At 44.3% G+C, this 112,244-nt stretch overlaps 1 protein-coding gene across 1 annotated transcript; it reads right to left on the bottom strand.

The window, feature by feature from the left end:
* Positions 1 to 966: 966 nt before the first annotated feature.
* On the bottom strand, positions 967 to 78,917 carry LRRC38 (leucine rich repeat containing 38). The gene is made up of 2 exons (XM_073585562.1): positions 78,058 to 78,917; positions 967 to 8,085 (listed from the first exon to the last, which is right to left on the bottom strand). Exons 1-2 carry the CDS (start codon positions 78,683 to 78,685, stop codon positions 7,844 to 7,846), a joined length of 870 nt encoding a protein of 289 aa, XP_073441663.1. The 5' UTR covers positions 78,686 to 78,917; the 3' UTR covers positions 967 to 7,843.
* Between the last annotated feature and the right edge of the window lie 33,327 nt (positions 78,918 to 112,244).

Below are 112,244 nucleotides of genomic sequence, written 5' to 3'. Positions count from 1 at the left end.
AAAAAATAAAAGTTTTTAAAAATATAAAAAATTAAAAATATATAAAAGTTCAAATCACCTCCCATTCAAAATAAAACAATTAAAAAATACATATTTGTTATTGCTGCATTCAGAATCGCCCGATCTATCAAGCTATAAACAGAATTAATCTGATTGGTAAATGGCATAGCGAAAAAAGTCAAAATGCCAGAATTACGGTTTTTGGTCACCGCAACATTGCATTAAAATGCAATAACAGGCAATCAAAAGATTATATCCACACATTAAAAATGTCAGCTTGGCACGCAAAAAATAAGCCCTCACCCAACCCGAGATCACAAAAAATGGAGCCGCTACGGATATCGGAAAATGACGCTTTTCTTTTTTTTTAAACAAACTTTTGATTTTTTTCCCACCGTTTAAGCAAAAAACAACCTATACATATTTGGTATCTATGAACTTGTAATGACCTGGAGAATCATAACAGCAGGTCAGTTTCAGCATTTATTGAACACGGTAAAAAAAAAATCCAAAAAACAATTGTGGAATTGCACTTTTTTTTGCAATTTTACTGCACTTAGAATTTTTTTCCCGTTTTCTAGTGCATGATATGGTAAAACCAATGATATCGTTCAAAACTACAACTCGTCCCTCACATGGCCATAATGATAGAAAAATAAAAAAGTTATGGCTCTGGGAAGAAGGTGAGCGAAAAACAGAAATGCAAAAACGAAAAAGGGCTGCGGCGCAAAGGGGTTAAATGCAATTACGCTGCAATACCAGATATGATTTATGGACAGGAGTGGCGCTGTTCTGTAAAAAAAATATTTTTCTAATCTTGGACAACCTCTATACTTATTTCATAGTATGTTAGATTTGTAGGTAAAATCAGATACATGCGATAGAACAATTTGATACAACAGAAATTTGGGGAAATTGTCAATGAAATATGAATGATGCACAAGAAACTGACAACAACATACACAGAACAGACAATGATTTTATTAAATTAAGTCACACAAATATGTACAACATATTTGTGACCCCGGAAGTAATAAATACAGAGAACGACAATCACACAAGATTGCATTGTGCAATATAAACATATACAACACTTGTATAACACAACAAGGGAATAAAATACTGGGGGTCGGAGTACAAAACATTGCTCATATAAATATTGTTTAAATACCTCACACATGGCACGAGAGTAATAGACAAGTTCTTCCAAGAAAACCTGACCACTTGTTTCCCTAAAAATAGACATTCACTGTCTATAAAAAAAAAATCGACTCCCTCCCTTTGGACTTCACCCGATTGTTGAGTAACATCATTGATTCACCAGAGACGTAATGAGGCTTTTTTTTACAAATGGTTCTTTACTGACAAACAAATTGCCACAATGTGATTTACATCATGATAAACATGAAACAGAGATTAATTGAATGCACAATTATTCATGCCCCTTGGGTTGTAAATCTAGATGGATGGTACTCTAAGAACTAGGGTTAGGGGTAGAGCTAGGGCTGGAATTAGGGCTATGTTTAGTGCTCGGGTTAGTGCTGCAGATAGCATTATGGTTAGGGCTAGGGTTAAGGCTATGGTTAGATCAGGGGTTTCGGATATGGTTAGGGATAGGGTTAGAGCTATGGTTATGGCTCAGGTTATGGGTAGAGTTAGGGCTGAGATTAGAGCTATGGTTAGTGCTAGGGCAATGGGTAGAGGTTAGGGCTGGAGTTATGGCTATGTTTAGTGGTGGGTTTAGGGGTAGAGTTAGGACTACGGGTAAAGTTCGAGTTAGGTCTAAGGTTAGGGCTACGGTTATTACTAGGGTTAAGGCTATTGTTAGGTCTGGGGTTAGGGGCATGGTTAGGGCAGGGATTATGGATATGTGTAGAGCTATGGTTAGGACTCTGATTATGGTTAGAGTTAGGGCTGAGGTTAGAGCTATGGTTAGCGCTAGGGCTTTAGGTAGAGTAAGACCTGGGTTTAGGGCTGCGCTTAGGGTTATGGTTATGGCTCGGGTTATGGGTATAGTTAGAGCTGTGGTTAGAGCTGCGCTTAGGGCTATGGTTATGGCTCGGGTTATGGGTATAGTTAGGCCTGGAGTTAGGGCTGCGCTTAGGGTTATGGTTATGGCTCGGGTTATGGGTAGAGTTAGGGCTGCGGTTAGGGTTAGGACTCAGGAGTAGAGTTAGGGTTGGGGTTAGAGGTAGTGTCTATATCAAGTATTATTAATTTTTATTACTAAAGGCCAACCAATAAGATGGGTCAGATTTGCCAGAATGAGGGTGAGTCTCTGAATAGATCGCCCTCTATAAAAACTATCCGCCCTCACATTCATGATTCATCTTTTTGGAACATCAACTTACATGGAGCCCAAGGATGAAGAGATAGAATCTATACCCTTATCCAACAGACTTGTACATAGGCCCACAGCTCATTTCAGCACCACAAAACTGTAAGGCTGTGGCTACACTGCGACTTTGGTTGCGACACCTGTTGCACAGCAAAAGTCAGCTATGTGTTGCTGCTTCATCGTAGTATAATACAAGTGAATGGGGCCGCATTGAGACCCAAGGACACTGTGACAGTGACGAAAAAGTCGCAAAATTCCTTAACATGGCTGCAGTATCTCCGGGGTCGCAAGACGACCCCATTCACTTCCTGCCACGTAACAGTGACACCTATCAAACTTTGTTCACGCAACAGCTGTTGGGGTAAAAGTTGCCGTGTAGACCCAGCCTAATGGTCTATTCTCATTCATATGCTGCTGCAGAATTTGTCTTTTGAGTGTCCTTGATCTTTTCCCGGGTAAACTCTAGTTCATTTTTTTCATTAAAAATTTTCACCTTTGAGAACATTTTTTTTACTTAAATACATGAATTTGGGGCTAAAAATAATTTTTGGACTTTATTAAAAATGTTGCGCCCTTTTAACGTCTACAGTCTCTGTGTGTATATAATGCTGGCTGCAGAATGAGTTCACTGAGACTCTATCAGCGAGCTTGTGCTGATGGGAAAGTTTGTAATATATCTTGTCTCAGCTGATGTATGACCATGGACCACAACAACGTTGAACGAGCAAGAAAACAAAAACCCTGCAAAAACCAAACAGTGCAAAAATTTTTAATGAACCCCAATTGCAAAAATTATTTTGAACCCCATTTACTGTAAGTAAAAAATAATAATAATAATTAAACATGGCCAACCCCTTTAAATTGACTCGTCACTCATAACAGGTTAATTTGATTCCATTCACTAATTAATGTTATTGACGATCACAGTAATAAGGAGTTAATAGTTATGTATTGAATTAGTTCATAATTAATATCGGTGTAATGATTTTTATTTTAAACAGTCATAAAATGCTCATTCATGGAAATCTAATTAAAGGGGCTGTCTGAGATTAGAAAAATAAAAAGGACAGGAAACAGCGCCACTCTTGTCTATAGACTGTGCCTAGTATTGCAAAATCAAAGAAACAAGCCAGAATAATAAGTTACTATAGGGTATGTGCTCATTTTTTTTCTTGGGTTTTGTCTGTGAAATGACCACAATGTGAATGTGCTCTTACACATTGCACATAGATCAACTTATGCTCCGGCTCATTTCTTTGGTTTTGCTGTAGTTTCTTGTATGTTTTGAGCAAGGCATTTCATTAATATAAGGTATAGACAGCTGGCTGAACAGTCGGTCCCCTGTCCTGCTCTGCCCTTATTCACATTGAGCCCGGATGATAAAAGGTAATGTTTTAATACGACAAACAGATTAGGACCGCCCAGATTAGGTACACCTTGTCACGGTGGGATGACTTTTACGCTTTTTGATCTGCAAACTGTCTCTTCAGAGACAGAATCTCAATTTGCAGACACGTGTTTCGGGATACTGCCCTTCATCAGTACAAAGGAAGAGATCTGGTTTGATCAAAATAGTGTTAACCAAGTACCCTATATAAGGGTATATGCCCTTTCACAAGAGTGGCTCCGTTTTGGAAAATAAAGACAATCCCTTTAAATCCACTGTCTAATTCATAGCAGAATGGAGACAGGTGTTCTTTAAATGTATTGAGAATATCTGGACTTTTCTGTGAAAGTATTTTTGAAATTCCCTACAGGACCGGTAATCGACTGGTGAATACAAGCCACAATCATAAACTCATATTGTTCTCCCACTGCTCCCATTTATACTTGATGATGTCTGTAGGATAATGTGACAATGAGGCCGGGACATCATATCTGCAGTACCAGGTTTTCAGGAACATCCCAAAATTACAAGTGGAAATTTTGCCTTCAGCTAAGTGAGGCTCATTTAAAGGGAATGCGTCATCAGAAAATGTCCTAGTTTTAAAAGTGTAACTGTTGGTTCAGGAGAACTTAGAGTAGAATGTCTGTGTCTTCCTCTAGTTCTCCCTCTTCCCTCTCCATAGAATGTTATGAGCACCAACTGTCATGTTCTATCTCAATAATGGGAAAATCTGTCTTCACGGAAAACAGACTTCACAGATTTAACCCAAAAATTGAGGGTGAAGAGAGCAGATTTCCCAGTTACGTTATATGACAAAGTTTCATATTTATTAATGATTTATGAAATAAAAATTAAAACAATGATTACTAGCCACAATGAACAGAGATATATAATGAGCGTGTGCAAAGGTCCCTTGTGAACTGGGAGAGAGGTGTGACATCACCTATTATGATTGGTGGATCCTGTGTTATCAGCTGTGTATAGAGGTGTTACCTGTCATTGTCATCCTGCCTCTGATGGTAATGAAACTGCTGAAAACTCTTCCTGAAACGATAGGGGCCAGTGTGAAATTTTGCCAACATTTTTTAAAAAATACACAGAATGCAAAAACTCTATAGGTCATTATCTGACAACACATTCCCTTTAAAGGGGTTGTGCCAAGTTTTAAAGGTATCCCTGATTCATAGGATCCCACGTAGGACTGATGGAGATAGCAAAGCTCCGCTCTCGGCTATCTCAGACAGTCATATAGAAAAACAATGTAGTGTAGGTACGCATGCTAGACCTCTGATCAGCTCAGAGAATCAATGGGGGTCCACGTGGGGCACCGCCCCAGCAATCATTAGGTTGTCTCCTATCATATGGATAAGGGATAGCTATAAAGTTTGACACAAATCCTTTATCTTTTCTTGTGTTGGGGGTCAGTTCTTTTTGACTGTTAGTAGAGCAGAAACTGGACAGAACCTCACTTTGCTGGGGGGGACAGAAGCCAGACCCATGACAATCAGTTGATCTCCACAATGGTGGCATTCTAAAAAGGATTTTTTGGGGGTATTAAATTGTTAATACCTATTCTTAGGAAAGTCACTCATTGTCTGATCGGTGGGGTTCAACTTCCATTGATCAGTAGAATAAATAATTTTAGTAGCACAGTGCTCACCCTTGCGCTGTAGCTCATGATCAGTCACCTGCTCCCTCATACTGATCATCCTTAGATCGGACTCAATGATGACCATCAATAGTTTATTCACAGAAGACCCCTTTAACAGTCGGCTGGCATCTTAATAATGGAAGATGAATAATGTGTAAGTGAAAAAAAATAATGAGTTAGTTATGGGACTGTCACTCGCTAATTATCCATGGATCACAATTTTGGGATTCCTCATCGAAGCATAGTCATTGCAATAATCACTTGTATTTTTGCATATAATAAGATATAAATAATTATTGACCTAAATGTTCCAACGAGATCTGAAGAGATAGATGAGATGACATAATATGCACTGCACTGGTAGGGCACTAGAGAAAAATCTGGGGGAAGTTTTGGACAAATATAAGAATGAAAAAATGACTTTAATTAATTGGAAGACGACAATGATTTAATCAGAAGAGCTACGGTAAAAACAGTAAGCGCGATTAAAGCGACTGGGAAGGTTCCTCAGTTGCATATTTGCGAGAAAGTAGTCACAGGCTAAACCCCTATTGCAGAAGGATTAACAGTCGTAATGATAAAGCTTTGTTTTCACATAGTGGAAGCGAGGCTGCAGATCTCTGTGGCGGAATGTGCATGGTTTGATGTGAATTGCTGCTTTACATCAGCTTGCGTGTGGCACACTACAGCCCCACTACCGCTATGTGAAAATCCAGTCTTAGGGAATGTGCACAAGACATCCGTCAGACGCTGGCTCTGTGAGCCCACATTGTTGTTTAAAGCAAAAGACAACTCAGGAAAACTACGGCAGTTTTTCCTGAAGCTTCTTCTCTGTCGTTTCTTGCCACGTTGTTGCTGCTTTTTTTGTTATTTATGTCATATATAGGTTAGTTCCGACGCCTTTGCGGAAGTCACCTGAGGAATGGTGGGGTCTCTTCTTTAAGCCACTTTATGGCTTTCGAAGACTGAAGCAGTTAAAAAAAAGTGAAAAAAGAGAGAACAATAGTTTTGACATGGCTGTGCATATGTTCATTCTTTTTTATGTTTTAAGAGCTTTTTTAGGCTGGCTTCCAGGCAGGGTTCCATTGCAGTATCTGGACACAACGTCCTTTTCTGGCAACTCCACTTTGAAACCCGCACATCGCAGACCTTGATACAGCTGGAACCTGGTTGTCCCTTTTTGGAGAAATCCCATCCTGCAACCTGGACCCCTTTGACCTAGAAGCATTGAACATAGCCTATACTTCTGATGAAGGGCCTTCACCAGAAATGTTAGCGTAATACTGTACTTACCACTCTATTTCACTGGTTGTGCCACCTACCTGTTTGATTTCCAATTTGAAACACATGTTTAAAAGCTCAAAAGAATGAACATATGCATTTGTTTGTACAAATGGCTTGCTATTTATCCATTCAGGCTTTTGAGCATTCTTTAAATGCTTCAGGTTGCCAAAGAAGCCAATTGGCTAAAAGAAGTGATGTGACTGTTCTTCAGGCGTTTTCCACTCCAAAGACGCTGTATACTTTGCAAAATAATCAATGACATGAACTTCTTGAAGCCTTTTTGGACATTTTTATGGCATTAAGAAAACCACTGGCAGTCAAAAACATCGAAAAAGAGGTCAGGAACCCACCCTTTGCCTCCTAAAAATGTCTTCCTCTTTAAAAACTTGGCAGGTTTGCCTGGAAAGGATGTCATGTGCACAAACCCTTAGAAGGGTTTTTTTTTGTAAGGAAAACGTTGTACTTGTTTGTAAATCAGGTCCAGGAAGCACTTTCAGAACTTATTAGCCCACATGTTCTAGTCTTTTGGATAACCCATAAAGCATTACCCTTTTCCATGGAGTTAAATAAGATCACGAGTAAGAGGACATGATTTTGAGCACCTCCTTCTCAGAAATGGTGGTGGTACCAGAGGTTTGGACCCATATCTTATGTACTTTTATGATCTGGCCGTAGATGATGTGGGAAGCAGAACCTATATCGGGTACACTAAGGTCAGGTGAGGACCGTAGACTATCTCTGGATAGGTGTATTTTGGACTCTTGTACCTCATCATCGCAAAACTGGGTTCTTCTTAGCCATTCGAGTTGGCGTTTAACACTGAAATATGGATTCTCCTTAAGGAACTAAAGGGGAAATCCATCTTTAAAAAAATGTTCTTACATGCCATGAAGACATTTCAAGTAGTTGGCATCTTTCCAAACTGAAGAGGCTCATGGTGCTCCATAAAGTGCTTGAACACTTTTCATCACAGGAAGCCACCAGAAGCAAAATAGTTGGACTTTTATGCATTTTTGGTGGAGTTACTTTCTAAGTAGACCTCGTAGGTAACCAGTCTTTTAAGTAGACCTCGTAGGTAACTAGTCCTGTCATTTTGAAATGGAGAAAATTCATCTATGCAACCAGAGGCCCATTGTGCATGTTTGTGGTCCAACAAGGTAATGTCCATGTCATCGCCAGAATATTAGTCATCATCATCATCCTCATCTTCATCCTTGCTCGGGGCACATCTGTGGAAACAGTGCACAGTGGTAGCCAAGAAGAAACTTGAAAAAATGGCAGCAATGGATACAGCAACTCCAGAAAATATAATGATTAAAAAATCAGTCAGCGATAAGGTGAACTTGCATTCGCTGAAGCTGATGTCAGACAGCTCGTGAAGGAAGACTTTCCGATCCTCTAATGTGCACTGAATTTCTTCAACACCTGAGAAGAATGAAAAAGAAGGGAGGAAACTGTTAGATTTACCTTCATACATGCAGAATTTTAAAAGATAAGGGAAAAAAAAATCTTAGTTTTTCCCAAAACAGCACCACTCTTGTCTAATGGCTGTGCCTTGTAAAGCAGTATAGTCCTATGCAAGTGACTAAAGTCACACTGCAATACCAGACACAGCCAGTGGACAGTAATGGCGCTATTGCTAGAAAACTAATATAATCTTGAAATCCCTTCAAGTTTGCTGCTCTTTGTAAGGTATTGGACTCCTGAGATGACAAATATCACAGGAAAGTAGGGTAAAAGGACACTCTTTTGCCTTCTGTCAGGTATATAAGAGCCTACGTCTATGTTTGGTGCACACGATGGTTGACGCATACGCATATGCATAGTATACTTACTTAATATGGTACAAACCAGTTGGGTCGCTAGGTCCTTTCACCTATCTCTTTAAAAAAGAACTGTCACTTGCCATAAATATGTTTTTTTTTTTTGTACCTGGTGTAAATGCCGCTGTTCTCCTGAATCTGGCAACGTTTTTCTTTTGTTCCTGCTCCTCTCCGTTCCTGAGATATGGCCCCTGTTTCCGATATATTGCTCTAGTCTTGTTATACAATTGGGCAGGTCATCAAATTCTTTAATCAAGTCATCTTGGTGACCACACCCACTTGCCTAACAAGACTTAGGTTTATCGAGAGGGAAGAAGTGGCCATATCTCCGGAACGGAGAGGTGTAGAAACAAAAGAAACACAACGTCGGATTCAGGAGATCAGCGGCATTAACACCAGATTAGAAAAATGACATATTTATGACAAGGTTGACTGTAAAAACCCAACGGGCAAACACGAGACGGCATACAACCCGCAAGGACACACGTCGATATACCAGCTGTGTATGCAGTAGGTGATATAGGATGATGAATACTCGCTGATGGGTACTGAGATATTTCGATGGAATCAATATGCAACCATATATATATATATATATGTGTACAGTACACATATACTGTATATATATATATATATACTGTGTAAATATATATATATATATATATATATATATATATATATACATAGATCTTGTAGCATCTGCGGGGGCCATTAATTTATGATGTGGCCAATGACATTGTGATACTTAACTTAATGTCACCCTTTTTATGAGGTTTTGTCTCGAAAAATGGTTGTAGCTATATTCATCATCTGTCATATTTCCCAGTGTATTCTGTTCTGCGCCGTATCCTTACATCATAAAATGCAATATGTCCTTCCACCACCAGAGGTCACTTTTAGGTAGGAGAGTAAGGCTGAGTTCACACGTGGCGTTTTTTTCGCGTTTCCGCAGCGGTTTTAACCGCGCGATTTTGCCGCGAAAACGCAAAAAATAAGCATCCCATGCATTCCTATGGGATTCCGCAATGCTGTGCTAATGCTGCGGTTTTCACCGCGGCGGAATCGCTTCGCGGTAAAAACCGCAGCATGCTCATTAATTTGCGGAATCGCGGCGATCCCGCACCCATAGGAATGCATTGTTCCGCTTACTTCCCGCATGTGGCTGTGCCCAACATGCGGAAAGTAAGCAGAACAATTGCGGATGGTACCCACGGTTCGGAGGAGAGGAGACTGTCCTCCGGGCTTTGGGTACCATATCCCTGTAAAAAATAGAATTTAAAATAAAAAATATTGTTATTCTCACCCTCCGACGTCCCGCGCAGCCTTCCCGCTTCTCTCCACGCTCTCGTTCCCAGTAATCCTTTGCGAAAATGCTCGCGTTGACGTCCGTTCTCGCTGGATCGCGAAGTCTCGAGGTCATTCGCGCGACGTCATCGCGAATTACCGCGAGACGTCGCGATCCCGCGAGAACTGACGTCATCGCGGGCATTTTCGCAAAGGATTACTGGGAACGGATGCGCGGGACGTCGGAGGGTGAGAATAACACCGTTTTTTTTTGTTTTTTTTACATTCTATCTTTTACTATTGATGCCGCATAGGCAGCCTCAGTAGTAAAAAGTTGGTCATGTTTGACGAGTGTGACCAACCTGTCAATCAGTTTTCCAAGCGATGCTACAGATTGCTTGGAGAACGCTAGAATTTTGCAAGCTAATTACACTTGCAAAATGCTAGTTTTTCCGCGGGAAAATCACGGGAATTTAAAATGCGATTTTCCCGCGGACTGGAATTCCGGAATTCTCGCGGTAATTTCCGCGAGAGTTCCGGTACGTGTGCACTTAGCCTAAGGAAAGAAGAGTAAGGCGTTTGCCCCATTGCATCTGTGAGAATCACATGGGACACATTTTGGAGGAAATTCTAAGTACTTCTCTCCACATTCAATTGTGGGGATACCGCAGTGAAAATTCACAGACTTCACCATTCGCATTACCTAGCGTTAAATCCACGGTGAATATCCACAGCATAAACAGCCATTTTATAGAATCTCATGCACAACACCAACACTGTAAAATCCATTGTGTGAACAATTCCCTAAGTCTCTTTTCATATTTGTAGCTTCTTTTTTTGTCAGTGAAACCTCTACAGAACTCATTGTTCCCCATTATAATTCTACGGCATATTGAGCTGTGTCAGTGTCCATCATGCAGTAGACCTGGCAGAGCGTTGTGCCTTCTGTTATAAAAGAAGCCATGATGCAGATGTGGACAGGGCCTTAAAGGGAACTTGTCTGCACATTTTTATAACTGGAAGTAGTGATATGGCTGTGTAGGCGCTTGATCCCTGATAAAAATGATACCTTATTTGTAAAGATCCAATGTGCCAGACGAGAGATATAAAGTGTAGAAGACATATTCAAATCAGGCAGGAAGTGCACTGGGGGCGTGTCAATGCTCTTATTCTGCTTTTTCAATGTACACTGACACGCCCCCAGTGCACTTCCAGCCTGATATGAATATGTCTTTTACACTTTATATCTCCCTTCAGGCACATCAGATCTCTACAAATAAGGTATCATTTTTATTGGGGGGCAAGCAGCTACACAGCCACACCACTATTTCCATAAGCAAACACCTGCTGAATGTTTCCTTTAAAGGGGGGACGTTTACATGTTTTTATTTTATTTTATAAAAATGAACCCATAGATGTTCTAAACTGATAATAGCGCATACTTACCTACCAGACTTCCGCCAGTCCTCTGCACTGCTGTCAATCCCCACTGATGGTCTACTGGCTTACTTTTCCTTCAAGTGATTGGCTGCAGTGGTCATGATCCATCTGAGCCATAAGAAAGAGGTGGGAGACAGGTTCTCTCTGGGCTGGAAGAAGGAACCAGCGGTCACCTAATGCCCCCTACCCTCCTCCGTCCTTTAAACAAAGGAAATTAAACGCTTGGAACCTTACACACAATATATGCCAAAGAAAGTCATCTAGTAAGATGGCGTCACATTTATCTCTGCCTTGCACCATAACATATGACATTGGTCATCTGCACATAGAAATTTTTTAGTGACAGCTACACAAAAGATGGAAGAAAATCTGGGGTTTGTTACATTGTGTCAGTTTAGAGAATTTTTGCAGCACTTGGACTTCAGAATAAGGCCTCGTTCACACGTCAATTTTCGCTTTCCATGATTTTCACGGATAGCACTTGGATTTTCATGGATAGCACTTGGATTTTAACGGATAGCACTTGGATTTCCATGGATAGCGCTTGGATTTCTATGGATAGCACTTGAATTTTCACGGATAGCACTTGGATTTTCACGGATAGCACTTGGATTTTCATGGATAGCACTTGGATTTTCATGGATAGCACCTAGATTTTCACGGATAGCACTTGGATTTTCACAGATAGCACTTGGATTTTCACGGATAGCACTTGGATTTTCACGGATAGCACTTGGATTTTCACGGATAGCACTTGGATTTTCATGGATAGCACTTGGATTTTCACGGATAGCACTTGGATTTTCACGGATAGCACTTGGATTTTCAAGGATAGCACTTGGATTTTCACGGATAGCACTTGGATTTCCATGGATAGCACTTGGATTTTCACGGATAGCACTTGGATTTTCATGGATAGCACTTGGATTTCCATGGATAGCACTTGCACCTGTTATAGTCTGTGGAGCCATTCATAAGCTCACAATTTTTCTCGTACCGAGAGGTCCACGGAATATTGTGGAAACATGTCCTATTTTGATCTGAGGGCTGGATCAAAGTCAGCCATGCATGTCTTTCGTTCTGGGAAAATAATCGGACCACCCTCGCATGACATATGAGTGCGGTCTGACTTTCACAGACTGACTGCATGGAGAAGGTGGAGAAACTTTTTTTTTTTTTTAAATTTCTCCACACACGAAAAAAATCAAAGTCTGATCAGAATAATCGATCTGTTATTCTCATATGTGGAAAAATCGAACCTGTGAATGAGCCTTAATAGCTGTCAGCTCTACACACTGCCACATTTCCATCAGCTGTGTAAGCAGGACTGTCAGGTGTTGGATGGAACCAATGGTTCCTGACTGCAAACACAGATCTTAAAAATAGTAAGTAATAGAAAGAAAACTTACACAACATAAGGCAATTGATTTAAAGGGATTATCCAAGACTTTTTTTTACTATGTCCCTAAGAACTAATAGACACGTTGTTGCTAACTACCTGCCCGTTCTGCCTGGCGCCGATCACTGACCGCTCATACCGACAATTCTGTGGCTTCCGCTGATGTCACCACGACAGAGCAGCTGCTTCTTTTCTGCTTAGTTGACATCATGCTGATTGACAGTCGACTCCCCACTGCCCAACTGCAGGGAGCCAGCTGCCAATCAGCATGATATCAGCTGTCACGCACTGTCAACAGAAAAGCCTGGAAGAGCTGCTCTGCAGATGATGAGCAGCTGAATCGTTGGCAGGAGCGGTCATTGACCAGTCTGTACCGGCACTGGGTAGAATAAGCAGGTAGTTAGCAACAACCTGTCTGTTAATTTTTTTGTAATTCTTATTTAATCCTTTAAAGAAGATTTATCATCCACAAAAAAACCCTGCACAGACTGCTAGACTGCTAGTCCTATAGATAATGTTTGTTACATACAAGGGAATGTGTCTTCAGAAAATTACCTTTAGTTTAAATGATTTCTTTGTGCTAAATTCATTCATTATTTTTTTTTCATCTTTGCCATTTTTGGTAATTTTTTTTTTCATATCATGATCTGTATTAATAATAAAAATGGGAAATCTTATACTTTTCACACTGGCCACTGGGGCTATCTAGACTGTAAATTCCTGCTGCTTCAGGAAATGCACATGTACATTAGCAGCAAAGATCATACTCTGACCCTATCTTTTATATTGAAGCATCTATTGAGCATGTGCAAGTGTCATTGTGAATGGAGGAGGGGCAGTGGAGAGGTGACATCAGCTATTGTGATAGGTGGATCCTGTGTTATTAGCTCAGAATTGAGGTGTTACCCATCATCGTAATCCTGCCTCTGCTGATAATGAGCCTGCTGAAAACGCTTACTGCCTGTATTATCGGCTGTGTATAGAGGTGTTATTGTGTCATTGCATTCCTACGTCTGATGATAATGAACCTGATGACAACTCTTACTGCCTGTATCAATAGCTGTGTATAGAGGAGTTATTGTGTCTTTGCATTCCTGCCTCTGAAGATAATAAACCTGCTGAAAATTCTTACTACCTGTGTCATCAGCTGTGTATAGAGATGTCATTGTGTCATTGCATTCCTGCCTCTGATGAGAATGAACCTGCTGAAAACGCTTACTGCCTGTGCTATCGGCTGTGTATAGGGGTGTTATTGTGTCATTACATTACTGCCTCTGATGATAATGAGCCTGTTGAAAGCTCTTTCTGCTTGTGTTATCAGCTGTGTATAGAGGTGTTATTGTGTCATTGCATTCCTGCCTCTGATAATAATGAACTTGGTGAAAACTCTTAGTGCCTGTATTATTGGCTATGTATATAGAGGTGTTATTGTGTCATTGCATTCCTGCCTCTGATGATAATGAACCTGCTGAAAATTCTTGCTACCTGTGTTATCGGTTGTGTATAGAGGTGTTATTGTGTCATTGCATTCCTGCCTCAGATGATAATGAACCTGCTGAAAACGCTTACTGCCTGTGTTATCAGCTGTGTATAGGGGTGTTATTGTGTCATTGCATTCCTGCCTTTGATGATAATGAAACTGCTGAAAACACTTACTGAATGTATTATCGGCTGTGTATAGAGGTGTTATTGTGTCATTGCATTCCTGCCTCTGATGACATTGAACCTGATAAACTCTTTCTGCCTGTGTTATCAGCTGTGTATAGAGGTGTTATTGTGTCATTGCATTCCTGCCTCTGATAATAATGAGCTTGATGAAAACTCTTACTGCCTGTATTATTGGCTATGTATATAGAGGTATTATTGTGTCATTGCATTCCTGCCTCTGATGATAATGAAACTGCTGAAAACACTTACTGCCTGTATTATCGGCTGTGTATAGCTGTGTTATTGTGTCACTGCAGTCCTGCCTCAGATGATATTGAATCTGATGAAAACGCTTACTGCCTGTGTTATCAGCTGTGTCATTGCAGTCCTGCCTCTGATGACATTGAACCTGATGAAAACTCTTAACCATCACACTAAGTGAGATCGCTAGTGAGATCGCTGCTAAGTCACAAGTTTTGTGACGCAACAGCGACCTCAGCAGTGATTTCGCTGTGTGTGACACCTATCAGCGAACCGGCCCCCCTGCCGGGTATCTCTGATCGTGCAGGAATGTCCTGGGTCTTTTTTTGATCGTTGGTCTCCCGCTGGCCAGCACGCATCCTATCTGCACCAAAGTGGTATTATTAAAAATATCACCCGGCAGGCAAAAAATAAGCCCTCACCCAACCCGAGATCACGAAAAATGGAGCCACTACGGATATCAGAAAATGGCGCAGTTTTTTTTTTTTTACCAAAGTTTGGAATTTTTTTCACCACACAGATGTGTCAATGAACTCATAATGACCTGGAGAATCATAATGGCAGGTCACTTTTGGCAGTTTATGAACCTAGTAAAAAAGCCAAACAAAAAACAACTGTAGGATTGCACCTTCTTTGCAATTTCACCGCACTTAGAATTTCTTTCCCGTTTTCGAGTACACGACATGGCAAAACCAATGGTGTCGTTCAAAAGTACAACTCGTCCTCCCAAATAAACAAGCCCTCACATGGCCATAATGATGGAAAAATAAAAAAAGTTATGGCTCTGGGAAGAAGGGGAGCGAAAAACAAAAAACACAAAAAACGAAAATACCACCATGAAGGGGTTAAAGACCCCTCCATACATAGACCTTTGGGGCGGTTTATGACACATGGATCATGTCTTTTTAATTATCCCCCCGATTCTCCGCGTTAGAATTTCTTTGGCAGCAGGATCGATCCCGAGTGTCGGATATAAGGGAATTAGTGTCTACGCCTAAAAGACTGTGGAATAATGGGATTTATTGGCATGTGTAGAACACAGGGATGGAGATCACAAACCACATTCCTGATTAATACTCATGGCGACGTAGAGCCGGGGCTCGGGGGATTGGGTGACTCGGCTCTGATTCTATTCAGCTTCATCAACATTTAATGACTATTTATAAATTGAAGCCGAGAAACGTGAGGAAAGTGTCCTCTGTTCTCCTGTGACATGCCCTCTACAATTTACTGACAGGTCAGCAGCGTCTTTTTCAAACCTCAATCCAAAAGAAGCCCAAAAGTCTTAAAGTGTAGCTGTCGTTTCGGGAGACTTCTCAGAGTAAGTTGTTATGCGTGTACACAAGGAATAATGCCTTCTGGACATTATGCGACTTGCATCCTGCATTTACTACCAGTTTTACACTGTGCGTTTTTTTCCATTACTTTTAACTTGTCTCTGAGCTGGTGGTAGGAGACTTGCTGCTATGATGTTGCCTATACACAGATACATGAGACATTCATGCTCACTTGTCTCTTTGTAGCACATGTTCAGACACAGCAGCATGGAGAGTATTATACAGAAGTACTGAGCAGTGTAACTGTGAATCAAGCATCAAAGCCAGCAGCTCTATATTAGTGCAATTCTCTGCCTCTTAGGGCCTGTGCACAAGACCAGTTTTCTCATACAAGTGTTGTCCGTGGTTTGCATTCATACCTGTGATATTCTCTGGGGCTATGAACATGTCAGATTTTTTCCACGGACCGAGTGGTCAGCGTAAAAAATCATAGACACGTTCGATTTTGATCTGAGTGTCAGACTCAACAATGCAAGTCTAAGGGTTGTGAAAAAAATTGGAAGCACTCGGATGACAATCAAGTGCGGTCCGATGTTCATGGACTGACAAACTAGAGAAGGTGGAGAAACTGTTTTTTTTCTCTGAGAACCACTAATGTCACTCTGTTGAAAGTAATTGGACCATTTTCCTCAGATGTGGAGACTTTGATTGATAAACCTTCCCTTTCCCCAATTCTACAGACTGTAATAGGCATCTTTAATCTGATCCCTCAGTGTCGCAAGACAGATTGTCTTAAAACAGACTTGGGAAGTTTTTCAGAGTAAATGAGGAGATCAGTAGAGAGAGAGGATGGAGGAGATGTGGCTCATAGGTGGAGAAAGAAAAATGTATCTGATAAGATAGATTACAAAGTTTCTTATATTTTCCGGTAACCTTGATTTATGCAAAGTTTTGAGAGATGAAAGTGGTACATTTAATGAGGTGGATTAGAATTAGTAAAATATTGATACTTTTTTTAACAAAATAGTCCCAAATCTGTCAAATTGTATCTTGCAGTACAGACATGGAAACATAAACTTACCCGATGATACACTCTGCCACTGTGGTGGTCCCCGTTGATCCTGCATTCACATGCCATATACACTCACTGGCCACTTTATTAGGTACACCATGCTAGTAAGGGGTTGGACCCCCTTTTGCCTTCAGAACTGCCTCAATTCTTCGTGGCAGAGATTCAACAAGGTGCTGGAAGCATTCCTCAGAGATTTTGGACCATATTGACATGATGGCATCACACAGTTGGTGCAGATTTGTCGGCTGCACATCCCTGATGCGAATCTCCCGTTCCACCACATCCCAAAGATGCTCTATTGGATTGAGATCTGGTGACTGAGGAGGCCATTTGAGTACAGTAAACTCATTGTCATGTTCAAGAAACCAATCTGAGATGATTCGAGCTTTATGACATGGCGCATTATCCTGCTGAAAGTAGCCATCAGATGTTGGGTACATTGTGGTCATAAAGGGATGGACATGGTCAGCAACAATACTCAGGTAGGCTGTGGCGTTGCAACGATGCTCAATTGGTACCAAGGGGCCCAAAGAGTGCCCAGAAAAAATTCCCCACACCATGACACCACCACCACCAGCCTGAACCGTTGATACAAGGCAGGATGGATCCATGCTTTCATGTTGTTTACGCCAAATTCTGACCCTACCATCCGAATGTCGCAGCAGAAATTGAGACTCATCAGACCAGGCAACGTTTTTCCAATCTTCTACTGTCCAATTTCGATGAGCTTGTGCAAATTGTAGCCTCAGTTTCCTGTTCTTAGCTGAGAGGAGTGGTACCCAGTGTGGTCTTCTGCTGCTGTAGCCCATCTGCCTCAAAGTTCGACGCACTGTGCGTTCAGAGATGCTCTTCTGCCTACCTTGGTTGTAACGGGTGGCAATTTGAGTCACTGTTGCCTTTCTATCAGCTCGAACCAGTCTGCCCATTCTCCTCTGACCTCTGGCATCAACATGGCATTTCCGGCCACAGAACTGCCGCTCACTGGATTTTTTTTTTTTTCGGACCATTCTCTGTAAACCCTAGAGATGGTTGTGCGTGAAAATCCCAGTAGATCAGCAGTTTCTGAAATTCTCAGACCAGCCCTTCTGGCACCAACAATCATGCCACGTTCAAAGGCACTCAAATCACCTTTCTTCCCCATACTGATGCTCGGTTTGAACTGCAGGAGATTGTCTTGACCATGTCTACATGCCTAAATGCACTGAGTTGCCGCCATGTGATTGGCTGATTAGAAATTAAGTCTTAACACACAGTTGGACAGGTGTACCTAATAAAGTGGCCAGTGAGTGTATATAATTAACACGACAACTACCACCAATCACTGGCCAGAACAGAGACGTTTGCATGTGAAGCTTGTGTAGGTACGTGTGCTGACTGGGGGGTGGTCCCTTTTTCGCCGCAAACAGACTGGAGACAGAAACTGATGTGCATTCAACAGGTCCTCTTTATTGGCCGCCCTCCGGACGACCCAGCAGCACAGCAGAAGCACGACAGCTTCTACGCACAGGCCCGGGTACCTTTCACCTTCTTCTCTTTCCTTTACTGTGACGTCCCTCGCGGTTCTTTCACTGTGGCTGCCATTAGGCCCACGGCCACATCGCTTCCCCGTCCGAGTCCGTCCGTCTGGCACCCCCCCGGGCGTCTTCTGTCCTGCGGCTTATCCTGTCAAGGCCACCCCCCTGACCGTCTCTCTCCTCAGTCCCTGCCAGAGCTTCTTCTTCTGTCCGTCTCTCCCTTCTGTCTCCTCTTCTTTTGAGCTCCTCCTCCTGGACTGGCTTCCTTCTGGAGCTCTCCCTGGCTATTTATTTCTATCCCCGGGAATTCCCCTCTAGAGCTCCTGTAACTCCGCCCATAATGACTCAGCGATTTCGTAGCCTTAAGCTGCAGTTAAGCCCTTTCCTCACTGCTCTCTGCCTCCATCTTGTGGCCAATCTCTAGTACTGCACCGTCTCACTTTCCTGCTGTCCTTGGTCTCTCCCTAGTGGCCAAACTCAGTACTTTACCATCTTCCACTGTCTCAAGCTGTCTCCCCACATACATATACAGCAGTTCATGTCAAGTACTTTTACTGCACATTCTGCATTCACCTTCCTACTGCAGACAGGTCCATAGGTCAGTCCACTTCCCTACACGTGGACCGCTGATCCAGTGATTGAATGCACCAGTCACATGGATGACGATCTTGATGTCATCATAGGTAATGGTAATTTATTTTTTTTAAGTATTCCCTACTTTTTGATAGTTTTTTTAAATCCTGGAAAACCCCTTTAATTTCTGTCAAAACCTAATAATTTTCACAGATAACATCTGACTCTAGGTTACACTGATATATAACAAACTATGAGAACAGTAGTCTGCTGTAGCCACTAGAGATTAGAGAACCTTTTAGGATTCGATTCGGCTTTGTTCAGCGAACTTCCCGATGTTTGCCAAACTTAACCGAACATCATTCATAGAATTCAATGGGAGGCAAAACAAAACGCCTAGACAACAAGGGGGCCCAAAAGCTACCAAAACAGCTCAAATTAGGGGCAGACACCAGGAAAAGTGGCATCAATTGCACTATAAATAAAAATACATACTGATAAAAAAAATTGACGTGGGTTCCACTGTATTTTTGATAACCAGCCAGGCAAAACTGACAGCTGTGGGCTGCAACCATCAGCTGTCAGTTTTAGCAAGGTTGGTTATCAAGAATAGAGGGGTCACAACGCTGTTTTTTTACATTTTTGACTACCAGCCTTGCTGAAGCAGACAGCTGGGGCTGGTATTCTCAGGTTGGTAAGGAGCTTTGGATGTTGCCCCCCCAGCCTAAAAACAGCAGCCTGCAGCCACCCCAGAAAAGGTGCATTTATTAGATTCGCCAGTTCTGGCGCTTTGCCCGGCTCTTCCCACTTGCCCTATAGTGGTGGCAAGTGGGGTTCATTTTTGTGGGGTTGATGTCACCTTTGTATTGTCTGGTTACATTAAGCCTAGAGGTTAGTAATTGAGTGGTGTCTATAAGACGCCCCCATTACTAACCTCATAGTGATATTGAAAAGAAAAACACACACTCAGAATAAAGTCCTTTATTTGAAAAAATGACATAGACTGCTTTATTGACTCTAAATTAAACCATATTCACACCATCGCCCAATCCACTGAAGCCAATGTCCTCTGCAAATGAATTAAAATAATACACAACTATATTCCTCACGTGTCCGAAGAGAAGAGATAATCAATAATGTCCCACGATGATCCTGATGACTTCGAGAGCATTCTACCCTTCAGCTGGTGACACACTGAATGGTGTGTGTAGTCACTCCTGTAGTGTGCAGCGCTGAGCTACGGTAAGAAAGTTCACTGGAGTTCATCAGTTGATGAATCCCGGTGATCTCACTTATGGCAGTTCACTGCTACACACTGCAGGAATGATTACATGCTCCTGTCATTGTGTTGCCAGCTGCCGGGTAGTTGCATCAGCTGATATGACTGCTCTACAAGTGATCCGAATCATTGTGGGACATTTTGGATTACGGCAGATAGATGAGGGATATGGTGGTTTATTATTTTTTCTTTTTTCCAGGTGACATAGAAATCATGGATTAGACGTTAAGATGACTATATGGTGTTTTTTATTTTTTACAGAAGATAAGGGCTTCAGGGATTAGGTGTAAGGTGAGTATATACTGTGTTTTTTATTTTTATTTGAATACTTATATCTTAATTATAATTTTTTTTCTTTATTTTGAGCACATCCACTAGATGATGACTACGCCCATCAGCTGTTGCCTGCACCCGCTGTTATCAGCGACAGCAGGCGTAGACTCATGGGAGAAGTAGTCTCTCATCAGGTGATGCCTGTGGCCTGTGGAAGCTTTTTATTGTGGGTCCCAGTCAAACCTGAGACGTCACACTGACATCTGACAGCGGGACCCCACAGCACTCTGACTGACGTTAATGATCTTACCGACGGTAACATTACCACCGATCAGAGCCGCCATGTGCACACAGCCTTAGTGGAAACTCAATCATTTACCGAACTTTGCACAAATTTTGTCAATTTTGAGTAAAATAACTCGGGAATCCAAACATGAATCCGAAAGTGCAACATTAGTGCTGACTTTGAGATTTACGAACGTTTTCCAAGCAAGTTCCTCATCTCTAGTAACCACCACCAGAAGGCGCTTTGGATCATACTGCATACTGTTCATGCATTGAATGCATTACTAAATCATTAGTGCCCTCTAGTGATGGCTGAAAGCAGATAGACTTTTTATCATTTACATCTTCATTTAGTTCTCATTTTTACCACCATTTGGTCATTTCTTGGAGATGCAGATATTTTAACCCCTTAATGTCCAATGACGACACAGTCCGTCATCAGACATTTCCCCTGCTTTAATGAGGGCTCCGGCGCTGAGCCCGCATCAAAGCTGGGACATGTCAGCTGTTATGAACAGCTGACATGTGCCCGCAATAGGCGCGAGCGGAATCGCCGTCCGCCCGCGCCTATTAACTAGTTAAATGCCGCTGTCAAAGCTGACAGCGGGCATTTAAATAGAATTTCCGGCCGCCGGGCCGGAAATGACGTCATCGCCGACCCCCGTCACGTGATCGGGGGTCGGCGTCACGTTGCCTGGACAACCAGAGGTCTCTATGAGACCTCTATGGTTGTTCCAGGCATAAGGTTTTCAGCGCCACCCGGTGGTCGGCGCTGAAAGCACAGCAGTAAATCTGCTACATATGGGCGATCTGCTCATCGCCCATATGTAGCAGAGCCAATCGGGTTGCGCATGCTTCTAGCCTCCTATGGAGGCTATTGAAGCATGCCAAAAGTAAAAAAAAAATGTTTAAAAATAAAAAAAAATTAAATAAACCTAAAAGTTCAAATCACCCCCCTTTCGCCCCAATCAAAATAAAACAGTAAAAAAAAAATCCCACATACACATATTAGGTATCGCCGCGTTCAGAATCGCCCGATCTATCAATAAAAAAAGCATTAACCCGATCGCTAAACGGCGTAGCGAGAAAAAAATTCAAAACGCTAGAATTACGTTTTTTTGGTCACCAAGACATTGCATTAAAATGCAATAACGGGCGATCAAAAGAACGTATATGCACAAAAGTGGTGTCATTAAAAACGTCAGTCTGGCACGGAAAAAATAAGCCCTCACCCGACCCCAGGTCATGAAAAATGGAGATGCTACGGGTCTCGGAAAATTGCGCAAATTTTTTTTTTTTTTTTTTAGCAAACTTTGGAATTTTTTTTCACCACTTAGATAAAAGAGGACATAGACATGTTTGGTGTCTATGAACTCGTAATGACTTGGAGAATCATAATAGTAGGTCAGATTTAGCATCTAGTGAACCTAACAAAAAAGCCAAGCAAAAAACAAGTGTGGGATTGCACTTTTTTTGCAATTTCACCGCACTTGGAATTTTTTTCCCGTTTTTGAGTACACGATATGGTAAAACCAATGATGTCATTTAAAAGTACAACTCGTCCCGCAAAAAATAAGCCCTCACATGGCCATATAAACGGAAAATTAAAAAAGTTATGGCTCTGGAAAGAAGGGGAGGGAAAAATGAAAATGTAAAACCAAAAATACCCCTGGTCGTTAAGAGACCTTTAGTGATGTACAAGTTTGATTGGTTGTCTCCTTAAATTGAGTTTTTCACTACGATAAAAAAATGGGCCTACAGTGGTCAAAAAATGAAAAAAAAAAAAAACAGTCTCTTATGTTTTATTCCAGCTCATATGGAATGAGATTGCTTTATGGCCAATGTGAACATGCATTTATATGCTGCATGTATACCAACTCAAACCAAGCTCAATTTTTGTGTTTTTTCTTTGTATTTTTGCATTCTGCGCAAGCTAGGGTGTGGCCTCCCTCTCCTGAGCTGGAAATTGTATTTAAAGGCTTCCCCTGACTGGTGTCCACTGGTTGGGACCCGGTCCTTGTCTGCCCTTATTCACACACTGACGTCAACTTTGACACATGATAAGGTTTTTAATATTAGACAATGTAGGACCGCCCCGACCACAGTCACCTTGTCGATGGTGGGATGGCTTTTATGCTATCTTTGATCAAATACAGTATTACTAAATACTCTGAATTATTTAGATGCACTTTTGCTTTTTTTTTATTTAATTACAGCAGGGTTTTTCTCATTTTGTCTTTTGTAGGTTTTGTATGCTTTAGGCCAATGTGAACATGCATTTATATGCTGCATGTATACCAACTCATAATCTCAATTTTTGTGGGTTTTTTTTTTTAATGTGATTGGTGTAGCCAATCAGGAGTTATTGACTGGCTGCAGTGGTCATCTGAAGACTCCTCCTGGTAGAGATAGCCAAGAGACATCTGATCATCAGGGCCGACATTAGGGACAGGCAGACCAAGCAGCTTCCTAGGGCACCCCACTCCTCCATTGGCTCCCAGCCAGTGGCGTTTTGCTAATAGCGGCACACCACGCGGCTGCTGTGGAGCCAAGCGCCGCCTCCCGCATTGCGCATTCAACTTATCGGCATCATAGTTGCCAATACAGTTGAAAGCAGTGATGGAGGAGAGAGTGTCAGCTTCTGACTCAGCAGATGCGTGATGACGTCAGTTCATTGTGTGCCTTGCTGTGTCAGCCAGAGCAGCAGGGGAACAGGAGAGGTAATATGTGTGTGTGTACTGTGTGGGCTGCACTATACTGTGTGTGTGTGCAGGGCCAGCATTAGGGGCAGGCAGATGCCTAGGGACCCCCTGCTCCTCCAGGGGCCCCCAGCCAGTGGCATGTCGCTAATAGCAGGACACACCACGTGGCTGCTATGGGGCCTGTAAGTGGCCCCAGATGACAATCTCTCTCCCATGATTCCCCCTCTGCTTCTCACTCAGCAGGCACACAACTACATCACTTCATCATGTGCCATGCTGTGCCAGCAGTGGAGCTGATGAGACACGCTGCAGAGTCTGGAGCAACGGGGGAACTGGGAGAGGTGGGTATTGTGTGTGTGTATGTACTGTGTGGGCTGCACTATACTGTGTGTATGGGGGGGCTGCATAATACTGTGAATGGGGGCTGCATTTTAGTACAGTTGTGGCCAAAAGTATTGACACCCCTGCAATTCTGTCAGATAATACTCAGTTTCTTCCTGAAAATGATTGCAAACACAAATTCTTTGGTATTATTATCTTCATTTAATTTGTCTTAAATGAAAAAACACAAAAGAGAATGGAGCAAAAAGCAAAACATTGATCATTTCACACAAAACTCCAAAAATGGGCCAGACAAAAGTATTGGCACCCTCAGCCTAATATTTGGTTGCACAACCTTTAGCCAAAATAACTGCGACCAACCGCTTCCGGTAACCATCAATGAGTTTCTTACAATGCTCTGCTGGAATTTTAGACCATTCTTCTTTGGCAAACTGCTCCAGGTCCCTGATATTTGAAGGGTGCCTTCTCTAAACTGCCATTTTTAGATCTCTCCACAGGTGTTCTATGGGATTCAGGTCTGGACTCATTGCTGGCCACCTTAGAAGTCTCCAGTGCTTTCTCTCAAACCATTTTCTAGTGCTTTTTGAAGTGTGTTTTGGGTCACTGTCCTGCTGGAAGTCCCATGACCTCTGAGGGAGACCCAGCTTTCTGACACTGGGCCCTACTTTATGCTGCAAAATTTGTTGGTAGTCTTCTGACTTCATAATGCCATGCACATGGTCAAGCAGTCCAGTGCCAGAGGCAGCAAAGCAACCCCAAAACATCAGGGAACCTCCGCCATGTTTGACTGTAGGGACCGTGTTCTTTTCTTTGAATGCCTCTTTTTTTCTCCTGTAAACTCTATGTTGATGCCTTTGCCCAAAAAGCTCTACTTTTGTCTCATCTGACCAGAGAACATTCTTCCAAAACGTTTTAGGCTTTTTCAGGTAAGTTTTGGCAAACTCCAGCCTGGCTTTTTTATGTCTCGGGGTAAGAAGTGGGGTCTTCCTGGGTCTCCTACCATACAGTCCCTTTTCATTCAGACGCTAACGGATAGTACGTGTTGACACTGCTGTACCCTTGGACTGCAGGGCAGCTTCAACTTGTTTGGATGTTAGTCGAGGTTCTTTATCCAACATCCGCACAATCTTGCGTTGAAATCTCTTGTCAATTTTTCTTTTCCGTCCACATCTAGGGAGGTTAGCCACAGTGCCATGGGCTTTAAACTTCTTGATGACAGTGCGCACGGTAGACACAGGAACATTCAGGTCTTTGGAGATGGACTTGTAGCCTTGAGATTGCTCATGCTTCCTCACAATTTGGTTTCTCAAGTCCTCAGACAGTTCTTTGGTCTTCTTTCTTTTCTCCATGCTCAATGTGGTACGCACAAGGACACAGAACAGAGGTTGAGTCACATTTAATCCATGTCAACTGGCTGCAAGTGTGATTTAGTTATTGCCAACACCTGTTAGGTGCCACAGGTAAGTCACAGGTGCTGTTAATTACACAAATTAGAGCAGCATCACATGGTTTTTCGAACAGTGCCAATACTTTTGTCCACCTTTTTTTATGTTTGGTGTGGAATTATATCCAATTTGGCTTTAGGACAATTCTTTTTGTGTTTTTTCATTTAAGACAAATTAAATGAAGATAATAATACCAAAGAATTTGTGTTTGGAATCATTTTCAGGAAGAAACTGAGTATTATCTGACAGAATTGCAGGGGTGTCAATACTTTTGGCCACAACTGTATGTGTGTGGGGGGCTGCATTATACTATGTGTGTAGGGGCTGCTGCATTATACTGTGTGTGGTGGGGGCTGCATTATACTGTGAGTGGGGGGCTGCTGCATTATACTATGTGGGTGAGGGCTGCATTATAGTGTGAGTGCGGGGGGGCTGCATTATACTGTGAGTGGGGGGCTGCTTTATATTGCAAGTGGGGGATGCACTATACAATGTGTGTAGGGGGTGCATTATACTATGTGGGGGTGAATTATACTGTGAGTGGGGGGCTGCATTATACTGTGTGTGGGGGGCTGCATTATACTGTATGTGGGGGGCTCCACTATACTGTGTGTGTGTGTCTGCATTATAGTGTGTGTGTGTGGGCTGCATTATACTCTGAGGGGGCTGAATTATACTCTGAGGGGCTGCAGTATACTGTGAGGGGGCTGCATTATACTGTGTGTGTATGGGGCTACATTATACTCTATGATGAGGCTGCATTATTCTCTAAGGGATCTGCATCATACTCAGAGGGGGACTGCAGTATATTCTTAGGGGGGTTGCAATATACTCTGAGGAGGGCAGCATTATACTCTGAGATGGGCTACAGTCTTTTCTGATGGGAAGACGCGCTGGTCCCAGCTGCTTTGGTGGTGCCACTCACTCTAGGTAAGTACTTTACAATCTGGCACATTAACCATTGTAACCCTTTGCTCATGACACTGGTCTGGGTCATATCAGGTTAATTGATTACATGGCACTTCACTGTTTGGATCTGATATGCGGTGAATAGGATCTATAGGCATACTGGCCATTTATCTTTTCCTTTTTTAGTTCTAGTTATCATTTATCTGCATATTTATGTGGTATATTCATTTGGCCATGATCCTCTTTGATCACCCATCATCATAGGTGTAATGGTTAGGTGGCTTGGGTCAGTGTGTTTTCTCCCATAGTGTGCAGTATGTCCGTGCCTGTATCCATCCTGTCATTGTCACTGTCTTTTGTCATGATCCAGGCTGGATCTGACAGTTTAAATGCACAAATTGAACTTTTTTTCCTTTGGCTTGATGCCAAAGTGGGTTGATTGCCCCCGGTGGCCATTAGAATTATTACACATGGTGTTTCATTCTAAGTTGCCCGGTGGTGGTGAGTGGTATCGCACCTTAGTTTTAGGGTTAATGTGCACGCAATTACAAATCAGGTGTTAGGCTCTATAAAAGGGAGCCAGGTGGGTTCAATGACTGTTGGTGATATTGCGTGTTCATTTGGCAAGTAAGCCTGGGGGGAGGAAGGAGCTGAACATGAGTCCTGCGCAGTCCAGCCAGAGAGGACGAGTGGCAGCTAGGTGGTCTGCAAGAAGGACTGGCATGGCGTGGTGGAGTCACAGTTTATGGTGTTGGCAGGAAGTGCTTGCATGGCTTAGTGGAGTGACGACTATGGAGAGAGTTGCACTCAGCATGCGGGACTTGGATGCTGAGAGCTGGACTCAAGCATGCTGGACGTTTTGGCAGAAGCTGAACTCATCTTTGGGACTCTGTTACTGGACAGCTGCAATTGGTGGTGGACTCTGCTCCAAGGCTGCACTATGGTGAAGGATCCAGTTATGGTGATGGATCCGGGTGGAGGAGAAGATGCACGCAGGTGGTGGGCTCTGTTGCTAGGAGCGTACACAACAGAGCAAAGCTAAGTGGTGTTTCCCCTGTATTGTCATGTTCCCTCATGTGTGTTTTAGTGCAGTGGTGGGATTAGTTTCCGCACCAACCAATTCCCTAGTGAGGGTTTAGGTCAGGGCGAGCTAGGGTTTTTAGGTTCCTGTTGCGCGCCCGGTGCGGAACCGGCATAGGGAACGTTAGGAGTGCAGGGACACTGGCTCAGGGGAGCTCAGGAGGTCTCCACTTCCCTATTCCCTATCGCAGTTGTTGTTGGTATGTTGGCCCATTCCTCCATGCAGATCTCCTCTAGAGCAGTGATGTTTTTGGCTTTTCGCTTGGCAACACGGACTTTCAACTCCCTCCAAAGGTTTTCTATAGGGTTGAGATCTGGAGACTGGCTAGGCCACTCCAGGACCTTGAAATGCTTCTTACGAAGCCACTCCTTCGTTGCCCTGGCGGTGTGCTTTGGATCATTGTCATGTTGAAAGACCCAGCCACGTTTCATCATCAATGCCCTTGCTGATGGAAGGAGGTTTGCACTCAAAATCTCACGATACATGGCCCCATTCATTCTTTCATGTACCCGGATCAGTCGTCCTGGCCCCTTTGCAGAGAAACAGCCCCAAAGCATGATGTTTCCACCACCGTGCTTTACAGTAGGTATGGTGTTTGATGGATGCAACTCAGTATTCTTTTTCCTCCAAACACGACAAGTTGTGTTTCTACCAAACAGTTCCAGTTTGGTTTCATCAGACCATAGGACATTCTCCCAAAACTCCTCTGGATCATCCAAATGCTCTCTAGCAAACTTCAGACGGGCCCGGACATGTACAGGCTTAAGCAGTGGGACACGTCTGGCACTGCAGGATCTGAGTCCATGGTGGCGTAGTGTGTTACTTATGGTAGGCCTTGTTACATTGGTCCCAGCTCTCTGCAGTTCATTCACTAGGTCCCCCCGCGTGGTTCTGGGATTTTTGCTCACCGTTCTTGTGATCATTCTGACCCCACGGGGTGGGATTTTGCATGGAGCACCAGATCGAGGGAGATTATCAGTGGTCTTGTATGTCTTCCATTTTCTAATTATTGCTCCCACAGTTGATTTCTTCACTCCAAGCTGGTTGGCTATTGCAGATTCAGTCTTCCCAGCCTGGTGCAGGGCTACAATTTTGTTTCTGGTGTCCTTTGACAGCTCTTTGGTCTTCACCATAGTGGAGTTTGGAGTCAGACTGTTTGAGGGTGTGCACAGGTGTCTTTTTATACTGATAACAAGTTTAAACAGGTGCCATTACTACAGGTAATGAGTGGAGGAAAGAGGAGACTCTTAAAGAAGAAGTTACAGGTCTGTGAGAGCCAGTAATCTTGATTGCTTGTTTCTGACCAAATACTTATTTTCCACCATAATATGCAAATAAAAGGAAAAAAAAACAGACAATGTGATTTTCTGGATTTTTTTTTTCTCAGTTTGTCTCCCATAGTTGAGGTCTACCTATGATGTAAATTACAGACGCCTCTCATCTTTTTAAGTGGTGGAACTTGCACTATTGCTGACTGACTAAATACTTTTTTGCCCCACTGTATATCAGAAATATGGGCAGTACCATCCCTATAAGACATACATTCACCTGGCAGTATTAAAATTGTGAAAAATGTACATAAATTTAATAATGAAAATACAACTCCTTAAATTTATAAAGTGAATCATAAAATAAAGTGTTGTGCATTTATTACAATGAAACAATCAGTGCTAATATGTCATATGTGGATCATTAAATAAAGTGCAGTGCTCAGTGCGATTGAAAAAATGTCAGTATGCCTATGCAGACCATACAAGTGATACTCAAAAAAATGCAAAAGGTGTCACAAAATAATCTATATGTCTGCTGACCAGGAAAACGGTATACTATAAACCAAATTAAAAAATAATATATATCTTACAAAGTGTGCTATATGGATTATTCCTTGTCTCCTGGGATAGACGCCCAGCCCCAACGCGCGTTTCAGCGCTAAGCCTTCATCAGGGGTGGCACCTATCAGAGACAGGTGGGTATATATATGAGACCAATAAGAAAAGGGGGTGTGTAAAATTGAACCAATAAACATAAGAGGCGTGCCCGGATATTTAAAAACTCCACAACCAATTGCGCATGACCAATAGTGACTCCATGACAACATACAGTGCCTACAAGTAGTATTCAACCCCCTGCAGATTTAGCAGGTTTGATAAGATGCAAATAAGTTAGAGCCTTCAAACTTCACACAAGAGCAGGATTTATTAACAGATGCATAAATCTTACAAACCAAAAAGTTATGTTGCTCAGTTAAATTTTAATCAATTTTAAACATAAAAGTGTGGGTCAATTATTATTCAACCCCTAGGTTTAATATTTTGTGGAATAACCCTTGTTTGCAATTACAGCTAATAATCGTCTTTTATAAGACCTTATCAGGCCGGCACAGGTCTCTGGAGTTATCTTGGCCCACTCCTCCATGCAGATCTTCTCCAAGTTATCTAGGTTCTTTGGGTGTCTCATGTGGACTTTAATCTTGAGCTCCTTCCACAAGTTTTCAATTGGGTTAAGGTCAGGAGACTGACTAGGCCACTCCAACACCTTGATTTTTTCCCTCTTGAACCAGGCCTTAGTTTTCTTGGCTGTGTGCTTTGGGTCGTTGTCTTGTTGGAAGATGAAATGACGACCCATCTTAAGATCCTTGATGGAGGAGCGGAGGTTCTTGGCCAAAATCTCCAGGTAGGCCGTGCTATCCATCTTCCCATGGATGCGGACCAGATGGCCAGGCCCCTTGGCTGAGAAACAGCCCCACAGCATGATGCTGCCACCACCGTGCTTGACTGTAGGGATGGTATTCTTGGGGTCGTATGCAGTGCCATCCAGTCTCCAAACGTCACGTGTGTGTTTGGCACCAAAATCTCGATCTTGGTCTCATCAGACCAGAGAACCTTGAACCAGTCTGTCTCAGAGTCCTCCAAGTGATCATGAGCAAACTGTAGACGAGCCTTGACATGACGCTTTGAAAGTAAAGGTACCTTACGGGCTCGTCTGGAACGGAGACCATTGCGGTGGAGTACGTTACTTATGGTATTGACTGAAACCAATGTCCCCACTGCCATGAGATCTTCCCGGAGCTCCTTCCTTGTTGTCCTTGGGTTAGCCTTGACTCTTCGGACAAGCCTGGCCTCGGCACGGGAGGAAACTTTCAAAGGCTGTCCAGTCCGTGGAAGGCTAACAGTAGTTCCATAAGCCTTCCACTTCCGGATGATGCTCCCAACAGTGGAGACAGGTAGGCCCAACTCCTTGGAAAGGGTTTTGTACCCCTTGCCAGCCTTGTGACCCTCCACGATCTTGTCTCTGATGGCCTTGGAATGCTCCTTTGTCTTTCCCATGTTGACGATGTATGAGTGCTGTTCACAAGTTTGGGGAGGGTCTTAAATAGTCAGAAAAGGCTGGAAAAAAAGATAATTAATCCAAACTTATGAAGCTCATTGTTCTTTGTGCCTGAAATACTTCTTCATACTTTACGGGAACCAAACAGAATTCTGGTGGTTTGAGGGGTTGAATAATAAATGACCCTCTGAATAAACTTTTCACAATTTAAAAAAAAATTACACAAAGAAATAACATTCTTTTTTGCTGCAGTGCACTTCACACTTCCAGGCTGATCTACAGTCCAAATGTCACAATGCCAAGTTAATTCCGAATGTGTAAACCTGCTAAATCTGCAGGGGGTTGAATACTACTTGTAGGCACTGTATGTATACAACATCGACGCCGTTGCTAGAAAAAGCATGACGTCCATAAAAACAGGAAGTCCGGCGGCGTGTAACCGGAAGAAGATGGCCGTCAGTAAAGCATTAAGGTTGCTAAGAAACATGGAACTGGTCATCATGTGACCGGAAGAAAATGGCCGCCCGCAGCAAAACAAACAGTGTTGCTAAGAAACAACAAGCTGGCCGTCATGTGATCAAAAGAAGATGGCCACTGAAACCATGGAGCTGATCATCACGTGACCGGAGGAGAATGGCCATCAGCAGATAAACAGACAGCGTTTGTGTTGCTAAGAAACATAAAATAGCTGCCATATGTTCAAAAATGGCTATCAATAATAAAACAAACAGATAGCGTCTGTGTTACCAGGGACCACCACATACACACGATGGATCAATTATAAAAAAAATTATACAGTCATGGCCAAAAGTATTGACACCCCTGCAATTCTGTCAGATAATATTCAGTTTCTTCCTGAAAATGATTGTAAACACAAATTCTTTGGTATTATTATCTTCATTTAATTTGTCTTAAATGAAAAAACACAAAAGAGAATGAAGCAAAAAGCAAAACATTGATCATTTCACACAAAACTCCAAAAATGGGCCGGACAAAAGTATTGGCACCCTCAGCCTAATACTTGATTGCACAACCTTTAGCCAAAATAACTGCGACCAACCGCTTCCGGTAACCATCAATGAGTTTCTTACAATGCTCTGCTGGAATTTTAGACCATTCTTCTTTGGCAAACTACTCCAGGTCCCTGATATTTGAAGGGTGCCTTCTCCAAACTGCCATTTTTAGATCTCTCCACAGGTGTTCTATGGGATTCAGGTCTGGACTCATTGCTGGCCACCTTAGAAGTATCCAGTGCTTTCTCTCAAACCATTTTCTAGTGCTTTTTGAAGTGTGTTTTGGGTTATTGTCCTGCTGGAAGACCAATGACCTCTGAGGTAGACCCAGCTTTCTCACACTGGGCTCTAAATTATGCTGCAAAATTTGTTGGTAGTCTTCTGACTTCATAATGCCATTCACACGGTCAAGCAGTCCAGTGCCAGAGGCAGCAAAGCAACCCCAAAACATCAGGGAACCTCCGCCATGTTTGACTGTAGGGACCGTGTTCTTTTCTTTGAATGCCTCTTTTTTTCTCCTGTAAACTCTATGTTGATGCTTTTGCCCTAAAAGCTCTACTTTTGTCTCATCTGACCAGAGAACATTCTTCCAAAATGTTTTAGGCTTTTTCAGGTAAGTTTTGGCAAACTCCAGCCTGGCTTTTTTATGTCTCGGGGTAAGAAGTGGAGTCTTCCTGGGTCTCCTACCATACAGTCCCTTTTCATTCAGATGCCGACGGATAGTACGGGTTGACACCGTTGTACCCTCGGACTGCAGGGCAGCTTGAACTTGTTTGGATGTTAGTGGAGGTTCTTTATCCAACATCCGCACAATCTTGCGTTGAAATCTCTTGTCAATTTTTCTTTTCCGGCCACATCTAGGGAGGTTAGCCTCAGTGCCATGGGCTTTAAACTTCTTGATGACACTGCGCACGGTAGACACAGGAACATTCAGGTCTTTGGAGATGGACTTGTAGCCTTGAGATTGCTCATGCTTCCTCACAATTTGGTTTCTCAAGTCCTCAGACAGTTCTTTGGTCTTCTTTCTTTTCTCCATGCTCAATGTGGTACACACAAGGACACAGGACAGAGGTTGAGTCAACTTTAATCCATGTTAACTGGCTGCAAGTGTGATTTAGTTATTGCCAACACCTGTTAGGTGCCACAGGTAAGTTATAGGTGCTGTTAATTACACAAATTAGAGAAGCATCACATGATTTTTCGAACAGTGCCAATACTTTTGTCCACCCTCTTTGTTATATTTGGTGTGGAATTATATCCAATTTGGCTTTAGGACAATTCTTTTTGTGTTTTTTCATTTAAGACAAATTAAATGAAGATAATAATACCAAAGAATTTGTGTTTGCAATCATTTTCAGGAAGAAACTGAGTATTATCTGACAGAATTGCAGGGGTGTCAATACTTTTGGCCATGACTGTATATATAGTGTGTACATCAAGTCAGATGCAGATAATTGACGCACACCTGACAGGGGAAGGTGGGAATACAAGGCAGGGCGCGTCATGTCAACAGGCCGCATGTACTCTATATTGGGACTTATGGTCGTGGTGTTGTCCTTTTGTGTGTTGGTATACATAGATGTTTGCCAACCTTTAAGGGCTGTTGTCCAGGAGGAAAGGATTGAAAATATTTTTTTTTCTGTGTATCCATTCCTGTTTCCTGTGTACTCCCCTTCATGCTTTGTCCACACCCTCTGAACAAAAAAATAGCACTGGATGATTCTGAGCTCGTGGGTCTTGTTGGCATGGACCAACACTGGCACCCTTTTTTTCTATAGTTTTGCCTGTGCTGTTGGCATCTGCAGTTCAGCTCGCTTGCATGAGTGAGAATGAGCTGCAATACCGTACACTGCCATTTACACAGAGGTGGCGCTTTTCCTGGAAGAAAATAAATAAAAAACAAAACTTTATTTTTCTTGTTCTATTCCTTTAACCTTGCTGTTCTGTTCGTACTGGCTGTATGCGTATACTGTTCGACCTAAGGCCTCTTTCACACTTCAGTTTTTTACAATCAGTCACAATCCGCCAGGTTTTGAAAAAAACGGATCCGCAATTTTCTTTTGAGGATCCGTTTTTTTCCCCATTGACTTCCATTATTGGCGGATTGTGACGGATTGCCATCCGTTACATCGGTTTTTTTTTGCGGATCCGCCAAAAGTTGCTGTCCGTCACCATCCTCAAAGATTTCAAAACGGAGCTTGCAACGTCTTTTTCTCTCTCTCTCTCTCTCCTTTTCCAGGCTGCGATTCCTTTAAAATTCTTCATTTGTCGGATCTGTCAAAAAAACGGACGGGTGGCATCCGTTGTCATCAGTAGTACAACGGATCCGCCATCCATCCTTTTGGCGGATTGTGACTGATGCAAAAAACTGAAGTGTGAAAGAGGCCTTAGTCTATTCATTTTGATATTTAGCTGCCCTAAGTGTTTTATTTCAATAACAGTTGCATTATTTAAAGGGAACCTGTCACCTGTTTTGGCCACTATAAGATGCGGCCACTGCCTTGCAGGGCTTATCTACATCATTCTATAATGCTGTAGATAAGCCCCCGATCCGACCTGAAAGATAACAAAAATAAGTTTTATTGTACTCACCCAGGGTGGTCCGATGTGGTCCGATCCGATGGGTGTCGCAGGTCCGGGACCAGCGCCTCCCATGTTCTTGTGATACTGCCCTCCTGCTTGCTTCTTCGCTCCCGGCATCACACTTCTGCGCAGGCGTACTTATCTGCCCTGTTGAGGGCAGAGGTGAATATTGCAGTGCACAGGCGCCGGGAAAGGTCAGAGAGACCCAGTGCCTGCGCACTGCAGTACTTTGCTCTGATTTCAACTGGGCAGATAAGTACGCCTGCGCAGAAGTGCGATGCCGGGAGCGAAGAAGCAAACAGGAGGACAATGTCTAAAGAAGATGCGAGGGGCCGAACCCGGACCTGCGGCACCCATCGGACCGGACTGCACTGGACTGCCCCCTGGTGAGTACAATAAAACTTATTTCTCTTATCTTGCAGGTCGGACCGGGGACTTATCTACAGCTTTACAGAATGCTGTAGAAAAGCCCTGAAAGGCGGTGACAGTATCTTATAGCGGCCAAAACAGGTGACAGGTTCGCTTTAACTTCATGTGAACTTGGTTGGTCAAAAATGAATGAAAAATGAAAATCAAAACTTCAGTTTGTTTATTTTGTTTTGAAAAGGGTTGTACTGGTTCACTTACTGCTACATTCAGGCATTCTTACATCCTACACATAAATAACTCACATGAGCTTTACATAACTATTTACTAGAACATGTGTTATTTGTTTTATCACAGGAAGATGGACAAATGCTGCATCTTTTCCTTTTTAGGCTTTTTCTGGATCTGGTGGAGGCCGTGGGTTCGTAATGTTGGGCATGTTGCGGGATACGGTTTACTATGGCTGCTGCTCCTTGACTTCGAGGTTTTACTTTTCTTCCTAAAATAGATGGGATAACAAGTGACTTTCCTAATTCTTCCAGAAAGAGTCTTGGTTTATGCAGTTTATTGGCTTTCTGATCATGGTTTATTTCACACCATAAAACAAATGTATTATAGGCAGATACATCAAAGTTATAAAATAAAACCATTGGCCACTGATAGCTTTGGCATTTGCTTGTGTACATAGCTATAAGTTGATCTCATGTATCAACTGCCCCTTTGGTGGAATTATAATCTAATATCATCTGCGGCTTTTTATCATCTCGACTACTTACAGCATTGTCCTGGTGCATCGTGCTCATCAGAATTACCTGTTTGCTATCAACATCTTTTACCAACAATACCTTGCGGTAGTTCAGGCTTGCTTTTTCTTACAGTGGCCACCTTGTGGCAATTAAGGCTTGCTTTTTCTTTCAGTGTAAATGTGGCGCCCCTGAGGGTCCGGTCGCACAGAGGTACTGCACCTCATCCAGAGGTGTGGTATCCCACACTCAGGTAAGGAGGGAACACCACACAGGACTCCTATCACTTGCACCCAATACACACCAGACTGGCCAGGAAATGGTGGGAGGAGCTTAGAAGTGGAGTGATAGCTAGGCATCCAATCAGAATAAGGAAGGTGACAGTTGGTGGGAGGAGTTATCTCTGAGGTAAATAGATCTTTCCAGAGAGTAGTCAGTCGGCGACAGGATAGCGGAGGAGCAGGACTGACGCAGTGAGAGTCTCAGTCAGTGAGAGAAACATCTAGAGGGAAGCTCCTGAGAGAAGAGAAGGGGTCCTTGGGGCATGGATCGTGCATTAAGCCAACCGTGGGACCCGCATCCTCAAAGGGAGGACCAGGTCGCAGTGAGGAAGCCGACCCCTCAAACTAGTGGAGTACTACAAGGCTCAGCTAGAAAGCCGGAGGCTGAGGTGCCTTTAAGTGCCTCGGCCACAACCGTACACATTGCTAGCAAAGGTGGCTATAGAGGATCCCGGGGCCTGACCCCTGTCGCCCAGTGAGATCCGTGGCTGCCGGCTTGGGGACACTGTGTGCGAAGGCGCAGGGCAGGAGAGAGAGGCGTGAACAGCGCAGAGAGACGGCCTAGAAAGGTTAACACAAAGAGGAGTCCTGAAAAGGTGAACCCAGTCTACCTGGGAGTTGGCTGGACTCCTCACCCGGAGGACACAGTACCAAGCGGGTCATCAAGTAACCAGAAACTTGTGAGTAAAAACCCAGAAACTGCACCCAACTATGTCCTTTGTCTTTTTACATCTCTCCTGCCATACATGATACACCGCACTCAACATCACCATCACCGGCTCAACTGCCCTGGGACACAGCTCTACCCGCTGCCCTAACACCGTCCCAGAGGATCTGCATAGCTTAACACCTGCATTGCCAAATACCGCAGGTGGCGTCACAAATCCCCTTTTCCCTACAACTTTCCTAACATCTTCCCCCTACATCTGAACTTCCATCTTCATTGACATTGGACCCCCAGGGCCACGGACTGGTTCACCATCACCACCGTGACACACTTCCCCTGTGAAAGAGCCTGAAAGGCCCGGTACCGAGTAACTCCCGGCCCCGCTGGGCGCTCCATAAAAACCACAAAAAGAGGAAAAAACCTTTCTTGAATATTGGAGGTTTTTTCCTCTTTTTGTGGTTTTAATGCTAGAGTAGGACTGGCAAGTGTAAGGACCCTTGACGAGAGTTGCCAGCTTAAGTATTATGTTTTTGTGCACTTTATATTTTTTTTGGGGTGCAGTTGGGCCAAAATGGTTCTGTAAACTGTGGCCTCTGTTCACTCAGGATGCATTATAGTTAGCACTGGGCAGCCTGCCTTGGGGAGTCATTAATAGGCTGTGAACCAGATGCTTTGCATTCTTTGTGTGAACATGCCACATATGGATCATTTTTTTTTCTGCACTGGTGTGCCACACGGCCAATCCCTGATTGAAGGAAGGCTGTCTCATTTGGTATTATTGCACCTGTGCAGCTGCCATTTTGCTTGGGTCCGCTGCACCCTGTTAGTGCATTTGTATTGAGGCCTAGTTAGACAGATAAGCATTTCTGCCAGTTTTTGGTTTTTCTTGAATATTGAAGTTTTTTCTATCTTTTTGTGGTTTTTATGCTAGAGTAGGACTGGCAAGTGTAAGGACCCTTGACAGGGGTTGCCAGCTTATGTATTATGGCCAGAATATCAACCAATACCTTACATATATTTATATGTTTTTGTGCACTTTATATTCTTTTCACGGTGCAGTTAGGCCCAAATAGTTCTGTAAACTGTGGCCTCTGTTCACACAGGATGCATTATAGTTGGCACTAGGCAGCCCGCTTTATGGCGTCATTAATAGGCTGTGAACCAGATGCCACATACGGATTATTTTTCTGCACTGGTGTACCACACGGCCAATCCCTGATTGTAGGCTGGCTGTTTCATTAGGTATTATTGCACCTGTGCAGTTGCCATTTTGCTTGGGTCCGCTACACCCTGTTAGTGCATTTGTATTGAGACCTAGTTAGACAGGTAAGCATCTCTGCCTGTATTGTTTTTTCTTTTTCTTACAGTGCCCTCCTTGTGGCAATTCAAGCTTGCATTTTCTTACAGTGCCCAGCATTGTAAGTTTTCATTTTAGCAACAACTGCCCCAGTTGGTGCAATGTAGAAAAGTTGTCACATTTTGTCCTCTTAGTTTATATGTCAAGTCTGAAACAACTCGCATTCCCTGATTCTTCTCAGGCTTTATACTATATATACCTGAGCGTTTAGAGCATATGAATTGCTGGAGTCACAGTGTCCATATCTTGATGCCATACTTTGTTGGTTACTTGGAATTTTGGAAGGTTGGCTCACTCATCTGCTCCCCATTGTAGACACAGGAACACTTTATGTTAAAGTCTCTGGGTGGTTTATTGCTTCATAAACCATAAAGCAAAAATAGTAACAAAAACACAGCCTTTCTGGCACAAATGAAAATAAAAAGTCCATGCAAAGTACTTCCCAGTATGGCTACCGTCTTCTGGGATAGACCCCGTCACAGTATCTATTGATTGAACCTCGGAATGCAACAAGTTGTTCATCCACAGTGACATTTTAACCAGCATTTTATAATTTTGGAAGAATCTCTATCCATTTATCCCAAACTTCTCTAATAGCAGCTCGTTATTAGAGAATTATCTGCTGTTAGCAGAGGACGATTTTCCTGCCTGGGTATTTGGCTGCAAGTTCCAAATGTCATTTTCAATTGTAGACTGAATTCTTGCATTGGACTAGTTGTCTGAGTATCGTGCCTCATTCGATTCAACTTCAGTAGTTGAGAAGTTGAGAATTTTGATTGCCTGGTGAAAGATCTCTCACCCATGGAATGGCAAGTTAAAGGAGAGTGGGGGTGCAAGAAGGAAGACCGGGCTGTGGGTGCTGACAGATCACCAGGTGTGGAACTGCTGGGGCCACGCCGCTTGTTGCAGGGGGAAGGAAATTGAGGACAGAGAAGACCCATGACCTGCAGAGAAGGGCCGTGGTAAGCAAAGGGAAGAGGGAGAGGCAAGGCAGAGAGTTCCCACCGCATGGAAAAGAGAGCAGGAACTGACAGACTGCAGAGCAGAGACCCAGAACGGGTGCAGGGGGGACTCCTGGGTACCAGCGGGCGCACCGAGAGTCGGGCGCCAAGTGAAGCATTGTGGTGCGGGCATCCAAGTATTGGCGGCGGGTGCACAGGAAAGCACATGTTGAGTAGAGACTTCTGCAGAGCTGCACTCTTCGGCTCTGCAGTTCAATGGACTAGGGGCTCAGCGGGTAAAACCGGTGACCGCCCGCTGCCGCCAGAAGTGGAGCCGTGTGTTGGGAGGGGAAGACTGAAGACGCAGCAGCAGCCTCTGCCAGTGGAGCCACGATAAGTTGAACCTGACAAAAAAAAAACTGTGGAGTTAAAAATAACTCTCACACCGTTTAAGTTGTTTAACCCCTTGTTGGCTCACTGCGAGAACCCCTATTGTGTTAATTAAACCACACCCTTGTTAACCCTTGCTCTGCGCCTCTGTGTTACTGCATCCGTTTACCTGCTTTACATTTGGCTTAGTCGGCAAGATGCAGTCCTTGGACAGAGACGCTGCAGACTAGTCCACCATAAGCACCCACCCCCGGGTTCAGCTTGCCATTGGGGGCTATGCTTAGCAATCTCCCAAAGCTCACGGAGAGTAACAGGATGTTGTGGGACTGGACTGAGAGGGTTACAAGTATGTTTTGGATGCACCCCATGGCCCTTGCGCTGCAGGCTGAGTTAGGGTTCCGTTACATTTACCGATGCACCAGCGATCCTGACAACGATACAACCCGTTCAGGATCGCTGGTGCATCACTAGACGGTCGCTAGTGAGCTGCTAAACAGGCAGATCTCACCAGCGATGCAGCAGCCCGTCGGCGGTCGTTACTTACCTGTCACACGCAGCGATGATGACAACTTCTGCCTGCATCCATGCATCGCTAGTCGGCGCCAGCGGGATGCCAGCGGGAAGCAAGCGAGAAGAAAATGAGCCTGGACGTTCGCGCGCGATCAGCGATATTCAGCGGGGGGCCGGGCAGGTAGGTGTCACATGTAGCGAGATCGCTAGCAATATCGCTGTTGCTTCACAAAATCAGTGACGCTTTAGCGATATCGCTAGCGATCTCACTATGTGTGAAGGGGGCTTTAGCTTTAATGACCATGCATGGTGGGGCCCGGTACTCAGTTATGTTCTGCCCCCCCACGAGCGGGATACCCTGGATAAGGTGGTGCAGATCCTGGAAGAGATGCATGGAGACCCCACTGATGTTGGGGAGCTGCGAATGCCTTCGTTTGGCCGCGTTCAGCGAGAAGGGGAGATGGTGACGCAGTATATCAATGCGTTTGTAAGAAGATGAGCCAGGACAGAGTCAGCGGTTCCCGGTTCACTTTGGGGCTGGAACTATAGGGACTGTCACCACTGTTGCCGGGGGACGATTCGTCTGAGTGGGAAGGACCTTTGCACTGGACAGCAGGAGGCTCAGGGGAGATAAAAGGGGCTGAGCGTGGGAACAAGGGAGATTTGGCGGGAAGGTGACAGGAGAACAAGGAGAAGATTAACTGCTAACTCCTCATCATCTATCCCCCAGCGGTTTTACTTGCCAACTTGTCCTCATTGAGCTGTCCCCGGACCTTCCTTTACTGGATGGCTCCTTCCCGCTCTCAGTGAATGATAATCTGACTCGCTCTGTTCCTAGCGACTATTTCAGAGGTTTGCACACTGCAGTGGCCTGCGAGCATGCATGCTGTTCATGTTCTGCGCCATTGCAGAGGAATCAACAAAAGAGACTGTTTTCACATTCCAATGCACTAAAGTCAAGCGAGCCCGGATACATCAGCATGGTCGGGAGACAGTGTCTTTCGTTCCTCCATAACAGAGCCAGAGACATTGCCCATGATTTACAATGCCACCGGGAGATATTCCAGCCTCTCCCCAACAAGAACTGCAAGCGATAAGTTATCTTTTTCATACACCTTTTATCCCAAATATTGTGTTTTTGTGCAAATCCTGTTGTTGTGCTCAGTGTTCCCGTGTTATTCCACTGTTGATTTCATCTCCCTGCGCGGAGTATTCCTTGTGCAACAATAACCTGTTGCAGTAAATCCTGTTAACCCCTTCTCTGCCTCCGGCTCTTCACTGCATCCAACGAACCTCACTTCCAGTGCCCCTTACACATTGCAGGAGGTGCATGCGCACTGCATCTGTTTACCTGCTTTACATTTGCAGGCAGCAGAACGATCTCCACTGCATCTCCAGACTCTGTCACATCTGTCATATATTATCAGTGTGAACATGCTCTCATCCGTGAAGAGCAGAGTGCCAATGTTGAATCTGCCAATCTTAGTGTTCTCTGGCAACTGCCTAACGCCTGCACAGTGTTGGTAGGCAAAACACCCACTTGTGGACGTCGGGACCTCATACCACCCTCATGGAGTCTGTTTATTACAGTCTGAGCATACACATGGATGTTAGTGGCCTGGTCATTTTGCAGGGCTCTGGTACTGCTCCTCCTGTTCCTACTTGCACAAAGGAGGAGGTAGCATCCTGCTGCTGGTTTGTTGCCCTCCTTTGGACCCTCCACTTCTCTTGGTGTACTGGCCTGTCTTCTGGTATCTGCTCCATGCTCTGGACACTGTGCTGACAGACACAGCTACCCTTCTTGCCACAGCTCGCATTGATGTGCCATCCTAGATGAGCTGCACTGCCTGAGAAACTTATGAGGGTTGTAGATACCTCCTCATGCTACTGTACAGTACCTCTAGGGGTGAGAGCAATTACAAAATCCAAAAGTGACCAAAACAACAGTGAAAAACTATGAGAACAGAGAAATGGTCTCTGGTCACCCCCTGCAGAACCACTCCCTTATATGGGTTGTCTTGCTAATTGCCTACCATTTCTACCTGTTGTCTGTTCCATATGTGATTGAATTGGAGTTACATTGTGTAGTTTAAGTGTTCCCTTTATTTTTTTGAGCAGTGTACTACAGTGAAACAGACCTGTGCAGACCTGTACTCAAAGTCCATCCATCTGCAGCAACTTGCAAATGTATCGAGCTCACGGACCTGCAGGAACTGGAGAAATCGATAAACAATAGTAGATGCAATAAATAATTCACAATGATGCCATAAATCATTCATGTGACTGAAAATATGGTGGGAAATCTGTATAAAACACTACGGGGTCATATTGACCTGAACAGTACATATGCAACAATAATGATTTCATAAAAAAAATTAAATAAAAAAAACAACATTCCTAATAACAACACCTACCGATAAACTCACCCAACCATGATTTTTATATTCTCATAATAAACATAATAAAAAATCTGTAGATTCCCAAACTTTTTTTTCGGGTTAAATAGACGTGAACAGTATGGCAGGGTTAAGTGTCTGATCCACATAAATTTTATTTAATGATTGATATTCTATATTAAAAACTCTTTATGCCTGTAGACATGTGTAACGTACAGTACAGTAAAACTTTCTATATATATTCTGCTCCCTGATGGTGCGAGCACAGCGGTGTAATTAAATAAAAGAAGTCAAAGTTCCTTGAGATGTGACAGAACAGCCATGTCCAGCATCAATAATTCACCAGTCCGGCCTCCATTCCCTGCAGCAATCTACAGACCTGCAGTTCTGACCAAGTCTGTTTTTCTCCTACATACACATTATAAAAGGGTTTATATACAAATCTGCTCTACCTGGGACTCGGGTGCGCAGACTGTGATGGCATAAGAATGAGGAACGTCATTTAAAAACTCATGAAAAAAATTGTACATAATTAGATATACTGTATATTGGCTTAAGTGTTCAAAAAACAGCACCACCCCTGCCCATGGGTTGTGTCTGGTACTGCAAGTCAATCGGGCTGAGCTGAAAAAACGCACACAAAACCTGAGGACATATGTACTAACCAGGTGCAATTTCCACCTTGGAGTATTTGTGTATGCAAGGAATACCCATGAAAAAAATACAGAAAAAAAATGAGAAAACTTTACTGGCACTGTCATAAATATTTCAAGAGTGATGTGCTATAAAATATTTATGAATTAATATGAAACGCCCAATGGTTCAGATATTAACAAAAATAAAAGAGAAAATAAATATAGGTTATAATGTTCAGCAAAAACTAATAACAATGTAAATTGAAAAGGAAAATGTAATGATAAATGTGAGATAGATAGAAGAAAATGTAAAATTAAAAAAACAATTTAGAATAACGATATAGATAAATAGATGAAAAATTATAACTAGATAAAAAGGAGATACAGGAGCCTCTCACTCAATTAGAATATCAACAAAAAAAGTTAATTTATTTCAGTTCTTCAATACAAAAAGTGAAACTCATATACAGTGGGGGAAAAAAAGTATTTAGTCAGTCAGCAATAGTGCAAGTTCCACCACTTAAAAAGATGAGAGGCGTCTGTAATTTACATCATAGGAAGACCTCAACTATGGGAGACAAACTGAGAAAAAAAAATCCAGAAAATCACATTGTCTGTTTTTTTTTCATTTTATTTGCATATTATGGTGGAAAATAAGTATTTGGTCAGAAACAAAATTTCATCTCAATACTTTGTGATATATCCTTTGTTGGCAATGATAGAGGTCAAACGTTTTATGTAAGTCTTCACAAGGTTGCCACACACTGTTGTTGGTATGTTGGCCCATTCCTCCATGCAGATCTCCTCTAGAGCAGTGATGTTTTTGGCTTTTCGCTTGGCAACACGGACTTTCAACTCCCTCCAAAGGTTTTCTATAGGGTTGAGATCTGGAGACTGGCTAGGCCACTCCAGGACCTTGAAATGCTTCTTACGAAGCCACTCCTTCGTTGCCCTGGCGGTGTGCTTTGAATCATTGTCATGTTGAAAGACCCAGCCACGTTTCATCTTCAATGCCCTTGCTGATGGAAGGAGGTTTGCACTCAAAATCTCACGATACATGGCCCCATTCATTCTTTCATGTACCCGGATCAGTCATCCTGGCCTCTTTGCAGAGAAACAGCCCCAAAGCATGATGTTTCCACCACCATGCTTTACAGTAGGTATGGTGTTTGATGGATGCAACTCAGTATTCTTTTTCCTCCAAACACGACAAGTTGTGTTTCTACCAAACAGTTCCAGTTTGGTTTCATCAGACCATAGGACATTCTCCCAAAACTCCTCTGGATCATCCAAATGCTCTCTAGCAAACCTCAGACGGGCCCGGACATGTACAGGCTTAAGCAGTGGGACACGTCTGGCACTGCAGGATCTGAGTCCATGGTGGTGTAGTGTGTTACTTATGGTAGGCCTTGTTACATTGGTCCCAGCTCTCTGCAGTTCATTCACTAGGTCCCCCCGCGTGGTTCTGGGATTTTTGCTCACCGTTCTTGTGATCATTCTGACCCCACGGGGTGGGATTTTGCGTGGAGCACCAGATCGAGGGAGATTATCAGTGGTCTTGTATGTCTTCCATTTTCTAATTATTGCTCCCACAGTTGATTTCTTCACTCCAAGCTGGTTGGCTATTGCAGATTCAGTCTTCCCAGCCTGGTGCAGGGCTACAATTTTGTTTCTGGTGTCCTTTGACAGCTCTTTGGTCTTCACCATAGTGGAGTTTGGAGTCAGACTGTTTGAGGGTGTGCACAGGTGTCTTTTTATACTGATAACAAGTTTAAACAGGTGCCATTACTACAGGTAATGAGTGGAGGAAAGAGGAGACTCTTAAAGAAGAAGTTACAGGTCTGTGAGAGCCAGAAATCTTGATTGCTTGTTTCTGACCAAATACTTATTTTCCACCATAATATGCAAATAAAATGAAAAAAAAACAGACAATGTGATTTTCTGGATTTTTTTTTCTCAGTTTGTCTCCCATAGTTGAGGTCTACCTATGATGTAAATTACAGACGCCTCTCATCTTTTTAAGTGGTGGAACTTGCACTATTGCTGACTGACTAAATACTTTTTTTCCCCACTGTATTATATAGAGACATTACAGAGTGATCTATTCCAAATGTTTTTTTCTGTTAATGTTGATGATTATGGCTTACAGCCAATGAAAACACAAAAGTCATTATCTCAGTAAATTAGAATAATAAACATTAAACACCTGCAAATTCTTCCAAAGTGTTTAAAAAGGTCCATTAGTCTGTTTCAGTAGGCTTCACAATCATGAGGAAGTCTGCTGACTTGACAGATGTCCAGAAGGCAGTCATTGACACACTCCACAAGGAGGGTAAGCCACAAAAAATCATTGCTATAGAAGCTGGCTGTTCACAGAGTGCTGCATCCAAGCATATTAATGGAAAGTTGAGTGGAACCAAAAAGTGTGGTAGAAAAAGGGGCACAAGCAACCGGGATAACCGCAGCCTTCAAAGGATTGTTAAGAATAGGCCATTCAAAAATTCACAAGGATTGGACTGCTGCTGGAGTCATTGCTTCAAGAGCCACCACACACAGACATATCCAGGACATGGGCTACAAGTGTCACATTCCTTGTATCAAGCCACTCATGACCAATAGACTCCGCCAGAAGCGACTTACCTGGGCCAAGGCAAAAAAGAACTGGACTGTTGTCAGTGGTCCATGTTGTTTTCAGATGAAAGTAAATTTTGCATTTCATTTGGAAATCAAGGTCCCAGAGTCTGGAGGAAGAGTGGTGAGACAGATAATCCAAGCTGCTTGAGGTCTAGTGTGAAGTTTCCATAATCAGTGATGGTTTGGGGAGCCATGTCATCTGCTGGTGTAGGTCCACCATGTTTTATCAAGACCAAAGTCAGCGCAGCCATCTACCAGGAAATTTTAGCGCACTTCATGCTTTCCTCTGCCGAGAAGCTTTTCGGAGATGGATATTTCATTCTCCAGCAGGACTTGGCCCCTGTCCACACTGCCAAAAGTACCAATACCTGGTTTAAAAACAACAGTATCACTGTGCTTGAATGGCCAGAAAACTTGTCTGACCTTAACCCCATAGAGACTCTATGGGGTATTGTCAAGAGGAAGATGAGAGACACCAGACCCAACAATGCAGACGAGCTGAAGGCTGCTATTAAAGCAACCTGGGCTTCCATAACACCTCAGCAGTGCCACAGGCTGATCACCTCCATGCCATGCCGAATTGATGCAGTAATTGATGCAAAAGGAGCCCCGACCAAGTATTGAGTGCATTTACTGAACATACATTTCAGTAGGCCAACATTTCGGACTTTAAAATCATTTTTCAAGCTAGTGTTATTAAGTATTCTAATTTACTGAGATAATGACTTTTGGGTTTTCACTGGCTGTAAGCCATAATCAACATTAACAGAAATAAACACATGAAATAGATCACTGTGTAATGACTCTATATAATATATGTGTTTCACTTTTTATATTGAAGAGCTGAAATGAACTTTTTGATGATATTCTAGTTTTGTGAGAAGCATCTGTATATAGATAGATAGATAATAGATAGATAGATATGGTATAGATAGACAGACCGACAGACAGATAGATAGATAGATAGATAGATAGATAGATAGATAATCTGATGCACTTGGATCTTCACATTTAGGCAGGTAATTACTCTATTATTTGCGGCGTCATCGTCCTTTCTTGCAGTGTTGGCAGGATCACATCTGACGCCAGGACGGCTGATACCATCTGATGACCAGATTGTGTTCCGCTCTACTTTATCCACAAACAGAAATTGCTCAAGGTTGAACCAGTAACCCAACTTTTATAAAGCAGAGTAAACAATGTTCCTGTAAGACACTGGATGTATATTAATATGCAATGCTTAAGGAGCAGAAATAAAACATATTGCCAAAATGATGCTGCCACATATGCAGTAATAATATAACACATCACCTTAACAATACCATCTTGCCTATTAAAACCATCATAAAGTGCCCAAATAATACCACCAGGTGCAGAAACAAACACAAGGGCCCTTCTCATTATGGACGGGAGTCACCTGCTCCATATACAAAATATTAATAATTTTTCAGTATAAGATGATATAATAACAACTCAATTGCCCGAAAATGATCTTTCCCACAATTTCTCTATGTCATAGAGCAGATATAAATGTAATATCATTGTGAGCCACAATCGTATTACAGAAGACCATTTATGGGGGATAATTGAGGTATGAGACTGCACATAGGATTTGGCTACTGTTGTTTCCAAGTCTTTTCCTGTATCTGATTTCAAGCTTGACCGCTGATTATTTTGCCTTATAATGTGTTACACATTGGGATACACGGGATTTAGTATCGTTCTGTATGAGGTTGTCATCAGGGTTGGCCGGTCCCGGAACAGAATGAGAAGATCCTTCAAGGAGCCTGCTCCAGTGCTCCTGACCCACAGGATCACAAAATCCAGCAGATGACAAGTCGGTGTGGAGGTGACTTTGGAGCAATCACCGCTAGGATCCATGATTGATGGGATGATCTTCCAATGCCCTGTTAGATATTATTGAACATATGTTGATTACAATGTGATTACTAGTGGACATGTACATGTTCTGGATAGATGGAGGAGGACCCTCAGGATTTTCTCCTCCAGGGGGCACATGGCGCTAGTTCTGCATGTCGTGTATAGAGTGGGTCTTTACAAAACTATTGGGTCTTATGTTTTCATCAGTATCTATTCAGTATGGCCACCCCTGTAGACAATATTGACTAATACTTAATTTTCAATCAAGGAGGGTTGATCAAATCTTTTTTACTCAGAAGAAGAAATCAGACTTGGTACCTACATGGTTCCTGCATGGGGTACAATCACAGTATATAGTAGTACTTTTATATTATAAAGCTAATTACATGCTTAAGGAGGTAAGGCACAAGTGACAGCCCATCTATGTCCAGCATCAGCTTGTCCTATCTCATAAAACCCATAGAAAAACATGGTCTTGCTCCACACACACACACACACACACACACACACACGTAAAAACTGCTTTTGCTGCACATACCAGTCAAATACTGTATGTCCAGGCACGGTCCCCATTCTCATGCTCTGTAACTTGTCATCCACTTTTTTTCAGTGGGTGGTTATTTTTTTATTATCATTCTACCAGCACTTTATCTGCTGGAACATCCTTTCCAATCATGCATTTCTCTGTTATTGTCTAATGGCTTTCTCACCCTGAATTGGACCCCCACCTTTTTTATACATCTCTTTGCAGTTTGGCAGACAGGCGAGCAGGAGCAAAGAAACAAAGACCCTTCCACACTTCCTGTGATCTGTCTCAGTGTCTTTGGATGGATTACACTTGACAACAGGCAGTAGTAGCCTGTGAACCAGAAATGAAAAACCTAGTAGCTGGTATGGGAGTCTTTCCCCAGACTATCCTCCTATGGTTTGCAAGCTAATCCCGCACTCTCCACACCGCTTAGGTACCCAGCTGTGCCAGTACATTATGAATGGGGACAGCATTGTAAGGCTTCTCCAGGTAGGAGCATGCACCGGAATGCCAGGTCAACCATGCTCAAAGAGGAGGTCCATCTTTGCTGACGTCTCATGAATGGTTCAGTACTGCTGTGGTACTATACCATCAGACCTGGTGACATGGCATGAACAGAGCGATATACAAACAGGGCTTTGTGGGATCATCAGAACTCCAGGCTTAGCTCTAAAATGGGACCTCCCCAAAAATTTACAAAGTGGCTTGTTATGCTGCTGGATACTTATTAAAAGAAATAACAGGACAACCCATTAAACACAACTGTAAACTAAAATTGATGTGTGCATAACCAAATTATCCTTTTTCTCCACCCATCACAATGTTTGGGTTGAGAGAAGCTAAGATATTGGTACATTATGGGGCCCTCAAAACAGAGTGCCAAATGACCTCTGCCCCTGCCTTCCTATAATATACTTCATAACCAAACAGATAAAGGGTGACCAAATCTGCATTTTGTCATGGCTCTCACCCCTAGAGGTAGCATGATGTGGTGTCTACAACCCACAGAAGTTGCTCAAGTTGTGCAGCTCATCCAGGATGGCACATCAATGTGAGCTGTGGCAAGAAGGGTAGCTGTATCTGTCAGCATAGTGTCCAGAGCATGAAGCAGATACCAGGAGACAGGCCAATACACCAGATGTGAAGGAGGCCGTAGGAGGGCAACAAGCCAGCAGCAGGACAGCTACTTCCTCCTTTGTGCAAGTAGGAACAGGAGGAGCAGTGCCAGAGCCCTGCAAAATGACCTTCAGCAGGCCACTAAGATCCATGTGTGTGCTCAAACTGTCAGAAACAGACTCCATGAGGGTGGTATGAGGGCTCGACATCAACAAGTGAGTGTTGTGCCTACCAACACTGTGCAGGCGTTAGGCAGTTGCCAGACAACACCAAGATTGGCAGATTCGACATTGGCGCCCTGTGCTCTTCATGAATGAGAGCAGGTTCACACTGAGCACATGTGATGGACGTGACAGAGTCTGGAGACGCCGTGGAGAACGTTCTGCTGCCTGCAGTATCCTCCAGCATGATCAGTTTTGGCAATGGGTCAGTAATGGTGTGTGAAGAGATTACTCAGGAGAACATCCATTGCCTCATCAGGAGCATACCCAATTGTTGCAGGAAAGTCATACAGGCACGTGAAGGTCACAAACACTACTTTCTTTGTCTTGAGGGATTTCCATTGAAGTTGGATCAGCCTGTAATTTGATTTTCCACTTTGATTTTGAGTATCATTCCAAATCCAGACCTCCATGGGATATTAATTTTGATTTCCATTAATCATTTTTATGTTTTATTGTTCTCAACGCATTCCACTATGTAACGAATAAAGATTTGCAACTGGAATATTTCATTCAGTGATATCTCGGATGTGGTATTTAATTTTCTCCCTAAATTTTTTGAGCACTGTATATAAACACTATTCATCCCAAGAAGAGGCTAGGGAACATCATTTATGTGCGGAGGAAACATTATCATTGCGGTAAGAGTAGTCAAAGCTCGAAATGCTATACCGCAGGAGGCAGTAATCAATACCGGAATTTAAACAAGGTTAAGGGGTCATGCACATGGCGCTACCATGTGCACAGTGCCTTGTAATTAATGAGTCCCTTTGGTAAATTAAAGAGAAGAGATGAGGTCAAGTAACAAAAACTTTTAAGTGTCCCCCAAATTGTATCTGATTTTGTCACCAATAACAAATAGTTTCCCCTCATTTCCATAACCCTCCTTTTTTTTACTAACAATTCTGGGGGCCTGCCCCACTCCTAATAATAAAAAGGAAGAACCTATTTCCCAGATCTTCCCAGGAAGAGCATGATCCGCCTTGATGGCCCGCTTTCCGCTGTGGCGTAACTTGCAGCTCGTAGGCTCCAGTGCAAAATCTCTAATAGGGCCCCCAATTATTGCAGGTCTTTTATATTAATAGTCTTTATATATGGACCAAAGGGACCTTTGGTTTGGCTTCTTATCCTAGGCTTATTAAAGGGTCGATACTGACTTTTAGGATTGATACATACAAAATAATTCTTGTCCTCTTCCTCTCTGAAGAGGCTATTTGCATATTTAAATTCTCAGGGAGCATGGCGTGGCCTATAAGTCTCCTCACATCCTTAGACCCAATGTGTATGGTCACCTTAAGATCTGAAAAAGACGAGCGTTAATGGACGCCTTCCTGATGATCACAATCCTCCTCATAATAAACACGACAGAATGGAACATGAACAAGACTTTAAGTCTGGCGTTCTTCGCGGCCGTACAGATGCTTACATGTGTCTCTGATGAATATTTTATGAAAAAAAAAAAACAAATAGATATAATTAAATATTTCATAACCTAAAACTGTTCCCAGAGTTTGATTATCTGTTTCCCCCTCTGTAGCCGCACTTTATTGGGGACCATGCAATAACAATGTATCAAAAGATTTAGCAACATAAAACTTGTCACATCTCCTTGACAGTTTCCACGGCAACTGCAGCTCAGCGGAACTTTGCATGCAATTGATCTCTCACAGGGGTCTTAAGTCTGCACCAGCTGAATATGAAACACAGAGCGCTCGCTATACCCAAGGCGATGCGGAGAATCTTTTTTGTATAGTTAAATGGCGATTTAGCACCAGAATTTTATGGCATTTACAATAAATGTTCTTTGGAATAAAGGACAGTTCCCATAGATGAAAACCCTGGAATAATCAGTATCTGCAACATGTAGACGTGCAGATAAAGGCCTCTGTCTATGTAAATGTAGGGTCGGGCTGAGGGAGGCGATTAGGCGGTGCTGATCCAACAGGATTGGGGGGGGTGACCCACTTCGTGGCGCCAGCAGACATGAGACTGAGACAAGGGTTGTGTCCAACAGTTCAGATTTTATTGGCCGCTTTTCGGACGACCACCGTACTTCATCACAGGATTTGTCCACAATTCACTTTTACACAGACCCGGATACCTTCTCTTCCTTATATTACTGTTCGTCCTCTATGGCTCTTCCCCACTGTGGCTGCCCTAAGCACTTTCACCACAGCGTTTCACCCTTTGGAGTACGCCGTCCACCTGATACTCACAGTCTGTCTCTGTCCACAGCCACTGTCCTTTTGGGTCACCCCCGTGACCGTCTCCACTGTCAGTAGCTCTCTGTCGGCCTTTTCCGTCTTTCTACCTACAGCAAACTCTCCTCTCTAGTGAGCTCCCTTGGCTGACTGGAACTTCCAGAACCTTCCCTGACCTCTTATACTCCCAGTCCCAGTAGCTCCACCCACTATCACCTGACAGTCATCCTTAACCAATGGCAGTGACCTTGACCCATGGCAATTACATAACCACTCTTTCCTACGCTCCCCACTGCCCTCTAATGGTCAAACGGCCATATGTCGCCCCTGGCTCTATATTTCAGCCTACACTGTGCTGCTCCTCTGCCTCTCTTTAGGCAGATCCGTCCGTCAGACCAACCTCCCCACATTCTCCCTTCCTTTGTCTATTGTCGCACCTCGACAATCTTACTCTGAGGGATGCGTGGTACTGGGGGCCTGACTCATGTACCCCGGTCTATCTACACTCTTCCTGTCTTGACATCCTGTCTTCTTACGTCATACTGCATGCATCTGGAACCTGTTGAACACACTTTTTTTTAAATAACACTTTACCATATTTGTTGCAATACGCTTTTTGGTTTTTTTTTAAAACAAAACTCTTTAAAAAATGAGAACAGGGGTGCTCCCCCTTCCTTTACGAACAACACCCCCACTGGCATTCCTGATACATCAAGAGGAGGGTAGGCTTTCTATGAGGACGCGGAACAGTCCCCTCTTTGTGCAACGGTGCAGTGCAGTCCCAGCAGTCCATTGCATGTGCCCTCCGGGCCACCTCCTGGCAGCCATTGTCTTGCCGTAGCAGGGGACTCCACCTCCATAGAGTCTCTGGGATGCCAGTAGTGTCTCTATTTTGAGGGCTCATACCCCTCAGGGTAAGCAATGACCGCTATGGCGTAGAGGCCACAGGGACATTGTTCCTTATAATACGAGACCAAGCCTCCCTCCCACAGGTCATATTCATTCTTGACGGAGGCTACATTTAGGTAGATCTTATAGCCGGTGGCAAGGTCCCGAATGAAACCATATCCTTTTCCCTTGTTCAGGTGTACCAGCCGCACGTATGATCATGGAACAGACATGGTGGCCTCTCCTTTCTTATGGAGTAGCGCCCACACCTCCCGCTCTCTGGCCTTTTTCTTTCCAATTATCTCCGCAACCCAAATGGAGGGTCCGGTATAGGCCGCAGAGTCCGGTGGGCGGGCTCCAGCCGAGGGCGGAGCAGAAGCGGCCGTGGACAAGGGAAAGCAGGCCGCCACCGGAGTAACAGGCGGAACTGAGGAGGCCGCGGGCATCTTCAGATAAGTTGAGGAGTCGGTCACAACCGAAATCAAGGTGGCCATGGGCTCCGGTAAATAGGCCGCAGCCATGACTGGGGACGCAAGAACGGCAGCCATGGGTGTTGGTCCATAGGCCGTAGTTTTCTGTGGCGGGCCCGTGATGACGGCAGGTTCTGATGAGCAGGTGCAACCGGATGCTAGAGCATGGCAGGGGTGGCCGTGGATTGGTTCCGCGCCGGCGCCGCCGGGGAAGGCGGCTTGGAATGTCAACAAGAGCCGTGAGCTCATCCAGGGTCGTAGTCACTGTAGAGCCGGGAGTCATCCAGGGAGGTTGAGGGCTGATGTCCGGACCTGGGGACCCGTCTGTTGCGCTGGGCATGGGGGCGGGCTCTGTCTGCGATGCCGACGATTGGGCCGGGGGAACGCTCACCTTCCCGGCATCACAGCTCCCAGCAGGTTGTCCCACCGCTCCTCCAATCGCCATAGATCTTCCAACGGCAGCTGCATCGGGGCATGGAGCACTGAGACTGGCTCCCAGGGACAGGTCTCCCGGCGGGCTTCAACTTCCTGACGCCATCTCCATTCTAGGCATCCGAGGCCACGACAGCTGCATCGCCACATTTCGCCCGAGTTTCCGAGGCTCAATGGCGCCAAACAGCTACACCCAGTCTCTTCACCAGGGCCACTCCCGCTCAGGGGTGGGGCGTTGATCGGCCTCTCCACGCACTTTCCAAGGGCCAGCATGGGAGGGCGGCTGCCTTCTGATGTAAGCCGTTCCCCCCAGGGGCGGATGCGACACAGTCCTGGATTGTCAGTTACTGCTTCAAACTCCTATGTATCTTCCTGCCGCTGATGCGTCACAGCCATATTAGCAGTCCACTTTTTTGCTCCGGTTTCACTTTTTGACAGCCAGAAACTCGAAGCTCAGTCCCAAATTGTAATCCACAAGGACATTAAAATTCTTCACCCCATACAGCTTGGGGCGGAGTCCTCTGGTACTCGCTGGCAGGCTTGTCGCTGAAGATGTTGCCTTTGCGGCAATAATCCTGCCGACTATGCCAAATGTAGGGTAGGGATGAGGGAGGCGATTAGGTGGTGCTGATCCAACAGGACTGGGGGTGACCCACTTCATGGCACCGGCAGACATGAGACTGAGACAAGGGTTGTGTCCAACAGTTCAGATTTTATTGGCCGCTTTTCGGACGACCACCGCACTTCATCACAGGATTTGTCCACAATTCACTTTTTACACAGACCGGGTACCTTCTCTTCCTTATATTACCGTTCGTGGCGTCCTGTATGGCTCTTCCCCGCTGTGGCTGCCCTAAGCACTTTCACCACAGCGTTTCACCCTTTAGAGTACGCCGTCCACCTGATACTCACAGTCTGTCTCTGTCCGCAGCCACTGTCCTTTTGGGTCACCCCCCGTGACCGTCTCCATTGTCAGTAGCTCTCTGTAGGCCTTTTCCGTCTTTCTACCTACAGCAAACTCTCCTTTCTAGTGAGCTCCCTTGGCTGACTGGAACTTCCAGAACCTTCCCTGACCTCTTATACTCCCAGTAGATCCGCCCACTATCACCTGACAGTCACCCTTAACCAATGGCGGTGACCTTGACCCATGGCAGTTACATAACCACTCTCTCCTACGCTCCCCACTGCCCTCTAATGGTCAAATGGCCACATGTCGCCCCTGGCTCTATATCTCAGCCTACACTGTGCTGCTCCTCTACCTCTCTCTTTAGGCAGATCCGTCCGTCAGACCAACCTCCCCACATAACCACTGAAGAAGAAGGGTGGGTAGCAACAATGGGGCATTGGATGAAAGAGCGCTTGGCACTGATGCCTTCTGCTTGCTCTAACACTTAATGTGGCACTCGCTGCATAAATCCATATTGCGGAGAGCAGCTCCCTCTAGTGGTGGCTTCAATGTGGCAGAATTATGTCATTTATCAAGTGTCACGCCTCGGGGGCTCTGTGAGTGGCAGTTCTTAATAGGACTTCCACGGACTTGCTGTGGGCAAGAACACTCTGTCTACCAGAGTCGATTGGTTGCCCCGGACATATCATAAGTGCAATCCAAGAGGTAATTGGGCCAATTTCTACCTCCAAAGTAGGTTAAATTTTGCCTTTTTTTAGCTCTTGGGATGTAAAGGGCCCATATACTGTTCTTGCACAGTGGCTTTTTCTGTCTGTATCCATCAGTGCCCGGCCTTAACCTTTTATCCCCTCCACAGGGAACTGGAACCCCTTTGTTGGGTCCCCAGTAGAGTTGAGCGACTTTTGGTTTTTTAGGGTCGCGTTTCGTTTCGTGAAAGTCGGGTCGAGCAAGATCGTCCGATTATAGGGAAAAGTCGGGGTCGTCCCGAAACACGAAACCCAATGTAAGTCAATGGGGAATAAAAGTCGGCAGTGAGAGGACAGGAAACACACCTACAGTGCCCATTTGAATGCCAAAAGCATCAATTCTTCTTACTTAAGCTTGTCAACCTTAATTAACTTCATAATACAAGTTACGCACTGAAAAATGGGGGTTATTTGGCTAAAGTTGTGGGTGGGGAGGGCTGGCTGCAGGTTTTCATGTGCCCTGGGCGAAAGAGCGCCCCTTTAACACATACCACAACTCATCATGCTCCGATACGGCAGAGAAATAGCGGTATAGTACAATGAAAAATACCTCACTTTTTACATCTCATGACGAGGCCCATCTATTTCTCCATACAGAATCATTGGTCCCATATAATGTTTGAAACAGTATATGATGAGCTCCACATAATGCTACAGTATATGTTGGTCCCCATGGATGAAGCTCCACTGTCTTATGGGCCCAAATAATGCTCCAAACATAATGGGCCCCATTTCTAATGCTCTAGTGTATAATGGGCCCTGTAAATGCTGCTCCAGTGTCTGATGTCCACCTTTGGAATGTTCCAGTGTATGGTGGGCCCCATCTATCATTCTCCAGAGTATAGTGCTCCCCAAAAATTGCTGTCCCAACATTGAAAACAATCAAATAAGTCTCCTCGCTAGGGAATCCCTGTACTTGTCTGGACTCCTTGTCGTCCCCATCTTCCATCTCACTGCACAGTATTTCAACTTTGCAAGTGCTGTGATCCTGAGCAAGCAGGGGGGGCCCACTCGTTGGCGATGGCGCTGGCACAGGGCCCCTGATAGTACGGTGGTGTGTCTGATGGCGGGTGGGCCGAACCTGCACTTTCATCTGCAGCTTCCTCTTTGTCACCGTGTAAGATGGAACTGTATATGGGAAGGGTAACCTGAGTTTCATCAGGGTCAGATTCAGGTCTTGTAGCGTGCGAGGGGAATGTAGTGGTCTGGGTCAATGTACCAGCAGATTCATCGAGCAGTGGCTGGGCATCAGTGCACTTGTGTCGCCCCCAGGAGTACGGTCGCCACAGTGGCATTACCTTCTTCCTAGGGAGTGTGATGTCATGCTTGGGAGCAACGAAGGATCTCTCTAGCAGGTTAACTGATTGGGCGGCGTTATTCCCACGAGTCATGACCCTCCAAACAGCGTTCATGAAGGCAAAGTGTTTGTTTTACGTGGGCAGTATGGTTGCAAAGCTGAACCTTAAAGGAATGTCCAGAAGGGCACCACCAGGAGTGGAGCCTACGGTTAAATTCGACTCCACCTGGGAAACCTCAACCATGCCAGCTACAGAACAGATGCACACATTGCAAGCTTAATTCCGTTAACGAACGAGACTCCGTCATGCCCCGCGGTCCGAGTCCGGCTTACTAGAGGGACACGTGAGGCTCTGGCACATGAGATTGGCCAATAACTGGTGTGTCATGCCCTTACATGTCCGTGGCTGCATGTGCACTACACTGAAAAGGCCAGCGTTTGTCGCTTACAGGTGCAGATAACCCGCTGATAAACGTTAGTGATGGGGATCACTGATTACAATTATTACCCGCGAACAATGATTTCCCAGTAAGTGCAGGTCAACCGCAGTTCCGGAATTAGGCCTAAACGTCATTCCTGAAAAAATGAAAAACTTACGTGTGCAAACCACAGGTGCTGTAGCTTGCTTAACAGCTCGCCAGCCGTTCTCACGCCCAGTATGGATTACACGTGATTGCACAAAGGTGAGAAAGGGTACCGTATCCCCAGATAACATGTATGGATAGCGTACACATTCAAAATATATGTCTCAGGAGGCAGGCTCAGACGGTGTTAGGCCCAGTATGGATTGCACGTGATTGCACAAAGGTTAGAAAGGGTACCGTATCCCCAGATAACATGTATGGATAGCGTACACATTCAAAATATATGTCTCAGGAGGCAGGCTCAGATGGTGTTAGGCCCAGTATGGATTGCACGTGATTGCACAAAGGTTAGAAAGGGTACCGTATCCCCAGATAACATGTATGGATAGCATACACATTCAAAATATATGTCTCAGGAGGCAGGCTCAGACGGTGTCAGGCCCAGTATGGATTGCACGTGATTGCACAAAGGTTAGAAAGGGTACCGTTTCCCCAGATAACATGTATGGATAGCGTACACATTCAAAATATATGTCTCAGGAGGCAGGCTCAGACGGTGTCAGGCCCAGTATGGATTGCACGTGATTGCACAAAGGTTAGAAAGGGTACCGTATCCCCGGATAACATGTATGGATAGCGTACACATTCAAAATATATGTCTCAGGAGGCAGGCTCAGACGGTGTTAGGCCCAGTATGGATTGCACGTGATTGCACAAAGGTTAGAAAGGGTACCGTATCCCCGGATAACATGTATGGATAGCGTACACATTCAAAATATATGTCTATACATCAGGGGGCAGGCTCAGACGGTGTCAGGCACAGTATGGATTTGACGGCCCAGATTACACAGCGGAGGAGCAGGGAGAGGTAAAGATTGCAAATGCTGGGGCCCTGCCCAAGCAAGCGGGGCCCACTCGTGGGCGTCGGTACTGGCACTGGGCCCCTCATAGTACAGCGGTGTGTCTGACGTCGGGTGTGCACCACCACCGTCAGAGACACTTGATTGCACTATGAGGGACCCTGTGCCAGTGCCCGCGCCCAAGAGTCGGCCTACCCACCTGTCCAGGGCAACGACACTCGCACGGTGTCGTGCGCTAGGTGGTGACCCCGGCCATGGGGGGGGAGGCAGCACAGTTAGGGAGTTTTAGAAAGTGGCATATGTTGATGTTGGACATTCAGCTGATGCAAAAGGCGAAATAGGTGAAGTCCCAGGAAGAGGTGGACCAAAGCAAGCCACTTTTCTGTCACCCTATGTGTCATCAGGGGAAGGTGGGACAAAATCCTTGGAAACCCATGCGTGGTTCATTTTAATGAAGGTTAGATCATCCACATTTTGGGTTGACAGACGGGTCCTTTTTTCTGTCAGGATTGATCCAGCTGCACTGAAGACTCTTTCCGATAGCACACTTGCAGCTGGGCAAGCGAGCTCCTGTAAGGCATATTGGGCCAACTCAGGCCAGGTGTCCAGTTTAGCGGCCCAATAGTCAAAGGGGAATGACCTGTGTGGGAGAACATCGATATGGGAGGAAAAGTAGTTTGTAACCATAGTTGACAACTGCTGTCTCCTGTCACTTTCCATCGATGCAGTATTACCAGTTGTGTGAGCGGTATTTGAAAAATCAGTCCACAACATTGTCATGAAACCCCTGTCTCCAACGCCACTTCTGCTGTGTGCACCACGAACACCTCTGCCAAGCTGCCCCCGGCCCGTACGGCTCGTGTGAGAACCATCACCGCTGCTGTGTGCTGGGAATGCCTCAAGCAACCGATTTACCAGAGTTGCTTGTTTATTAGCCAATATTAGGTCAAGGTTCTCCTGTGGCATGATGTTTTGTAATTTGCCTTTATAGCGTGGATCCAGGATGCTGGCCAACCAGTAGTCGTCATCGTTCATCATTTTGGCATTGCGGGGGTCCCTTTTTAGGATCCGCAAGGCATAATCTGACATGTGGGCCAATGTTCCCGGTGTCAATGATGCACTGCGAGTGCTGGGTGGAGGAGCACTTTCTGGCAAATCCACATCCCTCCAGTCACGCACAAACCCTGTACCAGACCTTGCCACGCCAACATTTTCACTTGCCCCACGAGATGCATCCTCCTCCCCTAAGTAATCATCCCCATCATCATCCTCCTCCTCCTCTTCTTCCTCCACCTCGTCCAGGAGAGGTCCCTGAGCAGACAATGGCTGAATGTCATCAAGGATTCCCTCCTCCTCTTCCTCCTCATCAACATTGGCTGCAGACGCCTGCTCCTTAAGGTGCGTCAAAGTTTGCATGAGCAGACGCATAAGTGGGATGCTCATGCTTAGGATGGCGTCGTCTGCGCTTACCAGCCGTGTGCATTCCTCAAAACACTGAAGGACTTTACAGAGGTCTTTCAGCTTCGACCACTGCACACCTGTCAACTCCATGTCTGCTCTCAAAGTGCCTGGCCCTGTATCCTCCCACAAATGCATTATGGCCTGCCTCTGCTCGCACAGCCGCTCCACCATGTGCAGGGTGGAGTTCCACCTTGTTGCAATGTCGATAATGAGGCGGTGGTTGGGAAGGTGGAGCAATCGCTGCAGCTTCTGCATACGAACGGAGTGTACAGGCGACCGGCGGATGTGCGCGCACAGTCTTCGCACCTTGTGGAGCAGGGCTGTTAACTCTGGATAATTTTTGAGGAAGCACTGCACCACCAGGTTCAAGGTGTGAGCCAAGCAAGGTATGTGGCTGAGTTTTGAAAGGGCTATGGCTGCCACAAAATTACGGCCGTTATCACTAACTACCTTGCCTGCCTCAAGATGTACACTGCCCAGCCATGACTCAGTTTGTCGCTTCAAGTACTCGGCCAGCACCTCGGCGGTGTGTCTGTCGCCCAATCACATCATCTGCAACACAGCCTGCTGACGCTTTCCACTAGCTGCTCGATAGGGGGACACATCGTGTGCAACAGTGGCAGCTGCAGATGGAGTGCTCGTACGACTGCGCTCTGTGGACGAGCTTTCGCTTCTGGAGGAGGAGGAGGAGGAGGAGGGTCGAACTCCTACAGCCAACTGTTTCCTATACCGTGGGCTAGGCAGCACTGTCCCACCACCGCTGTCCCCTGTGGACCCTGCATCCACCACATTAACCCAGTGCGCAGTGATGGACACGTAACGGCCCTGGCCTTGCCGACTGGACCATGCATCAGTTGTGAGGTGCACCTTTCCGCTCACTGACTGCTTGAGTGCATGGACAATGCGGTCTTTCACATGATGGTGGAGGGCTGGGATGGCTTTGCGAGAGAAGAAGTGGCGACTGGGTAGGTCATAGCGTGGTACTGCATAGGCCATGAGTTCGCGGAAAGCTGTGCTTTCCACCAACCGAAAGGGCATCATCTCAAACGAGATTAGTTTGGCAATGTGGGCGTTCAAACCTAGTGTACGCGGATGAGAGACTGAGTACTTTCTTGACCTACTCATAGTGTCTGGGAGGGTGAGCTGGACTTGAGAGCTGCATATGGTGGAAGTAGCGGTGGACAGGGCGGACTGAGAGAGGGTTGATGATGGTGATGGAGTTGGTGTTCTTTCTGATGGCCTAGAATCAGTCTTTCGTGGATATAACAGTGGGATTCCCTGACTGCTGTGGCCTTGCAACGACACCTCAACATTTGCTGCTGTGCTAACCGGTGGGCTTACAGTGGGGGAAACAATGTAGCGTTGCTGACTACCTTCGTTGTGATCAGTTGCACATGTGGCACTTGAGGTTTGGTGTTGTGTCCACGCTTGCAAGTGCATGCTGGTTAAATGTCTAAGCATGCAACTGGTATTCAAATTTTTCAGATTTTTCCCTCGGCTAAAGGTCTTTGCGCACTTCTTACAGATAACCTTGGCCTGATCATGAGGATTTTGGTCAAAAAAGTGCCACACTGCACTCTTCCTACTTTGGCAGACATTTTGCGGCCTAGCACGCTGTGATCTTTTGACCCTCTGGACAAGCTGTCCAGCAACTCTTTTGATGTTTGGAACCTGTCTTTGGAGTGCTCCTGGCCTGCAAGATAACAGCTGTTGCGATGTCGATGTCTGCTGTGGATGCTCCTCATCTGAGCTATTGGAAGCAGTACCCTCTTCCCCCAATGGATGCCAATCTGGGTCAACAACTGGGTCATCCATCACCTCCTCTTCTATGTCATGTGCACCTTCCTCTGTGTCACCGTGTATGGTGGTATAGTGTGCGGGAAGGGGCACCTGAGTCTCATCAGGGTCAGAATCTGGCTCTGAACACTGCGAGGACAATGTAGTGCTCTGAGTGAATGTACCAGCAGAATCATCCATCAGCGGCTGTGCATCAGTGCACTCCATGTCAGATTCATCTTGGCCTGGGTAATTCACCATTTCACTTGATAATCCAGGCATGGTATGTGAAAACAGCTCCATGGAGTAATCAGTAGTATGGCCTGCGTCATCCTTCAATCTTGGTTGGGGTGAAGGACACAAGGAAAGGTGTGGTTCATGAACATGAGCCTCCAATGACGACTCAGTGCTTTTACTTTTTACAACTGAAGATGAGGAGGCGATAGAGCTGGAGGCTGAGTCAGCAATGTAAGAAAACTTTTTCCTGATGCTCTGGCTTTAAAAGCGGTTTGCCAACTCCTAGAAAACTAAGCGTTCGAGGCCTTATGTAGCCAGACGATGACGCAGGGTCAGCACCTCCTGCATTCGGTCCTATTTTGCTCTTGCCACTACCATCAGATCCACCACCAACACCATCATTACCAGCTGCCAACCCCCGCCCAATTCCACGGCCTCTTGCACCAGCCTTCCTCATTTTTGGTAGAAATGTAGACAAAATCCAACAAACTATATAGTAATGTAAAACAAGGTACAAGGTGTCTATAGGACAGGGGAGATTTTGAATTTCTGCAGACACTTGTGGACACTGGACATTTTTGGATTGTGTGAAGCCCACTGATATCTGAGCGCAATGTGACAGGCTCGATGGCACAGCTGTGACCAAAGTGACTAGGGGATAAGGGAGATTTTGAATCTCTGCACACACTTTTGGACACTGGACACTTTTGGATTGTGTGAGGCCCAATGAATATCTGAGCGCTATGTGACAGGCTCGATGGCACAGCTGTGACCAAAGTGACTAGAGGATAAGGGAGATTTTGAATCTCTGCACACACTTTTGGACACTGGACACTTTTGGATTGTGTGAGGCCCAATGAATATCTGAGCGCTATGTGACAGGCTCGATGGCACAGCTGTGACCAAAGGGACTAGAGGATAAGGGAGATTTTGAATCTCTGCACACACTTTTGGACACTGGACACTTTTGGATTGTGTGAGGCCCAATGAATATCTGAGCGCTATGTGACTGGCTCGATGGCACAGCTGTGACCAAAGAGACTAGAGGATAAGGGAGATTTTGAATCTCTGCACACACTTTTGGACACTGGACACTTTTGGATTGTGTGAGGCCCACTGATATCTGAGCGCTATGTGACAGGCTCGATGGCACAGCTGTGACCAAAGTGACTAGAGGATAAGGGAGATTTTGAATCTCTGCACACACTTTTGGACACTGGACACTTTTGGATTGTGTGAGGCCCAATGAATATCTGAGCGCTATGTGACAGGCTCGATGGCACAGCTGTGACCAAAGAGACTAGAGGATAAGGGAGATTTTGAATCTCTGCACACACTTTTGGACACTGGACACTTTTGGATTGTGTGAGGCCCACTGATATCTGAGCGCTATGTGACAGGCTCGATGGCACAGCTGTGACCAAAGTGACTAGAGGATAAGGGAGATTTTGAATCTCTGCACACACTTTTGGACACTGGACACTTTTGGATTGTGTGAGGCCCACTGATATCTGAGCGCTATGTGACAGGCTCGATGGCACAGCTGTGACCAAAGTGACTAGAGGATAAGGGAGATTTTGAATCTCTGCACACACTTTTGGACACTGGACACTTTTGGATTGTGTGAGGCCCACTGATATCTGAGCGCTATGTGACAGGCTCGATGGCACACCTGTGACCAAAGTGACTAGAGGATAAGGGAGATTTTGAATCTCTGCACACACTTTTGGACACTGGACACTTTTGGATTGTGTGAGGCCCAATGAATATCTGAGCGCTATGTGACAGGCTCGATGGCACAGCTGTGACCAAAGTGACTAGAGGATAAGGGAGATTTTGAATCTCTGCACACACTTTTGGACACTGGACACTTTTGGATTGTGTGAGGCCCACTGATATCTGAGTGCTATGTCACAGGCTCGATGGCACAGCTGTGACAAAAGGGACTAGAGGATAAGGGAGATTGGATTGCTTTTAAAAAAGCAGTTTGCAGAGCAGTGGGTAAACAGCAATGCCAGCCTGTCAGGAAGCCTTAAAAGGCAGCCCAACAACCAACACCACTGATACACCACAATATAGCCTCCCCTTGCACTGCACACACAGTGACTGGTGTGTTGTGCAGGCCAAATTGCTAGCAGCAGAAGCAGTTTTTTTGTCTTCTTCCCTGCCTAACGCTCTCCCTACAGAATCAGCAGCAACCTCTCCCTATACTGAGATCGGCAGAAGTAAGATGGCGGTCGGCGTGCACGCCCTTTTATACCCCCTGTGACGCCCACCAAAGCAAGCCAATCACTTGCATGCCCTTCTGAAAGATGGTGGTGACCCCTGCCTATGTCATCACGTTGCCCACAGTGTCCGTGGATCCTGATTGGCTGAAAAAGAGCGCAAAACAAACTTTTGAAACGCGACTTTGGCGCGTAAGTCGCCGACCTCGTGGCCGACCTCATCCTAGGGTCGGGTTTCGTTTCATGAAACCCGACTTTGCCAAAAGTCGGCGACTTTTGAAATTTTTCGACCCGTTTCGCTTAACTCTAGTCCCCAGGAATAGTGGCTGGCTGGTTGAGCGATCCGGCACATGATGGTTATGAACCCATGTCAATACCAGGAGGTCCGGAAGAGGAGCAAGACTGTGGTAAAAATAATGGCCGAGATTAAACTACAGAAATCAACTTAGCAAGAGTCTGAAAATGGGATGTGAACCAGGTATAGTTGTGCTTATAACTGGCAGAGGACATAAGAGACTCAGGAGTATAAATGGGTAGCAGAAGCCTAGGGCTAATAGCAGGCAGTGATATTGATATGACACCAAAGTTAAACCCTCATTCTCCCTGCTTGGATAGTACCACAAGTTCCAGTGAATTACATAGGACTATCGCGTTGTCCTATTGCCCTCAATGCCTGGCAATACAGTGGGCAGGTGCTGACACAGATGTCACATCAAGTCAAGGAGCAGATATATTGTGAAGGTAAAGAAGTTGTCTTTAAAGAGGACCTTTCACCGGATTTATCCCCCAATTGCTGATGCTCCACTGATTCCAAAAGAGTTTTCCTTTTTCTTCTGTGACCATTTGTTCCAAAGTTATACCACTCGGTAATAAAAGTGCAAATTTTCCTGTTCAACAAAATGGGCGTATACCACAGAACCTCTCTATGCTTTGAGAAAAAGTAAACGCAGAACAAAGACGTTCTGGGCTATAACGGAAAATTTGCATCTTTATTACCAGGGGGCATAACTTTAGAATGGAAGGGCATAGATGAAAAAGAAAATCTGTTCCAGAATCAGCGGCTCAGTGGAAATTGGAGGAGGGACTCAGTTTAAATTTAAAAAATCCAGTGAAAGACCCCCTTTAAGCAACAGAAAAGTGAAAAAATTATTTTTAAGTAACAGCAAAAATGTTCTCAGTGTTTTGTCGAGGAGTGGAAGCATTAAAGGATGTGATTAACATTGGTTTAATTAATGTCCAGTGAGTCAGTGGATATCCATCCTTCACGGGGATTGTGTGAGGGTCGGTGAGCTGACATTGGGATATGGGATTTACACAACTTGTAACTATTGGGCATTCAATCTTGGGAGCTTCCTTCAGATAATTGGATAATATAATTGGGATCTATCTGGCTGTTATTAAAAGGGGTAATAAAATGTCAGGAATCTAATGATTTTCCATCCCGCAGCCCTTGGCTTTGCTGATTTATATATCCATGGCTGAGACAGATGGCTGACCCATTCCTGTACAAGCACAAAAATGATTATTGCAGCTGCTTTTCTGAAACACACTGTGAAAATGAGGGAAAATGTAGTTACAAATATAGCAGAGTTGGATTTTAGTTGTTAAAGAGGTTTACCTGCATCCCCAAACCAATGATAGCACATTTTAAGACACGAGAGGTGGAAAGTGACAAACTCGGACTAAAAGCTCAGACTCTGAAGTCTGTGGAGGTGGATATAAAATTGGATGTTAGGTTTATATTCATCCTTGTTATGTTAATGCATTCATTACCACCACACCACCAGGGATGATGGAATAAATACAGGACCTTAGATCACCAAGAATTATGTATTATTGCATTCACTAACCCCCAGACTGCCAGGGATGCTGAAATAAATACCTTAGATCACCAAGGATTATGTATTATTGCATTCATTGTCCCCCAGACCTCCAGGGATACTGTAATAAATCCCTTAGGTCACCAAGGATTATGTCTTATTGCATTCATTGTCCCCCAGACCTCCAGGGATACTGTAATAAATCCCTTAGGTCACCAAGGATTATGTCTTATTGCATTCATTGTCCCCCAGACCTCCAGGGATGCTGGAATTAATATCTTAGACCTCCAATGATGACATATTATTGCAATCACTATTCCCCAGAGCCCTAGGGATGTTGGAATTAGTACCTTAGACGAACAAGAATGATGTATTATCGCATTCACTATCCCCCAGGCTACTAGGGATGCTGGAATAAATACCTTAGATCACCAGGGATGATGTATTATTGTATTCACTATCCCCAGACCTCCAGGAATGCTGGAATTAATACCTTAAGACCACCAATGATGTTTAATATTACTGTACTTGTATGTATTATGTGTACCCCTCCTCACATGTAAAGAACCATGGAATAAATGGCGCTATAACAATAAAAATAATAGTACCTTAAGACCACCAATGATGATTTATCATTGCATTCACTATCCTAGACCACCAGGGATACTGGAATTAGTACCTTAGACCACCAAGGATGATGCATTACTGCATTCGCTATCCCTCAGGTCACCAGGGATGTTGGAATTAATATTTTAAATCACCAAAGATGAAATATTTTTGCATTAACTATCCCCGAGCCTCCAAGGGATGCTGGAACTGATACCTTAGACCACCAAAGATTATGTATTATTGCATTCGCTATCCCCCAGACTCCCAGGGATGCTGGAATTAATAACTTAGACGACCAAGGATGGCATATTATTGCATTCACTATACCCCCAGACCACCAGGGATGCTGGAATTAATACCTTAGATCACAAATGATGATATTGCATTCTCTATCCCCTAGACCACCAGGGATGATGTACTATTGCATAATGCATTCACTATCCCCCAGACTTCCAGGAATGCTGGAATCAATACATTAGATCATCAATGATGATGTATTATTGCATTCACTATCCTAGACTACCAGGGATGCTGTTTTATATTGCAAAAAATGACATTGACAAGCACATCCTGGCAAAATGAAGCAAATGTGTAGGCGTAGGCTGTAAAACACAGGTTGTTGTGACTGCATAGAACTAGCAAACAAACACAACCGCAGTTTGTGTGTGCTGTTTGTGAACTTTTTTTTGCAGTGTACATATGGGGATAAGCAACTGCCTCCATATTGTCCGAGCACACCTCCTATATCTGTACTGTAGAGTCTCCCCTACGGGTGCCGACCTTACTGTTAGCAGATGGGCACACATAATTTGATGTCATATTTAGGCTGTGTGCACACGCTGCGGATTCTGCTGCGTTTCCGCAGTGGTTTTGGCCCTGCGGAAACGCAGCAGTTCCGCAGACATGGTACAGCACCATGTAACCCTATGGGTTTTCAAAACCGCTGTGCTCACGCTGCGGCTTTTTCCGCGCGGTTTTGCTGCGTTTTTTTTCCCGCAGCTTGTCAATTGTTTGGGCGGTTTCCGCAGCGGTTTCACACCTTTAATAGTAGAGGTGTGAAACCGCAGGGCAAAACCACAGGCTAATCCGCAGGAAAACCGCAGGTCACTTTACCTGCGGATCAGCGCGGAAAAACCCGCAGCTGAATCTGCAACGTGTGCACATAGCCTTATAGTTTATATGGCAGTGATGCAATTCAGAATTGCTATATTCATTGCTCGCACATACCTTAAAATGCGGTTGAACTTCTTTGTATTCTAGGGATGCTGATATTAATCCCTTAATGACCTATGAGGTACATTTTCAGAAGGTATGAAGCAGTCTCAAGTGTTGAACCTGCTTCATACCAGGCAGACGCTGGCTGTTTTACACAGCCATCATCTGCCTGTAATAACTACAGTGGACAGAGAGCGCTTTGATAGCTAACCCCTTCACGACATATGACGTATATATGCGTCATATGTCATGTCTCCCCCTTTAATGCAAGCTCTGGGGATGAGCCCGCATCTTTTCTGATGTGTTGGAATGACATTCTGGGGGCTGCAGGAGACTATTGAGCATGGCAAAAAGCAAAAGAAAAAGTTTTTAAAAAATGTTCAAAAAATTTTAAAAAATGTAAAAGTTCAGAAAAAAAAATTGAAAATGCCAGAATTACATTTTTTGGTTTGCAATACAATGCAATAACAGGCGATGAAAACATTGTATCTATCCCAAAATGGTATCTATAAAAACATCAGCTTGGCATGCAAGAAATAAGCCCTCACACAGCCCCAGATCCCAAAAAATGGAGATGCTACAGGTCTGGGAAAATGGTGACTTTTTTTTAACAAACCCTGGATTTTTTTTTCAAAACTTAAATAAAAAGCATCTTATGCATGCTTGGTATCTGTGAACTCATAATGACCTGGAGAATCATATTGGCAGGTCAGTTTTAGCATTTAGTCAACATGGTAAAAAAAAACAATTGTGGAACTGCACTTTTTAGCAATTTCACAGCACTTGAAATTTTTTTCTGGTGTTCCAGTACATTGTATGGTAAAATCAATGGTGTCATTCAAAAGTACAACTCGTCTTGCAAAAAACAAGCCCTCACATGGCCATATTGACCGCAAAATTAAACAAAGTTATGGCCCTGGGAAGAAGGGGAGTGAAAAACGAAAAAAGAAAAAAGCGGAACCTTAATGGGCTTGCCTTGTCTTTAATGATCCAACACCAAAAATGCCTTATCCTAGTGGCCATTTTTGGACCCTGCTAATCTAATTGAGGATGTCCCAACCTAGAATTCCCCATAGTCAAGATAAGCAGTATAAATTCCATCTGGTACTTCGCCCTGTCCTTGACCTTCTGTTTGCCCTGCAGTCTGGGTCAGGAGATCCTCCTTGCCTGAGTATTTTGTTGCGATTGGCTTCTGAGATGCCTCCTGGCTTGCTTCTGGAGTTCGTGCTGCTGCTCATTACTCGGTGCTCTGCCTCATCACTTACAGCTGCATTCAGTCCTCTGTGGTGCTTCCTGATCCTGGCTGGGGTTACCTATTGTCCAGACTTCTAAGTGAGAAGCTATACATTTTTGAGACTGCTGTGGTCTGTAAGAATTTCTGGCATTATTATTACTTCTTAGACTGTGTCTGTGCAGGCTGTGGTGCTGGATTTGAGTGGGACTTTTCAACCCAAAAGGTACACTTAGAGACCTTCACCTTGTTATGCTCCACCAGTGTATTTCTGGACTTCCATGAAAGGTGTCAGCTCCTCTGTCTGCATATTTCTGGACTTCCACGTATAAGTGCGGATCGCATTCTTGCTTCTTATTACTGCTGGACTTCCAAGTATACAGTTGTGGACAAAAGTATTGACACCCCTGCAATTCTGTCAGATAATACTCAGTTTCTTCCTGAAAATGATTGCAAACACAAATTCTTTGGTATTATTATCTTCATTTAATTTGTCTTAAATGAAAAAACTCAAAAGAAAATGAAGAAAAAAGCAAAACATTGATCATTTCACACAAAACTCCAAAAATGGGCCAGACAAAAGTATTGGCACCCTCAGCCTAATACTTGGTTGCACAACCTTTAGCCAAAATAACTGCGACCAACCGCTTCCGGTAACCATCAATGAGTTTCTTACAATGCTCTGCTGGAATTTTAGACCATTCTTCTTTGGCAAACTGCTCCAGGTCCCTGATATTTGAAGGGTGCCTTCTCCAAACTGCCATTTTTAGATCTCTCCACAGGAGTTCTATGGGATTCAGGTCGGGACTCATTGCTGGCCACCTTAGAATTCTCCAGTGCTTTCTCTCAAACCAGTTTCTAGTGCTTTTTGAAGTGTGTTTTGGGTCATTGTCCTGCTGGAAGACCCATGATCTCTGAAGGAGACCTAGCTTTCTCACACTGGGCCCTACATTATGCTGCAAAATTTGTTGGTAGTCTTCAGACTTCATAATTCCATGCACACGGACAAGCAGTCCAGTGCCAGAGGCAGCAAAGCAACCCCAAAACATCAGAAAACCTCCGCCATGTTTGACTGTAGGGACCGTGTTCTTTTCTTTGAGTGCCTCTTTTTTTCTTCTGTAAACTCTATGTTGATGCCTTTGCCCAAAAAGCTCTACTTTTGTCTCATCTGACCAGAGAACATTCTTCCAAAACGTTTTAGGCTTTTTCAGGTAAGTTTTGGCAAACTCCAGCCTGGCTTTTTTATGTCTCGGGGTAAGAATTGGGGTCTTCCTGGGTCTCCTACCATACAGTCCCTTTTCATTCAGACGCCGACGGATAGTACGGGTTGACACTGTTGTACCCTCGGACTGCAGGGCAGCTTGAACTTGTTTGGATGCTTTGAAATCTCTTGTCAATTTTTCTTTTCCGTCCACATCTAGGGAGGTTAGCCACAGTGCCATGGGCTTTAAACTTCTTGATGACACTGCGCATGGTAGACACAGGAACATTCAGGTCTTTGGAGATGGACTTGTAGCCTTGAGATTGCTCATGCTTCCTCACAATTTGGTTTCTCAAGTCCTCAGACAGTTCTTTGGTCTTCTTTCTTTTCTCCATGCTCAATGTGGTACACACAAGGACACAGGACAGAGGTTGTCAACTTTAATCCATGTCAACTGGCTGCAAGTGTGATTTAGTTATTGCCAACACCTGTTAGGTGCCACAGGTAAGTTACAGGTGCTGTTAATTACACAAATTAGAGAAGCATCACATGATTTTTCGAACAGTGCCAATGCTTTTGTCCACCCTCTTTTTTATGTTTGGTGTGGAATTATATCCAATTTGGCTTTAGGACAATTCTTTTTGTATTTTTTCATTTAAGACAAATTAAATGAAGATAATAATACCAAAGAATTTGTGCTTGCAATCATTTTCTGGAAGAAACTGAGTATTATCTGACAGAATTGCAGGGGTGTCAATACTTTTGGCTGCAACTGTAAGTGCTGTCCGTACTCTTGCTTCATATTACTGCTGGACTTGTGTAACAACCCTGCTGGCATCACCGCATGGCCTCCCATCCCCCTCACACAAAATTACTTTCTGCTTCAAGCCATGCTGTGAAATCTGTCTGTTGCCAGTCCTGTGCTCAGTGCTTCTGCTCTCCATGTTTCCTGACTGTGTGTATAGGGGGGCGGCGCCAGAACTCTCTGGTTCTTATGCAGTCAGGGTGCACCTGTCTAATCTGTCCTTTACCAATCACCTAGAGCCCTTGACTATTTAGTTCCGCCACACCCACTGAAACATTGCCTGTGCAATGACTAAACTCAGTTAGCTCCTTGCTGCTGAGCTAGCCAGGCCCTGTCCTATGTCTTGCCTTCTCTGAAGGCTCTTATTGCGTATTCCTGTGTCTTGGTACCTTGCCTAGTACTTTTCTGTCCGCCTGCCAGGAGGCAGAATATCCTGGTCCTTGTCCCTGTGTCTCTGTCTGAACTCAGTCTTACCTCTGTCTGTCAGTCTCCTTGTCTGCGGTTCCTTCTCTGCTGCGTCTTTCCTTGTGTCCTCCCTATCTGAGGATCTGCACTATTGCAGCTCTGCCTGCTCTGCTCCCTTGCAGCTCTGCCTGCTCTGCTTCCTTGCAGCTCTGCCTGCTCTGCTCCCTTGCAGCTCTGCCTGCTCTGCTCCCTTGCTGCTCTGCCTGCTCTGCTCCCTTGCAGCTTTGCCTGCTCTGCTCTCTTGCAGCTCTGCTAGCTCTGCTCTCTTGCAGCTCTGCCTGCTCTGCACCCTTGCCGCTCTGTTTGTGCATTTGCATTCTTGCAGCTCTGCCTGCTCAGCTCCCTAGCCGCTCTGCCTGCTCGGCTCCCTAGCCACCCAGCCTACTCTGCACTCCTGCGGCTCCGCCTACTCCGCACTCCTGCGGCTCCACCTACTCCGCACTCCTGCGGCTCAGTTCCTAACCTGTTCCAACATATTCCACTCCTTCCTGCCTGTATCTATACCTGCACCTCCTGTGTGAACAGGTCCAAACCTGTTCCTTCATACACCACCCCTGCTTGCCCTGTGTCTCCAAGCCGTGCCTGCTTGCCCTGTGTCTCCAAGTCATGCCTGCTTGCCCTGTGTCTCCAAGCCGCGCCTGCTTGCCCTGTGTCTCCAAACCGTGCCTGCTTGCCCTGTGTCTCAGCCGTGCCTGCTTGCCCTGTGTCTCAGCCTGCCTGTTAGTCACACCTGTCCAAGTGACTTGTCCCCGAGTGGGATCAGCAGCCACAGCCAGACACCACCTTGGAGTGGCACCCGACAGCTACCTGCCGCACAAGCCTGACCTCACCATCAGAGGCTCCAGTGAAGACCGAGGTAGCTGTCGTAGTCACGCCCCTTCCAGGGTAGTCTGGTTTGTGGCACAGTGGAGCCACAACCCCCGGGCTCGCACCATTCAGCCAAGGCGCGAGCGTGACAACTTGTTTGTATTAGCGATCGAGCCCCGCTATTATGTTTGCTGGACATTTCCGTTTTGTGCTGTGCATTTCGCTGTAATTGCAGGAAAGTCTCTGTTAGTTTATGTTGTACTTCTTGCTTTGTTTAAATTCAGTTTATTTGTCTCAACTTTTGCCTCAGATTCATTTTATCCCATGCAATCAGATTCCATAGTACCTACATAATTGTTACACATCCATAAGACATAGCGGAGCTTCTTCAGTCTTGCATGGATGATCCCCTAAGATCAGATGAACATATTATACTAACAATTTGTAGATGGAACCATTTGCTTCGATATCAAAATATACTATGCACAGTCATCGCACGTGTTCCAGCCAAGGTTATGACTACAGACGACTGTCCCGTAATTGCTCTCTGTAAGCAAAAGGAACTTTGCTGATGAGTAGGAACATTTGACCACACTGTACTTAGGACTTAAGTGTTCCTTCATCTCCTCTAGCACATGTCTCCTGAGCTTGGCCGGCACTCCGAACCTTGGCTTATGGAATAAGAATATTCATTTGAACATAAGGTTATCATTAACGTAGATAATTAATTACTGTAAACGACTCTATCAATGGGCCACCATCTAGTCCAGAAACAAGATAATGTGTGAATCCCACAAATCAAATCCTCCAAGACTTTGGTACGATATGTAGTTAGGATGTCTGAGCATGTTATGGGCTAGGAGGCTATAGAAGTTTTGGCATACTACTCTGCAAATCTGTCATAAAATGGCAGATGGTGACATCCTGATCCACTATAGTAGGAAGGTATCACAGACTACAGCGAGACTTGCACCATCACCTTGTCCTCCTTTCATTCTGTTTTCAAAGTACAAGGACGTTGAGCATCGAGCTACTTGTCTTTGTAGTGTTAATTACCCAGACAGGGGTTAGGATTGTAAAAATTGAATAAAATGACAGCGATTAATGTTTTTAAGCACTAATCTATGTGCAATATAATAACAATCCTTACGCCTCCTGGATCCGGTCCTAATCCTCAACACTTATAGGAGCCGAGAGGCAAAACTCATGAGTACTAAAGGGGATGTCCAGGCCACATACAGTATCTACTGGATATGTGAAAAATGTGTCATCACTGGAGGATTGATTGCCGGACGTCTGATCTCAGGAAAATCAACAGGGTTCCCTGTGTATGAAAGCACCAGTAGTGAGCATGTGGGACCGCTGCTCACCTCCATATAGACTTAGTTGTTGCACATGCTCACTACAGCTTAATTCATATGGAGAACTTTAGATCAGTGGTATTCTCAGTAACCAGACCACCAGTGATCATAGATTTATCATCTATCCTGGCAGTACATGAAACAGATTGATAAAAGTGATGGTGCTTTAATCCCTCGCCCTTGTAAATCTACTGAATGGAATTAAAGCTCGTGCAAGCTAGTGTGACCCTAAGGGGGAAACAGAAGCAGTTTAGAACTGGTTCTGTCTTCTCTTTTTCCAGATACATAGAGCTCAATGAACACTATCTAATGAATATAAGCATTGGAAATGTCTCTGGCTTTATTGGACCTGACAATCACATGATTGCCAGGAAAAGCAGAGCTGAAGAGTACTAGAACAAGATCAGATCCAGTATAATATTTACTTGTGTCACTATACTGATCTGTTTTCCCATGTAACTGAGACTCCAATCTTTGAGGAAAAATACATTTTTAAGCATAAGGTCATGTAGGTAACTAATATTTGTAGACTTTTTTTGATACAGTGGCATGTAAAAGTTTGGGCACCCCTGCGTAAGATTTACTGTTATTGTGAACAGTTAAGGAAGTTGAAGATGAAATGATCTGTAAAAGGCCTAAAGAAGATGACACATTTCCTTTGTATTTTACGCAAAAATATATATACTGCATATAGTCATTTTTTACATTATAAAAATTTCAAAAAGGAAAATGAGCCGATGCAAAATTTGGGCACCCTGCATGTGTGGCGCCCCTGAGGGTCCAGTCACCACAGAGGAACTGCATCTCATCCAGAGGTTTGGTACCCCACTCTCAGGTAAGGAGAGAGCACTACCCAGATCTCAAACACCTGCACCCAACACACACTATAGCAGCAGGGCACCCTGGACGTACCCTACGGGAGGATGGTCTCATCCCTGGCTGGGTAGTAAAGGGTGTTGGGGGAGTGGGTGGAGAATGTAGGAAAAGGGGAGGAGTTTACAGAGCGGGAAGAACAGTGCAGAGAGTGTAAGTCAGACATGAGGAGAAAGCGAAAGTGGAGAAACGTGTGAGGAGGAAGTTCAGAAGGAGGGAAAGAGACAGAAGGAAGCTCCCAGAGAGCAGATGGGGTCTTAGGGGCACGGGAAGTGCGGATGCCACATGTGGGATCCGATCCAGTATTGGACAGATGAGGTTGCATGGGGGTACCGGCCCCCGAGCCTAGTGGAGAAATCACCAGACTCAACCAGCAAGCCAGAGGCAGGGGCACCTGTAGGTGCTTCAGCCACAAGCCACAGTTATCTTCGTTGGAAAGGCAGCCAAGGGGACGCAGAGAAGATGTTTCCCCACAAGAGCCGCGGCTGCTGGCCTGGGACACTGACTGTGAGGTGTTGGGCAGGAGAGGCGGAAAGCCAACACAGTGAGAAAGCCAGGATAGGCATATACTGAGAGGAATCCTGGGAAGGTGAATCCTGATTTACCTGGGAGTTTGCTGGACCCCTCACCTGGAGGACGCAGCACCAAGTGGGCTTATGCACACCAGAACAGTGAGTAAAGCTTAGGAACTGCACCTCACTTGTGTCCTCTGATCATTCCTGCATCATCTGCCCTGCATCACATCTACCAACATCACCTTTAACATCTACTTCCAAGCTGCTCTGGGATACAGCTCTACCTGTGGAGAGCTAAACCATCTCTGCTGCCCTGTCGCCATCCCAGAGGATCTGCATAGCAGCGTTGGTCCCCTGACTGAATACCACAGGTGGCGTCACGAACACTTTATCACAAACTTTATTACAAACTTTATTCGCTTGTAAGTATCCCAGGGCCACGGACCAGGTTACAGCTGCTGTTACACTACCCCTTTAAATACCGGCCCGGCACCAAGTATCCCACGGCCTAGCGGGTGATCCACATGGTTAGTGCCTATTAGCAACCTCTTTTGCAAGTATCACATCTTGTAAACACTATTTGTAGCCAGACCAGAGTCTTTCAGTTCTTGTTTGAGGGACTTCATCTATTTTCCCTTGGACAATTCTTCCGAGTCTGTGAGATTCCTGGGTTGTCTTGCATTCTCTGCTATTTTGAGGTCTAGCCACATATTTTCAATAATGTCCAGATCAGGGGACTGTGAGGGCCATTGTAAAACCTTCAGCTTGCGCCTTTTGAGATAGTCTAATGTGGATTATGACATGTGTTTAGGATCATTATCCATTTGTAGAAGGCATCCTCTTCTCAACTTCAGCTTTTTTACAGATGGTGTTATGTTTGCATCAAGAATTTGTTGAAATTTCATTGAATCCATTCTTCCCTCTACCCGTGAAACGTCCCTGTGCCATTGTCTGCAACACAACCCCCAACACATGATTGATTCACTCTCATGCCTAATGGATGGTGAGATGCTCTCTTCCTGAGATATTGTGTCCTTTTTTCTCCAAACATGCCTTTGATCATTGTGGCCCAAGAGTTTTATGTTAACCACATCAGTCCACAGGACTTGTTTCAAAAATGCATCAGACTTGTTTAGAATGATTTTTACATACTTCTGATGCAGAATAGTGAGGATGGCGAGGATTAAGGAGTGTTCTTCTGATGACTCTGCCATGAAAGCCATGTCTGTGCAGGTGTCTCTGAACAGAAGAACAATGTACCACAACTCCAAATTGTATTTTCAGAGAGGAAGAGGACAAAAACTCTAGTTCCCTCTATAGGAAGTAGCAATCCTAAAAGTCAATTCCAGACAACTCCAGAGTCTGCTAAATCTTTCTGAAGGTCTTTTTCAGTCAATCGATGGGTCTGATTTGCCTTTCTAGCAATTCTATGAGCAACTCTCACTGAAATTTTGCTTGATCTTCTAGACCTTATCTTGACCTTCACTGTTCCTGATAACTGACATTTCTTAATTACATTTCAAACTGAGGAAAGGGAAACTTGTAAACACTTTGCTATCTTCTTATAGCCTTCACCTGCTGTGTGGACCTCCACATTTTCATTTTCAGAGTGCTAAGCTGCTGCTTAGAAGAACCCAAGGTTTTTTGACACAAAGTCAAAGGAGGCTCGGTTTTTACAAAGCTTGGAAATTTGCATCACCTGGGCTTTCCTAACGATGATAGTAAACAAGCCATAACTCTAACAGGCTAATCTAATTAACGTCTGAAACCTTGGTCAAAGTTATCTGAGCACACAAATCTTCAAGGGTGGCCAAACTTTTGCATACGCCCATTTTACTTTTTGTAATTTTTAAAATGTAAAAAAATGATTATATATATATATATATATATATATATACAGTGGGGCAAAAAAGTATTTAGTCAGTCAGCAATAGTGCAAGTTCCACCACTTAAAAAGATGAGAGGCGTCTGTAATTTACATCATAAGTAGACCTCAACTATGGGAGACAAACTGAGAAAAAAAAATCCAGAAAATCACATTGTCTGTTTTTTTTCATTTTATTTGCATATTATGGTGGAAAATAAGTATTTGGTCAGAAACAAGCAATCAAGATTTCAAACAGTCAGACTGTTTGAGGGTGTGCACAGGTGTCTTTTTATACTGATAACAAGTTTAAACAGGTGCCATTTCTACAGGTAATGAGTGGAGGAAAGAGGAGACTCTTAAAGAAGAAGTTACAGGTCTGTGAGAGCCAGAAATCTTGATTGCTTGTTTCTGACCAAATACTTATTTTCCACCATAATATGCAAATAAAAGGAAAAAAAAACAGACAATGTGATTTTCTGGATTTTTTTTTCTCAGTTTGTCTCCCATAGTTGAGGTCTACCTATGATGTAAATTACAGACGCCTCTCATCTTTTTAAGTGGTGGAACTTGCACTATTGCTGACTGACTAAATACTTTTTTGCCCCACTGTATATATATATTTTCTTTTTTTTTTGCTTGAAATACAAAGTGTCATCTTTAACTTTAGTTCTTTTAGAGATAATTTCATCTTCATTTAACTTATCTGTTCACAAAAACAGTAATTTTGACCAGGGGTGCCCAAACTTTTACATGCCACTGTACATATGTAATAAATTTATAATTTATTTAATCAATGGTGAATCATAAGTAAATCTTCTGAACTATACATAGATTATCATCAGTGTCCCCATTGAGGCTCACAATCTAGATTCCCTATCAGTATGTCTTTGGAATATGGAAGGAAAACTGAGGAAACCCACACAAACACGGGTAGAACATATAAACTCTTTGGAGATGTTTTCCTTAAGTAGGATTTGAATCCAGGACTCCAGTGCTGCAAAGCAACAGTGCTATCCACTGAGCCACCGTGCTGCCCATGTATATTCATATTTTTCATTTTAAAAATAAACAATAGAACATTAAAAAGCTTGTCCGAAACTTTAACAGTGATGACATATCCTTGGGATACATCATCAATATCAGTCAGCTGTTTCCAGTGTCGGCAGCAGCATCAGTGAAGGAGTAGAAAAGTTCTTGCTGCTGACATGTGGATAGGCAAAAAAAAAAAAGAAATATTGTCCCATCAGCCAATTCATTAAGGCATGAAAGCACTACCTCAATACTAACCGTAGTTGGAATTCCTCTCCTCGTGGCTCCTAACACTTTGGACTGTTTTAATGGTATGGACACTTTTTGCAGATGGATCATGGCAAACATTTTGTTTTGGGGTATCTGAGATCAGTGAGCTCATAGCTTTTTTTTAATCGAGAGATTTATGATCAAGGTTTGCCAATTATGCCCTAAAAGTAAGATAGGTGGGGATAGACACCTTACCAAACTAAATAATTAGTTTATGCCTTTGTCTCGGGTTTCCACAACTCCTGCAGAATTTTATGAAGGGGTGTAGTCTTGTACTACCTCTCTTGTGAAACCCAGAACTTGGATCCCCTTCATTTTTGTTTTTTGTTGGAATCCCTTTCACAAGCTACATTAAATCGATATCTATCACTTTTGTAATTGACGTGCCATTACATTTGGATATGCTTCTTTCGATAATTAAAGGAAATTTTATAGTTTAACCATGGATGTCCTCTATGAGATAATCAAAGTAATTCCTATAAATATGGAGTAACATAATCCTTTAACTATATTAATAAAAATTATAATCTCTACCAGACAGAGCCACCTCTATTGTCATGACATTGTAGGACGTTTTGAATTTTCTTACAGACGTAACATAAATTCTTCAGTAAATGTGGAAAGTTTTTTTCTGAATGTTTGGTCCAGTGAATCGACAATTGGGATGAAGAGGGAAAGATTAGTTTTTAGGGGGTGGACTGGTTCATGCATTGTGGTAGTACGTGTGCCCTTTTCCTTTACCCTTTTCCATCTTTTGGTTTAACTTGTTGGACATTTGTCTTTTTTCAACAACAACTATGTAACAACTAGGCATTTTATTCTGCATAGTTATCCGGCACCCACATATTCTGCAGTACTATCACTCAAACACTAGAATGAATTTCAGAAAAAGTCAATTTTATCAGTATGTTTTTTTGGAGGAGATGAGAGAACATACGTGACTCCATGCAGATGTTGTCCTTGGTGGGATTTGAACCTAGGACCCCAGCGTTGGAAGACAGCGGGAATGATGATGATGAATATAAATAATGTAAATATTTTTCACCCACCTTTTTGTAGTTTATTAGAATTTTCATCAATCCAAAAAAAAAGATTGGCAAATTCACAGTCACATGCCCAGGGGTTTCCCTCTAAGCGGATAGTCCGAAGTGATGGCAAGGATTCCAGTGCACTGACACTTAAACTTTGTAAGTTATTGTCATTAAGTTCCAAGACTTGTAGAGAATCCAAGTTCTCGAAGGCATCTTCGTGGACCTCCGAAAGATTGTTGTTCCCTAGACTTAACTTTATCAGCTTCTCCGCAGACTTAAAAATCCCGGCGTCGAGCTGCGTCAGATTATTGTAACTTAAATCCAGGAATACCAACCTGGTGGAGCTGCTGAAGGTGCCCTCTTCCAACGAGGTCAATGAGTTGTTCCGGAGATCCAGATAGATCAGATCTGCGTAAAATAAGAAAAGATCCCCCGGGATCGATTGTATGTGGTTGTTGGCTGCCAGGAGTTTCCTTATATCCAAGGGGAAGAGGTTGGGGAGGCTTGGAAGTCCTTGGTCCCTGCAGTCTATTGTGTGATAGTCCAAACATACACAAACAGAAGGGCAAAGAAGACCTAGAGGCAAAACGAGCAGACAGCAGAAGCAAAAAAGAGGTGAAATGCAGAAATGGAAGCATGGCAGCATTGTAAAGGATTTAACCCAGAGATCGGTACTAAGAAAGAGACATTGTGCATAGCTGAGCAGCAATGCCCGGTACTTGTGTGTGAGTGTATCCTAGAGATCACATATCATCATAGATCAGATAGCAGCAGCCGTGGGGGAGGGGAAACAAACAGTGGGAATGTTCTATGCATGGAAAATGTATCTCCACTATTGTGGAAATGCAGCCTGAGTCTGTGCTTCACTGCTGACCAGCTCTCCTCCTTGCACGCTTCTGCTCATGTTCCAAGGATCCTTTTCTTCTCGCCACAAGTCCACATTCGCATCATTTGATCACCTGTGCTGACATTTAGGGTGACATTGTGCTTTGTACGAAGCAATTAAAGTAGAAAAGCGATAAAATGAATCGCACAGCAAAGCCTTGATAATTCATGAGATACGACTCGGAACAGATCCGTAGCTCCCAGGGTTCAGAAAATGATCATTAATGGGTGGAAAATAATTGGATATGGCTATCGACATCTCTATCAAAGAATAACAATGGCACCTTTTCCACTATGTTGTTTGAGGTCAACGGTGTACCACAGAAGAACGATAAGATACTGCGATGAATGGGGAGCTGTGGAGCCAGTGTTATTTTTATATTGGATGTTTTACCCCCCAAGTCCCTCTACAGACACAGGAACAACCCCAACTTCACATGCTGTTATTTGACTAGGGGCTTTATGGGGGAGGACAGACTTTGGGCTAATACTTGTTGTGGTGCTGACAAATTATCCATTTTAAGGATTGAGGACCTTTTTTCTTAGGGTATGGGCACACAAGAACCTTAAAATTTGCCATAAATTTCGACCCTTTGCAAACGATAAACCGGCGTAAAATCAGCAGCATTCAGCACGACTCCCGTCAGCTTGTGCTGCTGATGTTTTCGGCAGCACGTCAATGAGATTGTTTAGAATATCAAACACAGCATTGGTACTGGAATATGCAGAGCTAAATATACAGCATGATTCAAGAAAACTTAAGGCCCATTTACACTGCACGATTATCGTGACCTAGGATGCTTAGGTTTTATGACAATTGTGCAGTTTAAATTGTTGACGATCACCCGGAGAATGAGCAAAATGAGCATTCCTTGGGTGAAATGATCTTTTGGTTTGCACAAAAGATCATCGTTCTCAGCAGCACATTGTGTAAACAGGAGTCGTGCTGCCGAGAACAACGGCAGTCTATTTGCACAGAGCAGTCTAGTATAGATTGTTTAATTTGCATCTGAAGCCGAGTTGTCCTGTGTCTCATTAATGACCACCACATGTTACCGGCCGGCAGTAGGGTAACGCTGTGTATTAAATGTAAATACACTTTACACTTAGGGTGCTGTACATTGGTCAGACATTCTGCAAGATATGATGGCTGATTGCTGACGAAGAAAGCTGATCGACACTTTTTCAGACAGAATGATCGTTAGTGCTACCGGTTATTATCATACAGTTTCACTACTATCGGCAGCACATCTCAGTTTACGTTCTGCAATGTGCTTCCAATAAACCATAATTTTAACGTTCATAATTAGTGTTGAGTGAGCGTGCTCGGATAAGGTATTATCTGCCATGCTTTGGTGCTATCAGAGTATCTTTGGCGTGCTCAAAAAATATGGTCAAGTCGCCGCGGCTGTTAGACAGCTGCAACACATGTAGGGATTTCCTGTTTGTTAGGCAATTCCTGCATGTGTTATGGCTGTCTAACAGCCGTGAGATATGCAACCGCGGGGACTCAACCATATTATTCGAGCACGCTGAAGATACTCTGTTAGCCCAGAGCATGGCGGATAACACCTTATCCAAGCACGTTCACTCATCACTATTCATAATCAATACAAACGATGCCATCAAATAACAAACAAGCATTTCATCAGTGCATGATTACAAGGGCCAGTGCTTGCAAACCAATTCTTGTACAAATGTCTTTTCAACCAATCATCAAAAGGACCTTTCCACTGTGTTTTACACAATGATTTCCGATGATCAAAAAATGCAGAAAAAGAACGATGCCATTTTTATTTTTAATTTGTTTTCATATTATGTGTTAGGAGTGAGGTTTCTGCGGTCGCTATGCAGGAATCCAGACCCTCACATTCTGCAGTCTCCTGCTCTTTATCCACTGCAGAAGAGATTGCCTTGCAGCAAATCTCTCCTGAGGCTAAGTCCTTCTGTCCTCTTACTGAGCATGCTCATGGGACGATCTCCCATTGGAGATCGGGAGTCATGTGCTCAGGTCCTGCTCCAAATCTCATTTGTCCATCTCAGAGATCTGGAGGCGTGCGGAAGGTCCCGGCTGCTATAAAAGGCGCGCATGGCTGTTCCGCCATGCGCTAGTATAGACCATACTTGCTGCTGTGTGAATGACGATGAATGCATGATTCTGGTGAATGACTCATTTGAAACCCCTACCCTTTGATATTACGCTTGTGTGAGGGATTGAGTTCAGTACCAGCGCCATGGCACCTCTGCTCCATTGTCCACAGCTGCTAGCGTCCGACATTGCGCTTGCGTCTAGCATTGTCGTTTAGCGGCAGTGTCCTATGCCACGCTGCAGTAGCAGCCCACTTAAGCGTTCGCGGCTGCGACGCTACACACACGGTAGGTCTAGAAGGACTTAGTACCGCCATCTTTGGCTATTCCTAAGACCCTATACCGTGTGTGTAACTACTCTGAGTACTTTTGACCTTAACAGGCTCAGCTCTTTTGTTTATGTTCATAGGGATCTCTGTGATTTAAGAGAGATTGCTCTGTGCACTTGGGTGATGGTTAAACCTGTGCACAATACCGCCATATTGCTTCTGCCACCACTTAGCAGCGGTTATATCACCTACTGCACGGTGGACCCCGAGCGGCGAACACACTTTATTAGTTTTTTATTTTAGTGCGTTCCGCCGTTCCTAACATTATGTGTCTTACTGTGTTTTATTTGTTTTTTCGGTATTTACCCTGTTTTTAAAGTCCTATATAACCAAGGGTCTCTGATGGAGTCATGTTTAAGGGAACCGAAAGAAGATAATAATGGACTCTACATGTGTCACTTTATTTATTTTTATAGTTTTTATTTCTTTACATCATGTCACTTCTGTTGTCTCCCTATTCACTATCTGTATATTGTCAGTAGGATATGTATTGGCATATTACTGTCACTTTTTCACTATTTCACTTTATTATATATGCATCACTTACGTACAGTGTTTCGCAATTGTCACTCTTATACATGGTATTTTTTACCTAATTTTCACTTATTTATATATACATGGCCTTAAATATATAGGCTGTGTCCTAGATTATCTTCCTAAACATAGGCTTCTTTACACGATTCATGTCAGAACATATTTTAGCGCTTTTCCTTTTGCTGGTCCCACAGTTAAAATGGCGGTCCGGCTATTTCCGGTACCGCAAGTGACTAGTGCACATGTCTTGCTATGCTGTGCGGCCGGAGCGTCACATCGGGTGCTCCTCAATGGTATCTGCAGGTCAGTGACGTCAACGGGGTATTCCCCGTGACCTGCCCCGTCTTGGAATGCCGGATGTGTCGCAATTTCCAGGGCACTGCAGCAACACACGCGCCCCTGATTAAGTCACAGGTGGGCGCATTCTCATAATATATTTAAAGCAGTATGTACACACTCTGGACACGGCCCCCCGAGGAAACCAACGCGAAACGCACGTTGGGGCTGCGTGTTCCGGGACCTGTGAAGGCGGATTATGGGTAAGAGTGGCTTTACCATTACCTTATGCAATTGCTGACATCTTAGACTGCTGCTAGTGGCGTAGCCATTAGGACTTTCTTGCAATCACCAACACTGGTCTTAGTGATTTTAGGGTTAAAACCTTTATTATACTTGCACTTTATAGCCCTTTAGGGGTGTAGCACTTATTGTTTACATTGTCACTTGTATCTTTTGCGGCAGTCATGATGTATTCCATTTAGATGGATTTATGTTGCCACTCTCCCACCTATGTACATGTTTAGTGTCAGGCCCAGCTTTATATATTTAATTGCTTGTCTCTTTCCCCTTTTTCTATGAACCTTTTATGTATTGGTAATAATGTGTGGTGATATTTACATCTGAATAAAATTTTGTATATTTTTTTACCCATCTTGGATGTACCCTCTGTTCTTATCGTATTCCATTATTCAGTGAGTGTTCCTAGTTATAAATCCTTTCTTGGTCCCTTTGCATTGTACTCTGAGGATCATTTATTACCCTCCCCTGGAGGAAGGCAAAGCCAGTGTGGCGACCGTACTGCTGGGGGCGCCACATTTGCCCTTGGGCAGACTGCCCAGGTGTCTGATTCTAAACAGTCCTAGTCCAGTCCAGAGCCTCTCACCTTGCCAAATCAGATCTCATACTTTGCACTGACGAGAGCCAACAGCTCGAAACACCGTGTCTGCAAATTGAGATTCTGATTTGGCTTGTATCCCAAGTCATACTACAAGACTCGTTAAAGGGTTGATTGTGACTTGTAGGATCGCTACTACCAATAGGTGGCGCTGTAGAGTAAAAGTCCTCTTTCTTTCTGAAGAGGCAATTTGCATATGATTCTAAACAGGAATTGCCTTTCCTATATCTCCCTGTTCTGTACTGGTCTGCTCTGTGCCCCTCCCATCTACTTAACTCTTTGCTGCCTGTGCCTAAACTAACACTATTATCTATCCTATTTTCTATCTCTAATGTGCCCCCATCTATTCTAACCCTGCTATTACTCTATGCTAATTTGTATCTGTAATCCTAAATATATACACAGTACATGGCAGATATAAGACATCACAGTACATAAACATTACACTACACATTAGTAACATTGAGTTGCCGCAGGTAATCGTGTAAAGTGTCCAGGGGTGGGGAGCCACCTCCTTACACTCCTCCCTCCTAAAATATGGTGGTCCCCGACCATGGCGGCACCTATCAATATAAAACTGTTAGAAAACATTTAAAAAAACCCAACATATTTACAATATAAAACAGTCTCTCTCTGATGACTTTGTAAGGTCAACCGTGACCTTGGCTCTACTCGGTTGGAGCCCTGGAACAAAGAGTTCAAGTTCCTTTGACATGGGTCCAACTGACCCCTGTCCCCTTGCTTCTGGGATTCAGACACATACGCTTTTAGCAGATCGCGGACCCTTAAACACACGTGGGCGGCTTTATCAAGGAACAGTTCAAGTTAAGACAGGTAATATTCGGGGAAAATACAGGTAAGATGTATTGTTAAAACACACAGTCCTTAAAGCAGCCACACATACAGTCCATGGTGATTAACCCTTTCAGGGTACCAGTCCAGTAATCCAGCAGGGTATGTGCAAACGTGCGCAAATGAAACTTGGATGAGGAAGGGGGAAAGTAAAAGCAACAGTCTTTTATCCGTGACCATTTGGGTCACCACCGACACTCAGTCCTGGTGCTGTCCAGGGCTCCCTGCCCTTCAGGAGATGCGAAACAGTCTCTCATTTAGTGCAACCAACACAGTAACATTAAACAAGGCCGCATCAGTCTATGCATGTCTAGAAATCGCAGGAACGTGTGATGCAGTGACGAGCAGGAGGCAGAGCAAGAGATAACAGGTTTATTGCAGGGGATACTCCACGCAGGGAGAGTGTAAGTGGTATAGAGGGTAAGGCTCAGTATAGAAACAGAAAGGGAATCAATGTTCATATAACAGGTAAACTTATCAGTCTGATGTTTCCGGATGGTGAAGGCTTGAAATGCCACTGTGGCGCCGCAAGTGACGCGTGAAGTCTCTGGCCTGGTCCTGTAGGAGAGTGACGCACTGTCTCCTGATGGCAACGGGTTATCCTGGCTCTCCTAGGCACAGCTTCGTGGTCTCGGGCAGAAGCACACGGTGCGGAGTAGTCTGTGGCACCGCCGTAGAATGACTGGTCTCGGAGGCGGGGGCCGGGATTATGCTACTTGGCTCTGCGTGTTCCACCCGGTCAGAACTAAGTCGCACACCAGCAACAGTCAGCGGAACGGCACGGGATTTCTTCTCTGTATTAGAGGTGAGTGGGTACACAGTCACAAGTTGCCTACAGTCAGTCTGCACACCGGCTGGTAATCTGCAGCATGGTATTGTACTCTGGTCTTTCTCTACGGAGAGTCAATCAACCTTCTTCTGCTGCGCACTGTCTTCCTGCCAAGAGCCCTGCATTGGCGTGCACCGTCCCTTTTAAGTCTGACCTGCACCCTATGCAAAGGTCTGTCTTGGTCAGAAAGCTCTCCCCCCGGCAACAGTGGTGACAGACCTAATAGTTCCGACCCTGACACAAGAGAGGTATCACTGGCCCGGTCCATCTCCCTACATACGGCCTCTGATGGGAATAATGGACTGCATTTGGCCTCATCAGTGATCCCCAACCTTTCCTACCATGAGAGCCTCATACAGCTCTGTGAGAGAGCATCATGAGCCACATCCAGAACCCACTCTGAACAGTGATGTCCAGCTCTTGCCATCTCCACAGTCATGGCACCGAGAGCACCCATAAACGGTATGATGACAGCCAAAGCAGTATACTTCAAACTAGAGATTCCCACCTTACCCTCATTCGATATTCTTGTTTCACACACTCCCACCCCAGTAATGCATACAACTTTAGGCAATCTCGCTATCTGGCAGTATCATTCTATGTACACACATTAGCACTTACTCACATCTCTTCAACCTTAAGGCCAATAAATGTGCATTAAAATCTGCTCTTCCATGTGAGACTACTCAAAAAAGTCATCATCTGGAGACTTCTTCGTAGCGTTTGAAAGACTTGGTGCTATTACACCAAATTGGCAGACAACCGTAAGCCATACATCATGGTCCCATGAGCCACATGTGGCTCCCATGCCACATGTTGGGGAATCACTGTTCTAGATATAGGGGAAACAATTTTCAGACTCCTCCATAGCCTCGTAGAAAACCTTTCCAGAAGATCAGGAGCTGTTATTTTTGCAAAATGGGGGCCGACTCCATATTAATTACTATGGATTTAGAATGTGAGATCATCAAAACGCCTATAATGTAGGTGTAATATGAAGGGGGCACAATAGTTATGCCCATATAGTGTTTTTCCAGAATAGTGAGATGTTAGCGCTCTGTATAAAATTTAGTATAACATAGCGAAGATTACAGAGACGTTTATATCTTTTTATACGAGCCTTAGTGTTCAATAGTGAGCAGGTAAAGAAGAGGATTGTTAAAAAAAGCTAAGAGTATTCGTGATTGGGGATAGTTACCTTCACATATAACTAAATACATATTCATATAGTAAGGCAAGCCCAAGATAATTTTGAGGTGAAGCATAATTAAGCCTTCTTGATCACACATGTAATACGGCCTACATAGAGCACAATCTTGTAAACCATATCTGACTCATGGCACCAGACTAAACTACTTACCGGTATCCATCAAAAAAAAAAACTACATTTATGGTATTTATCGACAACTCTCGAATTCAGGAGAAAAGTCTTAAAAATTATTTAAAAAACATATAAACATACATTTACATATCAAAAATTGTCCATGGACGTCTACAAGCTTTGTAAAAATGTTCTATTCTTGGTTCTAGGTCTTCAAATGTATGTATGGAGGTCAGGAGCAAAAAAGCCTCAGCCCCGTCCCCTATTTCCCAAAACTAATTATTAAATACTGTAAACAAAGAAGGTGGAAGATGGAGGGAGAGATAAAAGGAATTAGATGGATGAATTAGTTGTAATAATAATGAATTTTATTGACATTTTTAAAATGAAATTAAGGTTATTCGGGCATTTTTTACATAACTAATTAACTATACATAGCTATGCAATAAATATAGAAGGAATATATATGTAATTTATGTATGTAATATGTATGTGTATACAATACTGTACACATTTATATATACTGTGTGTATGTATATATATATATATATATATATATGTGCGTAATGTGCAATTTTTCATTAAGCCACTTTCTGAGACCTGTTGGCAATCATTGGAGATAGATAGGAGCCAATCAATTTGTAGAACCCTGGTCCACCGGCCACATTAATATTCCGGATACACCTTATACGTGCCGGCGTCTGCTGCTCTTCTTTTGGTTAGCTGACTTGGTGACACATTATTGTTGTAGCATGAATCAGACACAATGTAGCACCAAGCTGACCAATCAAAAGAAGAGCTGATAGCAGATGTTTTGTAGGGTTCCCCTAAAATATCCACGGAGTACTGACTTGGCCGTTAGTTCAGGGCAGGGCCGCCATCTGGGCATTACTGCCCTGACTGGCGTATGGGGCCTGGTGGGCAGAGGGGGCCCGCTTCGGGCCCGTTCTCCTCTGCTCACCGGGCCCTACCGGCACGCTAAACCGGGTCCTCGGCGCGGCGGCAGATGATCGCTATTGACATGCAGGCCCGCGCCCGCACGTCAATAGCTAACAGCCGCCAGCCAATCGGAGGCTGGCAGCTGACGTCCGCCGCAGCGCGCACCTCGCCGGCGTCTGACGTCATTGACGTCATGCGTGTTCCATTGACATACCGCTCCTACCACTTTCTGGTTATTTGCCTTCCAGGCAGCACATCGCGCTGTATCGTGCTGCTCAATTTGGGCCAGCTTTTTGTTGCACAAGCGCTTCATTATCCATTTGTACATATTAGGTCTGTGTTCATTGTGGCCCATGTTACTTGTGCAGCATTGTTAAGCGTGTGTGCTGTCTGGTTCTTGGCTCTGGCTCATTTCTACCATATAGCGCTTTGTATGGCATATTTAAGTGGCCCCCTATATAGCTACTATATGGTGCACATTTATTACTAATCTTACACGTGCATTATCATTTTTAGTATTATTATATTTATTATTTTTTGTATTTTCATATACAGCCATCCTATTCTATACAGCGCTATTTCTATTATATTTCTCCCAGCATTTTTTGTGTGAGTTCAGCATCTATTTCTTGCAAAAAATTGTTTTTTCACCATTTTGAGTGTTTTTGGTCTTTAGTATATATAAAAAAAAATTTTTCACATTAGTTTTTCGTATTATTCACCTACATCGGTGTATATATACATATATACCCTGTGTTACCAGTGATTTTCACATTTTTGTTAATTACATTATTTATATACAGTGGGGAAAAAAAGTATTTAGTCAGTCAGCAATAGTGCAAGTTCCACCACTTAAAAAGATGAGAGGCGTCTGTAATTTACATCATAGGTAGACCTCAACTATGGGAGACAAACTGAGAAAAAAAAATCCAGAAAATCACATTGTCTGTTTTTTTTTCATTTTATTTGCATATTATGGTGGAAAATAAGTATTTGGTCAGAAACAAAATTTCATCTCAATACTTTGTGATATATCCTTTGTTGGCAATGACAGATGTCAAACGTTTTCTGTAAGTCTTCACAAGGTTGCCACACACTGTTGTTGGTATGTTGGCCCATTCCTCCATGCAGATCTCCTCTAGAGCAGTGATGTTTTTGGCTTTTCGCTTGGCAACACGGACTTTCAACTCCCTCCAAAGGTTTTCTATAGGGTTGAGATCTGGAGACTGGCTAGGCCACTCCAGGACCTTGAAATGCTTCTTACAAAGCCACTCCTTCGTTGCCCTGGCGGTGTGCTTTGGATCATTGTCATGTTGAAAGACCCAGCCACGTTTCATCTTCAGTGCCCTTGCTGATGGAAGGAGGTTTGCACTCAAAATCTCACGATACATGGCCCCATTCATTCTTTCATGTACCCGGATCAGTCGTCCTGGCCCCTTTGCAGAGAAACAGCCCCAAAGCATGATGTTTCCACCACCATGCTTTACAGTAGGTATGGTGTTTGATGGATGCAACTCAGTATTCTTTTTCCTCCAAACACGACAAGTTGTGTTTCTACCAAACAGTTCCAGTTTGGTTTCATCAGACCATAGGACATTCTCCCAAAACTCCTCTGGATCATCCAAATGCTCTCTAGCAAACTTCAGACGGGCCCGGACATGTACAGGCTTAAGCAGTGGGACACGTGTGGCACTGCAGGATCTGAGTCCATGGTGGCGTAGTGTGTTACTTATGGTAGGCCTTGTTACATTGGTCCCAGCTCTCTGCAGTTCATTCACTAGGTCCCCCCGCGTGGTTCTGGGATTTTTGCTCACCGTTCTTGTGATCATTCTGACCCCACGGGGTGGGATTTTGCGTGGAGCACCAGATCGAGGGAGATTATCAGTGGTCTTGTATGTCTTCCATTTTCTAATTATTGCTCCCACAGTTGATTTCTTCACTCCAAGCTGGTTGGCTATTGCAGATTCAGTCTTCCCAGCCTGGTGCAGGGCTACAATTTTGTTTCTGGTGTCCTTTGACAGCTCTTTGGTCTTCACCATAGTGGAGTTTGGAGTCAGACTGTTTGAGGGTGTGCACAGGTGTCTTTTTATACTGATAACAAGTTTAAACAGGTGCCATTACTACAGGTAATGAGTGGAGGAAAGAGGAGACTCTTAAAGAAGAAGTTACAGGTCTGTGAGAGCCAGAAATCTTGATTGCTTGTTTCTGACCAAATACTTATTTTCCACCATAATATGCAAATAAAATGAAAAAAAACCAGACAATGTGATTTTCTGGATTTTTTTTTCTCAGTTTGTCTCCCATAGTTGAGGTCTACCTATGATGTAAATTACAGACGCCTCTCATCTTTTTAAGTGGTGGAACTTGCACTATTGCTGACTGACTAAATACTTTTTTTCCCCACTGTATATATATATATATATATATATATATATATAATTTTCACTACCTCACTATTCTTTGCACTCATTTTATTATCTTTTTTGCTGTTCCACATGGGGATTATTACATATGCTTCATTTGAATTTCTGCTATATAGTGGTGACATTATTACAAGTATAAATACTTCATAATTAAATCATTGTGCGGTCTTCTTGCCATTTTTATTATATGTTCTTATATATATTTTTCAATTGCCGTTGTTGTTGTCTGGCCAAAATTTACAATAAAGGCTTATTTTATTACACACATTTTTGTATATATTTTTGTTTTTATTTTGTGCTTTACATACACATTCCCATTATTCTGGTTCTCCCATTCACATCACGAGTTAGTTTTTTTCTTATGGACACTATGGGGGCAGAATGCTGGACATGATGGGGCAGAATGCTGGTGACGATGGGGCAGAATGATGATGACAATGGGGGCAGAATGTTGGACGCGATGGGACAGAATGCTGGACACGATGGGGCAGAATGCTGGACACTATGGGGGCAGAATGCTGGTGACGATGGAGCAGAATGCTGGACACTATGGGGGCAGAATGCTGGTGACGATGGGGCAGAATGCTGGACACTATGAGGGCAGAATGCTGGACATGAAGGGGGCAGAATGCTGGACATGATGGGGGTAGAATGCTGGACACGATGGGGCAGATTGCTGGTCATGATGGGGCAGAATGCTGGACACTATGGGGGCAGAATGCTGGACATGATGGGGCAGAATGCTGGTGACGATGGGGCAGAATGCTGGTGACAATGGGGGCAGAATGTTGGACACGATGGGGCAGAATGCTGGACACGATGGGGCAGAATGCTGGACACGATGGGGCAGAATGCTGGACACGATGGGGCAGAATGCTGGACACGATGGGGCAGAATGCTGGACACTATGGGGGCAGAATGCTGGTGACGATGGGGCAGAATGCTGGACACTATGAGGGCAGAATGCTGGACACTATGGGGGGCAGAATGCTGGACACGAAGGGGCAGAATGCTGGGCACGATGGGGCAGATTGCTGGACACGATGGGGCAGAATGCTGGGCACGATGGGGCAGAATGCTGGGCACGATGTGGCAGATAGCTGGACACGATGCGGCAAATTGCTGATCATGATGGGGCAGAATGCTTGGCACAATGGGGGCGGGGGCAGATTGCTGGACACGATGGGGCAGAATGCTGGACATGATGGGGCAGAATGCTGGACATGATGGGGCAGAATGCTGGACACGATGGGGGCAGAATGCTGGACACGATGGGGGCAGAATACTGGACACGATGGGGCAGAATGCTGGTGACGATGGGGAAGAATGCTGGTGACGATGGGGCTGAATGCTGGACATGATGGGGGCAGAATGCTGGACACGATGGGGCAGAATGCTGGGCACGATGGGGCAGATTGCTGGACACGATGGGGCAGATTGCTGGTCATGATGGGGGCAGAATGCTGGTCACGATGGGGGCAGAATGCTGGGCACGATGGGGGCAGAATGCTGGGCATGATGGGGCAGATTGCTGGACACGATGGGGCAGATTGCTGGACACGATGGGGCAGATTGCTGGACACGATGGGGCAGAATCCTGGACATGATGGGGGCAGAATGCTGGACACGATGGGGGCAGAATGTGACAGTGAGACACAGGAAGGGGCAGAATGAGATACGGGGCATGATTGGAGACACGGGGCAGAATGGAGATACGGGGCATGATTGGAGACACGGGGTATGATCAAAGACATGGGGGCATGACTGGAGACACTGGGGGCAGGATTGGAGACAGATGGGGCAGGGTTGGAGACAGGTCATGCAGGATCATGGTGCAGGATGGATACGATGGAGACAGATGGGGCGGGATGGGGAGATCATATGGGGCAGAATGGATACTCATTAGGGTGGGATGGGAGAACGTATGGCTGAAGCCAGGAATGAGACACACGGGGGCTAGGATGGGGGATATTATTACCACAGGGTCTAATTAAGGGATATTATTACTGTAGTGATGTATTTATTTTATTTTTTGAGTATACTGTTTTAAATGGGGGGGCGGTACTGTTACTGTGTAGAGCGACACTATGTCTCCTTTTTTTCTTCATGTGATGTAATGTAGAAGTTGGGAAAAATAAGTAATGTGTTCTGCAAGCGGAGCTCTAGGAAATTGTGTTATTTCCTGCAGAGATGAGCCCTGGCTGGAAGATGTGATGGCGATCTGTGCTGGATGGAAGATGAAAAACAAAGATGAAGGACTTCACCTAGAGACGTGACTGGTGAGTTAGTGTGTTACCTATACACTGACACTATACACTGTATAGAGGCCCTGTGTATAATGTCATTGATCACTGTATTACCTAAACACAGACACTGCATATTAAGTACAGATCTCCTGTGTATAATGGCACTTATGGTGATAGTATCGCGTTTTTTTTAATACTGATCAGTATTATAGTATTCAGTCACTATGGTGGTAATATGTGGTCTGGTCATGGTGCGGTGGTATTTGTTCCTTGTATGTGATATTATTCGGTCACTGTGGTAGTAATATGTGGTCTGGTCATGGTCTGGCGGTAATTGTTCCTTCTGTGTGGTATTATAGGTCACTATGTGGTTTGGACATGGTGCGGTGGTATTTTTCCCTTGTATGTGCTATTATTGGTCATTTTCAAAATTGAAAAATAAAAATATACCTAAATTGTATCACATATTTTAACAAATATTTAATAGGTTACAGTAGATTAGGGCACGGCCATAGAGTCTACCGTGTTATGGTGGCGGCTTAAAAAATCTTTTGGCCAAAACAAAAGCTGCCGGCTATATGTGTAATCTGGTGATGGGAACTGTTAATGTGTGATTGGTGAGAAGTGGAGTTTTTCCAAGAGAGAGTGGTGGGACTTTGGACAGTTCGAGGGGTGGAGCCTGGGCGGAGTCTCAAGGGGGCCCCGAAAATTTTGCCAGTATGGGGCCCCGAAATTCCTAGTGGCAGCCCTGGTTCAGGGTCCTGCAAATTTTGTGCTCTTCTCTTGTTGGAGAGTCAGTTTCACATTTCAAAAATTACTACAAACTACCAGGATGGAGAATTGTCTACATGTACAGTATGCTGGTGGGTTTAGGACAATTATGGTGTGAGTGTATAAGCAGAAGCCTACAAAATCTATATGTGCAGATGATAATGTGGTGATTGACGTCCCTGCAATGACACTTAAAAACACATAATCAGAGTCCTCTCATCGTAATTGGCCATCCAGACAGAGCATGACACAATATCAATTTAAAGAAGGAATATCCCATAAGAATTCATGCATACATCCATTAAAAGACAATCTATCTCAGAATGATTGATATATTAATTAAGCCAATCACCCAATAGTAAATCTGTCACATAAGAGCGAATGGCTTTTAATGGAGGCATAGATTAATTATTATTATTATGAGATATTCTGCCTTTGAACTGATATTGTGTCAAGCTCTACACGGCCACTTAGGGTGGAGGGAACCGGGAAATTAATTCTGCGCTCCTCATTGTCAGTAATTTTGTATGTTTAATATTTGTCATTTATAGAATAATATCAGTTTTAAAATAATGATAACATTTACATATTTTTAAGTCCCGTATATACTTGTATATAAGCCGACCCCCCTAATTTTGCAACAAAAAACTGGTAAAACGTATTGACTCGTGTATAAGCCTAATGGTTAAATGGTGGTCCAAGAAGATGCTTCATAGATAGAACCCCCTCATATGCTGCTGCACAAGGGTTAATGCTGCTCCACAAGGGTTAATGCTGCCCCATAAATGCCCCCCATATGCTGCTCCACAAGGGTTAATGCTGCCCCATAAACACCCCCCATATGCTGCTCCACAAGGGTTAATGCTGCCCCATTAGATGCTCCATATATACCCCTTATTTGCTGCTGCTGCTGCAATAAAAAAAAATGACATACTCACCTTTCTGTCGCTGGGGGCCAGGTGCCGATGTCCTGAGCCCCTGGCAGTGGCGATATTCACCTGTCCACGTTCCAAGCCGTGCACCGCTGTGTCTCCCGATTCTCTGCATTAACAGCAGAGGGCGCACACTGACTACGTCATCGCGCCCTCTGCTGTCACAGCAGGAGGACCTGGAGACACAGCGGTGCACAGCTTGGAACAGGGACAGGTGAATATCGCTCTGCCCCCGTCATACTCACCCCTCCTAGCCGCAAGGTCTTCTATGAAAATCTCGGCTTATACACGAGTATATACGGTAAAAAAATTTTTATACCCAATTGATATTTGTAGGTACTGTGTTATGTTGGATCACATTGTGGGATACTTTTCTTCCTTGCAGGAGTATAGTGCCTTGAAAAAGTATTCATACCCCATGAAATTTTCCACCTTTTTTCATGTTACACCCAGAAACTAAAATGTATTTTTGCAGGATTTTATGTGATATTCCAACACAAAGTTGCAAGTAATTGTTGTAAAGGGTTGGGTGGTTGACCCACTGTGCCGAGGCCTGAGGAAAGCCTGGAGGGGCCTAACCTCACCTAAACCATCCTCGGATACATGGCGGCTGATGATACAGATATCCTAGGAGAGACATAGGAGGTAGACCAGGTACTACACCAGCACTGACCTTAGGTAGATGGCAGGTGACCCCCTAAGAATGGTTTGTCCCAAAGGAAGAAACAGTAGATGCAGGCAGTCACAGCAGGAATACGGGAACCACGGATACAGACTGACGGCTGATGTACACGTGAACACTGGCAGGTGTGGACTGGACCAACTGATGTACAGATGAGCAATGTCAGGTGAGGATTGGAACAGTTGATGTTCAGATGACAACTGGCAGGTAAGGACTGGACTGGCTGATGTACAGTTTAGAACTGGCAGGTGAGGATTGGAACAGCTGATGTACAGATGAGAACTGGCAGGTGAGGACTGGATCAGCTGATGTACAAATGAGCACAGGCAGGTGAGGATTGGAACAGTTGATGTACAGATGAGAACTGGCAGGTGCGGACTGGACCGGCTGATGTCAAGATGAGCAATGGCAGGTGAGGATTGGAACAGCTGATGTACAGACGAGAACTGGCAGGTGCAGACTTGACCGGCTGACGTCAAGATGAGCAAAGGCAGGTGCAGACTGGACCGGCTGATGTACAGATGAGAACTGGCGGGTGTGGTATATATATATATAGCTGATATACAGATGAGCAATGGCATGGCTGATAGACAGGCAGGTATACAGGAATACGAGCACTGGGTCCTGAGAACTAACAAGAGTGTTAGGAAAAAACATACAACATTGCGCAGTCACCTCCCATCAGGTGGAGGTGCCTTATGTAATGGATGTCTCCCAGCCATTGGCTGGGGACACTTTAGGACAGCTCGCATTGTCCCTTTAAGAGGACTGTACCGCGTGCTCCCTAAGCACAGTGCCTGGGGATCTGCACATTGTGTGCGCACCTTAAGCATCAGCAGACAGAGCAGGAAGTGCGGGAAGGAGGTCATGGCGGTGAGTCAGCATCTCAGCCAAGGAAGAGAGGCAGAAGGCAAAGACACCCGTCGTACACTTGTGAAGTATAAAGGAAATTATACAGAGTCTTCTAATTGTTTTACAAATATAAATCTGAAAACTGTGACATTCATTTGTATTCATCCCCCTCTGAGTCAATACTATGGAGGACCAATTACTGCTGCAAGCTTTTTGGGGTCTATCTCTACCAGCTTTGCACATCTAGAGGTGACATGTTTACCTATTCTTCTTTGCACACTCACTCTCACTCAGTGAGATTGGATGGAGGCATCTGTGAACAGCAATTTTCAAGTTTTGCCACAGATTCTCAGTGGGGTTTAGGTATACATTAGACTGTGACTGGGCCATTCACACACATGAATATGCTTTGATTTAAACTAGTGGTGGGGAATCTTTTTTTCTGCCAGGGATCATTTGGATATTTATACCATCCTTCGGGGGCGTACAAACTCCACCCATAAAGTACATCCTGACTCTGGCACTGGTGTCATGGCGTAATCTTTCATTGCATGCCCTTCAATGTTCAGTAGTGAACACTGTGTGTGTGCTCACAGAGCAAGAAGAAAATAATGAGCTGGTGGCAATCAAAGTACAGCTGCCTGCCCAAGCACTGCGGTCCCCGAGAATCTGCCAGGGGGCTGGATAAAAAGTCACTGAGGACCGTAAATGGCCCAGGGGCCTGAGGTTCCCCACCCCTGATTTAAACCATCACATTGTAACTAGTATTCAGCGATACCATCCGATATCGTGAAGTATCGGATTGGATCGGACCAATACCCAAAAAGTATCTGGTATCGCCGATTCAGATACCAGAAACCCATGCAAGTCCATGGGGCTCAAATATCGGAATTAAAAAAAAACCCTTCTTTACTTGCACATCCAGTTCGGGAGGGGGGGGGGAGAGTGTGGGCGGTGCGTGGGCGGACACTGTGCGTGTCTGTGTGTGCGGGTGGGGTCTGTACGGGCCTCTCGGGGGTCTGTGCGGGCCTGCCGGGGGCCTGTACGGGCCTGCGCGGGCCTGCCGGGGGTCTGTGCGGGCCTGCCGGGGGTCTGTGCGGGCCTGCCGGGGGTCTGTGCGGGCCTGCCGGGGATTGTGTGTGTGTGTGTGCAGGCATCGTCCGATGGGACTACAAGTCCCATCGGGCGATGCCTGCTACGATGACAGTGATTGACACATTAGCCAATGATGGGACAGTAGTAGTCCCATCATCTGGCTAATGTGTTGAATGTAAAAAACAAAAACAAAAAAGCATACATACTACATACAGTGGGGAAAAAAGTATTTAGTCAGTCAGCAATAGTGCAAGTTCCACCACTTAAAAAGATGAGAGGCGTCTGTAATTTACATCATAGGTAGACCTCAACTATGGGAGACAAACTGAGAAAAAAAAATCCAGAAAATCACATTGTCTGGTTTTTTTTCATTTTATTTGCATATTATGGTGGAAAATAAGTATTTGGTCAGAAACAAGCAATCAAGATTTCTGGCTCTCACAGACCTGTAACTTCTTCTTTAAGAGTCTCCTCTTTCCTCCACTCATTACCTGTAGTAATGGCACCTGTTTAAACTTGTTATCAGTATAAAAAGACACCTGTGCACACCCTCAAACAGTCTGACTCCAAACTCCACTATGGTGAAGACCACAGAGCTGTCAAAGGACACCAGAAACAAAATTGTAGCCCTGCACCAGGCTGGGAAGACTGAATCTGCAATAGCCAACCAGCTTGGAGTGAAGAAATCAACTGTGGGAGCAATAATTAGAAAATGGAAGACATACAAGACCACTGATAATCTCCCTCGATCTGGTGCTCCATGCAAAATCCCACCCCGTGGGGTCAGAATGATCACAAGAACGGTGAGCAAAAATCCCAGAACCACGCGGGGGGACCTAGTGAATGAACTGCAGAGAGCTGGGACCAATGTAACAAGGCCTACCATAAGTAACACACTACGCCACCATGGACTCAGATCCTGCAGTGCCAGACGTGTCCCACTGCTTAAGCCTGTACATGTCCGGGCCCGTCTGAAGTTTGCTAGAGAGCATTTGGATGATCCAGAGGAGTTTTGGGAGAATGTCCTATGGTCTGATGAAACCAAACTGGAACTGTTTGGTAGAAACACAACTTGTCGTGTTTGAAGGAAAAAGAATACTGAGTTGCATCCATCAAACACCATACCTACTGTAAAGCATGGTGGTGGAAATATCATGCTTTGGGGCTGTTTCTCTGCAAAGGGGCCAGGACGACTGATCCGGGTACATGAAAGAATGAATGGGGCCATGTATCGTGAGATTTTGAGTGCAAACCTCCTTCCATCAGCAAGGGCATTGAAGATGAAACGTGGCTGGGTCTTTCAACATGACAATGATCCAAAGCACACCGCCAGGGCAACGAAGGAGTGGCTTCGTAAGAAGCATTTCAAGGTCCTGGAGTGGCCTAGCCAGTCTCCAGATCTCAACCCTATAGAAAACCTTTGGAGGGAGTTGAAAGTCCGTGTTGCCAAGCGAAAAGCCAAAAACATCACTGCTCTAGAGGAGATCTGCATGGAGGAATGGGCCAACATACCAACAACAGTGTGTGGCAACCTTGTGAAGACTTACAGAAAACGTTTGACCTCTGTCAGTGCCAACAAAGGATATATCACAAAGTATTGAGATGAAATTTTGTTTCTGACCAAATACTTATTTTCCACCATAATATGCAAATAAAATGAAAAAAAAACAGACAATGTGATTTTCTGGATTTTTTTTCTCAGTTTGTCTCCCATAGTTGAGGTCTACCTATGATGTAAATTACAGACGCCTCTCATCTTTTTAAGTGGTGGAACTTGCACTATTGCTGACTGACTAAATACTTTTTTTCCCCACTGTACATACTACATATATACTACATTCATACAACATACATACATACTACATATATACTAGATTCATACAACATACATACATACTACATACATACTACATATATACTACATTAATACAACATACATACATTCATACAACATACATACATTCATACATGCTACATATATACTACATTCATACAACATACATACATAGTACATACAACATACATAAAACATGCTACAGACATACATACTAGATACATACTACATACAGTACAGTCATACAATGCATACATATAGACATACAGTACATACAACATAGAGTACATGCTCACCATCACTTGTCAATTTGATCCCCGAAGCCAGTGTCATCTGTAAAAAATATTAAAATAACAAACAAGCAATATACTCCCTGATCCGCAGAAATCCACGAGTGACCCACGACGATCTCCCATGGAGAACAGCAGCATCAGCTGACGCGACCGCTCTCTAGGGGCCCCAGGAATACAATGACGGGAGGTAGGTATCCTTGCGCACTGTATTCCTCCACCACTGTAAAAAAAAATAGTCCCTAGTCTCACTTTTGGCATTGCTGTGTGAGAAAGTTCCCACGCAGCTTTAGCCATAAAGTGAGACCAGTGAACTATAGTGACCTCTCAGTGAAGCACTGCAGGAGATCGTTGTGGGACTACACTCGTGGATTTCTGCGGATCAGGGAGTATATCGGTTGTTTGTTATTTTAATATTTTTTACAGTGAGAGGACACTGGCTTCGGGGATCAAAGTGACAAGTGATGGTGAGTATGTACTCTATGTTATATGTACTGTATGTCTATATGTATGTATTGTATGAATGTATTGTATGTAGTATGTATGTTGTATGTATGCTGTATGAATGTAGTATATATGTAGTATGTATGTTGTATGAATGTAGTATACATGAAGTATGTATGTAGTATGTAGTATGTATGTATGTTGTATGAATGTAGTATATATGTAGTATGCATGTAGTATGTATGTTGTATGAATGTAGTATATATGTAGTATTTAGTATGTATGTATGTTGCATAGAATCATAGAATCGTAGAGTTGCAAGGGACCTCCTGGGCCATCTGGTCCAACCCCCTGCTCAAAGCAGGATTCGCTAAATCATCCCAGTTAGATGTCTGTCCAGCCTCTGTTTGAAGACTTCCATTGAAGGAGAACTCACCACTTCTCGTGGCAGCCTGTTCCACTCATTGATCACTCTAACTGTCAAAAAGTTTTTTCTAATATCTAATCTGTGTCTCCTCCCATTCAGCTTCATCCCATTGCTTCTAGTCTTTCCTTGTGCAAATGAGAATAAAGTTGATCCTTCTACAATGTGACAGCCCTTTAGATATTTGTAGACAGCTATTAAGTCTCCTCTCAGTCTTCTCTTTTGCAAACTAAACATTCCCAAATCCTGCAACCTTTCCTCATAAGACAGGGTTTGCAGACCGGTCACCATTCTGGTCGCTCTTTTCTGAACTTGCTCCAGTTTGTTGATGTCTTTTTTAAAATGTGGTGCCCAAAATTGGACACAATATTCCAGATGAGGTCTGACCAAAGAGGAGTAGAGGGAAATAATTACTTCACGTGATCTAGACTGTATGCTTCTGTTAATACATCCTAGAATTGCATTTGCCTTTTTTGCTGCTGCATCACACTGTTGACTCATATTCAGTCTGTGATCTATTAGTATACCCAAGTCTTTTTCACATGTGCTGTCACTTAGCCCTATTCCTCCCATTCTATATATGCTTTTTTCATTTTTATTGCCCAGATGTAGTACTTTGCATTTCTCCCTGTTAAAAACCATTCTGTTAGTTGCTGCCCACTTCTCCAGTTTATTTAAATCTTTTTGAATCCTCTCTCTCTCTTCTCTAGTATTAGCTATCCCTCCTAGCTTTGTGTCATCAGCAAATTTAATCAGTTTACCCTCAATTTCTTCATCTAAATCGTTGATAAAGATGTTGAACAATACAGGGCCCAGGACAGAGCCCTGTGGTACCCCACTTGAGACATTCTTCCAACTGGATGTGCAGCCATTTACGACCACTCTTTGGGTCCGATCACTAAGCCAGTTATGAATCCACCTAACAGTTGCCTTGTCCATTCCATACTTAGTCATTTTTTCAATAAGGATTGTATGAGAGACTTTGTCAAATGCTTTGCTGAAGTCAAGATATACTATATCTACAGCATTTCCTTGATCCACCCAATCAGTAATACCATCATAGAAGGAAATTAAATTAGTCTGACATGACTTATTAGTTACAAACCCATGCTGACTCTGTTTAATCACTTCATTCTTATCCAGGTATTGACATACATGTTGTTTAATAATTTGTTCAAAGATCTTTCCTGGTATAGAAGTCAGACTCACCGGCCTATAGTTCCCTGGGTCCACCTTCTTCCCCTTTTTGAAGATAGGAACAACATTTGCTCTTCTCCAGTCTTCTGGCACTTCTCCTGTTCTCCAAGAATTTTCAAAGATTATGGAGAGGGGTTCAAAAATTTCTTCTGCTATCTCCTTCAGTACTCTGGGGTGTAATTCATCTGGACCTGGAGACTTGAATACATTTAGGTTAGCTAAGTGTTTCCTCACGCATGAATGTAGTATATATGAATGTATTATATATGAAGTATGTATGTAGCATGTATGTATGCTGTATGAATGTAGTATATATGTAGTATGTATGCTGTATGAAAGTAGCATATATGTAGTATGTATGTTGTATGAATGTAGTATATACGTAGTATGTATGTAGTATGTATGCTGTAAGTATGTAGTATGTATGTAGTATGTATGCTGTAAGTATGTAGTATGTATGTAGTATGTATGTATGTTGTATGAATGTAGTATATATGAAGTATGTATGTAGTATGTATGTTGTAGTAGTATGTATGTAGTATGTATGTATGTTTTTTTTTTTGTTTTTTTTTACATTCAACACATTAGCCGGATGATGGGACTACTACTGTCCCATCATTGGCTAATGTGTCAATCACTGTCATTGTAGCAGGCATAGCCCGATGGGACTTGCAGTCCCATCGGACGATGCCTGCACACACACACACACAACCTCCGGCAGGCCCGCACAGACCCCTGGCAGGACCGTACAGACCCCCGGCAGGCCCGCACAGACCCCCGGCAGCCCGCACAGACCCCCGGAAGCCCGCACAGACCCCCGGCAGGTCCGCACAGACCCCCGGCAGGCCCGCAGAGACCCCCGGCAGGCCCGTACAGACGCCCGGCAACCCTGTACATTGCATTGAAACAACAAAAAAACAGAGAAAAAAAGGCACATTGGACATTATTACACATGAAACCCCAGAAATGGACCGGACTTAATATTTGGTTGCACACCCTTTGGAATAAATAACTGCAATCAACAAGCTTCTTACTCCTCTCAACTGGAATTTTGGAGCACTTTTTGTTATGAATGAGTCACCGGAGGAGAAAACAAAAATACAAGCCAAGTCCAGAAAACCGGAGAGGCCGGCAGCCATCGGACTGCAGACCCCCGATCCTATACACCACAACTAACAGTAGCCGTGGGGTGCCCCCACGGCGCCCCAGACCCCTCGTCACAGCCGGAGAACCACATAAGCCCAAAGAAGGAAAGGGGATATCCAAATTGCCCCAGAGCAGACCCCAAAGCAATAGACAGCCCCGAACATGCACCGCTGGTGAAAAACAGACGAAAACACAAACACAGACAGAAAGACAGGCTGAGCAAACAATGGGGCCCAACTAACCAGACAGGACAGGACAGAAAAGACGCTGGCCGCAACACGCAAAAAACCCTACCAAAAATATCCCAACCGTCCGATAGGGAAAAACGCCCTGAAGTCGCTAGACTTCAAAATCACTACATCAGCACTCAGGTATATTCCGAAAACAGAGCAAAGAGACCAACTGATCAGAGACAAAAATGGAATTCAGCCAGTCCCAACCAGGACTAGCTGAATACAAACACTAAGGAAACCAGACAAAATCTCATGGAATAATAGCAGGGCAAAAACTTAGCTTTTAGTAGACAGGAACTAAGCTGGATATAAGAGCTCAGAGCAGAAAGAATCACCTTCAGCCCTGCAGGGCGTCGGCTGCCTTATATCCACTCAGAAATTCCAGATGTCCAATCACACTCCTCCTGTTCAGATGACAGGTTCTTCCCATCCCAATCAATTTCACTACCTCTCTTCACCAGCAGAGGGAGTTCATCAGACATCAAAGGTGAAGGGGAGAATGAACTCACAACAACTTTTCTTTTGCAAACTGCTCCAGGTCTCTCATAGTTGAAGGCGTCTTCTCCCATTAGCAATTTTAAAATCTCTCCACAGGTGATCTATGGGATTTAGATCCGGACTCGTTGCTGCCACTTCAGAACTCTCCAGTGCTTTGTTTCGATCCATTTCTGGGTGCTTCATGAAGTATATTTGGGGTCATTGTCCTACTGGAAGACCCATGACCTAGGACACAAACCAACACTGGGCACTACATTGTGACTCACAATCCAAAGTACTTGTAAACAAAGAGATTTGCAAAGTACATTTAATTAAAAATTATCTCCATCCTTACAAAAAGAGGGATTTTTCATTGTGTAGTTTTCTGCTGGTTACGTAGGTTACTGGCCTCCTTTGCAGTCTACCAGCAGTAGCTGGGATTCCTAGGCAAGGAGTGCACGCTTACAAGATCTTTGATTTAGTGCTTGCAACCGCAGCTATTTAGCTGGCTGCATCCGGCCATCTTCAGGACCCCTCCTCTACTAGAATGTTGATTCTGCTTGCAGCATGGGGGAGCATTCAGTTTAGATCAGCAGTAGGACCATGCCGCTTGTCAGAGCTGTCAATCTTCAGGAGCACAGTGCTCCCCCGGCATATGCAGGAAGCTGGGAGGCTGGAAAGCAAAGCGCTCCTGAAGGTTGAAAATGTAGGAACACCTTTAACCCTTTTAACGTAAGTCCTTGACTGCAGTGAAGAAACAGTTTAATGTACGGTGTACCCATAAAACATAAAAATGATAATATAACTTGCCCGGAGGATTTCTAAGATTGATTGAAAACCTTGCTGCCTCTGAAGAGGATACTGTCACCTCATCTCATGAATTGACCTTGCTGGAAACAAACAGTGACTTGCCAATGCAGAAATGACAGAACAAACCATTATTGCAGCTTTTATTTGCATTTTCTCTATTTGTAGATGAATCCCACTCAACAGGAGAATGATGACATCCCGGCAGGCCATTAAAGCCAACCATGAAATATGCTGGTGCATGTAACTATAAAAAGCAGCTTGTCATTAACCTCTGTGATGGCTGAAACAAGCCAGGCCGCGGCGGTTCTACAGTGATTGATAGGCCTGTGTGCATTTGGGAAACTGAAGGTAACACTATTTTTCGACATTCGCTGGTCAAATGAATCAAGCCGCCGAATCATTAATAGAGATGGGGATTTTTTATTAGGAAATGTTCCAGTATGTGTTTGGGTCATGAAGATAAATGAGTGAAATAACCCTGCTTGTTCAGGTGCACGGCATAGGAAGCCTCATTCATCCCATACAATGACAGCTTATTGAAGAACTCGACCTGATCAATTACGGTAAATTATAACGTTACCAAGAATCCTGGGGGAAAAGATCCTGTAAAGGACTGAGAGATCCCAGGTTGTTGCTATGTACTCTGGCAACAGCGTGGCGTAGGAGCTGATTTTTATTAAAACAGCAAAACATAGCCTAGTAATTGACACATTGCTGGAATCAGGGTCTCTTACGCTATATCATGGTGCTTTAAGATTACATAGCGAAAACCTGCTAGCAGATTCCATTTAAGATCTCCCTGAGAATCTGCCTCCAGAGCACATTTTAAATTAATAGGGACTTTACCAGTGTGAGACATGTAATGGCTGACATATATAACAAAATACCTATAAATATTAATGAAATAATTAACAGGCAAAACTCAAATAGCTAACACGAGCAGGAGAGCAAGAAAAGCCCATAGAGTATATAGCCCAATAAATCAAAATTTATTTAAGCATTTAAAATAGTAACATTGCAAAAATTAGACAAATACAGAAGCTGCTATGTACCAATGCAAGGACATACATAAGCAGTGATAATAACACATACATGTCGGTGTATATAAAAAAGAAAATAGGAATCAAGTCCTAATATAGTGAAGTATGTAGCATCCCAAATAGCAACCATAGGGAAGGCACAGATTTGAAAGTACACATACATATAAGATCACTGCTTGCTGAACTGTCCCCGCCGCCTGAACGCATGTTTCGCTATCTCTTCATCAGGAGGCGTGTATTGGGGAGGAGGTGAATTGGATTATATCATTATGACCAGCCAACCAGTGTATTAGTTGAAGGGGGTGTGTATGTTACAGGACCGGAGATGTATTAGTCATATGGTTAGGTTAATTATTGAAATTCCGTATCCATTATGCAGCACAGGCGTCCTTGACATAGCTTATCACAGTGGTATTCCAGCTTGCAGCCCCATGGAACGCCATCATGAAGACGGAGCATGCACAGGTGTGCAAATCGGCCACTTACCGGAGCACCGGTGTGACAAAAGAATAGCATGCATTAAAACACATAACCTACATATGTAACTTGATCCAGAAAAGGATATAAAGGCTAATGCATACTTAATTTTAATATAGGGGCAAGAATGGATGTTATTCAGTAATAAATTATATTGAAAGAGACTATAACATAAATTGTGCATAGATCACTGGCTGGCTATGTGTTGATCATACTATCACTTAGATGATATGTGTTTATAGATATAAGGCTTATGATAGAATACTACTTAGCATAGTATACTTAGCAACCACTATATTTGTCTAATTTTTGCAAGGTTACTATTTTAACTGCTTAAATACATTTTGTTTTATGGGTTTATATACTTTATGCGCTTTTCTTGTTCTTTCGCTGTTATGTAGACAATCTGCTCTCCTGATCTCACTGCAGAGCTGTTCAGGATTACAACTAACACAGCACAACAGAGATTAACTTTGTCTTATTACAAATATACTTGCAAGAGCAGTTGTCCTCTCGTAATGTTTTAGTTTGCATCTCACACGCTACCATTATGGGGAGAAGGGCAGTACAGCTTTGTCAGAGGACAATTGCAAATGTGTTTGTAATGAGACAAGGTTCAACTCTGCTGTACTGTGTTGGATATAATCAGGCAGAGCTGACAGTACTATGAAAAGACAACTGCTGCTGCATATGTATTTGTAATGAGACAAAGACAAAGTTCAACTCTGCTTTACTGTGTTAGTTATCATCACACACAACTCAGAAATGAGATTAAGAGAGCAGACTGTCAATAATTACATCTCACACTGGTAACTCCCCTTTCCATTTAAAATAAGCTCTGGAGATAGATTCTCAGGGAGATCTATGTCGGTCCCATAGATCTTAACAGCTCATTTACATATTAAGAAAAATGTGGATTTTCTGTGGAACTGGATCGCAGATATCCAGGTATAATTTTATTTAGCTTTCTATTACCTACAGTATATGCTCATATAGATGACATAGGAGGGTTGATCCTACTGACAGATTTCCCTTAAGACTGATGTTATGCACGCTAGTCTTAATGAACTGGTTGGAGAACAAAGCATCTAATTCATTAAGAGCCATAAACCACTTAAAGAATTAAGCGCATCTACTAAACGATGTGCACCACTGCCAGAAATGTACTCCATGCCCAGACTTACAGTTCTGGAGAAAGCTAGTGGTGCAACTTTTCATGAATTTGACAGCACGCATAGCCATGCCTCATCCAGTGCGTGGTATGTCCATATTGGCAAAGCTGTTCATTATTGGTGTGAAAACACCAAAAATTGCAATTCACATGAAACTTTGAAGTTGCGCAAAAATATTTGGTGCGAACACCTTAATGAATAGGGTTTAAGTGTGTTCTTGCCCTGTAGCGCCACCACAGGTAAAATAAAGCATTACATAGTGCTCAGTAAAATCCATAGGTTACCTGTGTAATGCAGGACAGAGATGTAGAGAATAGAGATGAGGGAACTGGGCATTAAATTTTCCCTAAAGCCCCAAGTTGGTGGAGGTACTTGCCCCTTGTGATCTCACTATAATCCAGCCCTGGATGACGTTCCAAAGACATTAGTCACCAAACTGAATGCTCAAAAAAAGTAAACTTCATTCACAAATATTGAGTTTTTTGTTCATTTTTGCTACTTGTCCTGTTAGCTTCACATCAGGCACATAGAAGTTTCCCTGTGCATTCGTAAAAAAACATTTCTATCTTCTGCCTGAGTAGCTGCCGTATTTGCAGGACCCTTTACTGGCACGGAACATTGTGACATTACTTAATTTGACATTTCATTCGCTTTGCTAATAAAGTGAGTGAAATGTCAGGAAAAATTAGATCAGCTTGTTAAATGATCTCAGCACAAAGAAGTCGGAGTTACCTATTTATAGTGCATGCGATTCTGCCATGCTAATCACACAAAGTCATTAAAATTTAGCTGAAGTATAGAAGCAAAGAATTAATGCAGCGTTAAAGTTTTTAATTGCGAATCTCTTGACACCGACCATTATCTGACCATCAATCCCATAAACTGTAATGAAAACATTGTTTGCCTTATGCCAGCACCGAGCCGACTTATCACAATCACTTCCACGTTGGAGACCTTTAAATCCAGCACACTGGAAACGTTTCATAAAATGGGTAACTGCATTGGAACTTCTCCAATGAGGTTTTGATTGGCAGCTTAAGTTTAATGGGGGCACCGCTAACGTATTTTCTGATACGATACTCCATTATAAATTTTGAACCATGGCCTCTTATAAAATTTTCTAGATTTTAGCATACATAACCACTGTCATGAATCCTCTATTCAGTGTGTCATGGGCGCAGTAAGTGATAGCTCAGTCATCCAATCGGATGCACGGGCATGTTGAGCGGTCAGTGTGTTGGGTAGACAGCTCAGTCTTACAATCCAGTGCAGGGGTGTGCTGAGCTGTCAGTACTTTGATTGACAGTTCAGCCGTCCAATCCCAGACTGGGAGATGCTGGGTTTCTTGCAGGTGCTCCCTGTTTCTAAATGATTACCTTGCTATTTAGCTGAGCTCTCAGCCTCAGATCTCTGCCAATCATAGCATTCATTTAGTGGTGCTGTTTTCCTGGTAATTCTATTTATTGATCTATTGCTGCCTGACTTGGACCATCCGTTTTCTCAACCCCTTTGCTCTGATCCGCTATTTTCCTGGCATTCTGACCTTGGACTGTGACTTGACATTGCATTTGTCTTTTCCCTTTTGTTTACTACATACTCTCTTGATATCTGACCACGTAATGTTTGACTACCCCGCCTCACGACTTATCCGTAAATGGTGACTAGCGTTACAACTACCATAAACCAGCAAACTGACAATTTATATTGGAGTACCTCTTTCAGCACCACAAATTACCATGCACGATGCCCATATGGCTGTTGTAGGGCCTCTGGTTTGTGTCATACTTTTTGTTAATAGGTGGTAACCAACTGGACTCCTATCTTCAGAAGAATTGCATTGTCAGTAAACAAGGTGTCTGGAAATTTGCCAAAGAGTCTGTGAGATGGGGTGTTGGACGAAACAAGCCTTCTTCATTCCTGGTGGCAAAATTGAGCTTCATAGTTTGACAGGGCTCCCTCATCTTTATATTTCACTACCCACATGGCCCAGTGAGCCCCATCTGCCAATTTGTAGCATTAGAGTAACCCTATTCCTTAGACTGTACTCAACATCTTTTTTTAATCCAGGAGGACTTCTTTCCTTTAGCCATACCACTTTATTATGGCCATGCCCCCAAAAGTTTGATAAATCTTCCAAGTTCTCCCGAAATCTCTGAATCGTCTCCAAACTTTACAGAAGTTCTGTGTCCAGCCCAGGCTCAAACAATCTGTTGGAATATTTGGATATGTTTCACAGTGATTTTGGTGGAACTTGGAAGATTTGTCAAACTCTTCCTGAATCTTGTGATGTCTTTCTTTTCTGGGAGTCTCCTGGATGTTCCAGGCCAGTTGGCTAGTAAGCCTTAGATTCTAGCATTACAGCACAAACTTTTGCTTTAACACATATGGTGCTCTTTATTTTCAGATACATGTTGGTTTCAAAGCTCCTTATTCTTTTGGGTGAGGAGAGAGGGCAGTGTCAACTCTAGAAATAAAAAAAGGTATTTGATTGTCCAGATTTTTTTTAATTTTTGGTCTAATTTAAGCTTGAATATTCTTTATTTTCCTTTACACACAATAAAGAAAAATGGAGATCTCTCAGTTAGTGAAGAATACTATGGCTGGTATCAGTTTTGATCTTACTTATATACCCAAGGGGTACAGATGTAGCAATCACACCGTATTGGTATCTGAAGGGGACACACTAGCTTTGGATGTTTCCCTGATAATCTGCACAACATGCTCTCCATTTATCAAGTCAAGGCGTTACAAACAGGGGTGCACCTATATTGAGGCAAGTTGAGCACTTTGCCTCAGGCGGCGGTGCGACCCTGAAGACAGGGAGCGGCAGCACAGCGCCGCCCCGCCCCCTGCAGTCAGATAAGTGGTGCTGTGCTCTGCAATCCTGTTGTCAGGATTCCTGCTCCTTTGTTCTGGCTGCAGTCACGTGGTGGCCTCCTTGTACAGGTGCCCGGGGCTGGTTTCCTCTTCATTACTGTAATACCTGTTATGTGAGTGCTTCGGACCTGGCTCACTCTGCTGTAATGCCCAGGTATTATTGAAATTACCTCTGTAGTCCCCGAGGCTGTGGTCTGGTCTGTCCCTATAGCAGAGACATGCCGCAACTGCACCGCAAGCTATTCTCCCGGAGGCTGCCACCCGCCGACCTGCAGCCCCAGGAGCACCTCTTCTACTGCAGGACCATCAATGAGGTGTTTCAGGACTGAGTCAGACTGCATCGTTGTTATGGTCCATCCACAGATCCGCCCCCATTGCTGGGCGCCGCCATAATGCCGTGTGAGGCCGGCACTGCCGGCTGAGGATGGGCCACGCTGCATTCTAGTGTGAAACAGATGGCTTTATATATTTAAAATTGACAGAACTACTGTGTCCTGGTGCATTGTGTCACTTGTAGTGCCAGGACAGTGCTGGGTACCCAGTCACATTGCAGCTTCTGGCGGTTGTCCTGTCTGTGTGGGTGACAGATGTTCGGGAACTTTGTGGTCACTGGAAAGTTCCTTGTGATTTTGGGAGGCATCGTTGATGTCGCTTGTCATGTCCTGGTGGGTGGGGGTGAGTGTTGTAATGGCACAGGAGAGGGTCGGGGGCTGCGCACAGAGGTCTGCGCCGGCTCCTATAGATGATGATGGACCATTACCGGCTCACAGATGTTCGGTGAGGACAGGAGCCGCTCTCGTTATTCTCATCCGTTATCATCCCAAATGAAAACCATTGTTTCCTAGAGTAGAGATGGATGTCTTACAGACAGTGTTCACACACAATCTTTGCAATTGGCAGATTATTAGTGCAGGGACTGTGAGTCACTGTGTGTGAGGCCGGTTTCACATGTCCTGAGACTCCTGATATTTCCGGTATCGGAGAAACCGGTACCGGAGATGTCCGTGTCCGAGTGTGTAATACTTGCGGCACACGAGTTGCAACCATGTGCCGCCCGTGTGCCACATCAGTACCACACAGATGGCCGCCGGGGAAGATGCACTACAGTAAGCGCTGTTCCCCGGCAGCGGGTGCTGAAGATGGCTCTCATCATTCTCCCCTGCTCGGCCGGCGATTGGCACGAGCAGGGGAAAATGATGAGCGTTATATTTAAGTCAGAACAATGACAGCAGCCCCACTTTTGGGACTATTGCTCCTAACAACCTACACCTGCTGTCGCTAATAACAGTGACAGCAGGAATGGATGACGGGGGTATTCCTCACCTGTCGCCTGCGCTATAACTAAATAAATTAATGAAAATCCCGACGTGGGTTCCCCCCTATTTTTGATAACCAGCCAGGCAAAACTCACAGCTGGAGGCTGCAACCCTCAGCTGTCAGCTTCAGCAAGGTTGGTTATCAAGAATAGCGGCATTCCGGGGGGCATGGCTATGTAGTGGCGAGAGAGGACGCGTCTGAAGGGAGCTCCTGCCATCCTGATCATATCTGGCCAGCGAACCCTTACCTCGGCAGCGCGGTTGCTGCTTTTTTGGACCCTCTGGACTCTGTGGCGCTCCTGGCCCCCCGCGGGAGAGCGGGGCTGGAATCCGGAGTGCGGTGAGGCTGTAGAGAGCGGGGCGGCCCGGCGGGGCCTGCACGGGGCGGCAGCCATCTTGGAGGCGCGCACTGCCTGTGAGAGCTGCGGCGCCAGGTTCCCATCCCTGTTGCGCTGGAAGATGGTGAGCAGACATCCTGAATATTTGTGAGGGGCAAGCGGTGAGTGCCCTGAAAGATTGGGCCTCGCTCCCCCTCTTTGCTACGTCACCTGGCCTGCCAGCGTCATTACTGTAGGGACTTGGATCCCTCCCTCTCAGACTGCTGTCCCTGTGGGGTGCTGGGGACCTCTCCCTGGGCTATAAGGGCCCTTGTCTGCCACTTGGTGCTGGACATTGCCTCCCTGTGTGACGTCATGGGTCTGTGCTGCTCCTGAAACCCTGCAGCCACCATCTGATACTCTTATTCCATTTATAACCTCAACCCAGGGGACTCCGGAGTGTGTTGTCCCTGATATCCGGCTGTGCCCCATTGCTATTAAAATGAGTCGTTCCAAGGGGTCTGGAACAGCGGCTGAAAGGAATATGCCAGAGTGGACCATGCTGAAGGTTCAAAATGTCTTAAAAATAATCCTTCACCGTCTCAGCGTAAGAACCACCCCTCTGAGGGTGGGGAGGACTGTGAGCAAGAAGAATTAACCCTTAAGCAGGCATCTGAACAACTCATGCAGGCCATCTCCTTAACCAGGACGTCTCTGTCTGGGAAGATAGAGGACGTACACACCGAGGGCCGCATTACGGAGGTGGAAGTGCGGGTATCCCAGGTAGAAGACGCCATTACACCCATGGAAGCCAAACTAACGAAGGTGGCAGGCTCTATGAACGCGTGGAGGCAAAAAGCAGATGACCTGGAGAATAGGATGCGCCAGAATAACATTCGAATTGTTGATCTACCGGAGCGCTCGGAAGGACAACATCCGGAGCAATTCCTAGAATATTGGCTTAAAACCACTTTGGGAGATGAATTCTCCCCAATCTTTGCGGTGGAAAGGGCTCACAGGGTCCCTACTAGGCCTCTACCTTCTGGAGCCCCACCTAGACCTTTTCTGGCGCGTCTCCTCAACTGCAGGGTTAGAGACGTGGCTCTGCGTCTGGCGAGACAAACAACAATGCCATGATTTCTATTTTCCCAGACTTCTCTATGGAACTCCAGAAACAACGGGCACAGTTTACGGAGGTCAAAAAGACATCTACAGGAGAGGAATGTTATGTACTCGATGATTTACCCGGCCCGGCTCTGGGTGGTCCACGAGGGTTCTACTTTATTTTTTACAGATCCGGCGGAGGCGGCGGAGTGGCTGCGGTCTCACAAAGAGTCTGCTGCAAAGGAATCCTAATGTATCTATGGCCAGTTGGTATTTTTTCTATTAATCGGCTGATTGGAGCTCTATTCGAAAGCGTCCAAGATACCAACAATACCGGACACTGAATTCAGTGATGGTATCCCCTAGCTTGCTTTGTGATGGGAGTACAGGACTCTGCTCCCTCGTTGTTAGTTGTTTTTTTTTACTTTGTTTTTTTTTCCGCTGTGGTTTTTTGTATTTTTTAGGTAGTCATCGCAGTCGACAACAATTTCAGTTTCTAGGTGATGTCTCTAAATTTTGTCAGGGTAATACTATGCATTATATTCAGCGGAGTAAAACATGGGGTCGGAGTTTATATGTATGACATGGAATGTGAGGGGTATAAAAACCCCTAAAAAAAGATCAAGGTTTTCTCACAGATCAGACATTATCACCCTCACATTGTGGCCTTGGTGGAGACACACACCTGACTAGTGATACAGCGCTGTGCGTACAGAAGCCTTGGGTACAATGGTCTGTCCATACATTCCACACCAGCTACTCAAGAGGGGTCTCACTGTTGGTACATAAAGATGTTAGATGGGAAGCTAGGGAGATTTATTTTTGTCCATGCAATGATAAATACCAGGAAATATGTGGTCTTATGTATTTATAATCCTCCCCCAGCCCGCATATCCATTCTGTAGAAGGCAATGAGTTTTGCCCTTAATTACCCAGATGCTGATGTTATTTGTATGGGAGACTTTAACATGGTTATGAATAGAGTTGAGCGACTTTTGCTTTTTTAGGGTCGCGTTTCGTTTCGTGAAACCCGACTTTTCCAAAAGTCGGGTCGAGCAAGATCGTCCGATTATAGGGAAAAGTCGGGGTCGTCCC

Source organism: Dendrobates tinctorius, unplaced genomic scaffold (assembly GCF_039654945.1).
Source record: "Dendrobates tinctorius isolate UK_male_01 unplaced genomic scaffold, ASM3965494v1 ptg000086l, whole genome shotgun sequence".
NCBI lineage: Eukaryota > Metazoa > Chordata > Amphibia > Anura > Dendrobatidae > Dendrobates > Dendrobates tinctorius.
This window is presented reverse-complemented; position numbering and strand designations above follow the sequence as displayed.

What these genes read in the sequence shown, in the direction of transcription:
- LRRC38 (XM_073585562.1), bottom strand. Translation starts at nt 78,685, where the DNA reads ATGCTGCCATGCTTCCATTTCTGCATTTCACCTCTTTTTTGCTTCTGC. An exon ending in TTCTAATAAACTACAAAAAG is followed by an intron (nt 8,086 to 78,057) that starts GTGGGTGAAAAA and finishes CATTCTTCTCAG; the next exon opens with GTGTTGAAGAAATTCAGTGC.